At 31.2% G+C, this 140,415-nt stretch overlaps 5 protein-coding genes across 7 annotated transcripts; 4 read left to right on the top strand and 1 right to left on the bottom strand.

Moving 5' to 3' along the window:
• Positions 1 to 19,969: 19,969 nt before the first annotated feature.
• On the top strand, positions 19,970 to 42,991 carry AANATL7 (Arylalkylamine N-acetyltransferase-like 7). Of its 2 annotated transcripts, XM_088232799.1 has the most exons (4): positions 19,970 to 20,202; positions 27,453 to 27,657; positions 37,747 to 38,016; positions 39,391 to 42,991. In XM_088232799.1, the coding sequence occupies exons 2-4, from the start codon at positions 27,463 to 27,465 to the stop codon at positions 39,565 to 39,567; spliced, it is 642 nt and encodes a 213-aa protein (XP_088088925.1). In that variant the 5' UTR covers positions 19,970 to 20,202; positions 27,453 to 27,462; the 3' UTR covers positions 39,568 to 42,991. The 2 variants fall into 2 exon arrangements, with proteins under 2 accessions (XP_088088925.1, XP_088088926.1); XM_088232800.1 differs by lacking the exon at positions 27,453 to 27,657 and having other exon boundaries at positions 19,984 to 20,202.
• Positions 42,992 to 48,346: 5,355 nt separating this feature from the next.
• Positions 48,347 to 86,807, top strand: LOC148277498 (organic solute transporter alpha-like protein). Its single transcript, XM_088232818.1, has 8 exons — positions 48,347 to 48,756; positions 56,577 to 56,971; positions 77,849 to 78,000; positions 79,587 to 79,735; positions 80,718 to 80,807; positions 82,496 to 82,592; positions 83,972 to 84,224; positions 85,633 to 86,807. Exons 2-8 carry the CDS (start codon positions 56,806 to 56,808, stop codon positions 85,878 to 85,880), a joined length of 1,155 nt encoding a protein of 384 aa, XP_088088944.1. The 5' UTR covers positions 48,347 to 48,756; positions 56,577 to 56,805; the 3' UTR covers positions 85,881 to 86,807.
• Positions 86,808 to 90,299: 3,492 nt separating this feature from the next.
• Prosalpha7 (proteasome alpha7 subunit) lies at positions 90,300 to 95,898 on the bottom strand. The gene is made up of 5 exons (XM_088232814.1): positions 95,736 to 95,898; positions 95,266 to 95,472; positions 93,687 to 93,935; positions 91,798 to 91,910; positions 90,300 to 90,622 (listed from the first exon to the last, which is right to left on the bottom strand). The coding sequence occupies exons 1-5, from the start codon at positions 95,754 to 95,756 to the stop codon at positions 90,445 to 90,447; spliced, it is 768 nt and encodes a 255-aa protein (XP_088088940.1). The 5' UTR covers positions 95,757 to 95,898; the 3' UTR covers positions 90,300 to 90,444.
• Positions 95,899 to 100,492: 4,594 nt separating this feature from the next.
• On the top strand, positions 100,493 to 111,904 carry LOC148277496 (organic solute transporter subunit alpha-like). Its single transcript, XM_088232813.1, has 7 exons — positions 100,493 to 100,943; positions 103,507 to 103,658; positions 105,632 to 105,780; positions 108,197 to 108,283; positions 108,369 to 108,465; positions 110,326 to 110,581; positions 111,654 to 111,904. Exons 1-7 carry the CDS (start codon positions 100,829 to 100,831, stop codon positions 111,788 to 111,790), a joined length of 993 nt encoding a protein of 330 aa, XP_088088939.1. The 5' UTR covers positions 100,493 to 100,828; the 3' UTR covers positions 111,791 to 111,904.
• A 145-nt stretch (positions 111,905 to 112,049) lies between these two features.
• LOC148277495 (organic solute transporter alpha-like protein) lies at positions 112,050 to 126,459 on the top strand. Of its 2 annotated transcripts, XM_088232810.1 has the most exons (7): positions 112,050 to 113,079; positions 117,482 to 117,633; positions 118,753 to 118,901; positions 120,937 to 121,026; positions 121,479 to 121,575; positions 123,293 to 123,545; positions 124,608 to 126,459. In XM_088232810.1, exons 1-7 carry the CDS (start codon positions 112,938 to 112,940, stop codon positions 124,805 to 124,807), a joined length of 1,083 nt encoding a protein of 360 aa, XP_088088936.1. In that variant the 5' UTR covers positions 112,050 to 112,937; the 3' UTR covers positions 124,808 to 126,459. The 2 variants fall into 2 exon arrangements, with proteins under 2 accessions (XP_088088936.1, XP_088088937.1); XM_088232811.1 differs by lacking the exons at positions 121,479 to 121,575; positions 124,608 to 126,459 and having other exon boundaries at positions 123,293 to 123,458.
• Positions 126,460 to 140,415: the final 13,956 nt, after the last annotated feature.

Below are 140,415 nucleotides of genomic sequence, written 5' to 3'. Positions count from 1 at the left end.
ACTGCCGTCATAAGCAAAAACGCACCGTCATATTTTGACAAATAAGACTTTTTAATATTTCTATGGGCGGGGGGAACAATCACATAAGTCAAAATGCCTTACTTTTCAGGAGACAGTTTTTTGTGTCTCAAACATTGCAGAATCAAATCTAACATTGAAAGAATTTTTTTTCTCTCTATACTTATAGGAATTGGATTATTGCTAATAATCAGGAATACAAAGTAATGTGATCGTTTAAGGCATAAAGTTGGAAAAGGTTCTTCTTTGAGAAATTTTTTTTCAGCCGATAACTAATAAAAAAAAAGTTGTGTGATAAATTACATTGATAATACTATCCTTAATAACGTTATTTGACTTCCATGTTTTGGAACATAGGTGCATACTACAAGATGAGCAGCAAGATTGTTCCTCTGCCCATATTTATCAGCTTTATGCAAATAAAAAAAAAACTGTAATTAATCATAAGTAAAAACATGATTATGTCAATTGTTTCTAAAGCATAAAACCTATGTGTGTCATATCTACGCTGAGTTTTTGCAAATGAATCTCTAGATATTGTGTTATTGCTTAATAAAACTTTAAAGATATTATATCATTTTTCATCTTGAAATTATTTTTTTTACTACTCATTGCCATATATCAAATGGTTCAAAATTTCTTGTTCCATATTAGCTCATATTTAACGAATTTTTTGATTTTTGAAAAAACTGGCTTTTTGCTTATGATGGCAGTAGGGGCATTTTTTAAATGGACATTAAAAATACTATTGTTAATGAAATAATGTTGTTTTTTCGCTCTCCTGTAAAATTTTGAATTTTATGGCTTATGACATAAATGGTTGCATAGACGATACATATTTTAAAGAAATGAAATGTGTAATTGAGAGTAGCCTTTTTTAAATGTTGGTTAAATATTGTTTCATATATTTTAATGTGCAAAATATTAAAGTTGTCTGTTTTATTGTATCCTTGACTATAGTTTGTTTATTTTTACAAAGATTTGAAAAAATGCTTTTATTAAATAGCTTGATTTTATTTACACTTTTGGAGTATATTTACTTTATTATAATTTTTAACTGAATTTTATTGCAATACTTTATGTTAACTTAAACTTTTCACCCTCTCGTGTTTATGGAACAATGATAAGAACTTTTATTTTTTTTACCTAGTGAAGTGTATAAAAATTGGAGAGTGATTGTTTTAAAGATTATGTTTCAATAATATATATATATATGTATATTTTAAATGTTTATTTTTTAATGGTTTCACAAATTTTATTGAAATTATTTTGTCAGTAAAGACTGTGGAAATAGCATTTTTTGTTTTTTAGCTTGTAAATGGAGTCTAAACAAGGTTCTATTTATTTCAAGCATGTTTACACATTTATCACAATTGCTCTAATGTAATCTCCTATTAAAGTTGAGTTTAAGCTAACTAAACAATTATTTTAATGCTTACATTTTCAATTATGTTTATTGTAATGAGGAAGTTCAATGCTACGGAAAATTAGAAATAAAAAGTAAAAAGAGCACTTCATTGTATTGTGAAGTTTCTCGAAAACGTGCAAAAAAATCAATAAAAATCAACTACGTCACAATTTCTTAAGAATAGAACTCTCCAACTAGAACTTGTGACGTCACAGAGTAATTTAAAAATTACAAAACTTTAAATAAATCATAGCGCTGATAACACGGATGCATAAAAGTAAAATGGCTTTGTTTGATAGTATTTTAACAAATAAAAAAATGTACAAAGAACCGCTGAACTTCCTCGTTGTAGAAGATTGACTGTGCAATTTATGGTTAAGTGAAAAGTTATTTTACAAAATGTTTTTAAATAAGTTATAAAAAAAATAAATTTTATGTTTAAAAGAATTTTATTATTTCATTTATGAATAGCAATCGGGAAAAAAAATAAAAAAAACGTTTTTACAATGTTTCATATATTGTGTAACTATTATTATTTGTCGGCCTTGTGGTGTAATGGTCAGCGCGTTTGACTACCATGCTAGAGGTGTTGGGTTCAATTACCGACATGGTTGAAATGAAATATTTATTTTAAAGAGTGTTTTTACACTAGAATATTTTATAGTCCCTGGACTGGTACCTGAAGCGTAAGACTGATCATCTTACCTTCATGTCACAACAAAAAATATCAATATGCACTGCAATTGGTGTACAAATTCAGTGCCCTATGCATCATCAGATGCGGAAAGCGAATGATGATGATGATGCTGATGTAACTATTATTTCTTTTATGTCCTAGGGTATTATCACTCAAGAGGAATATCGGATTTAGCATACTATACAAATAAATGATTTTTCAAAGAATCTTTTTGTGTTTATAATGGTCCTAATAATCAATAATTTCATTCATAAATTTCGTTTACAATATTCGATGTTCCAGAAAAACCATTTTGTTCGGTTGGTAATGAATTAAATGTTACAAATCCACCTTTACAGTACACCACGAACCATGTATTTATTTTAATGTTGGTAATGCTATTTAAAGAAATTAAAACGACCCGTATTTGAAGCCAGTAGCTACAGTAAAATAGGGCGACATTTAAATCGGAAGAAGACTTTGATCAGCGCATATATTGTTCATAATATCTTTCTCCATAACTTGGAAACTGAAAATTTTAACTTTTTTCCATATGGTAATACGGAATACGCTTTTAATGCAATTGTTATATAACTTTATTTCAAGTTAGATTCCATGAAATTTGTATTGGAATCGTGAAGCTGTTTTTTTTTTAATTCAGTGATCTACTTATGTGTTAGTTTTTTAAATATTTATTTAACGATAAAAGTAATTTTCTGTAATTTACATTGTCTTGACATCACTGAGTCTTCGTTATTATGATTGTTTGCATATTTTAATTTTTATTTAACGAATAATAAGAAGTTTCTAAAATGAGTTGAAATTGTTATTTTTTTCTACATATTTGTTTTGCGAGCGACATAATTCGAACTTATTTATAACAGTTTTGAGACAGGGCTAACAAAAAATATTTTACTCAAATACAAGAAAAAGCTCAGAAGATTCGGGTTGCTTCTAACCATTACAACATATGTTTTGGAACACTGTACAATGGATAATATAAAGTAAAACATTCTTAAAAGCATTTTAGCCAGTATTTTCAGAACAGAAGGAAAATTTTATTTTACAAGCGATAGTAAAATGTAGGGACTGGGGATATCCCTTCAACATACATATTTCAGAATATAAATTAAAAAAATATTCTCTCGTAAAATATTTTCTTTGAAAAATGAGCGAAATAAATGTTAGGCCTCGTCCTCGAACTGAAACGGTGAAGTGATTCTAGTAAATCAGATAATTGTGACGAAATGCCTGTAGAAGAAACTCATACACTTCAATTGCACTTCTTGTGAAATCTTGTCGAACACTGTTGACTATGGTCAACTCCCAAGTTTGTTTCACGTCTTCGTAAGAAACAGATTAACAGGTACAAGAATTGCTTTACTGGAAAAAAGTAATGGATTCTGAGTCATTTGGTAAAATAAATGTTTTTAAAGCTGTGATTGAGATTGAGAGCATTAATTTGTAAGCGAAGTTTCTTGAAAATGTATGAAACAATGAATAAAAACGACTTGAATAAAACACTTTGAACGACGTTACTAGTTCTTCCGAATCAACCAACGATGGAGTGCTGTGATAGATTTCCGGTTTACGGGAAGCCAACTGACCAATCAGCAATACATACTGAAGAGAACTGGTGACTTTACACGTGGAATAATTTCAAAATTACAAAACTTAAAAAACAAAATACTATTAATTGATAAAAAAAATTTTTGGCTTAGTTTGGTAGTCCATAAAAAAAAAAACACTGAACTGCCCCATTGTATTTGAGTGTATTAGCGATCAATAAATTGTATTGTAATAAACTAGAAGGCAAGATGATTAGTCTTATGATTCAGGCAACAGCCTAGAGATCATAAAATATTCCAAGAAAAAACAACAAATATTTCATTTTAATCTTGCCGGGAACTTAACCCGAGACTTCTTGCGTTGTAGGCAAACGCGCCATCACTAGACCATGGACTAATTTCCGTTCCGAGAACCTGCTTTGCGAACATTATTTTATTTGAGTAGGTACGTCGCGTCGGTACGAATACATTTTTCTGTTATTGCTGTGGTTTATAAAATCATTTGATTATTTTTTTCGAATTCATTTTACTCGCGAATTTTCACCCGCAAGGAATTTAATTTTAAAGGTGCTAACTACCCCTGATGACCTCAAAACGTAAGTACTAGGAAAGGAAAGGCCGGAAATTCCCTCAAGTTTTGGACCTACATTCCAATGGGATGGAAAAATTGAGTTTCCCACTCAGGGCTGACATTTTATGAAGACAAGAAAAATCGCCCTGTCTTCATTTTGAAATGTTGCGTCACGAAATGGTTTATTTGGAAATATTTAATTATTAGCACCATTTGTTAGAATTTTACATACTTTTTTGTTTTTTTTTAAATATATTTGGACCCCTGTATTTAGTAGCCTTACGTGTCATGTACAAGGCTTAAGTACTCGAAAAAAATCGTAATTGTTTATCTTGGAAATGGGAAGTTTGATCACTGATTTTGATTTATTACCTTTATGAGTCTCATTGTTACAGTCTAAGAACAATGGTGCGTGATAACTACTTTTAACGACATTGTGAATATCTGTTAAGAATATTCCATCTTTCCTGCATTCTGCTTCAAGATTATGGCGTTGTAAACTGAAAAATGGGCACTGAAAAAACAGATGTTCGATACTCTGTGAAGAAATATTATCGCATAGTCAGCATTTTTTAATTTGAACCTATTTATTTATTCATATATTAGAAAAAGCACAGAAGCCAAATTACATATTATAAATATACTATGATTAATAAAGCAAGCGAAGGAGTGCAAAAAAGCGGAATACTTGAGAGGATATATTGGTTCCTATATAGGCAATAGGCAATGCCTGTTCTAAGGAACCGATATGTTGCGGCAAAAATAATATAATAATTTAGGGTCGTATTTCCAAAAGTGTACACGGGTATAATAAGTATGAATGTAGTAAATCTATCTATATATATAATATATATTTAAGAACCAAAATGTATTTACAAGTAATTAAAATAGATTAAGTTAAAGAAGGAATCATGTGTTAGAAATACCACATTGTAAAACGAGGCTAGCACAGAACACGCATATTTTATAGGCCCAAAAATTTTTTAATTCTTTTTTTACTGATAATATTTCGTTAAACCAAACTTTTAAAATTTTCGTTCTTTAAAAAAACACGCACTATCCTTGATTCAAACTAAAGATATTAACTCTTTTTTTCTATGATATATTTTGTTGCCCTTTAATAATAAGGAATATTTTATTTTTTTATATATTTTTTATTTGCTCTTTTAATTACTTTAAAAAAATATACCTTATAATCTTTTACATTATATTTTCTTGTCTCTTTCTTATATTACACAAAAATATTATAACTGTCTATTTATTATAGGAGCGAAAATTCATAAACATTTCTTGTATACCCACAAACAGGCCATGCCTTTGTGGGATTTTTTGTTTACTATTTTTACTGTTAATATGTATTTCATTGCTATGTAATTATCCTTTATTTTTTGTATACTCTCTTTTACCTCTTATTTCAGTTTCAGTGCTGCAGAACAGCGTTTATTTTGTATTTTTAAACATAAAATACAATAGAGAAATAACACGTTTTTTAAAAACATTTTTAAAGTAATACAGTTCTATGAAATACTGTCAGGTAAAAATATTTTTTTTGCTAATTATTAGTAGCATAAAAAATATTTTTAAATTTGTAATTTTGAATTCTCGCAAAAACCGTCATTCTATTGGCCACGCCCCTAATACGTCACGATTTATGTTTATTTGTTCCTGGCCATTGAAATTTGTTTAGAACATTATTACGAATCTTGACGTCACAACAACCAAGGCCAAACACGTTGCGCTTTTCTTGTCTTTAATTTTGAATAAAATCATATGATTCAATATGTCCATGTACTTGTAATTTTCTCAAACTAAACGGTTTGGGTAGGTAGGAAAAAATTGCCTTAAGTCAATATGCCCGCCCTTATATGTATATATATTGTATATGTATATAAAGTGTTAAATAAATAATAAATAATAATTAAATATTTTTATTACGTTTCCTTTTTACATTTATAAATAAAAATGTTTCTCCACAATATCCATATTGATTTTGAAAATACAATTAATTATTCTAAAACCATTGCATATATTTTTATCGGTATTCAATGGCACATTTTTTTAGACAGATTTATTTTACATATTTTTTTATTTTACATATTTATTTATTACCTTTTAACAGACACTAAAAAGTATTTAGCAGATATTCCTTCAGTTCTTTTATTTTCAATTGAAGATTTTCCATGTTGATGATGGTTTGCGGGAGATTATTGAACAACCTTGGGATAACACAATTAAATGATCGCTCTCCGAAGTAATTTGTAATTCGAGGAACGATCAGGGAGCCCTTAGTTTTTAATCTAGTGTTGTGAGTGTGCGAAACTCATTTTTCATATTCCGGATCAACAAAGTGATCTACAAGCAATTTGTAGTCACCGAGGTGTTTTTATTTACTTTTTTGAGTTCTCACCGGAAATCGAACCTAAACCTTTCGTGCGTGAGCTTAGCCATTACACCGCGGAGGCCGTCAATTTTCCGATTTTTTATCGTTTTTGTACCTACTTTATTTGGCCCAGGTCAACATAGGAATTTAGTTCCACAAAGTTGGAACATGTGTCCACATAAATGTAAATAAATAAATAAGTTGCAAAGGTAGGTATAGATAAATAAATTTTATCATAAAACAAACTATGAAATCAAGAAATAAACATAAAAAAGTGATATTTTATTCATCATCATTCCAGGTCCGATCCCTAGTTGGAGCATATGGCCACGAAGATCCTCCAGGCATTTCTGTCGGTTTCCAGCTTCTGTACATCCTCCCAAGTCAGGTTCGTGTCCTGTAGTTCTGACATGAACTGCCAACGAAGTCAGCAGTGGACATGATGCCTTGTAAAGTAGGCAAGCGTGCTTAAGGCTCTCAGACATACGCATTACATGGCCAAGCCAACCGTATCGCCTCCGCTTCATGACAGTTTTCACCGGAGTTTGCTGCGTTCGTTCTCTTATTATTTCAATCCTTACAAAGTCAAACCTTCATATATATAGCTTCAGAATAGCTTCAGAAGAATGTCACTAAAGTCAATCCTCTGAAGTTTCAGAAGCAAAAGTTGGTGATCTACCTTATCAAAAATCGTTGTACGAACAGTTTACTTGAGCACCTTTGTCGAGTGACTTAGTGACAAATTCGTAAACACCATCAAATTTGTATTGGTTGAACGCCCAGACCGAAATCCATGTTGTTCGTTTGATATGAATGGTTCTAATTGGGGATTGACAAAATGATATATCAACCATTCAAATGCTTTTGCAGGAGCAAATAAAATTGCCACCGGTCTATAGTTTTCGATACATGTTTTATTCCCTTTTTTAAACACTGGAGAAATTTTGGAGATCTTCCATAACTCCGGAAAGACACCTGTTTTTAAGGACAGATTGAAAAAAACAGTTAGTGGTTTTTTAAAAATGTGTACACAACTCTTCAGCACAGCGGTTGGAACAAAATTGGGACCAAGTGAACAAGTGTTTTTTAAAGAACTAATAGATTTGAAGATATCAGTTTCGCTGAAATAATCTATTGAAATATTTTGCGAGCCTTGCGACGTGCTTTGTTTATTTAGATGCACCTCTTCATTCGGAGTAGAACAGTAAACAGATTTAAAATTACTAGCAAAAGCATTCACAATATCCACATTTCGAACGTCTTGACATTTCCAGGTCATGGAGTCCATGATCCCTCCATCCCGGCGCTTAGAGCCAATATATCTTTAAAAGTCACTGGGATTTCGCAAGATACTTGACTCGATATCGGAAATATAAAAGTGTGCGTAAAAGGGAATGATGATGATTACTGTATCTATTTGATAATATAACTAAATAAATAAATCCGACCTTCTAGTCCTATTTAAAGTTCTCAACTCACTCTTTGATACGCCTGAACTACAGAGCTCAATAAAATTAAATATCCCTTCTAGAAACCTCAGACAAAACTTACTCTCTCATACCGATAACCATAAAAACAACTGTGGTTTTCATTCCCCAATGCCCAGGATTCTCAGGTCTGCCAACAAACATACACACATATAATTATACGCTAAAACAATACTCACTTATAGATTCGAAAACTACTCTTACTCAAATGAAAGACATAATCAGCACAATACATCACATACAAATAATATAATCATTAGATCCTCAACACATTGACAACTTAAACAAATACAAACTAATACCACTTTTGGACAAAGGGATTTTAAGTATTATTCAATAAAAATCTATAACCTACTTCCACTATCTATTAAAATAATTAGTAACGAGAAAATGTTTAAAAAGGCTATAAAAAAATGGATAGTGGAGCTAGGTAGAAGTAAAATGGATTGTCTCATTCGCCCATACCAATATTGAATCAACTGCTCCACAAGTGTGTAGCTTATGTTTGGTTTTTGTTATTTTAATTGTGTGTTTTGTAATATAAATAATATGGAAGAATAAAAATACCTTGTTTTTAAAACTGTCTTTGTTTTTTAAGTAAGTCTTTTTTGTTTATTCTCAAATGTAATTTCAAAAAAGTATATTGTTAAGTGTCCTCGGCACGGGAAACCCCAGTGAGGTCACATTATTTTTATTATTAATTATAGTTTGTAAGCGAAAAATATGAATAAATAAATAAAAAAATACCAGTCTTGATTTCTTCGATAAAAAGTTGTCTTCTTACTGAATCAAATTCAATTATAAACACCTCTCTCCCGCTTCCACTCCCACAAAGTCTACTATAAACCATTGTATCTTTCTACTTTTCTTTATAATAATTTTCTATGCCTAAATATGTCTTTAAAAATGCCCATTGAGCGTCTATATAAATAAATAAAATAAAATAACTCGATTGATATAGGTAAAGCAAAGACGTGGAATACTGTTTTTTTTATTTATGTTTGCTTTTTACAATATCTTCTTAAAATATTTATTTAAAATGGTGTTTTCCCACAAGAATATTTCATAGTTCCTTGATTGGTACCTGAAGCGTAAGACTGATCATCTTACCTTCTTGTTACCAAAATGATCAAGATGCGCTGCGATTGGCGTATCAATGCAGTGCCCTATGCACCATTGGAGAATGATGATGACATGTCTTAAAAAATTGTATCCTTGTTTTGTTATTTCTTGTATTTATTAAATAGAAGCATTAACATATTACAACAGAGATGAAGAACATTTAAGAGAAGATAATATAGAAGTCTGGCATCTACAGGGTTTATGACCTGGCAATGGCTGTTTTAAGTGGCCCCTTTACACACTGTGTAAATTCACCACTCTGCCCATATTCGGACGAACAACGAAAACAAACAAAAAAAAATTTATACAAACTCAAAATATTGTTGATAAATCCACCTGGTCCATGAAGAAGTGTAGAAATTGAAAAAATAACATTTTCATGCGTTGCCTAGTGTGTTGGTGAAATAATTCAATTATATGAATCTCACCCGCATAAATAAAGGTTTCAGCTCTTTAACTTCACAAACATCAACAGATGAAAGAATTTAAGGAATATTGATGTTCGAATATGGGCAAAATGGTGAATGTTACACAGTGTGTAAAGTGGCCACTTAAACCAGCCATTGACAGGTCATAAGCCCTGTAGATGCCTAGACTTCTATATTACCTTCTCTTAAATGTTCTTCATTTCTGTTGTTATATGTTAATATAAACAGCTCCCCAAGGAGTTGAATCCAGTCCTTGTCTACAAAAATTTGGACAAACTCAAAATATTGTTGATAAATCCACCTGGTCCATGAAGAAGTATAGAAATTGAAAAAATAACATTTTCATGCGTTGCCTAGTATGTTGGTGAAATAATTCAATTAGATGAATCTCACCCGCATAAATAAAGGTTTTAGCTCTTTAACTTCACAAACATCAACATATGAAAGAATTGAAGGAATAGAGATGTTCGAATATGGGCAGAATGGTGAATGTTACACAGTGTGTAAAGTGGCCACTTAAATCAGCCCTTGACAGGTCATAAGTCCTGTAGATGCCTAGACTTCTATATTACCTTCTCTTAAATGTTCTTCATTTATGTTGTTATATGTTAATATAAACAGCTCCTCAAGGAGTTGAATCCAGTACTTGTCTACAAAAATTTGGACAAACTCAAAATATTGCTAAATAGAAGCGTGTTTTTACTGCCCCTGTTATCAATATGTATCGCCTTTCAGCGGTCCTCCTGTGCGGGTTGAATTCTTTCCGACGCTGTCGGCGTCGCGTCGTTTCGAGTACCATCTTCAGGGTAAACTATGTGTTTTGTGTAGAAAATATGTGTCTATCTACTGTAGTTTGTACCGTGTCGTAGTTGGCAATAGATACATTAATTAATTAATTAATTCGTCCACATACCTGAAACCGTTTTAAAGACCACGGGATTTCCTGTCAGTTTCGATCATACAAAAAACAATTGTTTTGAGTCAAAATATTTTTTTAATAATTTTTATATTTATATTTTTTTTTTTAATTTCCTAACTCCGACGCTTTTCATATAAGTCACCAAAAGATAATAATAATCATAATTTAGTAACAAAAATAACAATTACTTTATTTACTACATATACACTTAGGTAATAGATTTCTCTGGATCATGTCTAGTCTTCCTAACTAGGTACAACCTGTTTTAAGGCAGACATTTTTATGCAATCAATGTATGACAGGGTTACGAATGATGAAATCAGGCGAGAGTGTAAATCTGAGTCAAGTATAATTGATAAGATTAAGAAAGGGTCTCGGAGATGGTTTGGTCACGTAGAACGAATGGACGACGAAAGAATGGTAAAACAAGTATATATGGCGAAAATAAACGGCAACGTGAGACGAGGACGACCAAGGAAGACGTGGCATGATCAGGTAAACCAAAATCTTAAGTCTGGTCATGTCAAAAGCAGACAGAACCGAAGGGCAGGAAGCTAGGAATGTGTGCCAGGATAGACGTGTGTGGCGGTCCATTCTCTCAGCCTACCCCTACGGGGAAATGGCGTGATGGTAGTAGTAGCATTTTTATACAAAAAATAATCAATAACATTACTACTTACTTGTTAATTTACTATACAGTTATACAATATTAATTTATTATTTAGGAATGTATTTTGAGTAAATTTTTCGATTTTTCTCGACCTAAACATAGTAACCAATTTTTTTACAAATTTATTAAATTGAATCCGTTTCATGGTTTTGCAATATTTGGGTAAGATTAATCCCATAATCATGCATATCACCGCTTATTTAAAGGTTATTGACTACATCAATGTAACCAAGTCAGAGTGAAAGGATGTTAGTAGGTAGATATTACGTTTGACAATTTCAACACCGAGGGTTTTTTTTTTTTTCTTAAAGAAAGAAATACTTGCGTTCTTATAATTTACGCATATATTAAATTTTGAGGGCCATTTTAAACGAGTTGTAAATAACTCACTATTAGAAAATGGGAATCAAGTTGGGGTTGAGTGGGATTTGAACCACGAACCTTTGATCCGTGAGTCCGAGATACTAGCCACGGGACCACAACCCGATTCAACACTACTTCCCTTTGGTGGGAAAAGACGGCACAGTTCATACCCAGAGACATTGGGCTCCCTGGTCAACAGCTTGCCCACCACATACCGCACGCCGCATCTGAGGACATAAGTCTCCTTAGCGGTGTCCACATGCACGGAAAATTTGCTCGTTGCCGAACAAGAAAAGCTGCCCGAAGGAGCTCTCTGTAATCTGGTTGCCTTAGCATCTTTGTACTGAAATAATAATATTGTCTATGGAGTATTATGTCTTCTGCCAGTCTCAATCCTGGGGATTGGTTTGCAGCAAAGCCCTGCATTTCGTCCTCCATTGGTCTCTATTCTCGGCAGCCCTCTTCAGCTCGACATATGAGGCGCAGATTAAATCTTCGCACACTTGCTCCAAATATTCCCGTCGGGGGCACTCTCGATAATTTGTCCCCTCAGACATTCCCTCTATGATGTCGTGCAGGAGACCCTCATGAGGGTCTCCTGAACCACTCCTGCCATGGCGCATAATGTGGCCGATCCATCGGGCTTGCCTCTCTGAGATGGTTTTGATTAAGTGCCTACCTTCTTCGATTCTGTTGAGAACCTCGTCATTAGTGATGTGGTCTCTCCAGCAAATTCCTTATATTTTTCTGTAGCACCACATCTTGAAGGCCTCTAGTATTTTTTTATCTCTTTCGGTAAGGCACCATGTCTCACAACCGTACATCAATATGCTCCATACATTTGTCTTGGCAAGTATTATGTACTCCCTGGATAACATATAAAATTTAAATTACCAACCATTCTACACATTCTCGCAATGACGAGAATTTCGCTAACATCGGTTACTATATTATGGGATACCCCTGAGAATCTCCCATTTTTAACTTAAGATACATTCAGAATCGTTTTGTTGTTTGTCGTGTGTAGTGTCGGGAACCATGTTGTGATTAATTTTAGGTAACCAAAACGTACGTCAAGTCGGAACGAATCAAATTTGCACGGGACCACCTAAAAAATGCTCTTCATATTGATGCTTTATTTAATTTATCGCGAAAGCTCACAATAATAATCTAGACATAATTTTCTCTTATGTTAATATCACAATTGTTCCCAATGCGTTAATTTCTGCAAATGAAAACATTTAGCACTTTCAGAAAACATTTCATTCCGCAATATGTCTTTTAATCTAGAATGTAATTAAGCTTGTCACCCAGTCAATCAATTTTAATTAATCTCGTGTATTTCAAGTGTGAATGAGAGTGAAGCGAAGCGGTGGTGGAATGAAGACCACAAAGGATGGCCTACATTTTGCAGTCAAAACACAATAGTGAAACTCCAAGCCATTTGCTTGATTAAGTGTTTTGACTCATTACAAGGCTGAATCAAACGGTTAATTGGACGCTAAAATTATGATAAGCTTTATTATGACAACAGAAAAACGTAAGAAAAAATCATGTAAAACTTTGGATGAGATTTTATTAAGTCGTAATCTAATTATTTAGATATGAAAAGTATAAGCATTTTAAGATTATGCGTAATTAAATGTTGATAGATTATTTTAATTCATTCGAACATTTGGATTTAGAAGTAGTAGAGCTATTATTAACATATTATGAGTACAACAGAGACGAAGAACGTTTTAGAAAATGTAATACAGAAGTCTAGGCATCTGCAGGGCTTATGATTTGTCATTGGCTAGTTTAAGTGGCCACTTTACACACCGTGTAATATTCTGCCCATATTTGAACATCTATATTCCTCCAATTCTTTCATATGTTGATGTTTTTAAAGTTAAAGAGCTAAATCCTTTATTTATGCAGGTGAGATTCATCTGATTGAATTATATCACCTACATATTGGACAGACTCAAAATATTGTTGGTAGGTATATTACATAATCTTTTACATAATTTATGAAAACTTAAATTTTCTTTTATTTTAGAAACTCATTGTTTTCAATACTTATTATGTATGACCGTATGTTTTCTGAATAAAATAAAACATATAATTTACTTACTATTACATAATAATTTAGTGCTATTTTTGTGTAAAAAACACCTATTCTTCTTAGTTTTTTTTAACTTTTATAAACACCTTTAAAATTCGAATTATCTCCGTAAGTCACCCGTAGTTAAACATGTGAAATCATGACATTTTTCTAACAGAAAATTACTTAATCGACAATTAAAGATAACCCTGTTTATTTTCCTCTGTAATACGGGCCCTGGGCCCCGATTAACTATCGGTAACCTACGGAGATATTTAAAATGTTCAAACAAATATATACAAATATCACATCCGAAAAATCGATTTAACTTTATGAACAACTAAAGATATCTACATATGTTAACTTCAAAAGTTTTTTTTTAATTCAAGTTACAAAACATATTCAATAGAAAATATAAAAAAAAATCTAAAGATATTTAAAAGTAGAAATAAATGTATTTGTGTATAAATTATCTTAAATCAATACCATAACTCAATGGGAAGATTAAGGAAGAGAAAGGAGATGTTTCTTCAGACGTGATTTAAACAGTGGTACTGTAGTAACATCTTTTATGGTAGATGGGAGATGATTCCACAGTCGAGCCGCATGGACACTATATGAGTCAGAGAAGAAAGAGGAATTGTGGATGGGTATTAAGGGGAGTGGCCTGAAAAATGCTAAGATGTGATATTTTGATGGGATATTTAAAGTACTTGTAGTAGCTTTAGCCAAATTAGAAAAATACATTGTCAATTTTTTTTTAAATTTATTTTTTTTATTAAATTGAAAACATATTATACATAATTATTTACAATATTCCCAAGGAGTTTTTTTGAATTTGAATTTTCTTCTAGGGCTAAATATTTTTTGTTTTTTTATTTTTATCTTGTAAGTTAGTGAAAAAAATTCTCAAAGATCATGAAATCACTGAAAACAGTCAACGTTTATATAGGTATTTAACGTATTTGTAAATATGGTACGGCCTTATTTTTTACTTTATTGTAATGCTTTAATTTTTTTCTAAGTCTCAATATCTCGATTTTTATAATAAAAAGTTTTGTTGGGTCATCATATCGTATAAACTATCGCCATTTTAAAGGTGTAACAAAACAAGTCTTCTTCAAAAAAGCCAGATTACAAATGTCGAATCGTTCACGTTTCACTCGCCGAGGACATCTCTGCTGAGGACGGTGGACGTCTCTAGCACTGAGTCCACGAAACTTTTTTCAAATAAAAAAAATACGGTATTTTTATGTATATACATATACAAATAATCGCACAATGGGGGAATCGTAAAACATAATAAAGAAAAGTAGAAGCAAGCAGCATTTGAGACTTCATCACATCTCTAGAAGAAACAAGAATGTAATTTAATAATATAGAAAATAAAATATTGCAATTCCATTATTCCATAATGGTGTGATCACAACAGATAACGAGAGGATGAAAGGCGAGTTTCTGGCGCCTTTAAACCAAAACCAACCAGCTAAAAGAAGGTAACACGGAATAAAAAATCCACCAGCTTCAGCAGCATGAACCACTTTGGTCATCTTTTGCCAGGAATGACTATGGCGAGGACATCAAATAATCAGTTGTCCTGGCTGGGAATATAAGAGTAGCGCAGGACCGAGATACTTTCGCTGTAGTGATCGCCAACGTCGGGGGTTCTTGACAAGGTACCGCAAGAAGAAGAACTATGATTCTTGTATCAGTTTTTAAAGTTATGCATAAAAAAAATGTGTTAGTTTTTCTGTGCATAAAAGAGACATAAACCAAACACGGTGAAAAAAACCCACATGCCAAATGTCATTTTTCAAATCAATCTTTAAAAAGATATCGTAGTTATAAGTAGGTAATTAGGGCAATCAATTAAGTTTCGTGGTAATTAGTGTACAAAACTTGTGGAAATAAAACATTATAGAGTTTCCCCAACCCTTATCAATCTCCATAAATTTCTCTCTCATACACACTCACCCCCAGACGGGGAAAGGGTGTTATAGTGTTAGTATGCACACCAATACTCGCGGGGGTGCGTAATGCGTATTGTGTACCTACTCATACAGTACAATAATATATCTACCCGTTATAACATAGGCCTTTAGCCTTTATGGTAATGCCCGCAATATAATACAATATTGTATTGGATCCTAATACCGTTGCATATTTTATATTTCGAAATGATAAACAATCGAGTATTTTCACCAACCGGGAATAACGTGTAAACTATGTTAAATATTTAGAGCGGATTTTGTAATGAAATCAACGAATGAAATCTTTAATTATGACGACTTTTATAAACGCTAAAATATTATGTGCTTTTAATTCTTTATATGTAGTACAGTATGCTAAATCCGATATTCCTCCCTAGTGATAATCCCCAAGGACAGTGGTCAGCAACTTATTATTCAAAAGAGCCAAAGATCAGCTTTACGACGGTTAAGATTTCTTTTGAGAGCCGAATTTCTTTTCGTTTGTTTCTTCTTCAAAGTCAACGAATCTTATTATGCAGTGAAGATCTCTGTATCTACTCTCTGTTATTGAGGCAACGGAAAACCACTCTGGTCATCTTTTCCCAGGAATCACTATGGTGAGTACATTCAACAAGCAGTTGTTCTTGCCTCGGAGTAGTGCAGGACCGAAATGCTTTCGCTGTAGTGATCGCCAACGTCGAAAGGACCTGAGAAGGCACCGCAAGATTGAGTAAACGTTTTTTAAATTAGCGATGTAAAGGAGACTTAACGACAATTGTTTTGACTTATGATTTATATGTCAATACATATGATTTATTCACATGATTTCAGAAAAATGCAGAATGCTGGCTACGAGCTCACCCAGATGCATACGGGTCATGGTGGGTTCATGAGCTACCTGGATCGCTCCAAGCTCTTCGAGATTGACAGCTGCCCATGCAACGATGAAATTCTTCAAGATGTCACTAACTTGTTGATGCATTGCCCCTTTTTCAGCTTTCAAAGACAACAGCTGGAGGCGCGATGCAGAAGCCTTGGTGAAGATCTACGCGACATCCCATCGGTGATAGGTAATAAAAAACTCACACGAGAGGTAGTATCATACATGATCAATATAGTGTAGGCAATTGGTAAAATAAACCAAAGTAAGGAACAAAATGCCGAACACTCCTCTAGTGGAACGGAAGGCCTGTTGACTACTGCCATCAGGCCGGCTTCTCTTGAAGAGTTTTAAGTGGTTTCCTCTCCGCGTGAGCAAATGTTGAGAAGTTCCTGATTAGCCCACATAAATATATTCCTTCTGATCCCAATAGTTTAGATAAATTAAAAGATATTTAATTGCAGAAAAATCTACTTTTTGAAATATAAACCTTGTATATTATAAGCAAGGCAAATAATAAAGCAACTCCCATTTAAAAAAAAAAAAAAAAATTATAGACAATCTTGATCACCAAATTCATAACATCTGAAATTTTTCGCCTCTCGATGAATAATGTAAACGTAAAAAAGCATCTCGATATTATTTTTGTTTCGAAAACAGAAAAAAACCGTTCTTAAGTGGCTAAAGAGCCGCACGCGGCTCCCGAGCCGCGGTTTGCCGATGTCTGTCCTAGGACATCAAAGAAATAATAGTTACACCATCATTCTATTTTCGCACCTAAGGGTGCATAGGTCACTGCATTTGTACACTAACCGCAGAGTATCTTGATAATTTATGTTACATGAAGGTAAGATGATCAGTCTTACACTCCAGGTGCCAGTACTGGTACTATGATATATTCTACTGTAAAAACACCCTTACTTTTACTTATTTTTGTTGTGTTAGTAATGTTTGTTGTGCTACTATAGTTTTAAGAAATTGTTAATGTATATTTGGATACGTTTATTTGTGAAAATTGTTTGTGTATATACATAGTTTTTCAATAAAAAAAAACAGAGGCATTGAGGGGATCCTGAGGGGTGGGGACGACGTGTAAACCTCTGTCCATACATCCTCATCCCTTCTCCTTAATCTGCATAGAGTTTGTATTCCTTAGGAATATTTACAATAACTTTCCTGTATGCGAAGCTGACAGAGTCCCCCAGGACTCTATAACAGCTGCGGGTTGATGGTGGGCTTAAGGATCCCCCCTCAATGTAAAACACTCTTTTAAATAAACATTCCATTTCAATAATGTCGAGAATCGAACTCGAGACCTCTTGCATGGTAGGCAAATACGCCGACCACTATACCACGAGGCCAACCTGATCCGGCCTATCGATCAATGACCCAAATGGACTCAACTTCGATTTAGATTGATATATAAATAGCCATTCTAAATGAATAAATAAATAATAATGGAATAAAAAATTGTCGAGAAAAGGTCGCTATTCTTTGGGTTTATGCACATTATATCTACGTCTATAGTCGGTATCTGCACCCATAGACGTCTACGTAGTATATCGTAACCTACGCTACGTGGTAAAAACTACGTGATACTACTTTAGTTCGTAAGTGTGTACGTAAAGACTTTGCTTCAAAGTACGCGTTTCGCATTGCACGGAATTCAGTTTTGACGATTTCCATTTTTCTAATAAAAAATTCAAAAAGTTATCGAACTAAAAATACAAAATTAATGATTTCAGTTTATTGGTGTATTCAAAATAGTGAAACCAACATTAATTAGCTTTTTGAAAAAACAATGTTTTGTACTCAAATGTCCAAATGTTTGCAGACTGGCTGGATTTTCTCTCTAAACTTATTCAGATCTAAACTTGTTGCAACAGAGGAAAAACATTTTTGAGAAGGGAATATGGAAGTCTAGGCATTTTAAAGTATTATGGACTTAATATTCACCACTCTGCCTAAGTTTAAATTTCTGAATTTCCTCAACTCTTCCATCTGTCAATTTATTTGAAGTAAAAGAGCTGAAACCTTTATTACGTGGTTAAGATTCATTCGGCTGAACCAATTCCCCTACTAGGCAATGCCTGAAGATAATTTTCCTATTTCAACTACAGGTCGTAAGTCATGTAAATGCCTAGACTTCCATATTCCCTTCTCAAAAATGTTTTTCGTCTGTTGCAATAAGTTAAAATTTTTAAAATACATTTATCACAAAAGGACAGATGTATCAGTAGAAATTGAGATTTTTTTTGTAAAAGAAATATAAACAACAGTATTTTGAGTTTGTCCAAATTTTTGTAGACAGGGACTGGATTCAACTACCTTGGGAGCTGTTTATATTAACATGTTATGTAAATACAGTGTGTAAAGTGGCCACTTAAACCAGGCATTGACAGGTCATAAGCCCTGTAGATGCCTGGACTTCTATATTACCTTCTCTTAAATGTTCTTCATCTCTGTTGTAATATGTTAAGAAATATAAACGTATAAATTATTTTTGATTTGCCTGGTTTAAGTTATCACTTTAAGTTTATTCACAATGACCTTTTTTAAAAACAACAAACACACAAAATAAAAAAAGCATGTTTATGCTGTTAACGTTAAAAAAAAAAACATAAAAAAACATGTGAAATGTTATTTTCTATATTGTTTTTGAGAAACAAAAAGCTTTATAATACATAAATACGAACGTTGGCCGTCCTATTTTTGGTTGGTAGGAATATATTGCTTGGCAATGCTCATATAAATTTTATATAAAAAGCTTTTTAGCAATTGAAAAACCTTTCTTCCAGACAAAGGAATTTTACCTAAGTATAAATTATAAACAAGTAAAAATACCCCTTTATTAAAATTATATTTTGAGAGCTGGAATTTTCCTTCTTAGACTCAATATAAAATTAAAAGATCCAGCTATACGCTCTTACGTAGATCTGCTCATTCCTGTTCAAGCAGAGGCTACAAAATGCCGAGACCGCCTTTTGGCATAGTGTCAGTATATATCCTTAATCCGTGATATATCCTTTTGGATATATAATCAGAAAAAAATATTCGTTTGTTTCATTCCTTTGGATTACATTAAAAAAAAAATATTTTTAATGATAGTATATTTAAATTTTTAAAATTTTATTTGTATTGTTTGACATTTTTTTTTGTTTTGTTTTATATAGTAAAATGAATTATGTACTATAATCCCTTATAATTGGATTAAAAAAACGTTATTTGTAAACATAGTAGACGGAAAATGTATGTATTTCAGGATCGCGGTGGTTTTACGGGATTCAAACCGTGAAATCGGGAACAACGTAGTACTAAACAAGAGAGTATCCCAATCCGGAGTACAAACGTGGCCTATATTCCAGGCGAGAGGGAAAGAGAGAACGAAGAAAATTCACCATGTTCCCGTTTCAGTCTTGAATCATTCCCCAAGCGGTCGTCGCTGGGAACGAACGTATTGGTCCTTTAAACAGGACAAGAAGAAAAACAAAGAAAATTCATCTAAATTCATTTAACTTTAGTACATATCTTAACAAATACAGGTTCAAAATCTATCCCTGTTTATGTAAAAGTTAAGTATACTAAGTTGAAGCCGCTCGGGTGTATTTTAAATCCAAATATTCCATTTGACACCTGTGATACGTGATTTTACATTGGTAAGTGGGATCATTGTGTACTTAATTGGAAAAAAAATTGTTGATTGTAGTTTTATTTGACAGGATATTGATTGTAAACTCGAGTTTTTTTACAACGCTTAATGATATTTTAGATAAATATTGTAAAATAGGCTTACAATAATATGAGAGCTCTCAGATTTAATTTTATTTTTAAAAGAATATAAGCTTTTCTGATTCTGTTATTGATTTCAGTTTTAAATTGTAGATTTCTAATTTTTCCTCAATAAAAATAAATAAATAAATTTCTAGTGCATTATTACATTATTTAGCTAAGGTGTTTTACATAAATATTTTTAAAAACTAACTCACGCGAATGCAACAAGTTAAGAGTATAATTATTTTTACAATTTGGTAAGAGATAATTTCTTAAAACCGGACAATAATAATAATGTATATAACTACGATTTGATGTACCAGTGCAGTGTCCTATGCACCATTAGGTGGGGAAAGGGAGTAATGATGATGATGATGATGATATAAATATTTAAATGACAATTAAATTTCGTCTGTATTTTTTTTCTTATTTTTCGCTTGAAAATGTTAAATAAAAATATAGTTTTCTCTATAAAAATGTTTTGTTATCAACCACGAATTCTGTCGTCCATAAAATATAATTAGTTTTTTCCCAAAAACCAATTTTCTTTTAAAATGGTGTAAAAAACTCAATAAATACTTAATATACCCACTTATTTTAGTTCTGTCTAACATTTGAAAATACTTAACATTAAAACTAATTTAAGTTTCATTGTTTGTAAGATGACATAAACATTTAGCTAAGATTTTTTTTTCGTTCAATGTTTTATTTTTCAAATACATATTTTATTTTTCAAATCATTAAACATTGTATTGTAAAACTATAGATCATGAGATAAAAATGTATTATTGTAAGCGTATTTGAAATTGCCAAGAGGTGGGTTGGGTTTATGGGGATGGACGTAATGGAGCATGAAAGATTGTCAGTTCAATAAATTGAATAGGGAAAGGGAGGCTGGCTTTGAGATGCAGAGAACATTGAGGAAGGGGTGGGACATTTAACTAGAGTACAAGTACTATAGATACCTAACATACATACTATGCTCGTGTAATATCATTTTATCACTCACACACTGACACCGTGACTTGCAAATTAATTTGGCGTATGATATTTTGCACCTACGTAATTAAGTTATTTCATAATTTCTTTCTCTACAACTAGTAGTTCATAGGGCACTGCATTGGCACACCGGTTGCAGGGTATCGGATCATTTTATTGTTGCGAATGAAAAAAATTGTTAAAGGGATTATACCAAAATATTTCTAGGATTTATTTAAAAAATATATGTAAAAAGAAAAACTGACAATTTCCTTCAATTTTCTAATATATCGGGTTATGGTTCCGTAGCTCGTCTCGAAAACTCATGGATTAGAGGTCTGAGGTTCGAACCCCGCTCTACCATAATTTGATTCCCATTTTCTAACAATGAGTTATTTAAAACTTAATCATAGTGACCACAAATAGTTATTAAAAGAAATAAATACAAATGGCTAAAAATGGATGAAGAAATTATAAAAAAATAACAAAATGAATATAATCTTTAAATAAAAGATTTTGAGTTACGCACAATTTTTGGTTTTATTAACACACGCAAATAAAGTGGTTTCATAAATAAATAAAGTATACGAATGATTGCTTATTACTCAATTGTAAGATCTTCATTACAATATGGTATTGTTGGATAGGGTGGAGCATATGCCAATATAGTAAACCATCTTAAAACTGTCAAAAGATTTATTATCAAAGTAATTTTAAAGAAACCCTCAGCATTCAATACGGAAAATCTATATAAATTATTTAAAGTTTATACTGTAGACACTATTAACTAAATAAACAATCAAGAAAAAATAAACGAATTTTAAATTAATAAGTCACTACTATACCAAAATAATATATAATTTCCTAAATTACACACAATTCATGGTCAAAATAGTTATGTTTTCAAACGTATAAACATTACAGTTATCTCCCCAATGAATTAAAAACTATTAAAACTAGTACATCAGTAAATAAATTCACAGTAAATTAAAAAAAATTTTTGAACACGAGTAAAAACAGAATTCTGTTTTAATAAGTATAACTATATTATTATTTTCAGTTTTTCTTTTAATTTCGTATAATTTTTTTTTACTCATTTAAATATATTATTCGAAATTATAAAACTTCAAACTACTAAAAAACTATAGCGGTGTAAGTCACTCTCCAAGCACAAGATATAGTCTCTTTTTTAGAATGTAACAGTTATAACATTAACTAAATATATAAAAGTAGATTGTAATAGAAAAAAACATGCGTCATTTTTGTAATTATATTAATTAATTTAACAAAAAAAAACAAAAAAAATAATTTGAATCCTGGCAGAATAAGAGAAGGGCGAATGGCGTGTTGCGCGCCCTTCTTAATGTCCATCGGACACTGCGCGCACAACAGAAAGTTCTCTTTACTTTCTCTCGGGTCCACACAAATATAATAAAAAAAGAGTTGTATAAAAGTCTAAAAAAATAAAAGTTTAAGAATACGAGTGGATTTAGGTTTACCGTATACAATAAGTATAATTCTTATATGAGTTTTTTTTAAACCTTAATTTAGTACACACATGCTCTAACATATTTTTATATGTGTTCTAATAACAAAATTATTATTCAATATTATATCACTGTTTACAGGCGCTGTGGCGCAGTTGGTTAGGCGGTCAACTAAGAAACTGGCGTCGCGGGTTCGATTCCCGCCAGTTGCAAGAAGAAATCCAAGAAAGATTTTTTCTCAATTGGTCTGGGTGTTGTGGCGTTTTATTCATAACTTCATATCCAGTCTTCCCTACCTGCTGACAAGCCTTTAAAATTAAAGCTTAGCGAGTTATTCTTTTTTGAAAAATACAAAATCATACACAATATACATATGCCTTAACGTTAATTTTTATTTATTATATACATAAAAGACGAGTGCTACAAAAATTTACCAATTTGGATTTGAGTATCACGCGTCTTTTATTTCTATAATACATTACAATGAACTTCCATCGAGAATTTCCACTTGAAAACTCGAACCTTTTTTATTTTATTAAGATCAATATTTTGCAAAAGAGATGGAGAAAACTTTAGAGAAAATAATACGAAAGATGGTTTCAGTGTAAATTCTCTATGTTAATTTAAAAAAATAAAAGGCGTCAATTAACACACCATGTAAAATTTACCATTCTCGTACCTACATATTGTGACGAAATAAATTCGACGTTTTTAATATTATGGGTTGATGAGGTAGTTTCGGGGGAGTTAAACAAATCTTTCTCATTTCCACCCTTTTTTAGTTTTAGTACCGACCCCATTACCCTCGTATTCCAAACCGTGACCTCGTTCTGTCCTGGGATAAATTATGATCATTATGACCCCTTTCATTATTTTATTAAAATGTTGGAAATGTTCTAACAAAAGAAAACACACTAACCAGATATTTGAACGTTCAGAAATGTTTCGTCCGAACATAATTAGATAGTAGTACATTATATTTGCTTTCAAAGCCTATTTACCACAGCATCTATGTAGTAAACAGGCATACTTATTAAATACTTAATTGGCTTAGGCCAGATATATACTTATGTTTAATAAATAAATAATTTATCATCGAACTATTTTAAGTTATCAAAAAAAAATCTGACCAATGAAAAATAGCATTGTGAGATATTTACAAATGTGAACTTACTATCGTATTTTTTTAAGATTATGGAAATCAATTTTTTCTTGGATTTAGTGATACTCGTTTTGTTCTTTGATCATTTTCAAATTGACTTTAGTCGTTATATTTATTGAAATTATTTAGGCAAGCAGTGTGGTGTGATTGGTAACACGATTGCTTCCTGCATGGGATGTTTCGAGTTCGATTCCGGGAATTCTGTAGTATAAATCAGTTCTAGAAACTATTCACAAAATGCTTATCTTAACATCAAGCTACATACTAATAATTGGCTTCAAAGTGCTCATTGTAATTGCCCAATATTAGATAGGACAGACAATGTCAAATACTTAGGAGTTATTATTGATATGAATTTAAAGTGGAAACAGCAGATTAAAAATACTACCAATAAACTTAAAAGACTAACGTATATATTCAAAACAATTCGAAATATAATTAATGTACAGGAACTTTTAAAGATTTATTTTGCATTGTGCCAATCAATTTTGTAGTACGGTATAATCGGTTGAGGTGGTGCGAGTGACACAGTTTTAAATAGTGTATTTGTTGCACAAAAATCCAGAGTTAAAATAATACTCAGAGTCCCGATACAGACATCTACTGAAGAAATGTTCCACAAATCACAACTTATGACACCAAAACAATTATACGCTAAAACAATACTCTCTTACAGATTAAAAAACTACTCTTACTCAAATGAAAGACATAACCCCTACAATACATTAAATACAAATAATATAATCACTAGATCCCCAACACAAAGACAACTTGAACAAATACAAACTAATACCACTTTCGGAAAAAGGGATTTTGAGTATTATTCAATTAAAATCTGTAACCTATTTCCACTATCTATTAACACAATTAGTAACGAGAAAATGTTTAAAAAGGCCATAAAAAAATGGATAGTGGAGCTAGGTAGAAGTAAAATGGATTGTCTCATTCGCCCAAACCAATATTGAATCCACTGCTCCACAAGTGTATGGCTTATGTTGGGTTTCTGTTATTTTAATTGTGTGGTTTAGAATGTAAATCATTTAGATGTACAAATATACCTAGTTTTTAAAACAGTCTGAATATTTTGTTTATTATCTCTGTTTATTAAGTTGGTCTTTTTTGTTTATTCTCAAATGTAAAAACATTTCAAAAAAGCATATTGTTAAGTGTCCTCGGCACGGGTAACGTGAGCTCACATTAGTTTTATTATTGTTTATAGTTTGTAAGAGTAAAATATGAAAAAATAAATTTATAAATTCCCTACTGCAATTAGGCTTTTTGCCTTATTATGCTATTATTTAGTTTTATTATGCTAAAACCATATACCAGAATATAAAAAATATACCGGAAGGCACGTAGAATTAAGTTTGCATGCATCGTACTGTGTCCAAAAGTCTGCCAAATGCTCTCTCTTTCTGCCCGATATCCCGCCAGACCGCGAACAACATATTATCATAACACAAATTTAAGATATTTTTGTGTTACGCTGTGATATGTTTTACCATATTTTATTCTCCCTCGCATAGTTAATAGACTCCCGGACGAAATAAAGAATAGTGATATAAATAAAAATAAAAAAAAATTGGCTTTAAAAATCATTTTCTTAAATTCTAAGTTTAGTGTGTAAAAAAAAAACAAAGGGGAAACCAAACAATTTAAAACAGTGTCAAAAAAGTTTCTGTTTATTTTTTAAATGTATTTTGTAATCAAAAAAGACTTGATTTACTTATATATATTTTTATTTAAACATAATATTGTGTTACTAAAATGTTTAAAAAGAGAAATACCTGCAATAAACTGCTTTTGCAGTTTGGCGGGAACTAAAAAATTGTTTAGAAGAATGGTCATGTAAAAAAATTTCAATAAAAAAAATTAATAAACCACAAAAAATATTTTGCTGACTGGACTTTGAAAATAAAAAGATACTTTAACAAATGTAAAAAAAATATTAATAATCATTTAGTAATTAAGTGATTTTATACCGTTTAATGTTATACTAAGGTTTATTAGAATAATGCCGGGTAAAAAAGTCGACTACCCTGGCAATATTGCCACCTTGTTTTATGTCCACTTTCTTTTATTTAACAATCTGACAGACAGTAAAATAATCGAAATTTTGACAAATATTATTTGTGAATTCGCTACTTACACATAGAATGTGATCCTACCCCATTTCCTTTTAATACCAGCAGTATTTTGACACTTACAAACGACAAAAAGCGGCATAATTGAATTTAAATCGACAGTTGCGTACTAAGTGACCTCTACAGTGTAACTAATGGCCAAAACGTAAATCGACTTTTTTATGAGTAGTTTAGTCGGCTTCAGTTTGATGCGCGTATGCGGTTTCTGGACTATTATAATTCTGTGGCTAAAATATAATATATTTAATATATAACGCTGTAAAAATTTAAATGAGTTAATGACAGAAAATTTGAGTAGCTCTTTACAAGGACGAATCAATCTAAACAATCAATAAATTAAAGTATTCTAGAAATATGAACATTCAAACATAAGTACAGTGGTGAATATTTAATAGGGTGTAAAGTGATCACATAAACCGACTAATGATAAGCCCTGTAAATAAATGCATCGACTTTAATATGATCTTCTCATAATCATTTTAATTTCCATTGAAATATTTTTTTTATTTTCTTTTATTTAGGAAACATACAGTACAGTTAAATATTTTTATATTTTACACAGTTAGACTTAACTCTAATGGACTAGTGAAGTTTCCATATTATAAAGTAATTATATGTTAGGTTTTTAATGAAAGTACAAAAAAGAGAAGAAAAAAAAAACATAAATGGAAGTTGTTTAAAAATTAAAATGAAGGTAAAAAAGTTATTTTAAAGTTTGTAGTTTGTAGTTATTATTTACAAATAGAAATTATATTGAAAATGAAGAAAATTTGTAAAAGTAATTAAAAATTAAGAATTTAAATAAAGAATGCAAAACATGCTCAGATGTAAAAATAAAATAAAATAGCAAAAACATTTTAAAAAAGGAAACATATCTGTAACTCTCGGTAAAACAATACGTTTTTACTAGATTTTAAGCTTTTCAATACACCTAAGTAATTTTACAGATATTTTATTATGACATGGATATTTTTATTAAAAGGTAGAGTATAAAAGTCTAGGCATTTATAGAGCTTATGACATGTTGTTGGCTGTAAGTAATCACTTAATATCTTGTGTAGGTAATATTCACCATTTGGTCCATGTTTGAAAATATATTTTTTTCAATTCTTTCATGTATAGATGAATCAATCCAGCCACTGACAGGACTCCAATATTTTTTTCTATTTTTTTCTGGGTCCGGGTGGATGAAGAATGTATTTCTGCGTGGAAAAATATTTGTTTTTAAGGTTATTGTTTTCCACTGCAATATTTCACTGTCCCTGTACTGGCGCCTGACGCGAAATACTGATCAACTTCTCTTTATGTCATTACGAACCAACAAAATGCTTTGTCATACTGAAAATATTTTTGTTTAATTAAAGATCTTAAAAGATGCTGTTTCGAATAATTCGCGAGGAAGACTACGAGAGGGTGATAAACCATTTGAGGAGCAGTTTCTTCAGTGACGAGCCTCTCAACAAGGCGGTCCAGCTGTGCCCAGCTGGTGAGGGTCACGAGGAGTTGGAGAGGCAGTGTGTGGAAACAATGAAGGATGGTTACTCCTTAATGGCACTGGAAGAAGATGAGGTAATCAAGGCTGATATTTTTTTTTGAGATTTTCACGGCCGATCAGGTGCACATTTTCTGTGCTATTGTCCTGTGAGTTGTTGCAGTCTTTGAGATTATATCGTGCATTTACTGATTTATTTTAAATATAATATTATATCATCCATTTTTTGAGTATGTTCAAATGTTTGTAGTCACGTTGGACAAAGCCCTATGCGCCACCGTTTGTAGATAAGGGTTTGATGGCGATGATAAATAATCATTAATTTGAAGCTAAAAGCTACAAATCCTAAGTGCAAAAATCCTGTGTGCATTTTCGTTTTTCTTTGACTGAACAAAAAATTTTCAATTTGGCTGCTAGAAATACGAAAATATTATTATTTTCAATATTATAAGCTTTTTTTGGTCGATCTCGTGTAAATTTGTTAACCCAAAAAAGACGCATATTGATAACAGTGACCATGAAAACCTGCGCACTTATATTATTTTTATATCATTTTATTATTTGTCAATTTATACATAAGCTACTATTCATATATAAACTTTTGATCGAGTAGCCACTCTCTTATTTCGCTCTTGTTACATCGTGTGTTAAATTTAAGTTCTTTCTGCAATAAATTAAAATAGCTAGGTACTAAATAATTGAGAATTCTATTACCATATCTATTACATACTTTTGGTACTACCAAACCATCATTATACGTGAAGCGTGTATTATGGTTATATTTGAAAGGAATTTTGAATGTATTACTATTAAATTGTATACTCGCACAGCGACATGCATATTTTATAGTCCCAAACTTTTAAAATTATTTTATTACTGATAACATTTAATTGATTCCAAACTTTCAAAATTTTCCTTCTTTTAAATAACACGCACTATCTTAGATTTAAACTAAAGATATGAACTCTTTTTTCATTTGATATATTTTGTTTCCCTTTAATAATAAGGAGTATTTTTATGTTTTTTTATATTTTTTATTTCCTTTTAATAACTATAAAAAAAATACCATATAATATTTTTCAGAATATTTTATTTTCTCTTTCTTATGTTACACAAAAATATTATAACTGATTATAGGAGCAAAAATTCATTAACATTTTCTTGTATACCCACAAACAGGCCATGCCTTGGTGGGATTTTTTGTTTACTATTTTTTTAATAATATGTATTTCATTGCTATGTAACTATCCTTTATTTTTGAATCCTCTGTTTTACATCTTATGAATATTGTAAAAAAAACTAAAAATGTTAATAAAAAAAAATGTTCTAAAATGATGCAAAGCCACAGAAATCCTCGAACAGGCAGAGTTTTAAGTGTTTTGTACAGGAGAACATTATCACTTCTTTGTTCGTAAATCTCTGCTGGTACAATTCTCTTAACTATATAGTACTGTAGACACTGGATCATTTTTAGATTAGTTTTGGTCGAATGTCTCCACGACTTTGTACCATATCTTATTATTGATTCTACTAAAGAAAAATAAATAATTTTTAAAGTGATTTTAGACAAAATAAAAAATAGCTTAATTTATAATAATATATCTACCTACCATCTGAAAAAAGCGTATTAAAATATTTAAAAGTCCCCATCACTAGCCTAAAAAAGTTCATTTCAGCAGAGACGGAAAACATTTTGAGAAGGGAATATGGAAGTCCAGGCATTTACAAGGCTTATGACCTGTCATTGGCTGATTTAAGTGGCCACTTTACACACTGTGTAACATTCACTATTCTGCCCATGTTTGAACATCCAAATTTCCTCAACCCTTCTATCTGTTGTCTTTTGTGAAGTAAAAAAGCTGAAACCTTTATCACGTGGGTGAGATTCATCTGGCTGAACCAAATCACCTACTAGGCAACGTTCGAACATGGACAGAATGGTGAATGTTACACAGTGTGTAAAGTGGCAACGTAAACCAGCCAATGACAGGTCATAACCCCTGTAAATGCCTATACTTCCATATTCCCTTCTCGAAAATGTTTTCCGTCACTATTGAAATAAATTTCAATATGAATAACTCCCTAGGGAGGAAATCCAGCCAGTCTGCAAGCGTTTGGACATACTCAAACATTGTTAAAAAGAGTTCGTTTATTTTTCTTTGTTCACATGTCACTCAAAAATATTTTTACTTTCATCTGTATTTTTAAAACCCCTTTTTTTTCTATACTTCTTTTTTTTTTCACCAAACGCGTATTTTATAAAATGGAAAAAATGTGTTATTAAGATCGGTACTTTCAAAAGTTTCAGTCTTTTAAGATTAAGCCAAAAGTAATATGTAAGTCTTAAAGATATTCCGAAGAAAACGGTAAAGTTTTAACTCAGAAGTTTCACAAAGTTTTTGCTAACTTTTGTTTAATCTTTGGAGTACATACACACGCTGTTCAGTAGAAAATGGTAAACGAAAAAATATCATTTAATAGACATACGATGAAAAATTGTTTCGTAAATTAGTACAAAAAAACATGTCTGTTAGCAGTCATCATCATCGTCAAACACCTTTATCCGCACCAGAAGGTGAATAGGGCACTGAATTGGTAAGATCAATGATTTTGTCGTTGATACTGCAATACCACGTAACTTATTGATTGATTTGGTGTTTATTTTGTAGAACTCCATATTTAAACTTATAATATAAGAAATCAATCACTGATTTGAGTCTACTGAACACTTTATTTTATTTTTACAAATATAAAAACAAAAATTTCGTGACAATTGTTTCGCCTTGTTAGGGAATTTTCAAACGAATGTGAAGATAAGATGGATTGAATGTCCTTATCTTTATATACATAACTCCTCTGTACGTGTGATGTCACCGTACTCCTAAACGGCTTAACCGATTTACGTGCGGATTTCAGAGAAACATAGATCTTTGCGCTGTGCGTGTTCGTAGATATAAAAATCTTCAATCGAATATGTAAAAAAGAAGTTAGGAGCATAAATGTTTAATTCATCGATCTACCAGGGTTGCATTCGAGGAGAATGCATTTGCAAAAAAATAGAAAGATGTTGTTTTTTGCGTATAAAAAAAGTTTGTTTTTGAATTTTTACAAACAACGTTTGTTTTTTGTGGATCTCAATCAGATTCTTTCCTTAAATTCCTTATAATTTCTACCCATTTGTTTCTTTTTATTGGATTTTTGGTAACACTAAAATAATATTAAATTCAATACATTTTTAAAAATCGTATCCCTACATAAGTACACCTTTAGAGTATATAGTACACCCCTTTGTTAGTGAGACGACCGGAGTTTGACGTTTGCAAAAAGAATGCCATTTTTGAAAAAAATATGTTTTGGAATTCAACCATAAACAAGTACCTAGGTACCTACTTAAATGAAATATTTTTACATTATCAATTTAAAATTTTGAAATTTAATCACAAAAAAGTAGTCAGGTACCTACTTATCAATGAAAAGTATTTTTTCAAGCTAATAGTTAGGAAGCCAACGTTCGGGCAGGACAATGTCTGATGGGTCCGCAAGTATAGTTATATAATTCAACACTGTTCTGGCATCGAGACAACACTATTACGTAGGCAAAAAGGTCCATAACCTTTTGCCAGAATCGTGGAAAGACGGGAGCGTTGTCAAGTTACGGAAGGTGTTGACCTCGCTCTTTCATGACATTGGTCGTAGAGAGTCAGAAAAGTTGATGCATGCCACGGATTGGAGATTCTTACTGGATTTCAAAAATAAAATAAAAAAAATAAGGAATAATTTAAAAAATATATATTTATAGATGACAACCATGAAGTTTCGCATAAATAAATTGTCTATGTTTTTATGAAAGTATGTATGTGTATGCGCATGGGTGTATGTACGTGTGTGTGTATGTATATGTGTATATATGTGTATATATATATAAATATGTGTGTATATATGTGTATGTCTGTATGTATATGAATCAAAATGTGTATCTGAATAAGTTTATATTTTGTTTGTCTGTGCTCTATATTAATTTGTTAGCTATTATAATTTTTTTTAATGTAATTGCCTAGCTTGGAACGGGGTATGTACCCTTGTTAGCTGGGCAAAGTGAACATGGAATTGTATTTTGATAAAAAGTGTGGTAAATAAATAAATAAATAATTCATGGTACTTAAGTAACAAATAAAAATTAACAAATAAATATTATATATATTAAGCTAGGGCGTACGCCCTACCGGTGGGGCTTAACGCCTGAGAGGTGGGGCACCACGCTTCAGAAATGAGACACGTCGGCATTCCACATATAAAGTGGAATACTCATCGGTCATTCAAAAAATGCCTGAGATGTATAAAATTGAAATATATGCCAAATTGTACTTAAAATATAATGAAACCCGTTACAATTTCAATAATTATCTGAAAACACAGAAACTGTGCAGGATGTAGGAATAATGGCATGGATTTGCGAAGAAACGAACACAAAATATCCTAATATTACTTTGGATGTTAGAAAATTATTATTACCCTTTCCCTCATCTTATTTGGTGGAATGTGGTTTTAGCGCCATAAGCGATTTACCATTAAAAAACAAAATCGATTGGATGAAACTAATAGAGGTATAGAGGGGACTTAAGACTGAAATTAACTAAGTTAGATCCGGACATCAAATTTCGTTGTAGCTAGCGTAACTGAATTTAATCATGAATTAGGCGTCAAGATATGTGTGTGTTTGTACTCACTTTCAATTGTCACTCGTGTTTTATTATTGTTTTCATTTTTATTTTATTCTACTTAATTACGTTTTCAATTCGTGTTTTGTAAACATTTCAGTAATAATATATGTATTAGAATAGGTTTTATTTAATTTCATTAGGGGTTTGTATGTTAATAAACATATTACAATATGATTTAAAAATTTACCTGCTGTTTACTTTAAAAAGATGCCAGTGGGGCATCTGACCTTTGAAAAGACTAAGGTGGGGCATGGCATAAAGAAGGCTGAGAAACACTGCTCTAAATAGTGATCTGATACTCCAGCAGTGTTTTTGTTTGAATGAAATCTTAAGTAATATATTAACAGCTTCAGGTGCCAATCTAGGAACAAAGAAATATTGCAGTGAAAACCACCTTAAAAATTAGTATTTCATCTTGATCCTCCCAGAAATTGAACCCAGGACCTCAACCATGGAAAGCGAACCCACCAATTACTACACACGTGGTGGAATTATCTCCACTCGATTTCCTTATTTAGGATTTTTATCCGAGAGTTGCCATCGAGTCAAAAGCACTCGTCCACAATTCTGGTTCTATTACACACATAGAACTGTATGTTCAATCCTATCGGCCACAACTTGATTTCCATTTTCTAACACCGTTAATAATAACTAAAACGGTTTTAAAATATCATTAAAAAGCAAATCATTAGAACTAAAATATTCATACTAAATAAGGCCTTAAAAAAATATCAATTGAGTTTTTTCAAACTTCTCAATACCTTCGTAAATACTAAATCTGTAGATTTAATTTTAATACATTATTCTGATTCTCTCATGAAATTTAAAATCTACGAAAAAATGTTTAAAAAAAAACTTAACAGGTTTTGCAGCGTTATCGTGGAAATATTTCATTTTATTCTCACCTGCGTGACCCCGGAATTTTCTCTAGAAAATTTCATATTGTTTGGATCCGTTATGAGATATAAAAAAGGTTGGGGTTTGGAGAAAGAGCAGTGAAAAATAATTGAGGGAAGTATTAGGGAGGAAGCTTCGGAGATATCACGTTTTTTCTATCGTAAGGGAAAAATATTTCCCGTTTATTACTGCCAACCCCGAAACGTGATCATAATCGACTCGGAATGACTGAAATCGGAAAGCGTAATTTGGTTGGAGTTTTGGATTAATAACTTGTAAAAACTGACTGGGAATCAAAAACATGTCGCACCCAATAGTGACACTAAACAAAACATTTTTTTTCAGTATGTGGTATTCGATATCTTCAACTCTTCCTCTATTTGGAACCAATTTAGATCTTAATAACTCCCTAGGGAAAAAATCCAGCCTGTCTACAAAAATTTGGACATGTTAAAAACAAGGTTGATAATTTAATGCAAATCTATTTTTTTTCGTAACATAAGAAGCTCCTCCATCCGACAGAGTCAAACAAAAAAATGTATTTTTTATTTTAACAATATTTTTTTTGCTATCGCCAAGAACTTAGTTTTATAATCCTTTCTTAAATTTATTAAAAAAAAAAAAACATGTATTGTTTTGTCATTATTTCAAATGTTGCGTTTATTGAAGACGAAAGTACAAGCATAGCTGTATAAAACGTATATTAGATGTTAACATAAGTTGTGTCCGTTATTTTACAAATTTAAAAATGAGCATCGAAAGTAAAAAAAAAATATTAACGTAATTCGAAAGAATATTTTCAGCTCTACAAGATATTGTGTTCGTTTTTACGTTATTTGTGTTATTTTATTTAATTACAAGCGCTCAAAATAAAATTTCAATTAGACGAAATTCAGTTCAGTTCGCTTTCATTCGAGGGAATAAAGATACCTAAGCTGCTCGCGGTATTTGTGCAGTGTCCGGTGAAAATGCCACGAATCATTGACTACTTTGTTGAAAATAATAAAAGAGAATACATTATCGACAATTTTGTTGTAAAATAATGAAGAAGAGTACCTTATTGGCTGATTTGTTTTAGGTGATTCCTCATGTTCTTTTAATTTGGATAAAAAACGGACACAGCTTATGCTAATAAATATTTTATAAAGCTATGTTTGTACTTTCGTCGTTAATTAACGTTTGAAATGATGACACAGAACATACCTTAGTAACAAATTTTTAATAGCGAGTTATTTATAACTCGTTAAAAATGGCCACCAAAATTTAAATATTTGGGTAAATTATAAGAACGCTAATACTTCTTTTAAAAAAATAATTATAAATACTTATTCTTGAAAACATACGATACTCAGAACTTTATTCGTGATTTGATTTAAGCCCTCAAATTTCGTACCAATATCTAGTTATTTCAATGCTTCGTATTATTATAGGATCAGGTATAAAGCTTTTTTCAAAAGCTTAGCAGGAACATTCCGAATAATGATTTTATTTCTTCGGAGCTTTATTGATTGGTCGGGCGCTCCAAAAAGCCTTTATCGTCCTTGGTTGCTTTTATATATTACTCCATGTATTGACTACATACACATTGTGTTTTTATACACGGGGTGTCTTGTTTGAAATTTGTGTAACAAAAAAGTTCATTTGAATATAAATTGATAAGAATATGAAATACTTAAATTAAAACTGGATGGAATTAATTATAAATGTAATTCTAATCCAAAATTCTGTCTCATTTTGGTAAAGAGGTACATGTCACTATCAGTTAATTATGCAAGGGTGCCATTTAAAGTTTCTTACTGGTGTATTTCTTGAACATATTACACAATTTTGGGGTGCTTTCTTAGAATAAACTTTAAATGCGTAAACTTCTGAATGAAATACGTGTAGCGGTACAAGGTACAAGCCATATTGTGTTTCTTCTCATATTTTTCTTTTCTATGTTGTTAACAGCAAATTTTATACAAGTTACCTGTACTTTTTTTTACACAGTTTGCCCACCACATACCGCATACCGCATCTGAGGACATAAGTCTCCTTGGCGGTGCCCACATACACGAAAAATTTGCTCGTTGTCAAACGAGAAAAGCTGCCCGAAGAAGCTCTCTGTAATCTGGTAGCCTTAGCATCTTTGTGCTAAAAGAAATTAATCCAGAAGTACAAAATATGTACTTCATTGGATTGAGAAAAGAGGGAAGTGAATTCTTCACTGACTGGGATTAAAATGATTGGACATAATCAATTCGCCGATTGATTACAAAACTTTTTAAAAGCCTTGAAATTCTTTTTGTTACACAATAGTATCTTTGAATTATTTATTTATTTATTTATTTATTAACGGACACTGTCCATGTATACAATTTATAAGGTTTAAATATTACAATAAAAGAGTAGTTTAAAACATTTAAAGAAAAAAGAAAGAAGCATTGACAAACATAAGAGACATCGAGACAAGATCTGGACTATTTATTTAGTGCTCGTTTAAATCGTTGTAAACTTAAACCAAAAAGGTCCAGATCCTGTCTTGAGTTAACAATACGACAAAGGCGGGAATTATACGACGTTACCTTATTTTATTATTGAAATAAATATTTATTTACAATTTTTTGTCTCGTCACCCAGCCTTCAGCAGATTTTACGGAGTGGAACTAAAGTCCTAACTCATTTTCTCAGTTTTATTCTACAGTCAACTTAAGAAGAGACTTTTGAAGTTTGTAAGCTCATGAAGTTCTGTAAATATTGACAAGTGAGCGTAGGAAACAAATGCCGTACTTTTTTGTTGAGCCACCGCAATAGTGACGTACAACCGATTTTATATTGAATATCGAATTTTATTGTTCGTGTTTATTTTAAGAATTTTGCAATATGATTAATTAAAGTCAGTCGACGATAATTTTGACTTTGAACTTGTTTATGCGCCAATTAAAAATAGTTTAAACTTTAACAAATAAAATATGCCATCATGCGTGATGGTCAATGAAAACGAGACATGTTCAGGAATTAGCTCTATTTTTTTCACGTTGCCCATTTCAACCCCGGCGAATTCACGTGATTACTCAGAGCAATCAGTTTTGTCTGGACGTTGATTAGGAAAAAAAAACAAGCGGAGTCTACGCTGTGATTGCGATGATGTTTTTACGCGTCTTAGGATTTTTAATATTGATGCTGTAACAGACCTTCGAGTATAAAATGTTTTAAATACTTATGTATATAGTTAGGGACCCTGGTATCTGTTGGTTAAATGTTAGACCGTCCGTCCGACTGTCGAAAATATTTTTTTCGAAATAAAACAACTATCGGGTTGTGGTCCTGTAGCTAGGGTCTCGGACTAACGGACCAAAGGTCTGTGGTTCGAATCCCACTCTACCCCAACTTGAATCTATTTTCTAATAGTGAGTTATTTACAACTCGTTGAAAATGGCCCTCAAAATTAAATGTTTGGGTAAATCATAAGAACGCAAATATTTATTTTTATTAAAAAAAAAAAAAACTTTTATTTTAACTTGAGTATAGAAAATACAAATTATGTATTTTTCTTTTGTATTATTTCGATTTACCTTGATTTATATATTCCTGTTGAGTTACCAAGTAAAACAATGAAATAAACGGCTTTTTTAAAACTTTAACAATTTAATTTTTAATATGTATTAAGCTATTTAGACATAAATACCCGTTCCTATTATCCCATCTGACGGATGATTATTCAAAATCGATATCGAAAATCAAAGGAAATAAAGACTGCCACAACACTAACGCGATCTGTCAAAAATACCTTCTTATATTGTCTGAACCGTGTGACATGTACCTCTTTACCTAAATGCCACAGAAATGTGTTCTCAAATGACTTTTACAAATTATCATACTTATTCTACGTTCACTCTCCAGTTGGAGCATATAATGTCCACTAAAAAGCTCAATTAAAAAAAATACATCAAAATAATTATTTAATCATAAAACTAATCACAACTTACCTACAAAAAACACGTCAATTTGACTTAAAACACTACGAAAATTCAGACGGTAAAAATTGTACACAATATTGCATTAGGAAACATGCAATACGATGACATACCAATAATTAAAAATACTGGTATATACAAATTTAATACCAGACAACAGCACTACCTCATTAAAAAAGCAAGGACAAATGCAGGAAAGTCAAAAATACTAAACAATGTCGGTACTTAATCACCACAATGGCTGGCCCGATTATTTGAAAAATTATATTGAAAAAAAATTAAAAATCAACATTAAAAACTGTTCACAAATTACAACAGGGATGGAGAATACCTTAAATAAAGGTATATAATTCTAGGCATTTACAGGGCTTATGACCTGTCATTGGCTGGTTTAAAAGGCCACTTTACACACTGTGTAACATTCACCATTTTGCCTATGTTTAAACATCCATATTTCTTCAATTCTTCCATTTGTTGATTTTAGTGAAGTTAATATTCATAAGCCCTGTAGATGCCTAGACTTCTATATAACCTTCTCTAAAATGTTCGTCATCGCTGTTATAATATGTTTATATGTTTTATTGTTTTTAAGATCTTCGGTGTACTTTTAAACGGAGTACTGAGACCCGGTGACACCGCCAGGGCAATGCAGAAGTTGGAGACCATCGACGACCCTCGCTTCTGCAGCATCTTCAAGCTGCTGTACAGCGTTACGAAGGACCTGGACATCTTCAACATGTTCCAAGTGGACAGCATCCTTGAGGGAAGGGTTATGTCCGTCGGGAGCAAAGCCCGAGGGAAAGGCCTCGCTGGTGAATTGGTAAAGAGAACCTTACAAAATGCCAGGGATGATGGGTATAAGGTAAAATGAATTTTCATTTTTTTAAGATATTGTAATAACAGTATCTGCACTGCAACAAGAGCACCTAGCCGTAAAAACGTTGCCACTATAAAAAAACAACTTTAGTTCCTAAGTATATATTTTTTAAATATTATTGTTGTTATTCGTCCAAACTCAACACAGGACTTTGGTCCCATGAAGTTGGGTCTTGTGTTTGAAAAAATGTTAATCAAATTAAATAGTCATTAAATAAATAAATCATTATCTTTGTTTTATCAATGTTTTCAGGCATTGCTTAGTATGTAGGTGAAATAATTCAATTACATGAATCTTACCCGCATAAATAAAGGTTTCAGCTCTTTAACTTCACAAAAATCAACACATGGACGAATCGAAAGAATATCACTCAAAGGTTTATAAAATGCATACGTTTGCAGCCATCTTGAGTTTGCTTTTTTTTTCTTTTTGAGTTTGAGATAGGATACAGAATAGGTTCGTTAAACTTCTGGAACGTCAATCTCATATTTATTCTCATATTTTATTTTGACACGTACGAAGACTTATCTTTTCATAGTTTTTCTGATCTGTCTTTTCTCTTCAAAATTTTAAACAATTTTATCGAAAGTCCTTATCTCCTAGAGTGAATTTCAATAAACTGTCCCGTAAAGTCAACACAAGTTTTTTTTTTTTATAATCCATTGCCCAAAAAAAATGTGTAAAACTCGTTTATTTATCGTAGCTGCTGCAAATTTATCTTACTTTGTCCCCATTTAGATATTTTTAATCCACAATTTTGTGAGTTTAAAATTATTTTTTTGAATCACTGTAAAATGAAACATTTGTCAGTGTGCAGTGAGTTTGTGTACCTACCTTTAATTATGTTCACATTATTATATCAAAATTCAGAATCAGTCAACGATATTATGAAAATCTCTCTCCTCCATTCCTCCGCTCTATTTTCTCATCCCTTAACCTTCATATTGTTGTTTTATATAATATATTATTTTTTCTCTTTACCCTGTAGCATGTTCTCTCATTATATTTGTGAAAAACTTTTACTGGATGTATGTTTTATTTTTTACATTTTACATGTTTTTTTCCTAAATAGATAAAAAAAATATATTTAAAAAATATATTTTAAACCAGCCAATGACAGGTAATACGTTCTGTAGATGTCTAGACTTCTATACTACTTTCTCTAAAATGTTCTTAATCTCAGTTGTAATATGTTTATTATAACAGCTCCCTAAGGGGTTGATCTATAAAAATTTGGACAAGCTCAAAACATTGTTGAATAATTGAATACTTAAATAACTTATTATAATAGCATGACTGCCGGTTAAAAATGTCTTCTTCGTTATTTTTTATTTGAACGGTATTTGTTCATTTTTTCAGTTATTCAAAGCAGATGCCACTGGAATATTCTCTCAAAAGATTTGCGAGAAATTCGGAATGGAAACAATAAAGGAAGTAGTTTATGGTGAATATAGGGACCCTGATACTGGTCTCCAGGTGTTTCAAGTTCCACCTCCTCATCTGACATTGAAGATCATGGTCCTCAGACTGCAGTAAATAGAAAGTTCGAGAAATAAAATTGTATGTCACACGTATAAAAAATGTATTTAAGTCTAATATTATTGAAAAGAAAAATATGTGTTCATTGAAACAAATTTGAAGGGTCCTATGTGAAAATACGAGTACGAATGTCAACAATAAAAAATAGTGTTTCTTATTTAAGAATTTAAAGTAGCTGACGCAAAATGTACGCTCTGAATAACTCTTAAAAGGCACGCAGTGATGTATTAAATCTGAATATTCTGAAATTTAGACATTTGAGGAAAAAAAAGACATGCTGTTTAATAATTCCTTTTTTATAATTTATGAAAAATATAATATAATTTAGGCCTTTTATAGCAAAATAAATTAAATCATAAATACGCCGGTCATATAACAAGCGTGAACTCCTCGTCTCTTTCACACAAATACCGGCCACAGAACGGCGTCTCTGTCTTCCTTGTTATAAGTTATATTTTCGTGTTCTTTCTTATACCGTTAAACTAATTTATTGTGGTATTGGCATCACTTTCATTTGTATAATTATTCTTTATGTAGTATGGATAAATATTCGTTGTATTTAAATCTAGGATATTTGTAGAAATTTTACTTTTAAAATCCGATGTGAAAATGTCCAGTTGAGGATAACCAAAAATAAAATTTCATCATTTTTATAAATAAGAGAGATACATCAAAAATAAAATTTCATCATTTAAATAAATAAGAGAGATACATCAAGTCGTTTATTATATGCAGACTAGTGTTAAACTATAGCCATTCAATAAATAACCAAAATATGATTCCAATGGATATTTTGTTGGAAACAGAAATTTTACAGAGCCTACGATTTTTGTATTTGAAATCTTACAGAGCCCATGATTTGACAGTTGTATTTATTTATAAAAAATCAACCAACGCGGTAGCATTTTCTAATTAAAAAATATTTCTAAAATAAACCGTTTTAAAGACAGTCACTAAAATTTTGTGTTAAAGGTTCATTCTGCGGTGCTCAATCTCACTTTCTGAATAGAAAGCATAATCCAGATAATACATATTTTTAGTAATTTTTAATAAATCACCTGAAAACACTTAACTAAAACTCCGTTCCAAAAGGACGGATAAATGCTACGCTTCTAGTAATTTGTGCATTTAGTTCTATGAAAAATATATAAATGCTGAAAGCCAAAGGCAGAATTTTCTCGGTCTTGATACCATAATAGACGGTTTCACCCACTATTCGTCTGCAAGCATTTGGATTATCATTGTAAATACATAAATCATTAATTCAGGGCTGACGAAGGAATTTACATTTGGATAGGAAATGCAAGTATTTTTTATAATATTTGGACCCTTCATTTTATATTACGATGTTGAAAGTATTCTTCTTACCAATGCACATGTTAAAACGTACACACATGTTGATATTTCATAAATTTTACAATGAAAACTAAAGCTTTTTATGCTATTTTTTAGCTAAGGTAATGTTATTTTTTTGTGTTTTTATTTGTTGTGAAATGAATTGTAGGTAATGGAAATGAAATATTTCTCGATAATGTTAAATACCTAAATAATTTATGATGTAAACTTAATTCATTTTTGAAAATTGCATTGGCTCGCTGTGATTGATTTTCATATTTGGTAATTCAAACGAAAATTTTATAAAAACAATAACAATTACGTTATCACTATCTGCGATTAAAAACAATGCAAGTGTAATATTATATAAATAAAGTAATAGTAACAAAAAACAACAAAGACCAATTTGTTTTGCCTGTAATGTTCAACATATTTATGGACTTAAAAGTCTAGATTATAAAATATTTATAGATAAGACAATAAACGAAAAAGTATTATATAACTGTTTTAGGTGTGTATTAAATGTTAATTGTCAACGTGTTCCACCTAAATAATAACAGTTTAAATATTAGTAAAACATTAACCAAAAAATGCAGTTTGACTATGGACCTGTATTACGGTGAGACGCCAAGAGATGTAGGTACTATTTATCGATGTTCTTTTTTATACAGTGAACTCAAATTTTCCATATTTTATTGAATCAATTTTCTATACGAAAATTTTGATATTACTGTGTAGCATGTAATCAATAAATGTAACTGATATAATATTAAATTTGTTGAATTAAATACTATTTCTAGGCGTTCATTATATACATTTTATTATTTAAGGTAAAAAAAAATTCTGAAAAAAATTAAGCCGATTCAAATCATTATTTATATTTCTCAAAACAAAAAACAAAAAATATACACAATTCAAAATGCACGTTTTTTTCTTACGTATTTTTATACTACAAACATTCTTTAAATAAGTGAGATATTCAATTTATTGAATATTTTTTTTTTTACTTATTTTTGATTTACCTAAAAACATATCATAAAGTTGATCACTTTGACCAAAACCAATTTTATTTAATCAATAATTACATAATGAGATTATAAAAATGAAATAATAATAATAAAAGGTAGTAACAAAAAAATTACTAAAATAGTAGCTACTAATAAATTATTATGAAAATTAAATAGAAACATGTGGACACTACCAAAGCACAAAATATTGTGCTTATAACATTTGAATAGTCTGTTGTTTTATTCGATTATTTTAAAAATAAATATTTGCGTTCTCACAATTTACTAAATCATTTCAATTTCAGGCCCATTTTCAACAAGTTGTAAATAACTCACTAGCGAAAATGGGAAATAAGTTATGTTAGAGCGGGGTTAAAACCTGATTAAGATAGTGAACTGCTTCATTATTATGATAACCAATTATCAACCTTTCCACATTTGTTATTCTTATTTTAAATTAAGTAGGTAACAGATTTGTTTTTTTTTTTCGATATTTTTTTTAACTTTCATAAATTCATGTAAAAAAATTAAAAATTCACGCACAGTTTAACACTGTATTTTCCATGTTTACTTAGAATTAAATGTCCCCTAGATGTTAAAAAAATATTTATCGGCGTTTTGATCTAATTAAACACTATTTTATTTACAGTATTCGTTTCAGGAGAGAACATGTTCTATCGACCGCTTTTACAAGACTTGAACATTTTTTTTAAATCCAGCCACATTGACGATCGGTAAAGAAATGTTTAGAATTTTAAATAATAATCGAATTGATGTATTAACATAAAAAAAACTATATCTGTGTTTAAGACGCGCGTAATAACTTTATTTCTACTTTATGCAAATGGTACTGTGTTGACCAAAATATTAATATAACTTGATGTGATAGAATTCTAATATAAGGTGATATTTAAATAGGTCTAAATTTTAATTGTTAACCTTATATTACCCCCATATGGGTTTAATCATAGTTAAAACGTACATGTATATTATTTGTAATTGTGTATGTAACCGCATTGCATGTATGTTTTTAGAATTTTGGCAGGTCCAAATGATTTACAGAATAAAGTATAAATATTGATTTGGTGTTTTTTATTGTATAGTTTTCATCATTATGAGATCAATCTTATTCAATATTTTTAACTACCTATGAATTCTATTTTTCTTTACCTATTCTTATTCTGAAAAACGGGGGTCAGTGCTATATAAGCTTCTGACGTCACTGCGACGTATGTAGATGTATTGTGACGAGTCCTCGTAAATTAGTTCTCGCCCTCCGAGCCCAGGTCTTTAAAGAGCCTGGCTACTGAGTGGAGGACGAGTGTTCTCATATTGTTTAATGTTTTCCTCAAAGCCCAGGTCCTTAAAGTATTCGGCTATTATATAGAGAGTGAGTGTGAGTGACAATTGAAAGTCGGCCTCGTGGTGTAATGGTCAGTGCGTTTGCCTACTATGCAAGAGGTCTTGGATTCGATTCCCGACATGGTTGAAAATAAATATTTATTCAAAAGGGTGTTTTCACACCAGAATATTTCATAGTCCCTGGACTAGTACCTGCAACGTAATAATGATTATCTTACCTTTATGCAACAAAAATGATCAAGGTACGCTGCGATTGGTGTACCAATGCAGTGCCCTATGCACCATTAGGCGCAGAATGCGAATAATGCCGATGAAGATGAGTGTTATATTATTTTCTAAAACGTAGTAAAACGTTATTTATTTGTACATCAACGTTTCAAAGAACCTTTTACAAAAAAAATATTTATTGAAATAATAACAGTGTGAACAACATTTAGTGAAAATTAAATTAAAAAACAACAAAAAAGTGAAAATGAAACATAACATCTCTAAACAAAAAGTAAGAGTTAACATGAGAAAATCTTATGTTCTGAATATACCTAAATATAAAAGTAATGTTTAGAATAATTTAACATAAAAATTAAGTGGTTAATTTACAACAAGGCAATAATAATTAAAAAAATAATTCAACAATAATACTTTATAAATAATGTGTTTTTTAAAGCAATACAAAATCTAAAATTATCTGAATGACACCTTTATTTTATCACTTGATAGGAAGAAGATGCCGTTTGGCAATAAATCCTCCAATGTACAAATAATATAATTGTACAATTTAAAATTTAAAAAAATATGTATCCAAGGAAACAAAGTTATGTTTAATAATATATTTAAAAATAAATCCATATAAGTAATTAATTTAACTAATTTTTAGACTTTGTTATATCTGTACCTCAGAGGCAGAGGGTTGCAAATCCAGAAATTGATGAAATGACATTTCGATTTTCTTATCCAGTTTATGATAATTTTATTTTTTTTTCTATTTGGGAAAAAAACAACAGTTTTTACATACATTGTATACCGAAAAAAGAATACATATAAACGAAAATTGTGAAAACAGTCAATAAAAATTTTCCACAGTGGTGTAAGATATTGATTAAGTACATTATCGGTATCAAAATAAAAGCAATTAACAATTGTTAGGCACTTAGAAGTTGCAAATAAAATAAAAATAAAAATACTCATGTACATTTATAAAAGTAAAGTTAATAGAAACAAGATAAATTTAAATTTAAAGAATAAGAAAAGAAAAAAGTTATATAAAAATAAAGTAAAAGGTACAAAAATATAATAATGAACATATGAATACACACATAAATAATGACACCGTAAAACTAAACGGGTGTACTCTCTATAAGGATTTTTCTATATTTAATATAAGAGAGATGAAAAATGTCTGCGCGACCGGAGAGAACAGTATTATAATAATGACATGCTCTAAAGAAAAAGTAGTTTTTCCTTGAGTTAGTCCTAGGTACTGGCAAATTAAATGTAGTATGGAGTCTTGTTCTGTTGGGTACAAGATATTCTAAAGAACTTGTTAGTAAAAGGCAGTCTACGACGTTGTTTAATAGTTTAAACAGGAATATTTGATCTGCAATCATTCTTCTATACTCCAGAGTTTGAAATGAATTTGGTGTGCAGTGAAATTTACATTTTATTAAATTAATGAATCTCTTCTGTATCCTTTCTAGGTTTTTTATATATATTTTATAATGGGGATTCCATATAATTGAAGCATATTCTAATTGACTTCTCACATATGTGTATATACCAATATAAATGTTTTAATGTTTTTGAAGTCATTAGACATTCGCATTAAAAAACCTAGCATTTTGTATGCCTTATTAATGATTTCATTAATGTGAATATCGAACACAAGCTTGGAATCTAAAACTATTCCTAAGTCTCTGATAACGTTCTTTCATGGAATAATGTCCATTGATTTAGAAGAAATTTAAGTCTTATAATAAAGAAAAACAATGTATTAAGGACTAAAAATACAAATTAATGCTATCAATTATTAGAAATCACTTAAAGAAAGTAAATTCTTTGGGCTTTAGTAGAACATTTGGCGTTTGGATTTGCATCTGTCTGCCTTTGAGGTACAGATATTAAGTGACTGCAGTTTGATTGCCGGTTAAATCACAATAAATTAATGTAATTTTATTAAACCTAAATATTCTGTGCGGTAATCTACCACTTGTGGTGAAAAATAAAAAACGGTAACGTTACTGTAGTTCAAAACATTAATTTGATAAGCTTAAAAAAATATAAGGTGTAAGGTAGTTTAGATTGGCTGGATAATGATTCACTGAATCACTTGATTTATTTGATATTTTTTGCCAGTAATGTCAAGTTTATCTAAAATCATAATTTTTTTTCTTCTTATAAGTGTGAAGACAATATTACAAAAAGCTTTGAGCTAAAAAACATTGACCTTGTTAATTTTATTTTAAACTAAGCCCCACCGCGATGTGCTCGTGGGCGGTGCCAAGATGTCGGTCGTTTTCAAAATCCAGTGCACCTTTGTGACTTAATATTTTTTATTATAAAAATTATTACTATTACTATTAAACATGCAATAGTTTTAATTTAATGATTCACTTCACAATAAAAAATAAAGTATACACACAAACAGGTCATGCCTAGGGGGATATATAATTATACAATGCGCACAAAAATAAAAACGTATTCTTTTATTTAACTTAATATTTATTATTACTCAAACTTGTTGAATTGCGACACACTTATTTCAAATAATTTTTGAAAGATGGTGGAGTTCTAAAATTGAGAATATACCTATATGAAGAATTATACCAATGCTTACTTACAAATTGTAGGTATTTTATGTATCCTTGTTGAATTACCAAAAAATATTTTAAAAATAACCAATTATCCTGTACAAAGAAAAAGCAATAACAGAAATAATAATAATACAAAATATGGACCCAGGACCGTAAACAGACTGCGTTATCAGGGTAAGCTAAAAAAAATTCATGCTGAAATTTTCCACATTTTATGCACATTTTTATTTTTCGCCAAACTTTGTTAATTTTTTTCGTACTAAAACATTTTTAACAGTAACTTTTATAGACGAAATTCGTCACTGACGGAAGTAAAGTCACGAAAAAATTCAGAAAATCCTGTGTTTCATTGCCAAAAGTTAAATGAAGCGATTCTAAGGATTGGTGTTAAGTAAGGTCGTTCACGGGAAATTTAATGGGTTTTACAAAATTTATTTTTTAAACGATACTATGGCGTGTATGGTAAACCCTGTCACATCCAAAACAAGAATGATTTGTATGAGCAAGATGACACAATGGTATATAAAAAATAATAATTAACAGACGTTACAAAATTTTAAAAAAAATGTTCAAACAATATTATTGCTTACGTTTGCAGAGCGCAGAGCTAGCTACCCTTTCTGAACTCTAGTTTTCTCACCAGCAGAAATAAGCAAACACACGGGTTAAAAAAAGTTTTTTTAGTGTTAAAACGTATCTTAATTATTTTTTTAGTTTTAAAACGCTTCTATTTTTTTTTAATATGACAATATGCTCAACGTACTCATACTGATCATCGTGGTTTTGGATGTGACAGAGTTTACCATACAGGCTATATAAATAAATTACTGAGTCGATTTCTGAACTGTTTTAACAATTATTGAACACATTAAATACACCCTTTGCATCACGTTTAAGAACGTCGTCAATGATAGTTCTACATTATCTCTGCGTCATTGTAAAATTAACTCAGATCATATACAGATACTAATCGTTCGATTATTAAACAATATTTTGAGTTTGTACCAATTTTTGTAGACAAGGACTGGATTCAACTCCCTGGGGAGCTGTTTATATTAACATATTACAACATAGATGAAGAACATTTAAGACCTTCTCTTGAAAAATTTGGACAAACTCAAAATATTGTTGATAAATCCACCTGGTCCATGAAGAAGTATAGAAATTGAAAAAATAACATTTTCAGGCGTTGCCTAGTATGTAGGTGAAATAATTCAATTAGATGAATCTCACCAGCATAAATAAAGGTTTCAGCTCTTTTACTTCACAAACATAAATGGATGAAAGAATTTAAGAAATATAGATGTTCAAATATGGGCAGAATGGTGAATTTTACAGTGTGTAAAGTGGCCACTTAAACCAGCCATTGACAGGTCATAAGCCCTGTAGATACCTAGACTTCTACATTACCTTCTCTTGAATGTTTTTCATCTCTGTTGTAATATGTTAATGTACCTTAAAAGATAAATCACGGGAGTCATATTTAACGAAATGTTCAGGAAACAAGATTTTGTAATTGTGTGATTTCTAAAACATTATAACTTATAAACCAAATGGGATAATTTAAACCTATAAAGAGCATTCAATGTAAAATAATGATTCTTTAAAACAAAAAAAAGTACGTAATATAATAGCGTATCAGAGACTACTGATCTTTTTGCATTAAAACAAGGTGGACTTCAGATTAAAAATCGAATGAAGACTTTGGTGTTTTATTCATGTATAAAATAGTTTATTGCGATAATTTCTGCGTTTTACCTCCAAAACTACAAAAAGTGGACTCCCGTGTTTTATCTTCTAAGGTAAGAAATGTATAAATGTATGTAGCAATAATATTTTGCTTGGGAGCAAGTTTTGGCTAGAGGCTAGGCGTACCCTGGCTACGGCCCTGACTGAAACCTACCTGCCTACAGTGTGTTAAAATATTTAATAACCTGCCTGTCGGTAAAGCAAGTAAACACACGTTTGATTAGTAGGCTGAGTAAGGCAAACTATAAAATTATATTTCAAAACGGTTTATTAAATATTAAATTCTTATTAAACATTCGTACGCACTGTACATACCTATGTAGTTAAATATTACCTGTATATATTTGATTTATTTATAATATTTAGTAGTCCACTGGACTGAATCTGAGAGTAAATTTGAAATTGCATAATATTCTACTTGCATGTTTTCCATCATAGTTCATCGAGCGGGCGCTGAAGAAAGTAGTGGCGCTCTCGAACAATTGAGAACGTAAAATAGTTACAAATTAATCCGCTAGAGTGTTAACTGTCATCTGCCAGCGCACGCAACGCAACTCGTTTCCCGCCGTTTCACACGAAAATCAACTTTTCTTTCAATAATTTATTGCATAATAATACAATGTCGCGGGTATTGCTACGAGTTTATAGACTTTAAAACACGTAACGTATTATGTTAACGGAATAATGCAACGAAAAATGCATTTTGCAGTGTCGATGTTTTGTGGTTCGAAATTTAAAGTGCGATTGTAAATATTATGAACTGTAAATAAAACAATATCTAAATATCCACTATAATAAGAACAAAACAGTAGTTTTATAAGAAAAAACATATTTTTCAAAAGTTTTATGTCACTTTAAACGCTCACTGAAATGAATGAATGTTTTAAAATCAAAAGTAAATACATATTATTCATACATGTATAAAGGTAGGTAGATTTTTTGCAAATTTCATCAAAATTTTATCACGATTTTGTTAATTGTATTTTGTATGTAGTAGTGAAATCTGATTGAAATAATTGAGTAAAACAAATGAATTTATCATCATTCCCCTTCCCGCACCCAGTAGTGCAAAGGCCACTGCATTCGTAAACCAAATGAAGCGTATATCGATCATTTGTCACATGAAGGTAAGGTGATCAGTCTCACGTTTCAGATGTCGGTCCAGAAACAATGTAATATTACAGTTCAAACAAAGTTACAACCTTTAAAATCAATATTTCATGTCCACCCTTGCAGGAATCGAATGTAGGACCTCAAGAATGGTAGGCCAAACTCTACTAGATTCCGTATTCAAAAATTTTACCCATGATCACCCATCAAGTTGAAAACACACGTCCAGGGTTCTGGTTCTATTTCACACACATAACTGTATTGTTCATCGATTATGTTTGTTAAATAAATGTAATTTCAAGTCAACATTTTGAATGGCTTATTTGTGATTTTATCTTTTTTCTGCCTGTTATCTCCGGAATCACAATAATTTGAAAGCGCTTCGCCGCCCGCTGCGCGCTGCGGCGTTCTGCAGATGGTTAGACGGCTGGCTGTGAAACTGGCGTTACGGGTTCGATTACCGCCAGTTGCGAGAAAAAAATCCAAGAAATATCTATTAAATAATTTTTTTAATTTTAAATTATTTATTGACAATACCTTATATGTAAATATAAGTTATAACATCAAGAAATATATATTTGTCAATGAGGAAGTTTAGTGCTACGGGGAATAGGATACAAAAATGTTTTCTTACACGCGGTAAAAATTAGAGCATTTAATCGTAAAGCGATGTCTCTTTAAAAAGCACGAACAAAGTAATAAATACAAACTACTTTAAATTACGTTACAAGTTCTTTTTAAAAAAAAAATATTTACAATTTTTTCGTTTACATTTGGTACATTTTTTATTACATATCACATAACTTTTGTCGGCCTCGTGGTGTAATGGTCAGCACGTTACCTGCCAAGCAAGAGGTCTCGGGTTCGATTCCCGACATGGTTGATATGAAATATTTATTTAAAAGGGTTTTTTCACACTAGAATATTTCATAGCCCCTGGACTGGTACCTGACGCGTAAGAACGATCACCTCACTTTTTGAGGTTCGAACCCCACGCTACCTCAACTTAATTGGAATGTTCTAATATTGAGTTATTTAACTCGTTGAAAACGGCTACCAAAATCGAAAGATTTTGGTCAATTATAGGAACGCTAATATTTCTTTCGCCGGTCTCGTGGTGCAGTGGTCAGCACGTTCATCTACCATGCAAGAGGTCTCGGGTTCGATACCTGACATGGTTGACATGAAATATTTATTTAAAAAGGTGTTTTTCCACTAGAATATTTCATAGCCTATGGATTGGCACTTTAAGAGTATGACTGATCATCTTATCTTTATGTAATAAAAATAATCAAGATTCGCTCCGATTGGTTTACCAATGCAGTGCCCTACGCACCATTCGGTGCGGAAAGGGAACGATGATGATGACGATGACATAACTTTACTGTGATAGATTTCCGGTTAGTCGGAAGCCGACTCACCAATTAGGGGAACTCATCGAAGAGAACTAGTGGGGTCATGCGCGGAGTAATTAAAAAAATAAACAACTTTAAAAATCGAATTTTGAAATGAAACATTTCTTTTTCATATTATTATTTAGAATATTTAATAACCCCTGGACTGACATTTAAATCCTGAGACTGATCACCTTAAAAAATATGATCAAGATACGCTGCGGTTTGTGTACCAATACAGAACCCTATGTACAATTAGACGCGGAAACGGGGTGACGATGATGGTGATGATAATGCGATGATGTCCGGGTGGACGAAGATAACAGTTCTATGGTTGAAATAGAACGAGAATTCTGGATGGATGTTTTTGACTCGATGTCTACTCTCGGGTAAAAATCCTAAAAAGCGTAGTGGTATGTGCGTTCGCCTGCCATGCTTGAGGTCCCGGTTTCGATTCCCATAAAGACTGACATGAAATATTGATTAAAAAGGTACTAATAACTTTCATTCACCCGTTCGCACCCTGTGGTGCATAGGGCATTGCATTGGTAAACCAAATGCCGTGCATTTGCATAGGATTGGTAGGCGAAAGGTCAAAAAATGTTTTTTAGGATTCTGGTTCTATTTCAGATAGCAGAAATGTATTTTTCACCCGCCTGGACACAGACCATACAGGTACATAAGAACTCGAAGTAAAAGAACTAAAAATCTTTTTTAAGCTATTGTATAGGTACACGCCCGCTGTTATTTAAGACTCACTATAGGTATACAAAAATATAACCCAACTCTGACGTACATTTGAGTCATGTACTTTTAGCAGTATTAATATTCAGGAATAATATCATTGATCGGTATATTCTACATAAAATTACAGTTATGTAGTTTTCAAAGGTGCTAAAAATCATTTGACACCGTTCGTATTCACGATGTGTAAATAAATAGCAAACTTTAAGTTTATACAATAGCCACAATCAAACTCAGTTTATAATATACAACACGATGCATACTTATACCGAAAGCACATGTTAACGATATTTTTTTAGAAATCTAGTTGTAGATTACTTAACATCATTCTTTTATGAGCCAATATGACAAACAAACAAAAATAAAAAAACGTAAATTGATTTACAAAATGAATACAATTGGTTACTGGGTTTTGGTAGAGAAAAATCGGAAAATTATATCAAAAACATTCTTAAACAATAAACGGTATAAATTAATATTGTATAACTGCATAACTGTTAAACTAGTAGGTAGTCATATTATTGTTTATTTTGCATAAAAATGTCTTCCTTAAAACTTGTTGTTCCTAGTTAGGCAGACTAGACATGATCCAGATAAATCCATTACCTAAGTGTGTATGTAGTAGATAAATTAATTGTTATATTTGTTTATAAACCATGATTATTATTTTAGTTTTGTTGCTAAGGCTATTTATTAATTAATTTTCTGATGTTTTTAATTTCTTAACATTTAAAATTCTCGGATCGGGGTCCAAAATTGCCATTTTGAGACAGCAAAAACAAAGTTTATCAAAAATGCCTCACATTCATCTAATTAGAATTATGTTATTTCGTGTTATACAAATGACGGTTTATGTTATTGACTTTCAATTTAATATCCAACATGCATTTTATTAATATGGATATTTCATTACAAAAAGCGGTGGATTTATCTGGATCGGCACAAAATTTAACTTATTAATAGACGTAACTTACTACACAAACTGTCGATTTGTTATTTTTATTTAGTCAAATACCAAAATAATTCTTCCCTGATACTGTGCGAAAAAGATAACTTCATTTCGGACTTATTATGCCTAACTAAAATCGAAAAAATCGTGGATTCGTTGTCCCGTTTCCCGCATCCCAAAACTAAACGATTTGGTTGTTTTTTTTTTTAAGAAAGAGTATCAGAATGATTATTATCTGTGTCGGTACCTTTTGCGATTTAAAAAAAATCATGTTTGTGTTTTTGGATGGTCTCAGTTTCCATAATAAACAATTCATCAAAAAACAAAAATAATATCTAAAGTGTGTAAAAAGAATAACGGCTCTAGTGCTATAATCAATGAAGAAAATACAGTCTGACAGCGTTTCCTCTAAAATTAACTTCTGGACTTAACCGACTACACATATTGAAAGATGTAAAAAAATCTACTCAAGTGTCGTTTACATCTCATTTTTACTATTTTGTGACTTATCTGACTACACATTTCGACCAGGGATAATAATTAATAACTTAACCGGTAATAACATTTCTTATTATTTTCAAATTGAAATTGTAAAAAATAGTCATAGAAAAAATTAATATTATGATTGTATGTTATATCTATTTTGCATTTTTTCAGTGACCTATCAGTTACAATAAATGCAACGAGATGATTGCATTGCAGTCGGAAATCGTATTTTATTTTTTAATTATTGATATTTTCTAATTTTAAATAAATCAGCAGATTTATTAAATTGAGCCTTGTAGATCGGTACGTAAAAAGTAATTAATTTATGAGATATACAGAACACGTCCAAAATAGTATTAGAATATTAACCTATAAACAACATAAAGATACACAATGATAATTATTTTCCCAGAGGGAAATGACATTTCCTTGTTGGAATGTTTCATATATCGAAAGTGGTCTATTTTTTTTAATGGTTATCCTTTCTGTAAGAATACATATGTAATTGAATTTTTATTTATAATTTTAGAGCCCAGTAATATAAAATAATAATAATTTACCGTTGATGAGCCTATGGGGAGAATAATTGGTCTGTTGAACAGCGTACCGAGGGAGTCGGATCTTTTCAATGCTAGGAGTTGTTTGTGGTTGAATTCCAAAACATGAAATAAATATTTTTTTAAATATGGCATTCTTTTTGCAAACGTCAAACTCCGGTCTTCTCACCAACAGAGGGGTGTACTTATGTAGGAAAACGATTTATAAACATGTGTTGAATTTAATATTATTTTAGTATTACCAAAAATCTAGTAAAATGAAAATGGGTAGAAATCATAAAGAATTTAAGGAAAAGATCTCTTAAAATCCACAAAAAACAAATGCTGTTAGTAATCATTCAAAAACAAACTTTTTAATGCACAAAAAAACAACATCTTTCCATTTTTTGTAAATGCATTCTCCTCGAATGCAACCCTGGTAGATCGATGAATAAAACATTTATGCTCCTTACTTCTTTTTTACATATTAGATTGAAGATTTTAATATCCACGAACACGCACAGCGCAAAGATCTATGTTTCTCTAAAAACCGAACGTAAATCGCTTAAGCCGTTTAAAAGGAGTTTAGTGACATCACACGTACAGAGGAATTATATATATAAAGATATTGTAATTGGCATACGTGCTGTATTGTACATTTAAAGCATAAAACACTAAGCTAATTTCTACCATGCACAAATTAAAATTAGCTAAGTTAGACTAATGACCAGTTGCATGAATATTTTTATCAAACAAAGAAAACATAGATAAACTAACTGTATTACAAAATAAAGCCTTTAGAATCATTTTGAAAAAAAACAGATATACGAGGGTAAAGTCGATGGTAAATGAAATGAAATTATTAACATATAAACAAAGAATATTTTACAATACAATGATATTTGTTCATAAAATTATAAACTCTAATAAAAAAACAGAATTTTGGAAAAAAATTGATCGGAACCAGCATGAACACAATCACAATACTAGAGAAAAGAACAAAATTAGACTTCCATTTAGGAAAAAGGCAAAGTCACAAAATTCAATTTTATTTAAAGCAATTAAAAAGTATTACGAAATGAAAAAAAATATTTATGAAGAAAAAAACATATCAAAATTTAAAATAATGGTCAAGACATATGTGATAAACAATTTATAAATTAAATATATTTGTAATGTTATTATTAGAACACACATAACAATATGTATGATATGTGTGCCCTATTTTAAGATTTAAATAAAATAAAAAAAATGAATCATCAAAATGTATGTCAGTAATTGAAACTAGGTAATTGATTTTTCTGAAAGTAAGAAAACTTTAATTTTTTATTTAAAAATTGATATTTTTGTAGTCAAGTAAACTGGGTATACGTCGACATAGCCGCAAAAGGGAAAGTCTGCGAAAGAGGGGAGAGGGCATTTTAACCTTTTGATAGATAGGGATAATTACACTAATGGATGGACCATAATCCGGAGGTAAAGTTGATATGACGATTTTTTACATACGGAACCAGTAGAGATATTATAATATATATTGTATTGTACATTGGCATGGATATATTGGAAACATCCACGTGTGATTCACAAATCACTGAGGTTTTTAAAACAGTAAGTGTTGCATAGTAAACATATCATTTTCAAGTCTTGATTTCTTTGATAACAAATTGTCTTCTTTCAAACCATCACTGAATCAAATTCAATTATAAACACCTCTCTCCCACTTCCACTCCCACCAAGTCTACCATATATCATTGTGTCTTTCTACTGTCCTTAATAATATTTTTCTATGTGTAAATATGTCCTTAAAATTGCCCATTGGGCGTATAAATAAATAAATAGTAAATAGAGTGATAAGTTACTCGAGTGGTATACCCGGGAGTCACCTACCTATGCGATGTGAGGAAGTCTGGATGGCTCCATTCTCCTCAAATGTGCATACCAACGTCTTTTCCGTTGCCTCCCCCACCTAACGACATTTTCTGACACCCACTTCTGTTCAATGTACTTCATAGTCCTAACGCTCCTATATACCTGTGTGAAAAATTTCAACGCTTATCAGTTCATGGTTTACCTCTTCGTTCTCATTCTCAAGGCACTCTCTTAATACCCATACACAATTCCTCTTTCTTCTCTAACTCATATAGTGTCCATGCGGCTCGACTGTGGAATCATCTCCCATCCACCATCAAAGATGTTACTACATTATCTCTGTTTAAATCACGTCTGAAGAAACATCTCCTTTCTCTTCCTTAATCTCTCCTCCTTTCCTTTTTCCTCTTTCCGCTTTTTTCCTTTTTCCCATTGAGTAATAGTTTTGATTTAAGGTAATTTATAAACAAATACGTTTATTTCTATTTTTATATATTTTTCACTTTTTAATTTTTTTTTTTTTTTTCTACTGAATATGTTCTGTAACTTGAATTATAAAAATAAAACTTTTATTTTATTGGTTGGTTGGAAGAAATTGCCATTTGGCAATAAGCCCGCCAATGTACAAATAACATTATGTACAAAAAGTTAAATAAATAAATAAAAATAAACAATTTTCAATCTCGCATCCCTATCTTCGAGTTTCTAATTCTGTCTCTGAGGCTCTTGCCAGATATGCATTTCTGACACTATTACCGCGTTTTTTGTCATTGTTGTGTCTACTCTGCACCGGTTAAAAAAAAGCTGGCTAACAGTTTGAGAGTTTATAGTATGTTTAAGGGCCAGTTGAGTCATAAAAAAATGTAATGTTAAAAATGGTTCAATTTAAATCATTTTATCTTAAAGCGCTAGCAATACGTTGGCCCGTAAGCTGGCGCGCGTATTGGCAACAAAATCACTAAACTGCTCGCACGTTGGTGAGTCGTTCAGTATATGTCAGTGCGGGCCAATGCGCGGATGCCAAAAGGGCAAAAAAAAACCTCGTGCGCCCTCTCCGGTAGTTTGTGGCGTACGAAAAGCTAGGCCAACATGTAAACGCATTGACAAGCATTCGACCGACCTCCTTTTATCTGTACTAAAAACCGACAATAGACGAGACGCGCGCCAGCGCATGTGCCAGCGCGTATACCAGAGCTGCTAGTCAGAAATATCCCCCCTCTACACGTTTGCCAATACGTATTTGTCAACGTACTGGCCAATGTATTGGCCAGCGTGCAGAGCCCCTTTACTTTTTCCAACCACTTTGTACATTTTGACGAAAATGCATCAACGACTTAAATTCAAACATTTTTAACTTAACGTTGTTTGGTGAAACTGGAAGTTAGTCTTGTAAATACCCAAACTCTCATATTCCCTTATCAAAAATTTGTGCCTGTTTTTATTTAAATATTTATGTATTTCAATAAATTCGTCGAATGAAACTAGTGTTAATGAATGTGAAAATGTTTATTTTTGTTTGTTAAAAACTGTTTTCTTTAGAAAATATTTATCACAGGTATCAGCAACTTACCACACAACCTATACCAAACACAGGTTGTTTGAATGTGTTGATGTCGTAAGTGCTTATGTTACCCAATAGTTAAAGGATTTTTACTCAGTTGTTTTCTGCACTCCGGGTACTAAACAACTCCACAGAGCGATATAAAAACAGAAATAAAATCATTGAACTGATGAAAAATATACGTACATACCTACATTTAAAAAAATGAATTAGTTGAAAAAAGATGTGTATCTGAAATTCTCGATAGAGAGTTTGTGCCAAGTTCAAAGTTTTCAAGATGAGTTCCAAGTGTTGAGTTAGTTCGTGTCGCCGGTTTAAAGCTGAAAATGGAAGTGGATTTGGCTGCAGAAGACCAGTTCAGTAAGGATGTGGTGGCGAAGCACATTGGGGGAAGGCTCGGTCATCCAACAACCTTCGAGAATGGATCCAGTTTCCTGGAATCTTCTGGATGTATCAATGAGGAACTTCCAGATCTTCATTCATACTTTTCCGGTAAATATGAATTTTTTATTTATTTAAATTACCAATTAAATTACACATACAAACATTGATGTTATTTTTACAGTAATTTATATTTTTATATTTATTTTTATATATTTTTTATTTTTATTTGATTTGAAGCACTAACTTTGTGGTTATTTATAATAATAAAATAAATCAAACAACTTTGTTTTTAACCACTAATTTTTATTTATTTATATTTTTTCACCCACCGGTTTCAAAGCGAACAAGCTTCTTCGTTAAGGTTTAGAAACCGGTCAGTGAAAAAATATAAAAAAATAAAAACTAGTGGTTAAAAACAGAGTTGTTTGATTTATTTTATTGTTTTTTTATATTTATAAAGATCATCGTCTTCACCATTTCCTTTCCGCACCTAATGGTGCATCGGGCACTGTATTGATACACCAATTGCGGCGTATCTTGATCATTTTTAATACATGTTACATTACATTAGGTAAGCGGATCAGTCTTATGCTTCAGGTACCAGTCCAGGGGCAATGAAATATTCTAGTGTATAAACACCCTTTTAAATAACTATGTCGGGAATCGAGCTCAATATTTCTTGCTTGGTAGACAAACGCGCTGACCATTACACCACGAGGCCGATTTAGAAAGATGGATTATTTATTTATTCATTACAAATGAATTAACATTTGTTTATTTATTTACTAACTTAAGGCTTTTTAGGCTGTGCTTGTTTTAGACCATAATAATAAAAAAGTTCAGTGTTACGGGAAAATGAATTTTAAAAAATGTTTTCTTACATGCGGTAAAAATTAGAGCCTTTAAAAAAATAATCGAAATGAACAACTTTAAGCTACGTCACAAGTTCTTCCAATTCAACCAATGATAGAGTGTTGTGATAGATTTCCGGTTTCCGAGAAGCCAACTCATCGATCAGCAGAACTCGCCGACTAGTACTTGTGACGTCACGGGTGGAGTAATTACAAAATTACAAAACTTTAAAAAAACCATCGCCATGACAATAGATATATAAACATTGATAAATATATGTTGGCTTAATTTTATAGTATATTAACAAATAAAAAACAGAGCTGTGTGTAAATTAAAAACAGAATCCCGGACGAGTGTTTTTGACTCGATTGGTGCTTTCAGGTAAAAATCCTGAAAAAGGAAATCTGATGAAGAAAAATCTGTCTCGTAGTATAGTGGTTAGCGGTTCGTATAGTGGTTCGCCAACCATACTTTAGGCCCTGGGTTCGATTCCCCGACATTAAATATTTGTTTATAAGATGGATTTAAACTGCAATAGACTGATAATTTAATCTTCTAGTAACAGATGACCAATATACGTTGCATTCATTTTACTAATGCAATGCTCGATATTGATTGCGTATGAGAGTTTAATAGTTATGATGATCTGTATCTTAAAATGGTATAAACAATTCTTGGAATTAGTGAAAAAAACTATAAAATAAGACATATTATAACTAGCTTTAAATTTATAATTGAATCATATTATCTAAGTAGGTAAATCTCCGTATTTGACCAGCAACGATTATAGCATTTGTGACTGTATAGTAAGAACAAAAGTTTGTGGTGGGTTGCATGACCTCACGGCGTTTTCTATAGAAAGTAAAATCAATAATTAATGACAAATATTTTACAATATTTCTCTTGATTAATGGTGAGCAACCTACATCTTTTACATAAAAATTATATTTTTTAAAATACAACAAAAATAATTCTTAAATTATTGGTTTCTTCATTTAAAAAAAACGGGTAAAATTTAAAGGAACTAATTTCTCAGCAATGCTCAGAATTAAAATAATTATTTCGATAGAAATGGAACTTATTGAAAACACTGTGTATTTTGTAATTTTCAAAATATTTATTAACCAAAAATAGACAAGGCATAGATTTTAATCCCCATTATGGTACACAAGAATAGTTTTATTTTACCTTTTCGTAATGGGAAACGTTAAATCTGTTTTAAATTGTATTTTATTGTAATATTATTTATCTGGATAAACTACCAACTGAAAAAAAAAGAGATCTAGAAATGATTGGGGAATGTGGAAATCTGGGCATTTACAGGGTTTATGACCTGTCATTGGCTGGCACACTGTTTAAAGCGTTTAATACGATAATTCGATTTTATTATATTGGCGAAGATCTGTTAATCTCTTGCCGAAGCTAAACTTGTGTTAGATACAATGAAAAGATAAAAAAAATGAATTAATTATATTTATAAAAACAATGTGTGTTAATAATAAGGATTATTATCCATAAGGACAATTAGTAAGTTCTCACAATATAAAATTGCTATTAAGAAATGGATAGTGGAGGTGGATTGCGCACGGATCGATGAGTGGATTAAGCCAAATAGGTATAATGTGTGTACTGTTTATGAAATTTGTTCAATTGGTCTATATACATTGGTTATGTTTTTTATGATTATTTTAGTTTTTTATTGTTTATTATGTTAATGATAATTAGGTTAATTAGATTAATGACGTTTTTTTATTGTTATTATTATGTTAACTTTGTTAAATAGCTAATCTTAGGCATGTTTCACATTTTGTAAAATGTTTCCCTCGGCACGTTTCCCTCCCCAGTAAGGGAACATTATTCTGTATAAAAAAAAGAATACAAACAATGTAAAAGTATAAATAAATTAAACCTACTTAATGAAATCCATATATCGTTATATAAAAGTGATTTGGTGATTAAATGTTATGTAATATTTAGGACGCAATATATGAAGTGATCAATTAAGGTATTTCATGATATAATATTAATTTGAAAGGTTATTATAAGAGCCGGTTAAAGTAACAGTAATATTATTAACGTAAAATTGTATAATTAATATTGTGAATATTTATTTAAAAAAATGGAAAATGAATCAATTTGGCCACCGCCGCATTATTTTTTAAATAATAATAAATCATCTACAATAATAATAATCTATAATCTAGTAGATAAATACTACTGACAGCAGCATATGAGAAAAAAAAAAAATATTGATTTGAACTTTCCTTTTCAAGATAACCTGTTCTAAGGAGAAGTGTGCAGTATTCAAAATTTATTTTACATTTAACAATGTTTTGAGTATACAAATGTTTGCAGACAGGCTGGATTTCCTTCTCGGGGAGTTATTTAGATCTAGATTTTAAAAAACTCCCGACTTTCCATCTTACATCTTACAAAAGTATTTCCAGGCATTGCCTAGAAGTTGAATTGGTTCAACCGGATGAATCACACCCACATGATAAAGGTTTCAGCTCTTTTACTTCACAAAAGTCGACAGATGGAATATTTGGGGAAATGTGGATGTTTAAACATGAGCAGGATGGTGAATTTTACACTGTGTGTTAAGTGGCCACTAAAAACAGCCGATGAGAGGTCGAAATACGAAAATAAATAAATTGAAATAAGCCCTGTTGATGCCTAGACTCCATATTTCCTTCTCAAAAATGTTTTTCCTCTCTGTTGCAACAAATTAAAATTTATTTTACATTTTTCACATGTCAGTGAACTATATTTTTTTATTTCTTCTATTTTGATTTGCTTTTTTGAAAGATTTTTGTTATCTGTAAACTTATTTTTTGAGCACCAGTTCCAGTTCCTATAAAATATTGCTTTGGATACATTCACTTTAAATTTTTATAATTATTTTAAACTTCTCTGAAATCAAACTCGGGACGTTATATGTTATATTTGTTTGATCAAATTATTTGTACGTATCATAAATCAGATTTGCATATGAAGAGTTCACAAAATAACACAATGAGAAAATTAATACAATAGATGATTAAAATAGAAAGTAAATTGACATTCAAATCGACTAATGCCTATTTTATTTATTTATTTAATCATGAACTACGTAATTTTATAAATGTCCTAATAGTAACTAAAATCTTTTTTTTTAATAAACTAAACTGTATGTAAATCAAATTATTAATATAACTACACACAATAAACTTTTTAAGCACTAACTTATTTGCTACACACATTATTTTTCAACGTATAAAATAAAATGATGTTTTTTTTCTTCTCTTATTTCTATTGTTTTTTTTATATACTTGTATTTGTACACGTATAGCTCAGTGCATCAATGAACTCTTTGATTTTGCCTTTTGACGAAATGGCACCTATGCACTTACTCCGACTCACTAGAAAATACGAGTTGAGTCGTTGAAGTCAACTTTTAAATATTTTTTTTGGTTGTGAATCAGAAGCTCATATGTATATATTTAAAAAGGAAAAACCTAAGATCTTTGAATTAGAACTGTATTATAATAGAAATTGTTATCTTTTACTATCATCACCTTGGCAATCTTATATTGACACACTTTGAGATAAGGTTTTTATTGTTAAATTAAGTTAAGTGTTTAAAATTTATAATCCCATATGTGTAGATAATTGCCTACGTAGGTATGTAAGTAAACAATATTGTTTACATTATGCAAATATAGTTGTTAGGTTAGTGTTAATTCAATAAACGCGTAAAAAATATTATCCCTTATCATTTTTATTAGTTTTTTCTAACAATGCAATGTAGATTTTGAATAACTCCTAATCTGATGTTGTAAATTTAGCTACCAGGATATATTCAATTTTGAAACAGCGGAGAACAAAGCCTTTTGATACATATTATGGGCCTTACTCATAAACTTGGCATAAAGTTACACCTAAGTATAGTGGTATAATTCGGATGGGAATACCATCCTTGTTGTAATGGTAGAATGAGCTTACGTTTGCTCAGAATTTCTCTTTTGTAGCCCCAAGAGTGTTCAATGTCCTGGATGAACATATTAAGTTCTCCAAAAGGAAAGCCATTTTCTTTATGTAATAATATTTAATTTTTACTTTTGCTATTATTTCATTATGTACGTGTTTCCACTTTCCATTATGTTGTATCCCAACTCAACAGAGGGCCCTTGGCCTCATAGAGTTAGGGATACGTTATTATTGTATTTTTTCTAATGTGTATGTATTTGTATGAATAAATAAATAAATAACAAAATAAACTAAGGAATAAAAGTTATCTTGGTAATATTGTTGAAAATACTGAGATATTAATTTTATTTAGTAAAAATCTGTTGGAGGAACTGCATATTAATTGTAATCATTTAAAAAATGTAAATACTGTCTCTTCGTCACATAATATATCGCTAGCCCAAAGCAGTAGTGAGATAAACCCAAAATTTCAGATTTTGTGGTTCATGCAGATATTTCAAGAAATGAAATAAATTAATGTTTTCAAATAAATTAATATAGTAGTTAGATAGTTAAACTGTGTGAAAATTAAGTATTCATAATCTACTTTGAATAATTTTATTCAGTCAGACCTTTTAGACTCCTCTAAGTCAGATTATCCCAGAACACGTTTTTCAGAAATATCTCACTGTTGCTTTGAGCTAGCGATATCATGATATTAGAATTAAACTAATTAAAGGTGCTTATATCGATCTATGTATCGAAAAGGTTACATTGCAGGGGAATGCTGCGAGATAAAGCACATATTTATATACAATTATGCGTGTTATCGAGATGTTTATTAAAATACATGTAATTGTGATATTTTTTTTTAGTTTTTGGTATTGTTTAATAATTTGTATGCTTCCACCTTCCATTTTGTTGTATACCAACTCAACACAGGGCTCTTGGCCTCATAGATTATTATTTTGTTACAATTTTTTTGTAATTTTAAAAAAAGAGTTTTAAAAAAATAAAGCATAATTACATATCAACGAAATACATATTAATAGAAAAATAGTAAACAAAAAATCCCACAAAGGCATCGCCTGTTCGTGGGTATACACGAAAATGATAATGAATTTTTGCTTCTATAATAAACAATGGACAGTTATAATATTTTTGTATAACATAAGAAAGAAAAAATAAAACATTCTGTAAAAGATAATATGGTATTTTTTTTATAGTAATTAAAAAAGGAAATAAAAAATATTAAAAAAAACACACAAAAATATTCTATATATAAAGTTTATATTTGTCAATTCATTAGTTACGTAATAGTACATAGAACACAGTAATAGTACATAGAATCAATTCATTAGTCACGTAAACCTTGACAAAGAAGCTTGTTTGCTTTGAAACCGGTCGGTGAAAAATAAAAATTAGTGGTTAAAAACAGTTGTTTTATTTATTTTATTACAAAAATATTCCTTATTATTAAAGGGCAACAAAATAAATCATAGAAAAAAAGAGTTCACATCTTTAGTTAAAAGTCAAGTTTTACAAATTAAGTCGTATTTTCAATTGACAATGTTAAAAATATTGTATAAAATTGTATTCTGAATAAGTTTATATTAATATCTCACTTTTTTCAATTTTGGATTTTGCCGGGTTTGCAAGTAGTACCCTTATATTTGCGAAAAACTTCCTTGTCATATTACCATTTGAAAATGTAGTTAAAAGCCTTCCTCGTTGTCAAATGGTCAGCGCAATTGCCTACCATGGAAGAGGTCTCGGGTTCGATTCCTGACATGGAACATTGATTTGCAAATGTGTTTTTGCATAATAATAATTCATAGTTCCTGGACTGGCACTTGAAGCGTAAGAATGATAATATAACCTTCGTACTCAAATCAATATACACTGTGGTTTTTAAAATATTTCAGTTTTTTTTTCATGTAAATCAAATGTTTGTCATTATTTGTGCTTTTCATATGTGTTATTTTTTTAATGCTTTTTTAATGATTTTGTAAAATCTTTTTTGTGCTATGTTGTTTTAATTAATTACCCGCCCCAACTCAACACAGGACTTTGATCCCAGAAGTTTACACTTATGTTTAATAAAAAAAGTAAAATAATGTATTGTCGATAAATAAAATAAACAAAATATTGTGTATTATGAACCGAAAATCATTGTGCATTCCCACGAGAAATAACATTTTTCATTCAATTTACCACCCGTATAAGTACTCGTCTTCCTGGGAGATTCGCGTTTGTTTAAAGGTGTGTTTACATTGTTAAATAATTTCTACTTCATAATTATTAACGTTTCCCTTGGGTGGGATGCTTTTATGTTCTAAGCAACGGATGGTATGTTGAATAAGTGTAGTGTTTTTATTTATTTATTTGTTAATAGACTATCAAACTAATCTAATTTTGTATGAATAGTTTTTTATTACAATTATATTTATCGCTACGATTTTTTAAAGTTTTGTATTTTTAAAAATATTTTGGCGCATTTTTTTTTTCATAGTCTGTATTCAATAAAATATACACATTATTACAATATTAATACATTATAAAAAAAACAAAGTATAAATATATATTTTGTCCCGATAAACTATTCAATAATAGTTTGTCATCGGGTGCTCAGACATTAGTTTTAATTAATAATCAAATAAAAAAAGTACAGACATATTACTTTATACGTATAAAATAATAAACATAAAAAATATTTTTAAGAAATATATATATTTTTATTTTTTTTAAAGTAAGAAAATAGAGAAAAATAAAACAATCAAAATTAAAGAATAGCAATTTACTTGAATATATTTTAGATATAAGAAAAAATTAAATACACATAGAAATAGTGCGTGTTCATAAATGTAATCAAAACAAGTTAAAAAATAAAACAAAGTAAATCGATGACGTCACTAGTTCTCTTCAGTGAGCTGGAACCGGAAATCCATCAAAACACCCATTAATTTGTGGATTTAAAAGAACTTGTGACGTCATTTAAAGTAGATTTTTTTTCCAAACATTTTAGAGAAACTTCGCTTTATGATTAAATGCTCTAATTTTTACTGAGCGTAAGAAAACATTTTTTTACACCCAATTTTTAGTAGCACTGAACCTCCCTCATTGAAAAGCATGTTCAAACAAAGGCAGAATAATCAATGTTACATAGTAAGTAAAGTACTTAAATCAGCCAATTAGACGTCAGAAGCCCTGTAAATGCCTAAAACTTCATATCCCTTAGTATTTATCTATATTTATTTTTTCTTCTGCAATTACTTAGAAAATGGAACTCATAACACTTTTAGTATCATTTTCCTTGTCTTATTTTGTCTCGTACACGCAGGGCCTTGTATTTTCGAGAAATCCACTCACCGTAACACGCAACAGCAGACATAATGCATTTCTTGTACTTCTACGATGGCGATGCATCGACTCTACGGTTAAGCGGTTGAAATTTCCCCCGCAAACCGGTTTCTCAAGGTATTACATATTTATGATGAACGCTGGTTTGTAGGCACGGAAGTGGCAGACGCATTATGAAATTAATATTTTTTTGACCATAAAGAGATCTATCATACTGCTTAGCAAGGGATCTATCATGCTGTTTATCAAGGGATCTATCGTTCTATTTAACTGTTTATGTAGATTGCGAAAATAGGTCGACTACCGGTTAAACCTTACCGGCCGAATACACATAGAATTTACCCCGTGCATGGCCCATTTTAGTAAAAGTTCATGCTCTGTGAAGGGTTTCTTAAAAGTGACATACTTATAAAAATACTAGGTTAAATCTATTGAAACTTCTTAGATTTATTTGAAATAATTAAATAAGTAATTATTGTATGATAGTTTTGCCAACATTGACCTTTATAGAGAGCCACATTGCGCATTGCAATGTTCGCACATATACAGGCCCTCACTCCTTTTTTTGTGCTTTGTATCCCGGATCCGTGTAAACACGTGATTATAATAACCATGCGTTGTGTCCCGGTCCCGTCTTTTCACGTGGTTTACCAGCAGCAAAAAAGTACTAATAAAAGTCACTAGATGTCAATAAAATGCGCCTTTTTAGACAGCTGGTAAACCACGGGAAAACACGGGACCGGGACACAACGCATGGTTATATAATCACGTGTTTACACGGCTCCGGGATACAACGTGTTAATTTCTTTAACTATGCTGAAAGTATGCAGGACCATGGAATAAACTCTCTTAAAAATCGACGAATAATGTTAGACCAGTTATTTTTATACAAATTAATAAATAATAAAATTAATTCCCTTAATCTACTTGAAATAGTTCTATTCCGTGTGCCATCTTGACCGACAAGATAAAATCTTCTGTTTTACACAGATAACGCGTCAACAAACTATTTGTAACAATCTACAATACCTAGAATATATGCGACCAATATAGCAAAAGATTTACCGAGGCTGATATTTTTTATAACAATGTACGTAAATTTAGGTCAAAAATTATAGAAATATTGATAGAAGCAGATATTTAATTAACTTTATTATTATTTACATACTTTCATTTCTTATCTTTTACATTTGTTATATTAAACATAATTTAAATTATTGTCCCAAGTGTAAACATTTTTTTTTGGTGTGTGCATGAGTGTCCTACACTCATATACAAAGAAATTGTCAATATTTGTGTACATAATGTTTGTTTACCCAATAAAATAAATAAATAAATAAAAAGTTTGAATTAATTTGAACAATGTTTGAGTATGTCCAAATGCTTGCAGACTGGCTGGATTTCCTCCCTAGTGAGTTATTTATATTTAAACTTATTTCAACAGAGAGGGAAAACATTTTTGAGAAGGGAATATGGAATTCTAGGCATTTCATAAGCCCTGTTAATGCCTAGACTTCCATATTCCCTTCTCAAAAATGTTTTCCTAGGAAGTCTAGGCACTGGTCATAAGCCCTGTAAATACCTAGACTTTCATATTCCCTCCTCAAAAATGTTTTCCCTCTCTGTTGATATAAGTTTAAATATGAATTTGAACTAGTTTATGAGAAAGTTCGGTGGTTTGTTTATTGACCAAATTAATTCATTAAAAAAAATATATCAAGTCGTCGAATTTTCTTTACATTTAAAAATAGAACCTCGTACCTGTCAAAACATACTAAACGTTGAAAAACATGGCTACCCGGAAACCGGAAATCTATCACAACACATAAAAATGCTATAATTGATTGGTTGTTGTTAACAACCGGCCTCGTGGTGTAATGGTCAGCGCGTTAGCCTGCCATGCAAGAGGTCTCGGGTTCGATTCCCGACACCCGAAAACACAAAAGGGTGTTTTCACACTTTAATATTTCATAGTCCCATGTCTGGTACCTGAGGCGTAAGACTGATTATCTTACTTTTATGTAACAAAAATTATCAAGATACGCTGCGATTGGTGTACCAATGCAGTGCCTTATTCACCGTTAGATGCGGAAAGGGAACGATGTTGTTAACATGAACTTGTGACGTTTCAAATAAATTTATTTTTATTAAAATCTTTTTATGAATTTTTTCTAAGATTTTCGAGAAACATCACCGTACAATTGAATAATGCTCTAATTTGTACTGCGTGTGAGAAAATAGTTGTTATTTCTAATTTCTTAAATCTTCTTGCACTCAACTTTTCCTCATTGGATCATATAACCTGTAGATACCTGAACTTCCAGATTCCCCTTTACAGTTTCGTTTACTATTTGATGTATTTTTAAAGTTAATATACTTTAATATCTGGGGGTTAATCTACATGTCAAAAGAGTTTATTGTTCAGGAGGGGGAATTGGGTATTTTCAGGGTTTTAAAATGAGCGAATACAGAACGACTCGCAGTTGACGTCACAAATATTGCGTGCAAGAATGATGCTGTAGCGTAATACGTGCCGTTTGTCCAATACGGCGCGAAACGTCTCGTTTTCACGTTATTCACAATATGCTTATTTAGGACATTTACGCGAAATCGCGCGTCGCGTCGGGCGGAAAAAATAAAAATACTGTTACCATCGTAATATATATGTAAGGAAGTTGTGAAAAATACACATTATTACCTATATTTAAAAAATAACTGAATTTTTTTGGATAGGACAACATTACAAAAAATATAATTGGTCTATTTTACAAAAATTATAAATAACATAGATATCATAGAGAGATATGTGAGGCTGAGGACATTGTACGATGAAGTAGACAGCTAAGGGGGGACTGATACGGTCATGTTTAAATAATGGACAACACCAGTGGTGGTATTCTGAATCTTCTCTACCCCCTAGAAAGAGAATAATTTAGGGATTTTTAGTTTTTTTAATACGACGACATTTTGTTTCATATAATGTGACCATAAATAAAGGTTGAATTGACCGTATTCGTTTTTATCCCTTTTTTAAACAGTTTTATACTTCATTTGACGTTTAACCTAGCCGGACCGAAGGGGGGGATTCGAATCCCCCATAGACCGATTTGAATTCGAAAACTCAAGTATTATTAAAGCTATTTGCCGTATATTTTTTGTGATTGTGAAATTAATAGAATAGAGCATTTTCCTGTTTTTGTTTTTAGTAGTAGTAAGTAAGTAGTTAGTAAAATTAAAACAAAAAAAAGACGTAAATAATACAAGGGTCAATTTCATTTTATGTGCATAAGCATTCGGCAAACTAACAAAAATGAATAAAATACACGAAAGAGTAAAATATGTGTACGCGAAAAAATGAATAAATTATTGCACGGTCATAAAAACATCCAAAGTTTTATTCTCCTGACGCCATATACAAGTAGGCGCTGGGGTCGTTTGGTCCCCCCGTTCGGATCATGTGTAATTTTTAGATGCTAAGTGAGGGAAAGGTTAATCAGCAGTGTGGCCATTTTATGAAGCAAATGTTGTCGCATTCGAAAATTAAAAATCCCCAAATCAACCACTCTCTAGGGGGTATAGAAGATTCAGAATACAACCCCAGGTTCACTTATATTACACTACGTAATCAGCCGCACGAGACTCGTCCTCGCGAAAGGCCTTCCAAAATATGGAAGGACAGCTGGAAATTCATCTTATAGGAGGAGCAACCATTTGAAGAACAGATTACATATGTCTTTAGCAAGGGAGAAGAAAGACAGACGAAGATAAATAACTAGAAAAAGTACTCTATTTTGTCATGAGACACGATTGACATACGTGTGTGTGTGTGTGTGTGCTCTTTTTTGTTACTTTGTTAAAAAAATCTGAGAATTTATGAGTGTTTTTACATGATTGTGTAACAAGTAAGAAATGAATACAGATCAGATACTTTCTCCTCTTATTGAGTAAGAGTACATAACTGTCTGCACTACATTTTATTTACCAGTTAATTATATCACAGGTATATCTATAACCACGGCCTCCGTGGTGTAGTGGTCAAGACGCTTGACTCACGCACGGGAGGTTCCGGGTTCGATTCCCGGTGAGAACACAAAAATTAAAATGTGATTTTTCTCAAGCCTGGGTGCTCTGTGATGTAATTCACCACTGTAATTAGGCCTCCTGGCCTGTTGTGGTGCAAAAAAAAATGTAAATGTAAATGTAATGTAAAACAAAAATGTAATGTAATAACCGTGGTAAAAAACAATAGAAAATTAAGATAGATGACTTTTTATACTATCCAGTTGTAATTTTTTCATGCATGTTGTGTAGACGTGACATCTTTGAAAAAGTAAAATAAGCAGTGGATCCGAATCATTGATGTATCAAATTTATTTTAATTTTGTTGCAATAGAGAGGGAAAACATTTTCGAGAAGGAAATATGAGAGTCTAGGCATTTACGGGGCTTACGACCTGTCATTGGCTGGTTTGAGTGGCCACTTTACACACTGTGTAACATTCACCATTCTGCCTATGTTTGAACATCCGGATTTCCTCAACTCTTCCATCTGTCGACTTTTGTGAAGTAAAAGAGCTGAAACCTTTATCGTGTGGGTGAGATTCATCCGGCTGAACCAATTCACCCACTAGGCAACGCCTGAAAACAATTTTCCGTTTTTTTAATACTTATTTTATTATTATTATTTTTATCAGGTAGTTAATTCAACAATGATTTGAGTATGTCCAAATGCTTGCAGACTGGCTGGATTTTCTCCCTAGCGAGTTCACAAATTTAAATATGAGCAACTCCCTAGGGAGAAAATCCAGCCAGTCTGCAAGCGTTTGGACATACTCAAAACATTGTTGATGTTTATTTTACATTATAGTCCTTAAAATATAGCTTGATTAGAATGACAGCTGTCAAACTAATTTCATTAGTGATAGGAAATTGCTGATCACTGATCAAATCGATTTTATACAAATAGAAATAAACGTATTTGTTTATAAATTACCTTAAATCAAAACTATTACTCAATGGGAAAAAGGAAAAAAAAGGAAAGAGGAAAGGAGGAGCGATTAAGGAAGAGAAAGGAAATGTTTCTTTAGACGTGATTTAAACAGAGATAATGTAGTAACATCTTTGATGGTGGATGGGAGATGATTCCACAGTCGAGCCGCATGGACACTATATGAGTTAGAGAAGAAAGAGGAATTGTGGATGGGTATTAAGAGAGTGCCTTGATAATTAGAACGAAGAGGTAAACCATGAACTGATAAGCGTTGAAATTTTTCACGCAGGTACGAGTATAAAGGAGCGTTAGGACTATGAAGTACATTGAACAGAAGTGAGAGGGAGTGATAGTCTCTCCGCTGTAGTGTACTGGTCGATTAACTAGAGCTGGCGCGTTCGCAAAACTTACACAAACGCATTTAAAATCTACAGGATGTTGATTTTAAAAAGGTTTTATAAAATTTAAAACAAATGTGCTTTCTTTTTTTTATATCCGTGTCGGATAAGAGGGTTGTGTTTATGAAAAAAAATCAGGGGGTTAAGGAAATAAAATCTATTAATTTTATTTTTACACAAGTACATTTTTTATTTATAATAATATTTTGTGTTCATCATTTTCTATGAGCTAAATAATAAAAAGGCTAGTTTTCTGCCGCCATTTGTAGTTATTGGTTTCGCCTTCTGTGCTTGATGTCCTGGCTTCGATTTCTGGCAAGATCGACATGAAAAACTCGTTAAATAGTGACTACTGCTTTCATTACCTCTTTTACTATGAGTTTGGCAAACTGTATTTGCGGTTTATGTCGAATTTTGTATTTGTTTTTTATGACCAAATCGATCGCAATTAAACGAAAATTAAATCATCGAATCAACATTAAAATCAACAAATCAACATTAAATCACTGGTACAGTTTAAAGTAGGGTTGAGGTCTTGGATTAGCATGTAAGGAACAAATAAGGCACATTTTTTTTTTTAATAAATTAAAAATGCATACTTAAAATAAATCCGGTTTTCGTAATATCAGCAAATGTTAATTTTGTTTTTCTTTTCTTTTTTTTTTCATGGCCATGTCATACCATATTTATATTTATTTTTTATATTTTATTTATTTATTTACATACATAAGATTATGGTACATTATTTGAGACAATAAGTCCCAACTCCATGGGACTAAAAGTTCTGTGTTGAGATGGGACGAGCAATTATATGACACAGACACATGAGTATATCACCACAAATATAGGATTAGAAACATAAAAAATATTTTTAAAAACACATATATGCCACATCAATATGGTAAACAGTAAACTCAAGCAGTTTTCTACTCAAATCCCCCCCACTAAGGAAAATCCAGTCCTTAACGCCTTTCTTGAAAATAATTGACGTAATGCTATAAACTTATTAATAATTCAAAAACTAATGGCCCACGCTCAGACGCTGATGTCTTTGTGGGCATTTTTATCAAGTGTAATTTGTAATTAAAATTCTATGCAAAATAAATAAAAAAACAGTTGCAAAAATTGTCACTTGTAAAATCTTGTAACAAAAATCAATCAGCATTGTGGCTTTTAATACCATTTTAACTATTTTCATCTTTTCATTTACATTATTATCATCATTATTTATTAAAATCGTGTGTTAAGAAAACGAAATAAATAAAAAAAAAGTTACTCGATTTTTGACTAACCAATGTTGTTTTTTTTGTTCTTTCCTTTCCACCACCGGGCGTGGATAAGGGGATGATGATGATGATATTTTTTTTCAATGACCTTTAAAAATTTTTTTTTTTTTTGTAGGACTTTTTCAGTGTACAATACAAACTTTAAAGATATAGATTACACAAACATCACTCTGTCAGATTTAAAATTTACACTTAAAATGCATGATGTACCTTAGTAGACATAATAATAAATATGTACATCTCCCTTCCCCTCCTATCCTCTCTTCAAGCGTCCTTGTCCTAATCCCGCCCAATTTACAATAACTTACTGTTAACTTTTTAAAAAATCTTTAATTATTGAAAAATATTTACGAGTACATGAAAATAACATTTTTATATGTAAAAACTTATATGTATATATTTAATATTTATATAAATAATTCCTCTGAACGTGTGATGTTAGTCAACTCCTTCTAAACGGCTTAACCGATTTACGTGTGGTTTTCAGAGAAATGTCGATCTTTGCGCTGTGCGTGTTTGTAGATATTAAAATCTTCAACCTCGTGCGTAAAAAAGACGTAAAGACCATAAATGTTTTATTTATCGATCTACCAGGGTTGCATTCGGGGAGAATGCATTGACAAAAAAATGGAAAGATTTTGTTTTTTTGTCCATAAAAAAAGTTTGTTTTTGAATGAAAACAAACAGCATTTGTTTTTTGTGGATCTCAATCAGATTCTTCCCTTAAATTCCTTATAATTTCTATCCAATTATTTATTTTTACATGATTTTTGTAATACTAAAATAATATTAAATTCAATACATTTAAAAAAAATCGTATTTCCACATAAGTACACTCCTCTGTTGGTGAAAAGACTGGAGTTTGACGTTTGCAAAAAGAATGCCATATTTGAAAAAATATTTATTTTATGTTTTGGAATTCAACCATAAACAAGTACCTACTTAAATGTAATATTTGAATATAAACAATTTTTAGTTTTGGAATTCAATCACAAACAAATATCTAGGTACCTACCTATCAATAAAAAGTATTTTTCCAATGCAAGCTAACGTTCGGGCAGGACAACGTCTGTTGGGTCAGCTAGTATGTAATATATTTTCTTTACTAACTTTGTATACTTTGTGGAAATCTGTTATTAGTTCTGAGTACACTATATACACTATATCTGTTTGTTTACTATAAATGTGTATGTAGAACTGTTGGTTTCCCAAATAAAATAAAATAACGGTGAGAATGCTTATGTGTTGTGTCATGCTCACCTACATTGAAATTTATGAAAACAAGTCAAGAGTACGCTTTTGGGATAGTAATCTCAATCTGCCTAGCGTGGAGAAGATTATCGAATACTTGAGCGTTACGAAAGTGAAAGAACGAAAGAGAAACCGGAAAGACAAGTTTACCTTGGAATAAGAACCATTTCTTGCATATCTCAGTATTACGCGAATGATTTCGAGCAAAACTAACGCAATTCGTAATAAAATATGAAGATACCTTACTCTGAGAAGGTTCTGCACAGTATTATTTTACAAAAATCGTGTTATGATTTAAAAATAATATTTCACTTAATCGTAAATTGCAAGCCACCTCAAATTTTCCAAATATCCTCATTTACTCGTGTGTATTAGAACAATACGCCCAGAGAGCTTTTACACAGTAAAAACGTATTTAAAATATCATTTATTAATCAATCATCACATAATGTGGAATATTATATTAAATCCGATTATTATTCCTACCGAGTGGTAATACTCCATTTAAATATGTAGATATTAGGTATATAAAAACGCAGATTTCAAAAACATGAAATTTAATGTTTTTGATTAAATATTTTCGCTTACCACGCGTTCAATGAGGAAGTGTTTTTTTCATATTGTTTAATTTGTTAATAGACTATTAAACTGAGCTAAAAAAATATTTTAAATTTTTTTATGTATCGTATTATCAGCGCTATGAATTTTTGAAGTTTCGGATTTCTGAAGGTTTTTTTTATATATTTTTTAAAAATTTATTTGGAAGTTCAACAAGAAAATATAAAATACATACATTTTTTAAGTAAGCATAACTAACGTTCTTTACATATATTCTCAATTATAGAACTCCACCATCTTTCATAAATTATATAAAATAAGAGTGTAAAATCAATTTAAGTAATAATAAAGATTATGACTGTAAAATAAATTTCTGCAAAAGTTTTACTAATGTATGCATCCAAAAAATATTCGATAGTTTCCATCACAACAACTCAACTACTAGAGTTACTAGAAATTCCACCCTGATACTGCAAAAGCAATCTAAAATTAAAACAATTTTCGGTCAAAGATAGGACTATCAGTAAATACTGTCACTATAAAATTGCTATTGAAAAATGGATAATGGAGGTGGGAAGCGCACGGATTAATGAGTGGATCATGCGATCAGGCCAAATAGGTAGAAAGATGCTTTTATTTGTGATTTTTATGTGTTTTTTTTATGAGAAAGCATTTGACAGGGTAAACAATTCTAATTTGTTGAAAATGTTGAGGGAGTGCAATATAGACACCAAAGATCAAATGTTTATCCAAAACCTATACTAGTACCAAACAGCTGAAATCAGACGCGGTAACGAATTATCAGATGCAATACCCATTCAGCGGGGAGTACGACAAGGTTGTATTATGTCCCCTTTGCTTTTCAACTTGTATTTTGACTATGTTTTTAAGAAAGCGTTCAACAACAATGAAAGAGGCCTGAGGATCAATGGAGTTGTAATCAACAATATCAGGTACGCCGACGACACTGTTTTGCTGGCGGATACTATTACCGATCTTCGGGAGCTGTTAAATAGTGTGGATGCATTTGGTGAACAACTGGGTTTACAATAAATGTTGGCAAAACAAAATGAATAACATTTTGTCGCCTTGATTACTCCGCATTTTTTCTCAAATTAAAGGGTACTGACATTAAAAAGGTGGACAAATTTAAATACCTCAGCAGCATTCTAACAGAGACCTTCGACCCAGATATAGAAATTAAATGCAGAATTAAGACAGCAAGAGCTGTTTTTAATAAAATGAAATCCCTCTTCTGCAATTCTAATCTCAACTTGAAAATAAGGCAAATATTGGTAAAATGTTATGTGTGGTCTGTATTGTCGTATGGCTGTGAGACTTGGACTCTGAAAGTGAACACTATGAATAGGCTGGAGGCTTTTGAGATGTGGTTGCATCGCAGAATGCTTAGGATATCTTGGACAGACCTGATAACGAACTTAGAAGTCTTCAGTCGAGCTAGTACAAACAGAAAACTCTTAACCACCATAAAAGTTCGTAAAATTTCATATCTGGGGCATATAATGCTTGGAAAAAAGTACCACTTGCTTCATTTAATTTTGAAAGGCAAGATTAGGGGTCACAGAGGGGCTGGAAGAAGACAGATATCCTGGCTGCGAAATGTACGAGACTGGACTGGCTTCAGGACTGTGGAGCTGATTTTCCGGGCAGCACAGGACAGAGAGACTTTTGCCAGAGTGATTGCCAACGTTGGGGATACCTGACAGGGTGCTAAGAGAAGAAGATGTGTTTTTTATTATGTTTTAAATGTATTTGATATTATAATTTAATTATATTTAATAAGGCATGGTTCAAAATCATGTTAAATGTCTCCCTCGGCACAGGACACTCCAGTAAGGTAACATTATCATTAATGTAAAAAAGCAATACATAAATTGTAAAAGAACAAATAAATAAATAATCCCTGGACTGACACCAGAAGCGAATATTGATAATTTTACCTTCTTATGACAAAAATGATCGTGATACGCTGCGATTGTTACCGATACCAATGCAGTGCCCTGTACACCGTAATTGTGAGGATAATTGCTTTTATTTTGATACCGATAATGTACTTAATCAATAGCTTTTCCGTCTTCGTTTATATATATTCTTGATTTCTGTATACAATATATGTAAAAACTGTTGTTTTTTTCCCAAATAAAAATCAAATAAATAATGCAGTGATGATGACGAAGATTTACTATCAGTTTTTACTCTTGGTTTTTATCAGTTTTTACTTAGTAAGTACGAAAAATTTTGAGATTCAGCTAAGAATAATATTGTTGTTATTTATACAACATACATTTAAACGACGAAATTCAAGAAGCTCATTGTTGTACTAGTAAAACGAAAACAGAACCTTCTATAAGTAAGATAACGTAGTCAGAATGTATTATTACATATACATTTTTATGTTATAATAATATGTAATGTAAATATTGCCTATTGCAATAGTAAAATTAAATATGCATAACTTACGTTAATACTTAGTTATATTATATTAAATCAGGTACCTACTCGTAATAAATATCTAAAATGAACACGGATATGTTTGAAAAGATTTCTTCATTTTATAGTTTGATTGCGGTTTTTGTAACTTTTATTTCAATATATCATGATAATTTATATTACAATATATTTTTATGTGTTCTGTAGCTCAATCACAAATAACTATCGACGTGCTTAAAACATGCTAAGCATTTGAGCGATCACAATGAACAATAATGAACATGCTTAAGTTATCGCAGTTATAAGTCAACGCGGGCGTAATCTCTAAGTCAACGCTCGTGTCGGTTTGTTTTTTGTTTTCCTCGCAAATAAATACAGTTCACTGGCGAAAAATCGGCATTAAGGAAACGGCGGTAAGGAGTATCTAAAACAAAAAAATAAAATTTAATTACAATTACTTTGGCGACTGCTTTTCTTGACATTTGGCTTGCCAATCGCCGGCTTAATGCAATAAATAGCATGATAAATAATAAATAAATAAATAAAAATAGCAGTTTTGGAATATTTTCCATATTTACGCCCGTGAAATTCAAATATGTAATTGAGCAGCAGGATTATACATCGCGAAACGGAAATGTTTTGTCATTTAATATTAGTTGATATATATTCAAGAATGTTTCTGCATATTTAACTCAAAATTTTCAATTTTGTATATGTGCCAATATTATCGCTCGGGTGTGTATCAACATAGTCATCATCATTCCTTTTCTTCACCTAATGGTGCATAGGGCACTGAATTAGTACACCAATCGCAGCGTATCTTGATCATTTTTGTTACATGCAGGTAAGATGATCAGTCTTACGCTTCAGGTACCAGTCGAAGGACTATGCGATATTCTGGTGTGAAAACATCCTTTTAAATATTTCATATTAACCATTCGGGAATCGAACCCGAGACTTCTCGCATGGTAGGCAAACGGGCTGGCCATTACGCCATGAGGCTGACTTGCTTTTTTGCTTTTAGGGCCACATTAATATTTTTAAAGAATTGTGGCGTTGATTATGCTGATAAAAAATATATTCAGGAATGATTCTGCATATTTCTCAAAATCGTCAATTTTGTTCACGTGCCATTATTATCGCTCCGGTGGGTATCAATATAAAATGAGTACCCACTATAAGAATAATTTATTCATCATTTTAAACATTTGGCATTTGATTTTTACCAGTATTTTATTAATTATGATATATACAGTGAAGTTATTAATTATGAAATATGCATTTTAAACAATAATTTAGGTAGATATATTATTATTTTCTATGCTTCATGCAGGGCTTAAAAAAATAGCCAATCAATATTTTTAACGTGTTTTTATACTGCAATATTTCGTTAGTTCATAAGACTATAGTTGGTTTGCTGCAACTGTAGTACTAATGCATTGCCGTATGCAACACTAGATGCTTATAAGGAGGAGATGATCAATATTTTGCACTGCTGCATATTAAGAGATTCAGTGAAAGATTTATTTTTGGAATCTCTAAGTTCAGTCATATCACTTCAGTACTTCGGGAATTACACTGGCTGTTTTCCACAGAGGGTAGAATACAAACTCTGTTAGCTTATTTATAAATATCTGCACGACTCTGCTACGAAATATCTAAAAGAACAATGGATTCCAAAAAAACTAGATAAGTCAATACGATGTCGCGTCAATGCTCCTCCTGTAGAAATGCGAAACCTTGAGAGTAAAGTGATGTTTCGGTAGTAACTTATAAATAAATCATAAAAGCTTTAATTATTAATAAATAATTAATAAATAATTAAAGCTTATATTCAAGAATAAGGTGTTAAATTTAAAATATTATTTTCCACAAACGGTTTGTTTTTTCAGCCATCAACGTATACGGAGTGATTCTGTTTTCCTGTGGGGGAATAGCAGTCCTTATCATGCTGGCTCTGTACTTGGACACTCTTCGCCATGTCATGAAGCACGCATCCTCCGGAGTCAAAACCCACACTGCCTTCATTGTCAGCGTCTATCCGGTAAGTTAATATACGTTTATGAAGTTTATTGATTTTTAAAATTAAGACAAAAATTTATTAAGGCTCATCAATTGATTAATGATTTACGTTTTTAAAATCCCCCCTGGAATTGGTTACAATGTGACGTCAGCATTTACCCCATGAAGGGTTGTTCGTTGCATTATTCCGTTATTGTGCGCGTTTATGATTGGTGAACTTTTAGGCTGGAACGGAAATGTGGGTATAATAATGTGTTTGAAGTGTTTATTTTTAGGTACTTTCAGGCTATGAAAAAATATGTAGTTTACATTTCCGCGGAATAACGTATACTGTTTTTTCAAGCCTAATGGGAGAACTTCACGATGAAGTTGGCTGTAGTATTGCCGACTGTAAAAAGGCTAAGATAACACCATGAGTTGGGAAACAGCGAGAATTTATTCAAGTCCCTATTATATGGTATGGTGTTATTTCCAAATGGCAATTTCTTCCAACCAACATTTAAACTTCCTTATCAATAAATTAAATAAACATACTGGTGGTACTGCATAATAAACAATGAATTAATCATAATTAAGTAATAATTATCCAATATAATATGCATGGAAGATGTAAAATCTCTTTAAGAAGGAAATACTAATGGAGTACCGTGACTGACAGGACAGTCAATGAATTAAAAATTCAATTCGATAAAATTTTACTAACAATATTTAAAATCTAAATTATCTAAAAATTAAACTCATTTTAAATAAAAATATATATTGTTGTGAAAACTTATTTCTAATATATATCTTTTGATAAAATTTAATATCCGATAGAGTTTTCCGCAAATTCGATGTGACTATTATTATTTTAAAAATAGCGATATGGTGTTATAAGATACCCAGGGAAATTAGTAAAATAGGAGTGCCCCTAGATTAATTCTACATAAAGGGCCTTTGTCAATAAAGGTATACTTAACAGGCGCCGTGTATTTGACGTCAGGCTGATGTTTGTGTTTCTTCCTACTTCCTATGAACGTAATTTACTAAAAGATTTTCATGTAAATATTTGACTTAACGCGGAATATTTTTCCCTAGAGCTTAACGGGGCTTTTAAACTATTACACGGCAAAAAATCGCGCTAATTATAATTATCAGAGCTGTTTTAAAATTGGCATTTGATTATCTCTATGCTTTGGCGATAAACATCGAGTACCTATGTTTATAGTCATTTTTAGCATTTACAAGAGAAGTGTACAACTTTTGATTTTATCTAAGGGAAGAGACCATTGCAGGACTGCTGCGAGACATGGCATAGATTTATATATTTGTTGTTGTTATTCAGATGTTGATCAACATTTATGTTTATGTAATAGGTAATTGTTATTTTTGAATTCTTGAACAATATGTATGCTTCCACCTTCCATTATGTTGTATGCCAACTTGACACAGGGCTTTTGGCCTTACGAAGTTAGGGATACGTTATTATTTTTTTACCTTTGTATAAATAAATACATAAAAGAAAATGTAGATATTAGATTTTTTTTAGTTCTCATTGTAATCGGTGCCCAAGAATACATAGTTTTCTCAGTCATCTACCTTATTTTGACTATGATAAATGATTTTTAGGTGGTGGGGCTAGCCACGTACTGTGCTACTGTTGTTCCTCGGGCTCATTTGCTGGCTGAAGCGGTTGCTCAGGGAATGTTCATGTTCGCCATGTACCAGCTATTTTGTCTCTTCGTGGCATACTGTGGAGGGGAAGCCGAACTCATCAGGTATTGTCATCTGTCATTTACAAATAATGTTCCATTATTGTCTTGTTCACGCCTGATCGTGCACTGGGCTATTACAGAGTTCCAATAGCATCCAGCATTCAGCAATTCCATATATTTAGAATTAAAGTAATGCTTTAAGTTGTGTTAAAATCTTGATAAATATAATATGGAGATGTTTTCATTGAATAGTAATACTGAAATAGAAATAAAACAAAATAATAATTTTTATTTGCTCATAGTCTACTGTTTAGCTTATGCTACTGTGGCTGTCGCCTCGGGTTTGATTCCTAACCTGTCAATATTAAATATTAATTTATTAAATTTCTCGAGAAATATTTATGTTCGAACAAAGGCATAATAGTGAATGCTACACAATGTGTTGTGTGATCACTAAACCAACCAATAATGTTAATCTGTTTAATACCTACTAATGTTTATTTCTGTCAAACCTTTTTGTTTTAAATTAACACATTTTTTTTCTTGAACTATTTTAATTTTTTTTTCATTTTATATGTTTCTTTTCATCTGTATCGTTATGTCTTTTGTAAATATTTTAAAATTTTAAATTAATTTGTACATTCCCTATTAAAAGTAAAAAAGGTTCTCCCCTTCTGTTGAAATATCTATTTTTCATGTTCATTTTTCATATATGTATAAACAAATAAATATTTTTAATAGTCTTCATTAAAAAAAAATTACTTAATTACATTACAAGAAAAAAACAATGTAATATAGATTTTTTAAAAATACTTTATGTTAGATATAAATTGTGATATACTCAAAACCTGCCCGACTTTTGTTCAGAGGCACTTCTCGTTTATTGTACTGAGATAAATAAGATATAAATGAGTCGTCTATTTCTAAAACCCACTATATCCGTATGCCCGCCATAGGGAGATAGCCGGTTTTGGAAATAGACGACTCGAATGTATAAGGCATATATTTATTCCATGTATTATTTTTGTAAAAATATTTTAAACAGGAAGGTGAAGCCTGACTCTCTTAACCCCCGAGTTGCTCCATGCTGCTGTTGGCCATGTTGTAGCTGTTTGCCACTTCTTTCAGTTAATAAGTAAGACATCTTTTATTGTTTGCCTTAGACCATAAAATGTTGATTAAAAAAAAATTAAAGTATAACTGAATTGAATAATGTTTGTAAGTTCAAAAGCAGCAGTTAATATGGTTTTACAACAATCTGCTCTGAAAAAATAAAAAAACTTTCAGCTTTTTGATAGCAATGAGATTTGTCATATTTCCAAAACGTCTGAAAAAAAATATTTTAAAAACCTTATTCTCCAAAGCAATCTTGGCGGTGTAATGGCTAAGATGCTTGACTCACGCACAGAAGGTTCTGGGTTCGATTCCCAGTGAGGACACAAAATAAATAATGTGTTTTTTCTCAAGTCTGGGTTCAATAGTGATTGGGCCTTCTGGCTTGTTGTGGTGCTAAAAAAAGAATTTAAAAAAGTATTTTTTTGACCAGTCCGTTTTACTCTTGGCTGTAAAATATTGCTTGCCCGCCAAAGTTCCTACATTTTTGTGCTTTAAGTTATGATAAATAGATTATCAAGAGCCTCACAGTAGTGTCTTTAAAGGATTTAGTACTTCCCTGCATGAATTTTTTTTTTTTGAGTTAATTGATTGTTACATATTCCTTAATTCAGTTGGATAGAATAAGAACATTAAACATATAATAATTAGACTCTTTGCCGTGTAATTATTGGCCACAAACAAAATATCTTGCGCAAACTCATGATACACCATAACATGAACATGGGCATGTAAATAGTCTTGAATATAACTAACCACCAATTTAACACACGGTGAGAGACCATTTCGCTTTTGATTTCTCAAGATATCCTCTAACAAAACTTATCGCAATTGACAGTATTTTTCTTCCCTAAAAGCATTCCAAAATCTGTTGAATTTGTCTGGTATTTGAACGGTTAGACAAAAGCTCGATGTAAAATAAAAAGGGTTGACAAAAGCTCGAAATAAAATAATAAAGGTTGACAATGGACACATAGACATGCCCTGAGCCCTCAAAAATGATGAGATGTCAGCCATGCCCCACGCGTATGTAGCCATTCTTCGACCGTCAGCCAGGTGTGACGCTTAGAATTGGAACCAAAGTGCCCTGCTTGTGTCATGAAAGCGTGTTAAAACCTTTCGGATAAAAATTTTATCATCATTTATTAGCGAAGCTTAAAACAATAATTATAATTATAAACATCAAACAACGCCTAGCTGCGCAATTGCGAAGCTATTCTTAGTTACAGGGGTGAACTGAGAAGAATGCTCTTTTTAAATATAATAATGTGACTTAATATTATTTTTGAATTATTATATAATATATATATTAACTTATTATATTAAAAAGAAATAAGGAGGACGAAATTATAATGAATTTAAGGAAAGAATCTGATTGGGATCCACCAAAAATGAATGTTGATTTTTAATGTTAAAATACAAACTGATTTATCTACCGAAAATGTATCCTCCAATTTTTCATAGTATATGCATGCTCATTAAATGAACCCTGGTGTAAATAAACAAACTCAGTAACTATGGGCACATTTATGTGTCACTACTATTTAAAATATTTTACTCCATAGGGCGCTTCTATGTATTAATATGTCAATGGGGTTGACGGATTTTATTATTCAAATTCTATAATTGAATGTGTTTTTTGATACAAAAAATAAATTAAGTAATAATACAAATTACATTTGATCTAAAAATTTGTTTTTCATTTTTCAGGAGAAACGTTAGATTTCTAAGAATGTTAGTTCTTCAGCTCCCTGTGGTCCAAGGATTAGTTTATATGATACTTCTAGTTATGTGGGCGGAAGAACAGGTACATGTTTTGTATTGCAAAAGTAAAAATAACAAACATTAATCGAGTTGTGGCCTAATAGTCATGGCTCGGACTAACGGATCAGAGGTCTAAGGTTCAAGCCCTCCCATAGTTCAACTTGATTCTCACTTTTTTAGCACAGTTATTAATGACTTTTGGCTATTTGAAAATAGCACTAAAATTTAAATAAACTTCAGGAACTAAGAATTTAAATTGTTATATTTCGTCACTTATGTAAGATTCAGCAAATTCCCATATCAAAAAAAAATTCCTATAACTTATTTAAGCAATAATTTCGTGGTCAAAAATTTTAATAAATGTTTGACAATTTCGTTTAAGTTAAGAAAATAATCTGTTCGTTACTGGTTTTGTTGGTGTAACTGACGCGCTATTGGCAAATTTAGCAGGTCCACCACGTGCACTAGGCCGTCCCTTCTGCTGGTTGTAAGGCAGCGGAAACCGAAGAACTGAGCACACACTGTTTTCACTACAGTAAAAGCCGATTTGACTCTTAGTCTTAAAAAGGACTTGTAACTCTAGAAGAAAGTGCCGCGGTCGGGATCCGTAAGGTGAGAAGTCCAGTATTCAAAACCAAGGGCAGGCGAAGGTCGTGTAGAGTAGTCGGTATTGGCGGAGGGTGGAGCGAAGAGATGATTCCAACACGAGCGATAGAGTGAGCCTGATTTATTATGAGGCCCTGCGGCCCTCACATAAAAAATACACTGGGCCAATGGCGGGCGTGAGTCGGTCATCCAATCACGTCGCGAGAGGGAAAGTGCGCTATTCGCCCACTCTATCTGTCTTCCTCTCGCCGCGTAAAAGGATTACAGGACTACCTCCCCCCGCCACATGACCGCATTAGGGTGTAAACCGTGCGGGTAGCAACATATGTGACACAGAAATATTACATTAAATGATTATCGAGCAATGGATTTTTATTCATCTTTATATTTTCTATACCTAATTTTATAGGCCTCGGTATAGTGAAAACCACCCCCGAAGGTAACAAATAAGAGTCTTTATTGAGGGAACAGTACTTCGCTTACATTATACTGGGGTTTCTATTTTTAAAGGCCTTAGTGAGGGATGCTAGGTTCCGATGACGTCTGTAACAGTTCTTCTAACAGGTCTTCCCAAAAACAGTGATCATAAATAGTAGCGGTTTTGCTTTAACCACCTCTTTTGAAAACACACAATTTGTAAATATGATATTAGTCAATACGATTTCACATGCATATTTTTATAATAACACAAAATAGATGGAATTACAATTGGTGTTTTTTTTTTTTTTAATTTCTTGTACAACATACAAAACAATATAAAATAAGTTATACATGTGTCTTGTTTTTATTTACATAAGCATATTGATTTTTTTACAGAGTTTATACCAAGTAAACTACATGTACCTGCAGCCTTTTGTTGTGGCTTCTATCTTCCTTGGGATTTGGGCCATGATTATGACCATCAGAATGCTGAGGGAGACTTTGGAAAGTTACTCCCTGCCTACCAAGTTCTTCGCCTTGCAGCTGGTTCTGCTGTCTTCTAAGCTACAGGGTCTTCTGGCGAGGGTACTGGTCTGGGCAAGCGTATTACCGTGCAAACCTCCCATTACTCCTTCAGTATACGCAAGTTGTAAGTATTTCTATAGACAAAGATGCCAACTGTTCATAATTTAATATATTTTTTTTAATGTTTAGTGACCGCTCCATAGTCAAATGATTAGCACATTTGCTCACCATGGATGATGTCCATCGCATGAGATGCTAGGTTTGATTCTTGACAAGGTTAATAGTAAAGTGTTTTCAAGTGTGTGTGGTGCAATGGACAATGTACCGGCTTCTGGCACGGGTGTTTTTGGGTTTGATTCCCGGTGAGATAGGTGTTCTGTAATATTACATTAGTGTCTTAAAAGCAATACCCCCTGTCAAACTCAATTAAAATATTATAATTACACTTATTGGGCCCTGTAAAACTGAATCGGGTCGGCGATTCACCATTTTGTCTTAATGTTTGAAAGAGTATTACCCCTTCCCAAAACTCTCCTAAGAAGATGACTAGTTATTATATAGACTAGACAGGCGTCATAGCGCAGTTGGTTAGATGGCCAACTGTGAAACTGGCATCGCGGGTTCGATTTCCACCAGTTGCAAGGGAAAAATTCAAGAAAGATTTTTTTCTCAATTGGTCTGGGTGTTGTGTATTTTTTATAACCTCCTTCCATATTTCCTCTTTAGCACCTACAAAAAGTCACATCTATCTTATATACTTACCATTTTCATAAAACAAGTATTTGGGTTTTGATATTATTTTGTACAAAATTAAATTATGTATTATGACAACAATTAATGTGTACATATTTGTGGTGGAATGGGTTAATACACCCTATTGGCCCCTGTCAAACTGAATTGATGATATAATTGCACTTATTGGACCCTGTCAAATCGAACTGAATATTACATTCTGCCCTGCTAAGTCATGGCTGAAAAAAAAACTTGTTTTGCGTTTTCTTTTTTTGTAATAGATATTCGATAGCCTCACATGTTTAATAAGCTAACAAGTCATTTCTGCTTCTCAAATATGAGATGATTTTTTTTTTTTAAAGAAATCGGACTTGCAAAGTTTTAAGTTTAGTTTATTCAGATAAAAATATATGTGCACAATATTACTACTAAATACAATTTGTAATATCTTTTAATTGTTTTTTTTTTTCATTTATTCATATGAAGACACATATTATAAAAAATAAAAACGTATCCCTAGCTCTATGAGGCCAAGAGCCCTGTGTTGATTAAACAGTAATCTTCTGTAAAATCTGCACTTCAGCAGATATGAATTTTAGCCTTAGCTGGGAAGTATAAGCCCCTGTCAAACCAAACTGATTAATATTGTTACACTTGCTGGCCTCTGAAACCATATTGATTTTTATTATTGCGCTTATTGGTCCCTGTCGAGTCAAATTGATTGTGATTATTACATTTATTGGTCAATGTTATTATCGCACTCTTTTTCAGGACTTACATTCAATTTGATATATTTTTAGTGTTGTATAACTCCGCAATGCTCTTAGAGATGATAGTACTGGCATATTGGGCAAGGAGCCTATACAAAAAGTCAATTCCAGAACTAGAAAAACGTCCCGAGGGAGTACAGCAGGTTTGTTCCCTTCCAACAATTAGCGCAAACATAGAGAAACAAGTTGGGGGAGAGAGTATCCACTACATACAACCAAGATTGAACAACAATACAAACCAATTTGATAATCAGAACTTTATTGATGAACGGTTGTAAAACAAAATATAATTGTGCTAGCATTTTAGCATTAAAGGAATAAAAATGTGGTAAATAGGCACAGTGCGGAATAAAGATTATTATTTTATGAAACTTGTAAATGCGTAGACAACTTCATTTGCCAACGAGGCTCTTCGTCTTTGTCAAAATAATATATTATTTTATCAGTTTTGAGACACTTTTTTTAAACTAATGTTTTAAAGAAAAAAAATAATCACTGATTTAAACTAAAGTTTTAAAGAGAAAAACAGGAAGTTTAAAATATTATAATAAGACTTATTTAACTATATTTTGAAGCTTGTTGGGTAATAAATTACATATATTTTAATCCCAGTTTTTAGTATTAAATCTGAATAATTTATCAATGCGATATTCTAGCAAATTTATGATTTTGGCACTGAGCTGTGATGTATGTAAACCAATTATTGGAATGCCGGAAATTTCAATAAAATGTTTATTCTTTTTACGTAAATTTACCTTACCTTTGCAATGTATTTTTAGTATATATACTATAGTAAGTGTGTTCTGTGTTTATTCTTGCATGTTCATGTGTGTTGTAAATATTTTAGGACAATCTTATTTTATTTTCACTCTTTAAATTAAATATAAACTATAAAAGTGTCCGTAAAGAAACTTCATTTGTAATTAACAGATACATTAATTTAAACATAAATTTACAGTATGTTTTTACTTTGAGATTTTCACAGGTACTGAGGTGATTTTTTTAGGTTATTATGACTTAATTCTTATGTTTTGATCATAGCAGTACAACAAAGTCTAAATATCAGCAAGGAGTGCTAACACTGTACATGGCATAACAACTCAAAATAAAGCTTTTAGCACGAATAAACCATTCTATTTTCAAAATACTTAATAAAATTATTTATAATGAATTATTTCAGATTAAATATGTACTTACTCTTTATTTGTTATTTTTTATTAAAGTATGAATTCCAGTGATAATACCCAAAACATCAATTACATTTTTTTTTGTTTATACAGTGGAAACCTTATAGTCGCCAACCCCCTATTTTCGTAATAATCGATAATCATCACATTTTGATGAAAAAAAAATTCCTTAGTATATTCTGCAATCATCATCACTCCCACACCCGGCACTGGGATATTGGATGACACAAATAGACCCCATGATCGGAATTGGAATTACTGTTAGCTGTTTTTTTTAATTAATAGCAACTATTGTTTTACATTAACCTAAACATTAACCTTCTACATTAACCTCTCCCTCCACTTCCACTCCTATCAATATGTATATCTATTTAGTACAATAAAGTTAGGGCCCAAATAACTTTTTTTTTTAATGTTTGTACCATTTTTAGGAGTTGGAAACATCTAAATGGAATTTCAGTTAAATGGCAAAAATTGTTCTTATATTCGTCATATTACATACAGGTTCCACTGTATATTTTAGAGAAATATTTTCTATGCAAAATTATACACAACATTTGTGTAGTTGATTATTTTTAGATTATTTATAAGATATAATAAATAAAAATACAAAAAAAATTAACAAACGTCATTTCACAAAAGGGAATTCAATAAGTTATGAAATTGTTGATCTAAAAAGTACCTATGAAATTATTAGCATTGCATTGAATTAAGAAAAGCAAAACATATCAGCGTTCTATTTTATATTCCAGTGTTCGAGATTAGGTTTTAGGTAATAATAATAATTGTTAGATTACTAAACTTACGAATCGAGAGATTGCAAAGAGAAATTGCGAGAGAGCGAGAATTCTCGACCGTGTTTAAAATTTGGCAAAAAGCTTCAGATTTACGTTACTCATTCAAAATAACGATATAATAAATGTTTAATAATAAGATGCATATAAGTAGCCGCACATACTTTATACCAAAAATGCACTTGTCATGATGTAATTGTAAATGCTTCTGTATGTGATTGCTTAGTAAAAATTATATTCATTTAGATTCACAAAGATTTTCGAGAATAAAAGATGGATAAAGTATAATAAATTCTGCTTTAATTACAAGATTCGATGTGTCTAATGTCCTTAACATCGATATTATTATACACGAGTAAGATAAACAAATTATTTCAAAATATCTGTACCTCAGAGGCAGACGGATGCAAATCCAGAATTTGATGAAATGACATTTCGATTTTCTTATCCAGTTTATGATAATGTCCATTGATTTAGAAGAAATTGAAGTCTTATAATAAAAGAACCAATGTATTAAGATACTGAAAATATAAATTAATGCTATCAATTATTAGAAATCAAGTGATAATAATTTTAAAATCTCTAAGTAGAGAAAGTAGATTCTTTGAGATTTTGTAGAAACATTTGACATTTGGATTTGCATCCGTCTGCCTCTGCGGTACAGATTTTATATCCCTTATTTTTATGTTTCTAGTGATGTATTTCTTGTACTCTTTCTCTTTAGTTTATTCTTTATATTGAATATTGCCTTTGTCTTGTTTTGTTTTATTCAATTAAACACTTTATTATCAACAGTATTATTTTTATGGATTTAATATTTTAATGACTGATGCATGTTTGATGAAATTTAATTTGTTGATTGTTACCAAAAAAATGCCTAGATAAGTCTATCAAAGAGAGTATTTTCCTCAGAGTAATAATAAGTTCACGAATTATTACTCTGAGGTATTTTCATAATTTGTATTAAAAATAACATTGAAAATTATTAAACCATCAACAACATTTTCGTCACAAATTAATTTCATTATAAACACGAACAATTTATATGTAGTATTATTTTTACAAAATATAGACTCAAATGTTTTAATTTGTTAGTTGGTTGATTGCAAAGTTGATGGTAATATTGCAAAGAACGAATATGCACAATGGAGTGTGTTCATTTTATAATTTTATTTATTTTATAAATAAGCTAAGATGTACTGCAATACATTCATTAATATTATTAACATATTTATCTGAAAAATGCATGTAATTTCTATGACTGAAATAAATGTTTTGTATTCTAATAATGTATTTTTTTACACATGCAACTCTATTCAAAACTATTTTTTGTTTAGGTCCCACTTGTCGACATTTCACAAAAGTATTAGGCAAGGACAGAAAACCGCAGCGTCGCATTTTTAAAATGAAATATTCTACTCGATTGGCATAAAGAAATTGAGAAAATTTTATATGCAAAATGTAATTCAAGGTACAATTTTTCGAAATCAATAATGAATGAGTTTTATCTTTTTACTTTCTGCATTTCAAAATGTGCTTCTGCTTCTAAAAAGATTTTTTATTCGTCTAAAAAAATCTACACAAACTGCAAATCAAAGCATCACAGTTGTGAGAAACAGATATAAATTTTGCAAGAAGTTGGGCGGAGGTTGGATTGTTGTGGACTTCAAATTAGAAGTCAGAGATTTAAGCTACGCTAGAGTAGGTTGACCATAACGTCGAAGGATAAAAGTTTTTCCTACATCTCATCATCATCATACAATCATTTCCGTCCACATAAGCCTCCTCCATACATTCCTGTCTTGTGCTTTCTGCATCCAGTCGCCAGCAATTCTTTGATATCCGACCATCGTGTGGGAGTCTCCCTCTACTTTTTTTGTCTCCGCGAGGTCTCCACTCGACTGTCCTTTTAGTCCATCTTTAGTTATTCTGGCAACATGTCTCGCAAACAACATCTAATACCTATATTTAAAAAAATGACTTGGAAAAAATCTAATTCAATATTTTGTTGCAACTTCATGAGTCGTCATAATTACTTGTAGTTAAAATAAACAAATTACCAACTGGATTTAAGGTAAGTCATGCATGTGAGTTATTTTTATGGTTATTGGCTTACTATTAACATATTTTCTTTCTATTCTAACAATACAGAAAACAGTAGTTTTTAAGACATAAGAATTTAAATTCAGAAGACTTAACACAATACACTGGTGGAACTTCTTTTACACGGTTTCAAAATAACAGTACAGAAATGAAATAAAAAAAAAAACATTAATTTAACAATGTGTAATAATAGTAACATACTATTCATTTTTGGAATTCCCTACATCGCTCTTTTATTTACTAGGCGCAGAAAGGTATGCGCAAGGGAAGGGGGATAGTGAATTATCTTTGTTACGATTTTATTGTCATGTTATATTTTATTAATAAAATTAAGGTACGATAAATAGTACACAATTTCATTTTTCCAATCCCAAAACAATTTTTATAAAAGGAAACCTATCCCCCATGTAAACCGATGTTTCAGTGTATTCTAATGTAAATAATACTCATGGATTCTTTAACATGTTGTACGTAATAAAAAATCACAATACCTAAATACATTAATATATTGTAAGCGACAAACTTTTCAAAAATATTATTGCAAATTGGAATAAAAAATAGTAGGGTAGTAAAAATACATACAGTCATGTAAGAAAAATGTAAAATAAAAACATTTATGTATAAAAGTTTTATTTATTTAATAAAATTATGTTTAGAAAAAAAGTAATCAATTTATCATTTTTCTGCTGGAAAAATACTTGGGGGAGTTATTTAATACATACATTTACGACTCGTAAGTTGTGTATTAAAATAAATAATTACATATCTTCATTATCGGAGTCTGAGTCTTCTTGTAAGGCCTGCTTGGCTGTTCTTTCCGCTTCCTGAAGAATGTTCGCCGGGACTCGTTGATGGACTCCTTTAGTGATTTCTCCTACCCACGAGAGTTCCAGTTCAAAGTTTTTATCCTTAAGTTCATCGTGGACGAGATAGATGCTGAAAAATAAATAAAAAATGTATTCATCTGAAAATAACTAAAAAAACATTAAAAAAAAGGTAGTGTTATGAATATTTGGAACCATGTAAGATAACGAAGAATGGCATTTCAGATACAATGACGAAGTTCAGTGGTTTTTATTTATTTGTTAATAGAGTATCAAACTAAGCCATTTTTTTAAAAAAAAGTTTTATGTATCATATTATCAGGGCTATGATTACTTAAAAGTTTAGTATTACTGAAAATACTCCGCGTGTAACGTCTCAAGTTCTCTTCCACTTCTTCTCGGTCAGTTCTACCGATTGGTCCGTTGACGGTAAGTAAACCAGATATCTTCCACAACTCTCCTATCATTGGTTGATTGATTTGAACAAATGACGTTGTTAAAAATAGTTCGTTTTTATAAAAATATTTTTTTTTAAAATTTGTACATTTTAAGAAACTTTGCTGCAATTTAATGCGCTAATTTTTACAGCACGTAAGAAATCATTTTTTGTATCCAATTTTCTGTAGCTCTCGAGTTATACAAGGATTTATCAGGAACATTCGATAACAAATCACATAAAAGTAGGAAGAATAGGCTAGCCAGGCCATGTTGCAAGGATCGAGGTGAACCCGACTATTTAAGACAGTGATGGATAACTTAGGACATGCATTGTTTACGAACAATCTTCACCTAAGAACGAGCGATGTGTTTTCTTTGCTCAAATATTAACTGAAGATGCAATTCAGCAAAAAAAGGCACTGATGTAAATAATCATTATTGGATAAAATACCACTTTTTTTTCTACCGACCGGTTTCAAAGCTTCTTTATCAAGGTATACATAAAATATATTTATGAAAAAAATTATTATTGCATTGAGTTTTTTAATAAAAATAAATAAACAGTTCAAAAACAAAACTCTTTCATTTACTAGGGCTGCAAAACTTATCAATATCCTCAGGCCAAACCAGGTATTACCAGAATTTTGACATGCAAAGCTAAAAAGGTTACCCATCACTAACCTAAGATATTTCCATATAACAAACTGATGGAACTCAAGCAGAATTGCATGTAGATTTTTTTCTAGTAAATATTTTTTTACAACTAAATTGATTAGAAAAAACAAAAAAAGAACCAATACATGTCACAACTTTTATTAAATATGTTAGGATTCATAATTAGGTACTTACATTCTAGCAGCTTCTTTCACCAGATCGGAAATGGGCATATCAGCTAGTTTGAGCTTTTCTATTTCTGTTTTTGCTGCTTGTTTTGCTTTGCCAACAGCGCACCCAAAATATGACTAAAAATAAACAATAAAACAAATATAACAACAGTATTATTAATAAAACTAAATGGTCCAAGAAGTATAAGAATTGAAAAATATTCTCAGGTGTTGCCTAGTATGTAGGTGAAATAAATTAGTCAGATGAGTCTCTCCCGCAACCAATAAATGTTTTAGCTCTTTGACTTCACAAAAATCAATAGATGTAAGAATTGAAGAAATATGGTTTTTCAAACATAGGTAGAATGGTAAATACACAGCGTGTAAAGCAGCCACTCAAACTTAGTGACTACTTTACACACTGCTAATTTTATTTTTATTTTATTCAGAAAACATAGTCATACATAATAAGTATTAAAAACAACAATTTTTTAATATTTTTTTCAGACCAATTAAGTTTTCATAAACTATGCTAAAGATATAAACATTAAATGTGACAAAAAAAAAAATAAAAATAAAAATTTAAAGTGAGAAAAGAATAATTGTTAACATTTGCGTTTTCCATGGAGGTAATAAATTAAAATAAATAAAAATACCGAATGTACACTCCGAGCCATCCACGCACACACATGAACGCACATATAAAACATGCACAAACATATACATTACATATGGCACATATACATAGCATAAACCACTCAAAATGCACATTCAGCAACTATCCCAAATAATCGACCCAGTGAAGAAATTTTCTGTACAAATGCAACGTGCAGTTAAAAATGTCTACATCAATACTAAGTCCATTATAATTTCTACAGGTACGTCTAATGAATGAATTCGAGGTATAATTACTAAGTATAACTAAGTGAAATACTAAAGGTTAACCGCACTACGGCTGCGTGACACAATTTTGTATGGAGTGCCGTGTACTGTATGTGGCTACAGTACAATTTGTTCCAAACAAAACAGTGAAAATTACTACTACTACTACTACCATCACGCCATTTCTCCGTAGAGGTGGGCAGAGAGAATCGATCGCCTCACGTGTCTATCCTGGCATACATTCCTAGCTTCTTCCAAATTCATACATGCCCTTTGGTTCTGTTTGCTTTTGACATGACCAGACTTAAGGTTTTGGTTTATCTGATCATGCCACGTCTTCCTTGGTCGTCCTGGTCTCACGTTACAGTTCATTTTCGCCACATATTTTACCATTCGTTTGTTGTCCATTCATTCTGCATGACCAAACCATCTCAGAGCCTGTTCTTAGTCTTATCAATTATACTTGACTCAGATTTACACTGTCGCCTGATTTGATCATTTGTAACCCTGTCATAGATTGATTTCGCACACATTCGTCAAAGAGATCGCATTTCAACCGCGTTTACTCGGCTTTCATCCTTCCTTCGCCAGTTCCATGTTTCACTTCTGTACGTAAGTGTTAGGACTAAAACTAAAAAAGTGAAAATAATATCTCATATTGACGCAATACGCCGCGCTGCCCTAGTGGGTGTTGACGGTAAATGTTAGACAATATGGCTACACGTTTATAGCTCTTTCGGAATATGGAGCCATTTTGTAATTTGCCTAGCCAATAGGTCTTCTGGCTAAAATGGCAATCCAGCTGCGACACATACATTATATTGTCACAGATCAACGTGGTCCACATCAAAATATTGTTTTCAGTCTCCTAAAGTTGTCAAACTGTCATTGTTGACTACTAACTTTTAGCACTTATACCACAAGAACTTATTAAAATTTTTTGTATTGCAATTAAATTATTAATTGATATAATGTACAACTTTCGCACGGATTTTAAGCTATTTTATTTATTTGATATTTTGAAACACTTACATAAGAAACGCCGCTGGGGTCAATCATGTACATGGCCGGCCCATCAAACTTGTTCCACGAGCACATGACCGCGGAGCAGCCATAAGGGCGGACGGCGCTGTACAGAGTGTAGGCGTGCATGTACATGGCTACGCGTTCATTGAGGTACTTCAGGGGGACGGGAACTCCGTACTGGGCGCTGTAGTTCCCTGCCTCGGAGCGTGCTGTCTCCACGATCTGTCTGGCGTCGGAGATCAGACCTGACACGGCCTGAAAACAAAATATTTTTTATATGTGCCCTGAGATCTTTTATGTGACAGGTACAAAATTATGATTCAAGCGTTTCATAACAAAAGGAAGATCTAATAGATTATTTTTTGGGAAGGAGCACACAGGGCGGAGAAACGAAGTATAATACTCGTTAATTGTTCAGAGTTAGGAACTCAACTGCTTTCTTATTCAACATTATACGCCTTATCATGATCATCAAGCTCAGCTGGGTTAGTCAGGACGCTGCGCCGGCTGGCCTAGAGCGGCGTGGGTAGCTTTACCCCCACCACTCGCAGTGCACTGCCGGCCGCAGGTCTTGTAAATAGTGGCGCGCCCCGCTTGTACAGGTCATCACACTGATAGCTGCGATGCATGCAACATATCAAACACAATACAACGGTTTTTTTTAGGGCCTTACAAATATGGTTTACATTTGAAAAAGGGTATTCTTTTAGTTATATTGTCCCTGGTATCGCTGAGGCCAAACCTGAAAGCGAACCATTTGTCTTTATTGAGGGCCTAGCACTCAGCCAACAAATACTGGGGTATCTAGCTATATTTATCCATTCATTTTATTTATTTGTATGAATTAATTTAGTTATTTATAACTTATGTGCGTCCGGAACAGAAGATTCTATGGTAATTAAAAAAAAAAACAAGTACATATAATTCAACAATGTTTGAGTATGTCCAAATGTTTGCAGACTGGCTGGATTTCCTCCCTAGCGAGTTATTCATATTTTAATTTATTTCAACAGAGAGGGAAAACTTTTTTAACAGATGGAAGAGTTGAGGAAATGTGGATGTTCAAACATTAGCAGAATGGTGAATGTTACACAGTGTGTAAAGTGGCCGCTTAAACCAGCCAATGACAGGTCATGAGCCCTTTAAATGCCTAGACTTCCATATTCCCTTCTCAAAAATGTTTTCCCACTGTTGAAATAAATTTAAATACATATAATATTAAAGGTGGATAAATATTAATTAGGAATAAGAAGAGTTAGCTATTTAATGATATAAACAATTCGAGTGAAAAAGTTATCCTTAAAATTACAAAAAACAATTTACTCACTTATTTTTTACAGCCACTTTGAGTCCTGTAATCTCGATTTGTAAACGGCAATGAAACAATTTATTCACTATGAATGAGAATATACTTTATCTTAGTTTATTGCCAAAGGGTAAAATAAAGATTATGAAAAATACGAAATTCTGCCTGTCTTATATATTATGCAAAAATCTGCACTATGAGGATAACTTGCTATTACCTAAGTCAAAGGCTCAACATTCTGAGGGTTAAATAAAAAAGAAACATTGTTCAGTAACTTACCATGCCTATATGCTGATCGATGTCAAATATTCTCTTATTTGCTTTTGGTTCATAGAGTTTAGACGTGATTAGTTTTTCTACAGCAAATACAACTCCATCCTTTCCTCTGAGTCCAATGACTGTTCCAGAATTTTCCACAGCTTTCCCTGCATATTCGACTTGAAATACACGACCATCAGGAGAAAACTGTGACGCTGAGAGATCGTACTAAAAATTAAAGAAAAAAATATAATAAAAGCACCAAACATAACCTAAATTGAAATGACGAGCAATAAATTTACATAATAAAAGGGGTAAATTGCACTATTTATACAATGGTTTATATTACATATATTTGCTAAAACATGTGTATTCAGTTAACTGGGTAATAAGCGCTAAATTGATGAATTCAAAATCGAAGTGCTTATATTTTTGTAACCTAAAAATTTAACAATATTTCAAATTAACAATAAAATTTATGTTTTACTTACGCCGGTACCAATGGAACTCATTTCGTTTTATTATTATAAGTTAGAGTGTTAGAAAATTACACAAGTTAATGTATTACTGATAACCGAAATAGCAAACTCGATTTGATTCTGACAAATGACAATGCCAAATTTCGTTATTTGCTGTCGGCTGTTGGGCACCTGTCGGGTAGGTAGATTTCTTTATTTTTTATGTCAGTGACATCTACTGGGAAAATAATTAAACTATTGATAAAACAGTTTGCTGTGCTTTTTATTCTTACTACTTCGCAGTATATAAAATAGATGTAGCTAATATTTTCTTGATATTGCATGCATGTAGAGTATATAAGAAATGAGTAACCTGTTTTTTCTCCTTCATTAGGGCCTTTTATCAAAACATAATAACATCAAACAAGTGCTTGCTTTTATGTACATAATAAAGATACATGAGCATTTATTTAAAAAATAAACACAGAAAGGACAATATTAATGATAATATGTGGGTACATTGTACATATCTAAAAAATAGACGACAAAAATATACGAGAATTACATTATATTATTTCAAGTTTAATTAATTTTCTGTAATTCTTGTATATTCACATTGTTTTTACTACTATTACTGCGAATTGCGTATATTTTGTTATTCATTTTCTTTTCCGGTCTGGTTGTTTATCATCATCATTATTACTTTTCCGCACCTAATGGTGCATAGGGCACTAAATTGGTACACCAATCGCAGCGTATCTTGATCAAGATAAGGTGATCAGTCTTACTCTGAAATATCTAAAACCATCAACAAAGACGTACAAAAAATATTAGAATGGACAAACAAAAACTATCTAACACTAGCTACCAAAAATGCAGTATAATACATGTTGAAACATAAAAAATGAACTTTAACATATAAAAATATACAACAAAACTCAACTAGAACACGTGACATCCCTAAGACTCACCATGTATAGATAATTAAAATGGACGAAATACATACACAGACTCACCAAAGTAATAGCATCATTTTATAGCCTCTTCTACAAAATTAAAGACTTTATACCAAATAATGAAAAAATCGTTAAGTACGAAGCTTATGTTAAAAGCAAATTAAGTTACATGATCGCCTTCGGGGAACCGGTAACGAGACAGCAAGGATATAAAGACAGCAAGATGAAATAATTAAACTTACACACAACTTACCCCGCAAGGCCCCTGAGACTGAACTGTACGAAAAAATACTTTGACATAAAAAACTTGTCGAAAATGAATACGATAAAATATGTGCACAAAATTTCACTGGGAAACATACAAGACGATATAATACATACACAAATATAAGACAGCAACAACACAACCACATTTAAAAAGCAAAGACAGAAGTAAGACAGTCAAAAATATGTTAAAAACAGTAAAATGATTTACCTTACTACTTGAAAAACTACACTGGAAATAAATTAAAAATCATCCTGAAAAAGCACATGATGACTACACTAACTAAACGGGACATAACATGACTAGACCTTATAATATTTCTTATACAAAGCTTACGGCTTTTCAAGAATAATAAATAAATAAAACAAAATAAAAAACGTTTTTACATAAATGCATCGTGCTGACCCTTGGATATACTTTATTCGATCTGCAGCACAAACTAAAAAATAATAAAAGTACAAACAAATACGTACTTATTGAACTAACATTTTATAAAATAATACAGAATTACATATTGCTTGATAGAATAAAGTAGAATAACAAGAAAAAGTAAAAATATACCAAAAACTTTCGTTACCAACGGGCCTTGCTGAGTATCGTAAGCGACCAGCGTGCATTTATGATAATTTTACTGACCGTTACGATCTATTGATAAATAACTTAACAAATATCATTGTTATTTACAAGCTTAATTATCTCTGCAAATACTTCATCAGGTCCAGGTGCTTTACAATTTTTCATTTGGTTAATCGCATTTATCACTTCCGATTTTAGTATTTTTGGTCCGGTTTCTCCATACGTATGTCAAATTCTTGTGGTCTTCGATCATCAAACAGTTCTTTTATATATTCACTCCATGTATTTAATTTTTCATTGATATCTAATATTATCTTGTCATTTTTATCCATTAGTATCGAAATAGTTTTCTTTTTGTGAATACCAACTGCTTCTTTGATTTTTTTGTGCAAATTAAATACGTCATGTTTTTGCTGTAAATATTCAATTTCTTAGCACCTTTCTAACATCCAGTTTTCCTTAGTTTCTCGGATCTTTTTCTTAATCTGGTGGTGTTTTTGTTTATCCACATTTTCATCGTTATTTTTCCAGATTCTACGTTCTTCCGCTGTAGTATGGCATCTGTCATCCACACTTTTTTCTTTGGTTCTTTTTCTCTTTTTGAATTTGTCTCAGTAATTTTGGTTAGTATATTACTTACTTTTGTATTAGTTTCCTCTATTTCATCAAAGTTAAAATTCAGTTGTTCAAAACCTTTCTGCAGTTCTTCTTTTACTTTGTTGCATATGTCAGGATTTTTCAGTCGCTTAATGTCGGCATTTACTTTATTTTTCTCTTTTTTGACATTCTTAAGTCTAACAATAATTTTTGCGACTACTGGATTATGATCTGATGTTACATCTGCACCAGGATATGTTTTGACTGCCTTTACACAGTTCTTGAATCTCTCGTTTATCATCATATAGTTTATTTAATTTCTGACTATATTATTGTTTGTTCCATCGAGAGGGGATGTCCAAGTGTAAAGTCTTCTAGGTGGCAATTCAAACATAGTATTAAGTACAACTAATTAATTTTCTTGACAATATTCTACAAGTCGGTCCCCTCTGTCATTACGGATTCCCAAACCGAAATATCCAATACATTTTCCACTCGCTCCTTTTCCTATTTTGGCTTTAAAATCACCCATAGTTATGCTAATGTCATGTTTTTTGGTGAGTTTTAACATTTCAGATATCTGCTGATAGAACTCTTCTACGACTTCATCTTCTTTATCTGCAGTAGGAGCTTATGCTTGAATTATATTTACATCAGTAGGACTAGCACTTATCTGTAGTAACATTACTCTTTCTGACAATGGTATAATTTTTTTTACTGCATCGCTAACTTCTTTATTTACAATGATGGCTAGTCCATGTCTATGATGATTATCATTATAACCGGAGTAAAACATTACTTAACCATTTTCTGCCATGCATTTTCCAACTCCCGACCATCTATGTTCACTAATTCCTAATATTTGGATTTTAAGTCTGTTCGTTTCTTGTACAGTGTTTTGCAGTTTTCCTCCCTCATATAAGCTTCTGACATGCCATGTTGCAATATTCATTGCTGACCCGGAGATTCTTCGCACCCCTGTCCCATTTAAGGGACGCCGGGAACTCGGGGCCATTTGTATTTTGTCAGCCATGATGATTTATGCTTGGAAAATTTAATGCGGTGGTTTTCCGTTGCCCGTACCGTTGTTGCAACATCGCCTGTGAATGTCTGGTACTAATCCTTACCGATGTCATTCACCTTCAGCATTAGTTCAGTATTGGTAATTGCTGCTGCCCATTACCAGAATATTATATCGTAGTACTACAGCCATTAAGGTCATTCTGACCATGCCTATAGTAGTCCGGAAAAGAGCCTTGCCCCAATATCATTCATCTTCAGCTTCTAGTCGGTACTGGTGGTTACTGCTGCTCTCCACCAGGGGTGATTATCGACTTCCCAGTCTAGATCCGTCATGTTAAGCGTGAACAAGGGCACCTCGTGTAGGATGTGGCTCTTCACCACGCATGTCTTGGTAGCACAAGAGAGTTTGCTATCTCATTTTACCCTAGGTAAGATGAGGACCAGTGTCCAGTCATCCTGAAACAAAGGTGATACCCCTCTCTTCCCCTTACCCCCTAATAATGATAAAAATATTTTTTTAAAAAACGATCTACTTTGAACGACGTCGCTAGTTCATCCGAATCAAGCCATGATAGAGTGTTGTGATCGATTTCCGGTTAATGGGAAGAATTTAATCGGCAGAACTCACCAAAGAGAACTTGTGACGTCACACGCAAAGTAATTTCATAATGACAAAACTTTAATAAATCATAGCGCTGATAATACGATAAATGAAAATAATACATAAAATGATTTGGCAAAGTTTGATAGGCTATTATCAAATAAAAGAAAAATCACTGAACTTCCTAATAAATTGGGTCGTTGGGTCTAGCTGTTTAGGGCGCTTACAATAAATAAACACTATTTGAGCCAAATTGTCGGTTACGATGTTTTGACGATCATGGGTCAATATTATCAGCAGAAGCAAGTAAGCAAAGTTTACTATTTGATAAAGGAATTTACTGAGGTTTATAATTAGATAAAAATGAGACACCTAATGCATCTTGTAAGCTATAATATGGTGTTCAATATTTTTGTATTAAATAATTAAAATGATTTTGTTACACGAGGCAGTATTTTACAATGATCCACATTTAAATGATTTTGTTTACAAAATATCAATGTATTTGCGGAAGTACATTATTTCATAGAATGACCACTCCAAATTTTTGTTGAATATATTCGTAAGTTTGTATAGCAAAAACAACATTAAAAGGAAAAAAAGTTAACATGTATTCATTATTTTCCGTATTCTGATCAAAATCTCAAAAATAAAAAGGTTGCGTATAATATATAACACCTTGTATAATTATTGTATTGATGTGGTAGCATATGTATTTTATACATCATATAGGTATTATCACGCATATTAAACTACCTTTATATTAAATAGTTGTAAATAAAGTACTTCAGTTATCAGCGAGCCGCGGTTGGATGTGGCAATTTTATGGCACTTATTTTGTCATATTATTATTGTTTGTATTTAGCTAATGTGCGTTTACGTTTCGGAATTGTGAACACATCAGTTTTTCTGCTATACATTAAGTCAAACGACTGTTGATATTTTTTGTCGAGAAAGTTGATTTCGAGCGTAGGTATACGGAAAGAAAATTGTATACTAACAACCGTCAGTATCTTGTTGTATTGTCAATTTATGACCAATATGAACGAGTGAATCGGTCGAAAACATAATTTAGTATCAAAAATAATAATTGTGTTTAATATTTATAATGGAGGGAAGTAAGAATGATCAACTTATCGATAGTGTTTCTTCTGCAAATAATATATCAACTTACCAGTCATGTCTGGAAACAAATATGCCAGATTTTCGAACGTACACATCAGGTAAGCAATAGTGTTTAATATTTTGTTAACCTTTAACCTTCCGCTTCTTCTTGTTTTTTCATAGTGGACTGCATAGATATACCCACTGCAGTGTTGTCTTTTTTTAATTTTGGTATATGAAAGAAAAATGTGTTCGTTTTTTGGAATGGCCGTTATTATGTGTGTTATGAGGTCCAGTAGTGCAATACGAAACGCTCTCTAGAGGGCAGAGAAAGCGTTTGGAATCGCACTGCAGGGCCCCGATAACAATGGATAGTTAACAAACTTATCTTATTATCTTATCTTATCTAACCATGGAATATAATTCAAAATTACAAATAAATGTACAGATTTTCATACAGATAATTCGATTTAACGTTAAAAACTCCTGAAGATAACTCTGTTCGCTTCCCATAGTAATCAATGGATACGTTACAATTGGAGTACCGGCACAGTGTTTTTGCACGTTGATGCAGATTCTGTCTGTGTTCAGGCGGATGAAGAACACAGTTATAAGCGTGAAATAGAACTGTATAAATAGAAAAGATGGCTGCTCTCAGGAAAAAATCGTGAAAAAGGAAATCTAGCTGGGATAAGTCTGTCTCGTAGTGAAGTGGTTTGCGCATTTGTCTATCATGCTCGGGTTCTGAATTCGACTTCTGCCAGAGTCGACCTAAAATATGGGGTTTAAAGGTGGTCCTCATCTGCAATATTTCAGTCCCTGGACAATTGCCTGAAGCGTTAGACTTATCACCTTACCTTCATGTGATTGAGATATTATACTAAATTAGGTGTTCCAAGGTCGTGCCTTCTGCACCATCTGGTGCCGATAGGATGATGATGATGCGAATGAGGGCAGAAGATTAGACTTACCCTTCAAATACCAGATCAAATATCGACCCTGGGACCTCTAACATGGTATTACAATGTATTTTTTTTGTTTATTTTTCATGGAAGTTGCATAATTTTTTATCTTTCTTATAATGTACAAAGTTTAGAAGAGACGTACCAAATATGGAAAAGATAAGAAAAAATACTGTATTATTATACTGACCATATTTTTTTTTACCAAGCATTACACATTGAAATCGTTGGGAACATAGTTATGTAACATAAAATGTCATTGAAATATTTAAAAAAAGATACATATGTCATAATTTTAACCAAAAAGCAAAACAAAAGAAAACAGGTATTTAAAAAAAAGGGAGATACTCAGATTTTTTAGTTTTGCATACAATAATTACGTATAAAATCAATATTATCGACCCCCGGACGCTCACCAATCACCAATGACGACAGGCTTTGCACTTGATTCACTCCTTGACATTTTGTGCCTTTTTAAAAAATGACGCTCTTTTGCCAGCCTTCTGTCAGTTCTGTTTTATATGGAGTCTAGAACCTGGATTCAACCTGAAAAATAGAAATAAATTTAATTCTAATAAAATTATATATCAGAAGCAACGTTAGTAATTTCAGACAGTACTCAACTTATATAATATGTGGGTTGCACAGATATTCCATATTAAGAACAAGATCAATGCAAACAAATTGACTTTTATTTGCTTTTTATATATCTTGATATTTTTATGTTTTTGAATTATGTATTTTTGTATCACTTAATTAAGTACGTACTATTATTGGGAATATTATTTATAACTCCTATTTCTTACTATAGTATTGAGTGAGTTTTTAGAAAACATATCTCAATTATGTTTTTATTTATATACATTCTTTTTCTGTTGATTTCAATGAAACTCTTATTTTGTTTTTTTTTATACTACTATATTTTACTATTATTTTGTTGATTTTAATGATGGCATTATTTTGTATATTTGATTACGTGTGATTCTTAATTTGAATAATGTATATTTTAAAAATTATTTCTGATTATCTTTTTTGCATTGTATTCTTTGGAATTTGATTATTTATTACTTATACCTTTTTTTTCTAGAATGGTATTCTATTGCATCACATGTCATTATAAGTGAATCTAATTAATTTTACTATGTATTTTATAGTTAATTATTATGGCTAGACACGAGCATAGCCTAAAAGGCCTTAATAAGTTCATTTATATTTAAACTTGTGTAATTTTGAATGAATAAATAAAAATATATTCTCAGAAAAAATCTCTTCGAATCTATCTTCAAAATATTATGAAAACATAAAGTTTGATTAATATTGATGTTCAGTTAAAGATTGATCATTTTCTGGAGAAAAAACAGAAAAATAATAAAGTGAAACTTACGTAAAAATCAAATCACTGTCTCCGACGTTTGTTGTGCGTCTGGCATCCGGGCGGCAGCCAACATGTTTTGGTCGGCTGGTATGGAATTGGGTACGCTGGATTATAAAGGGCGTTCTTGCTTAGATTTTTTTTTTTTATGTTTCGGTTGTGGCCGGTTTTAGAAGCTTCTACGTATTCGCTCCAAAGATCGAGAAACCACAGAAAACTTGTCAGGAGAAGGCGGACTGCTTCCGTTCGTCGAAAGACTTTCCGATCCACTCAAAGAGCATTCGGCATTTGGTGCCCAGCAATCCTTGATGTTTTTTGTAGTCTTGTTAATTGTTTATTTTGTTTCAGCTCTTGACATATACGTAATTTGTATCATGGTGGTATGCATAGTCGGAGTATTCATTACACTTCTCACATATGTTGATACATTAAGATATGTGTTGAAATACAGTTCACCTAGATCTAAAACACCCACTACGGTAATAGTCAGTGCATACCCGGTAAGAATACATATATTTATTTATTTCAAACGGGAGTGTTGTAAAATTTGGTTCCATGAATGATATACCAAAAACTCATAATGCGAAAAGTGATGTACATTGTTAAACGTGTTAATTCTTTTAATTATTATTTGAATGTACAATAATCTTCGTAATGCACTGAAAACTATTAAAAATAATATATCAATAAATAAATTTATAGTAAATCTAAAGAAATTTTTTGAACACGTGTAAAAACTTCATTAAATTTTAATTAGTATGAATGTATTATTGTTTTATGATTTTTCTTAAAATATCCTGTTTTTTTTCTCATGTACTCGTATTTAAAATTTTATACACTCTTATAAATAAACAACTACAACAGTGTAAGTCACTCTCCAAGCACAAGAGTTAGTCTCTTTTTTTGGAGAGTTACAGTGATAATATTTACTAGATGTATAAAAGTAGATATGTATAGAATTTTTAAAAACATGTACCTTTTATGACATTTATTAATAAAAATAAAAATTTTAAAAAAAAGAAATATTTGAAATGAATAGAAATCGGACCATAAAGTTTAGCCTTAAAATCAAAGTACCTCTCTGTAAAACTATATAAGATCAGAGACACACTCTTCTTCACTCCTAGATTAAACAATGTTTTTACTAATAATATGACAGACATGAGAAATTTAATCAACCACGCATTTCGAAAACATGGAAAAATGTATATGCAGGTATGTATATTACGTATTTATTAGAATTATGAAAAAATGCTGCATTGATCTATTAAAGTACATAATATACAGTCGTTTATAATGTTTTTTTCCAAATAATATGTAACTTCATGCATTTTCGCTGATACATAATAGCATAGTTAGGTACTATTTCACATGCAAGTCACACTGAAGTTAATTTATGTGACGTGTTTAATTATTTATCAAATATTTTGTTTCCTTTTTTTTTGTTGGTTTTTATATTATAAATACTGTTTTACAAAGTATTAATATTAGGATCGTAATAAATCAATAAAAACAAAGAATTAAGAAACGATGATTTTGGTATAACAATTTTATTAAAAAAATCCCAGTTTTACATGAATTTTATGGAATAGTTTTCATTGTTTTTTCATCCGATTTCGAATTGCTTTCAGGAATATGAGTATCCTTGACAGAAGGATGCCCGCATACCAACTTTGAAAATCATTTAGATTTTTTTGGTAAATTTCTTGGAATGGATATATTATATTCTATTGACCTATCACGGAAAATATAAGTGCATTTTTGTAGATTGTAGAGCATTTGCTGAACAATACATCATTATTGAGTTAAAACGGCAAAATTTTGACTTAATGATTTTTCGCAGAATTACCACGATATATGTGTATGTAAATATGTTTGTCGTTAAATATTGGAATTATTTTCTCCTGCTTGAAAGAAGAAAGAAGGGAGGACTGATAGCTCCGTATTAATTCGTATGGATCCGCCGGCGATAGGATTTTTAAGCCCGAGTAAACAAAAAACTTTTTTAATTTTTATTATTTCATTATTATTGTAATATTTTATTTATTTTTTACGCGTGGGATGATGTGGAGTGGCTATTTCAATGAACGCCTTTCTTCTTTTTTTTTGTCATTGTATTTAGTAATGTATAGAAAACTATAATTGGCCTATAATTTTGGTTTATTTGTAAATATTATTTTTTTGTAATGGCCGTTGTTTTCTTTTTTAATAAATAAATATGTACATACAATCGTGCTAACTCAATAAATAAACGGGGTTTTTTTATGCTGTGTATATTTACTGTCAAACTATGTAATATTTTTTTTTTAAATAAATAAATTCAAAATCACATAAAAATCAAAATCTGCGATCCCTCTAAATTTTAAATCAAATTTCAGGTAGCAGTTGCATCACAGGGAATAAATAATAAAATGTTTATGTATAACAAACCCGCATTCTTGCGTTTTAAAAACAAATCAGTATTTAATTGCAGGTAGTAGCTGTGGTCTCATTATGCGGTATTTTAGTTCCCAGGGCTTACCTGTTAACAGAATTCACTGGGCAAGGAATGTTCTCCTGTGGAATGTATCACCTGTTTTGTCTCTACGTGACTTACTGCGGTGGAGAAAATGAACTTATAAGGTACTATTTTTCTCCTACTTCCTAACCGATCTCAATTTGAAACAAATCTGCAGCAAAAGAGAGATCCTGTAAGGACAATAAAAATGAAGGCATGAACAATTTGAGTACGCTCAAATGTTTATCCTTAAAGTATTGTATTTTACCCGTAAGAAGGTTTTTCATGGAAAAGGTATATTTGGGTTTGGGTTATAGTTTCTTTTAAGAAATGGTCTTCTACATAATTCAGGGTTTCGGAGTCTTCGACACTATGACGGAATCGCAACCGGTCTCATATGATTTTTAAATATTTTGTTTTTATTTTATATTTATTATTTACGCAAAGTTTTACTTTTGATTTTGCATAGCAGTGTGCTTTTTTGGTTTCTCAATCTCTTAAAAAAAGTGTGTTGTTCATTTTGAATATTATAACTATGTTTGTACTTACCTGTATTATTTAAGTAAATGTCCCTTGGGCTTATTGTAAAATTAAATTAATAAATAAAAAAAATAACATCTGGAAGAAGCATGCATGTTTGAACAAAGACAGAATGATGAATCTTACACAGAAAAAATATCATGAGAAGTAATTTCGCCCGAGTTCGATAGGGATCATGTTAGGATCTGTGTTAGGATTTTGCCAGTAGTGTCTTGATAATTTGATGTTGCTCTGTGATTTGGTATAGATACGTATTGTTTTTCTTCTGTTGCTTGAGTGCATATTGTATGGGGCAAATTATTCTAATGTTTCCTATATGTATTTGGGTTTTGCGTCGTTGTTTGATTTGTTTGTAATACTACGTTCGTCTTCCTTTCTGAGGCGGGATCTGGAGCGTGCGGCCGCGGTCTCAATTTGGAACTAACACTGTATTCCTTCACTGTCATACTGGGAAATTAGAAAGAGGTGATTGTGCTGACCACGTGTATTTGATTGATCACAAATTGACAATACTGCAGTGAGGGGTACAATTAAAGCTTTTAAAGTTTCTTTGTTTTGTATTTTCGCGGATTGATTGTAAAGAAATATTAAATTTTCGCTTAATTAGTTTTTGAAAAATTGATAGTGATATGCGAAACTGAAGAAAGACACAAGTTTTTATGAATAGTTTCGGGAAAAAGGTAGATGCTTTCATTGTACACAGAAAAAAAAGTACAGACAGTTCGATGAGTTATTTTTCTAAGAATTTTTTAACATTTTTATTATGGACGTTTTTCAGGAAAAGCGTTTAAGTTTCTTAAACAAGCAATTTTAAAATGTAAACACAAAAGCGGCAATGCTCGTCCGTCGTTTCTTGGGTTGATAAGGCACTTGTCATTATTTTTCATTTATTATTACCTTTCCGCACCTAATGGTGAATAGGGCATTGCATTGGTTTAGCAATGACATATTATCTTGATAATGTTTGTGTCTTGAAGGTAAGATAATCAGTCTTACGCTTCAGGTGCCAGTCCAGGGGCAATGAAGTATTTTAGTATAAAAACACATTTTTGAATAAATATTTCAAGGCAACCATGTCGGGAATCGAACCCGAGACCTCTCGCATGGTAGGAAAACGCTCTGAAAATTACACCACGAGGCGAACAAAGGCACTCTTACTTAGAGCTTACTGAATATCCATCTACACCAGTTGGTTTTGGATAAAATACACAATATCAAATGCAAAAAATCAAAACCATGGGTAAACTCGTCAGTAAAATAAATGTGATTGAATTTGCGAAGACCCCCTAGGCTGGTATTCTGAATGGAATTGCGCGCAAAGAGATCGATATGTTAGCGTGTATTTAGTACGTAAATACGCATTAAAATGCGTTTTCTACGCGCGTTTATGCGTTCAGAAGACTACCTCTGAAAGACATTTGCGTTACACTTATAAGATTAGGCTTCTACTTACACAAATACATGTATTATGAAAAGCATCGTTTTGCACCTCCCTACTGATTCTCAGGAATAAAGTATTATTCTTTTCAGCAATGTTTTGAGTACGTCCAAATGTTTGTAGACATGTTGGAATTCCTTCCTACGGAGTTGTCCAGATCAAAATTCGTTGCACCAGAGGGAAAACATTTTTGAGAAGGGAATATGGAAGTCTAGGCCTTAACAGAGCGTATAACCCGTCATTGGCTAGTTTAAGTAGCCACTTTACACAATGTGTAACAGTCACCATTCTGCCTATGTTTAAACATCCACATTTCCTCAACTCTTCCATCTGTTGACTTTTGTGACGTTAAAGAGCTGAAACCTTTATTATTCATCAGGCTGAACTGAATGTTACAGTGTGTAAAGTGAGCACTTAAACCAGCCAATGACAGGTCATAAGCCCAGTAAATGCATAGACTTCTATATTCCCTTCTCGAAAATGTTTTCCCTCTGTTGCAACAAATTTCGGTATTATTTTTTTTTTTAATATTCCATTTACTCAAATAAAACCCATTTTTTCAGAATTATCAAATCTAAAACAATCAACCCTAAATCACTTCCGTGCTGCTGTTGGCCCTGTTGTATATTCCCAAGGGTAGTTGTGAATAAGTGAGTCATAACAAAAATTTTGAGAATACGTTAGAACTTTTTATTACTTTAGTAATATGCCTTTTAAATCCTCGTTATTTTTCAGAACAAGCCTTAGACTACTGAGATTATTAATCCTACAATTGCCAGTAGTGCAAGGGATTTCGTATCTAATAATACTTGTGGTTTGGGCCGAAAATCAGGTAATTACTAATTTATTTTTATAAGCTCAGTACGAGGTTTGATAAAAAAAAAATACACGGAATATTGGAATTTAGAGTTTGTACGTAATTTCGCAAGCTATTTTTTTTTTAGATTCTTAAAATGTTTGTATTAAATATGTTTTACAAACGCGTTTTAGTGTAATCGGCGAACCTTTAAGATTATTCCAGAGCGGAAATGATCGGCTTGTTTGCGACTTTTTGAAAAAAAAAATCAGATCGCATTAATTGTTCGGCGGAAACCTGTATTTATAATTATTGCATAGATGATATATGTACATACAAACATGATTATTTGTTTGCTTAAATTTATTTTTCATTTAAATAATTAATTAATGTCTTTTTTTAATGCATACTTTTTATTAATTATTTATTATTTTTTACATATTTTTTCCGACAATTATTGTTCTTTTTACCACACTGATTATTTATTTTTATTTGATGTATATAGAGTTAAGTATGTAGTTTCAATTTTGTAAAAGGACTTAGAGCCGTAAATGTAAAATAAAATAAATGCATTTAATAAGGTTATCAAAAATTGCACTTCCTGTTTTGCTAGTTGCATTTGGGCAATGTCAGAAAACAAATCATTAAAAATCACAAATAGCTACTTGTAAAATCGGTCTTACACCAAATAGTAAAAAATAATGCTGCCATGGGGGGACTGTTTATTGTTATGCGTGTGTATATATTTTCCATCTCCTTGCAAATCCTGATTATCTTATAGGTATGCCCTGCTAAATCGCATTTAAGTTTGAAAATCGATTTGGCAATCTCTGATTATCGCGAAAAAATTATCTAAATCTCATTTAAATCGTCGTATAACTAGAGGTATTTCTTCTGTTCAAAGCACATTTAAAAAAGGCGTCTGGGTTATGACAGATCTGCTCTATAGCGTTGAAAACCGTTTATAATCGAGATAATTAGGTGAACATCCAAGATTTTATTTTAAATTAGGTTGGTATCCTATCTACAAAATCCAATTGAACTCGATTAGAGCTTGTATGAGAAAAAATGATCTCCACACGATTTCGTAACCTCTCTGAGTTGTATTTTGAGTTTTGACAGTCAACGATTGTCAGTAATCAATTTAAAACATTCACTCCCGGTAAAATTTGTTCCTTTCATATACATATTGAATACTTAACTAAAATAAACTAAACTTGAAAAAAAATATGATTATTATTACATTTAACATTGGAAAAGCTAAAGAAAAAATACTCAAACAGAAAAAAAAACTCTTAAAACTAAAGCAAACTACGAAAGTAATACTGTATATACATTAACCGAACGCCATAAAAAGTTACCTCTGACATATAAAATACTAGGATACATCTATAACTTATGAAAACTATCAAAATTAAACGTAATAACTGGGAAAGGACAGAGTTGTCAGGTATGGCGTGGGAATGTGGATTTTGAAAGATGCGCGATTTTTGACAACAAATCCATAAATTTTTACAGTCAAGGCTTTTTGTCTTGATTAACTAGTCGAAAGATGGATTTCGCATAATTTCAATGGTGAAACCGGTTGGTTGAAAATATCGTTTAAATTGGGTGTACATTTTGTTATAAGGATTCACAAGGAGATGGTGAAATACCCCCTAAATCCGCTGGATTGGCTGCGCTTGAGTTGATCTATACTTGTCTGGCGGTTGTTCAGCCTTGTCGTTTCCTGGCCAGGCAGTTTCATACTGTCTTAAATTAGGTGCCAGTATTTCATTTTTGCCGGACTATCGACAGACATCAACATCCGTTCCACTCGAAGAGTGTTCAACATTTTGTGTCCTACTTTTGATCCACGAACCAGGAAAATCACAATACCTAATTCTTATTTTAAAGGTTACTTACCAAATGAACTTCGCATTTATCCAGCCTATGATAATCGTCTCAATATTGATAGCAGTTTGGGCTTTGGTTATGCTGATAAATCTCATCGAAGATTCTCTTCACCCGTGTCACTCCTTGAAGGGAAAGTTTATAGCGTTGAAGTTGGTTCCAATATCCTCCAGCATGTTTGGGGTTCTCGCGAAGGTCCTGGTTGAGACGAATGTTTTTCCTTGCTACCCCCCCTTCACACCTGTTGTTTTTGGCAACTGTAAGTATATAAAAAAAAAAAAACTTGAAATACAGTAAAACTCCAATTATGCGGGTTAATGAGAGCCAGATAATATTGTTTTTGAAATAATACAGCGAATTCCAATCAGGAATGTTTGGATAAACAGAGTTCTTTCTACTATAACGATTTATAAAATTTTGTGAAATTTCAATAAGCTTGTTTATTTAAAAATACGAAAACACAATACATGTTGGGTTCACAAAATATCATAATTGATAAATTATATCTAAACTAAATAAAGTGACAGCAATTTTGAGTTTGTCCAAAATTTTGTTGTCATGGACTATATTTAACCCCCTAGGGAGTTGTTAAGATTTAAAAAAATCTTAATGAATCTTTAATGCAAAAATGATGAAAAAAATTCATATTTTTTTTCACCAACCGCAGCGTATCCCAATCATTATTGTAACATGAAGGAAAGTTGTTCAGTCTTACGCTTCAGGTGCCAGTCCAGGAGCAGTGATATTCTAGTGCAGTGTTTTTCTACCTTTTTTAACATGCGTTTCCTTCATGAGTAGAAAAACAGCTGGCGACACCCTCTTTCCCTCAGGGTGCCAGTTTTTCATTGCTTACTTTTGCCTTGCTTGGGCCAGAGACTCCCCAGGGGGTCGCGACCCACAGGTTGAAAAACAGTATTCTAGTCTAAAAAGGATTTGTAAATAAATATTTCATGTCAACTTTGCCCGGGATTCGCATGGTAGGCAAATGCGTTGACCATGAGGTAGATAATTTATGATTGTGCACTTTCACCCTGTCACTGCTGTTACTAAATATTTTAAGACCACATAAAATGAAAACTGTAAATTAAAAAAAATAAACTTGTGTCATGCTGCATGAGGCATAAGTTGGCAAAATAAATATCCGATGATAAAAATTCGTTTAAAACTCTTGTCTGTTTGTTTGACAGCGTTGAATTTCACTAAAAGTTTTTATTTTACAAGACGATAACACAATTTACTTCTGCTGATAAGTAATTATTTCACGCGATCTAATATCTAGTAAGTATAAAAAACTACAAGATTTTTCTAATAAATTGTATTATGTATTTTAGTGATGTACAACTGCATACTGCTCTTGGAGATGATAATCCTTGGATTTTGGGCAAGGAGTTTGTATAAAAGGCCACTCCCGCGGACTAATGTTTGGCAAATTGAGATTCAAGAAGACAGTCCAGTTCCACCGATTTAAGATTCATCCCTTAGCATTTCCACCTTGTCATTAATTATCATTTAATTTAAGGAGTTTATTGGATCTCGAATATTTTGTAAATGGTGTAAATAAAACATATGTGCAACTGTGTGACATTTGGATTGTTTTGTTAATTATTTTGAATATCAAAAACATTTTTAAATTTGTGGTTTGACATTTTCCACTTATTTATTTATAAATTTGTTTAAACCACTTTCACCTACAGACGTCGACGTATAACTCTAAAGATAATGTGGTTTATACAAATTTATAATTAAATAAGATTTTGTTATTGCTTATTTTTTAACGATATTATATACCTAAAGCACAAACAAAGAAACCATCGCGCTGTTTCTAAACTAGGCCTGCAAATGCCTAAACCTTCATGCTACCTTCTCTAAAATATATGTCCTATCTTATTTAGTAATCTAAACAAATATGAAGCTAAAGTAACGAAACCCAAGTCGGTCAAAATCAATAATGTCATTTATTTATTAGTGCGTAATATTATTTGATTATTTGGTGCTCTGCGCGTGGAATTTCTTCTAAAAGAACACACTTTATATAAACAGAAAATACTTTTCTGGGCTGCATTTCGAAAAATAATATTCAAAATATGTAATTACAGAAAAACAATTCTTAGATAATACACCACGCACAAATTATTCTAGCTACGTATGTATACGTACTATATATACCATCCTTAGTCATTCTCGGCATATTTTTATATCAGGTTTATAAGTAAAGCCCATAATATTTGGCTGAGTAATAAAAAAAATAATTGGCTTTACTCAGAAATTTGAGGAGTGTAATAATGAGGGCTTAATAAAAATTGATAAAAATACTGATAACTATCGTACCTGCTAATATCTGAATATTATCAAGTGGAATAACTCAGTTATCTGTTGGACATGGCCCCGAAATTTCGTCAAAAATTACATAATACCGTATCTCTTAGTGAAAATATTTCTTATTTTTTGCTAAACAATGTGGCATCACAAACAATGAATTGCAAAATTAAAAGATAAATGCCGGTAAAGTGTTTTTAATTAACGTGTTCTTTAAAAATGGTTTCATGGAAATTCACTAAAAGTTCACCTGATATGTTTTGTATTTTTATTTAATAAAGTGTGTGTTTATTCTGATAATGTTAGGAAATTCACGCTTTAAAAACATTATGGAGAACGTGACAGAAAGTGCCGAGATATTTATTAAAAATTCTACAAATTTACCTGAAAAAGACTTTTGTACAAATGGAAGTGTACCTGATTTTCGTACATATACAATGGGTGAGTTACTATTTACTTTTTGTTATTCTCTGTGTCCAGCCGAATGAATAATACGATCCTGTGTGTGAAACAGAACCAGAACCTTGACCGAGGGTTTCGATTCGATATCTGCTCCTGATAGCAAATAAGTGAACCCGAGTAAAAATCCTAAATGTAAAAATCAAGTGTCGATAAATACGCTATGTTGTCTAGTGGTTGGCGGTAGCCTACCATTCTTTAATGTACTAGGCTCGATTCCTGGCAGAGTGATCGTGGAATATTGATTTTAAAATTAGTCGAAATGCAAAATTTCATCGTTCCTGGACTGGCTTTTAACGTGTAGGACTAATCACCATACCTTCATGTAACATATGGTCGAAACACCATGAATTTGGTTACCAAAGCAGTGCCCTATGCACCACTGGGTGCTGAAAAGGGAATGATCATTACTTTGTGTTATACAGTTTTATAATTGATAATAGTTTTTAATAAATTGTTTAAAGTAAAAAAATACGTAATAAAATACAGGAAACGGTTTGTAAAATATTAGCCAAACAAAATAAATACATATTTATTCATTCTGAGTAAAAAAATTACAATTATTATTATTATGGATATATTATTAAGAATCATTCTCGTAATAAAATACCTCAATCGATTGAATTAAATGTATGTTAAAATTTAAGTAAATTAATTTATTTTGTGATTTCGTCTTAAAGTTTTACTCAGATAGTTTAGAGAAAAGGCGGCTTTAAAATTTTTTTCACTTCACCTCACAGTGAAGAACTTCAGCCCTACAGAAAATTAGATACAGTAAATATTTTATTGTGCGCGGTAAAAATTTGAGCATTATATTGTACGGCAAAGATCCCGGAAAATGTACTTAACTACTTTTAAGACGTCCCTGGTTCATATGAATTAACCAATATTAAGAGAGTTATGGAAGATTTCCGGTTTGCTTGCCGTCATTGGACCAATGGGCAGAACTGATCGAGAACAAGCAGAAGGGATCCTCTAGCGTCACACGCGTAGTTATTTTAGAAATACAAAACATAAAAAATCATAGCGCTGATAATCCGGTATATAAAAATTGAAAAAAAAAATTGGCTTAGTTTTAGTCTTTCACAAATAATAAAAAAATTCTGCTGGGAGAGCATTTCATGCCATACTCAGATGCGCGTCCAACGATAAATGCGCTGTCATAATAATTTTATATTCCTGAAAACGTAGCTGATCTAAGCAGCTAATTCATTTAGAATGCATAGTTCTTTTAGATACCATAAAGATATCAGAATATATTGTACACCTATGTTTAATAAATCTCAACTTATTAATCCTATATTTATATTTATCACCATCATCGTCATCATTATTCCTTTTCCGCACCTAATGGTGCAAAAGGCACTGCATTGGTACACCAATTGCAGCGTATCTTTATGATTTTTGTTACATGAAGGTAAGATGATCAGTCTTACGCTTCAGGTACCAGTCCAGGGGCTATAAAATATTATATTGTGAAAACACCTTTTTAAATAAATATTTCATATCACCCATGTAGGGAATCGAATCCGAGACCTCTTGCATGGTAGGCAAACGCACTGACTATTACACGACGAGGTCGACAGCCATACGATGATATTATTTACGTTCTGGGACAGATCACAGATTATGTAAAGCAATTGAAACCTATTGAAAAATACAATAGGGAAATATCACATACTACGAATAGCGATAAAAATATATGAGATGGAGTTAAGAATAATTAATTGTATTTTTAAAATCTGTATGAATATTTTAGAGAAATGTTTTCATATATAAATTCAATCAAAATACGTTGCTAGAAAAATGCGACGTGTTTGGCCTTGGTTGTTGAGACGTCAAGATTTGTGATATTGTTCTAAACAAGTTTCAATGGCCAGAAACAAATAAACATAAATCGTTAAGTATTAGGAGCATAGCCAATGGAATTACCGTTTTTGCGGGAATTTAAAATAACAAATTTAAAAGTATTTTTATACTACTAATAATTAGCAAAAAAAATATATTTACTGCACAGTATTTTATAGACCTTTATAATTTCAAAATTTAAAAAAAAAATAAATATGCTTATTATAATTATTTATCTACATGAATCAGAAAAGGAAACTTATGTGGATGATTAAAAAACATTATGGTTAGGTACTGACAAAAAAAAGAATATAAAAAATCAAATACGAAATTGATAATTGGGTGTTCTGTGATGTAAATTACCACTGCCTCCTGGAATGTTGTGGGGCAAAAATCTTTTTTTTTAAAATAATTTTAGAAATCAAACTTAAGTAGATAAAAAAAACTTTCACAATTCAGTTACTAACAATTAAATGTTATATGAATATCTACAGGGTCTCTAATTACCCGAACTAAATTATTGACATTAAAATTGCAGTAGTCATTTTTAAAAATGAAATAGGTAATATCAGTTAAAATTATTCAACTGAACGCAGTTACAAAAATGAAAAAAAAAAGAAAATTGTATAAATGCTAAGCGCTGTCGATTTTTTTTTGCTATACATATTTATACCATACAGGAATATGAGAATTGCCAATTTACGTATTGAAAAGAAAATCTCCTGAAATTGGAATGTTTTATAGTTTTGATGGTAGTTTTCAGAAAGCGGAAATCATACGAAAAATCACTACTTCATTTTCAGATTTGTCAGAAATAAATCATTCAGAAATGTTCAAGAAAAGTCATTTAATCAATATTCAGGAAATGATAAATCTACGAATTCCTATCTCACCTGATCTAGTTTTCCGATAAAATTAAGTAATATGTAATTGTACCTTATTAAACCCTGTCATAATTCAGATAAAGTATTTTGGAAATATTGGGTTACCTATTAATACCAACTAAGACGATTTGTGTAAATAATTTGATGAATCGATTAACTGGATAAAAATTGCAACGTTTCTAGAGCTTGCATTTTAAATGTAATTTAATTACAATATAATGAAAGTTTGAATGAGGAAGTTCAGTGCTTTTTTAAAAATCAAATTAAGCTAATTTTTATTTTTAGGTAAAGTTTCGTATCTTTAAAATTACTTCTCTTGTTATGTCACGATTTCAAGTCGGCGTTTTATTCTGATGTTAAAAAAAACCGTGTACTCGTCAAAAGACACACTCACCTGAAGTTTTGACGTTTTAAATGAGTTATTATTATTACCATTTTTATTGCATTTACGAGAATCTTTGACGTACAACGAAGTGCTTTAATTTTTACCGTGTGTAAGAAAACACTTTTTATATCTGATTTCCCGTAGCACTGAACTTCATCATTTCTCGAACGAAGCATACACGTGGAGAGTTCTGGGCATAGTTTGTATGAACGGATGGTACATGGAATAAACATTCGATGTGTCACGAGTACGGTAGCCAAGGGTGTTGAGAGATAATTTTGAGACTAGAGTTGGGTTAAATGCTGCTTGTAAAGGAATAACGTGTATTTTGCACGTCAGTGAAAACTATAGTTTTTTTCTTCATTAGTTCGATTATATAAAACGCTTTGCACTTACAGCCAATCTGAACAAAATGGAATTTTTTACCCTTGAAAATAGACGCACTATATCTGAATTATGCTATTTATATAAATTATTAAATAATAAAGTAGATTCTTAACCTACTCTCTAAAACTAATCTTAATGTCCCCTTTCGCGTGACAAGAAATAAGTATTTATTCCATCTGCCAGCCTGTAGCACTAACTATGCACAATACTCTTTCCTCTATCGTTCTTGCTCTAACTATAATGCTTTTTTTTCATCTATTGATATATTTAACACGCCCCTTAATTTATTTAAAAATAAATTAAGATTTATTCTTTCTGGCTGCATAACGATCCCACTTGCTATTTAATGATGGTCATACACCTGAACACTTATTCCCACATACACACAAACACACCTGTTCACTTACTCTCATACAAATACACATAAACACCCCCTTTTGTTGTACTACAATTTAAAATGCATGATTTTTATTTAGAAACTTCGCTGGTCTGTCCTTAAACCGTATCTTTTTTATTTTATTATATCATTTTCGACTGTTTGTTTCTGAAAAATAAATAAGTATATTTTTAAAATTAACCATTACTTCATTAAGATAAATAATAAACGTACAAAAACACTACTGACATTCCCATATCGGTACTTAGCTTAATTTTACCACGCACTGTACGAGTATGTCGATCATTCTAGTCTGATTAAAAAATTAAAAAATTAAGGAAACCGTGAATTAAACCCTGATCTAATGCATCGCAGTTAAAGGTCAAACCACTAGACAACAATGTGAACAAGATTCAAAATATCAATTTATTTAACACGGTAATATAATTGTCGAAAGGTGTTGCTAATATTTTATTATATTTTTAAATTTAATATGTTTTACAGCTATGGATGTGTCTGGAAGAATTTTGTTTACGTATGGAGCCGGGGCACTTATTATTATTATATGTATTTACGTTGACACTCTAAAATTCGTCATGAAACATTCCATGTCAAGAACCAAAACACCTACAGCAATCATCATTAGTATATATCCGGTGAGTAAATGATCAAACTGATTAATTTTACTAACTAATTCATTTACAAAAAAAAACACTTGCCTGCAAACATTTATTCCGTACATTGGTGGAAATCTAAGCATTTACATATGTATATTTTGAACAATGGAATGGTTTGGAAACCAAACCAATATATATATATTTCTGGTCAGTAAAAAACTCACACATTTATAAGAATATATTATTTTCATCTACTTCTACTATTTCGTCACTAATGAGGATGTTCAGTGCCATGAGAAATTGGATATAAATTAAGTTTTCTTTCGCGCGGTAAAAATTAAAGCATTTAATTGTAAAACGAAGTTTCTCGAAAAGTATGATTTAAAAAAAAAAAATAGAAATGAACAACGTCACAAGTTCTTCTGAATCCACCAATGGTTGAGGATTGTAATGGTATTCCGGTTTCCGTGAAGTCAACTCACCAATCAGCAGAACTCACCGACGGTAACTGGTGACCTAAGGGGCGGAGTAATTTGAAAACTTTAAAAAATCATAGCGCTGTTGATTCGAAACATAATAACTTTTTTTTGGCTTACTTTGATGGTCTATGTATAAATAAAATAAAACCACCTAACTTCATCATTATCTGCATACATTAATTTTCTATAGTGGGCCAACACGTATGCGAGATGTTATATTAAAATCAACCATATATAGAGAAACGAAAATTTCGGTAATTCGATATGAAAGTCAACTACCTATAGACAAAATAGTAAATGTTACACATTGAGTAAAATGATCTCTTAACCCAGCCCATGACCGATCATATGCTCTGTAAATGCCAATACTTCCTTATATACATGGGTCGTTCCTGGTTGTGACAATATAAACTGTTTATCTGGGAACCGGATAGTGGTCCCGTTGTAGTATTGTGGACTCACGGACCAAAGGTCCCAGGTTCAAATCCCAGTCTACCACAACTCGATTTTCATTTTTCCAGCACAAGTTTGTTACGACTTCTGAATGGATGGTCTGAAAATTGTAATATTTGAGTAAATAATAAGAACTTAAATAATTCTCTTTAAAAATAAAAAATAAACATAGTGTTTTTAATTGATAAATAAATATATTCTCAACAGCTTTCATTGTGTTTTTTAGGTTGTTGCACTGGTAACGTTTTGTGCTCTTCTTGTGCCTCGGGCATATATTTTGGCCGAGACATCAGCACAAGTCATGTTCATGTGTGCGGTCTATCAAATGTTCAGACTGTTTCTGGCTTACTGCGGAGGAGAATCTGAAATGATCAGGTCTGTGATTTTGCCATAAACTATTGTAAAATACATTTCTAAATTACCCAAATATCTGACTTTTGCTAGTGAAATAAAAATAAAATTTAAATAATCGGTCCATTTTTGCTGCCAAGAGGAACATAGAGCGTCGACAAATTGTATCACGTTTTTATGTGATAATTTCCATTTCTTCAAAGTTATGAATACTTCAAAATTTAATCATGTTTTTGTACTAAATCACGATTTTTTTTAATATTACGCCGAAGAAGGCATTTATGAGGTCAACGTAAGCCACGTTCCAGATTTTTATAATATCGAGGCTTTACTGACAGAATGCATTAAGTCGTTCAAACAAGTTCCGAGAATCGCATTTAAAGCTTTTTTATTCTTTCAACGCATTATTTCTCCGACAATTTTCTTTTTTTTAGAGCTTTGAAAGAGTGATTTTTATATCATAAAAATCTAGGCACATAAAATTTGAAATCAACAACTTGCACCTATATTAAAAAATATTTGAAATATTTAAAGATTGTTGACTGAATGCATTCTGTCAGTATATCCTCGATATATTTTATGTAAATAGCTACACCTTAGAAATGTTCTCATGTAAACAAATACACAAATTCTATTTTCTTGTACAAATATATATAAGTATACACACATTGCTGCTTAAATTTAAAAGCGCCACAAATCGAAAACCCCGAAATTTAATTTTATTGCAAAAATGAGATTCAAATCTGTCATACTTTTCTATAAGAAAAATACTCCCGTGGATTTTGTATTATAAATGACCCAAATCGCACAACAGCCTTTTTGACATTTTGTGTTATGGTGGCTTATTTCAAAGCTTAAGGGTGAGAGTTAGCACAAAACTCTACAATTAGATAGATACTGCCTTAAACAAACGCGTATAATGTTTATGAAAAAAAATATGAAAAATCACGTTAAAAACTTTGATAGGCTCTACTGAAAAAGGTCAAATTTTGATTTGTTGCCCCTTTGAATTTAAGTAGCGACATATTGCTGGAAAAGTGTTATATGTCGATAGAATAAAAAAGAAAATGCAATTTAAAAATTTAAGTTTGAATAAAAATACTTTCACTGTTTTTTTCGAATTAAAGAAAAATTACAACCAAATTTGTGCTGTATAAAATGCTTGAATTTCTTTTAAAAATCAGAATTGAAGCTTTTTGTATATTTTTTCTGTTTAATCTTTAATATACAAATCATAAGAACATATTTAACTTTGATATTTTGTCTTTAAATAAATATTAATGTACCCAGGTTCAATCTAAATTTCAAGAGGCGTAATCTGCTGGTGGAAAAGGAATTATATTTTTGTTATACAATAAAAATATTAAATAAAGATATTTATTTATTTAAACGACTTTTAGGCTTTTACATGTTTTACATACATATACATAAATAAAGACATACACGTATTTTACACAGAAGTAGCAAAAAAGCATATAAATATTTTTTATAAGAAAAAAAATATATTAAAAATATCATCTTAACATATTAGTATAAAAGTGAAAAGAGCAGAAGTGCATTTTAAAACATGAAGACCGAAATGCATTTTACACAAAAAAGGAGCAAAAGGATATAATTGTTGTTATCTAATATTTATTAAGTTGATTAATTTTATCACATTTTCTTAAAGGAATAGCGTTTTAAAATGGCAAAGATCGTATTATATCCTATTTTTACTACAGCCTTAAGGCTCTCGGGACACATTCGCCATAGTCAATAGTGACCCAGCAAACTAATAAATGTTAACGGAGTATGCTGCTTACGTTGGTTTTTGTCTAAGCTTCTTACAAAGTTTATAATCGGCGGCCTCCGTGGTGTAGTGGTCAAGACGCTTGACTCACGCACGGAAGGTTCCGGGTTCGATTCCCGGTGAGAACACAAAAAAACAAAATGTGATTTTTCTCAAGCCTGGGTGCTCTGTGATGTAATTCACCACTGTAATTAGGCCTCCTGGCCTGTTGTGGTGCAAAAAATAAAATGTAAAAAAATAAATTCACAAAATACAATTTAATATTTTTAGGAGAGTTAATCCGCATATGTTAAATCCACAAGCACCCCCATGTTGCTGCTGGCCATGTTGTTCTGTTCTACCCAAAATATCAGTTAATAAGTAAGTATGTTATAAATTTGCATCAAAATTTATAATCAGAGGACTTGAGATGTTAGTTTTTTTAAATAATATTTCAAAATGCCTTTAAAAAGTATGTTTATGAAATTAGGATTATAGACACATAATATATATCTAGAATCAAATTAAATTAATACAAGTTAGCATTGTGTTAGTTATTCTGTATTGTTATCGATTCGTAAATGACAGGTTTTGGTTTAACTTTGATTTCGAGTGAGCTAATAATAATGAAGTTATATTTTTCCTAAACACAGGTGTTGTATGCTAATTTATAACTGTAATAAGATCTCTTTAGCTGTTATGATAAAAAAAATACAAGACCTCCTAACATAGTGTAGGTATTTATAAACTTAATATACAAAAATATGATTAAACAGTGTAACAGATTAATAGACTGATAAGTATTATTGCTAAAATTTAAAAATTGTTTTCAGTAAAACCCTGTTCATGATGAGGGTTCTTATAATTCAACTTCCAGTTGTCCAAGGAATCCTTTATTTGATATTTCTTGTTGCCTGGGCAGACAAACAAGTAAATATTTTAAATATTGTTTTATTATGTATTTACTAAGTACTATTTTAAATTTTATATACAAAACCATGATTTACCTTAATATTTTTTTAATGTTAATAAAATTCTACAAATTGCGAGGTCGTAAATGAGCGAAACTCTACAAAACTATTTGTTGACAAAACAGACAGTATTTTTTGGTCAAGACTTGTTAAAATTCAATTAAATTTTATCACGATTAGTTAAAAACAATTAAGTTGAGATCTAAAATGCAGTAGAGCGAGAATCTATAATAATTTTTATCTACATTTTTTTTTAAAGTTCAGATCAGAAGCTATCACATAATGGCGTTTATACCTAAAATTCTATAAACATAATTTGTATGTTGTTATCACATTAAGTAATAAATTGTAATGACTTCATTACAATTAGTTACTTAATGATACTTCAGCCACAGGCTGCTCTTGACCAAAAACACTGACAGCGTATTTCTTTACATTTAGTAAACTTGTACTCCATTGAGGGGATCTAAAAGTCCACCATCTACCCGCGGCTTAATGAGGGGAGATGAGAGAGGTCAACACGTCATCCCAGCCCCTCAGGATCCCCTCAATGCCTCTGTATTTTTATTGAATAACAAAATTTATAAACAACTGATGAAACTAAAATAGAAAACAAATACTAAGACTACAGTAACACAATAAAAATATTTTATAAAATAAAATAAAATGAATATAAAACATAAAAGAAAAATGAGCAAAATTGACACTGAAAGAAAAAATACATGAACACGAGTACGTAAAAAAAGATAAAACAGATTTACAAAGAAACTGGATGAAGGTATAGTTAACTTTTTAACGAATTACAATAAACAGAATTAAAACACGGTTCTCTACAATAAGATAATAGCCTTATAAAAAAAGACTCCCGGGGTGAACAGAGACAGAGGATTCGAAGACCACCCCCGCAAGGGGAGGACAAAGCAAGATACCGTGTGCGCTACCCTTGGTAAACTTGTACCTACTATAAATATTAAGATATTAGTCTAGAATAGCGTTGAAAACAAGCTAAAATAATACATTATGTGCAATGACGGCTCGCGCACCGGAACGCCAAATCCTTCATACCTTTTGTTTTTCGCCGTTTTATACACACTAATATTATACGTCACTAAACTGCATAAAATTCTGTCACTACGCATGTTCAACTTCTTTATCTGCGCATGCGCCGGTACTGCAAGGGCTATGTTTATTATTTTCTCCTTCTATCGTATAGTTTACCGTTTTAAAGCATAGTCTATCTCTATTAAATATTTGTATAAAACCACTTACCGACTTTTCTATGTCTTCCGGTTTTTAGACGTACCCGTCTTTTCGTCAGGACATCAATGAAACCAACATGCAAACCGACATTGAAAACCCACTAAACACCTTCACCATAGTTGTTGCACAAAACTATAAAACCAACACTACATGCGTTTTAATAAGCACAAGCACTGATTTGGACAAACATGCACTGATTAAATTATAAAAATATTCTATATTGTTTGAAATATAGTTGAAAAAAGGTAGAGTGGATGGTGGGAGGGGGTGAGCTTAATAGGTTGAATAGAGTGACCATTACCGAGGAACATCGTATAAAATACTATATTGAAAGTTTGTTTGATAATTGATCAAAGGAATATTATTTTTTAAAGCTTTTTTGCTAAATTACTATATTTTTATTTCTTCTCTTCCAGCGCCCTTATCAAGTGAATCTCGCGTACATTCAGCCCGTAATCCTGATTACAATATTTACTGGAATCTGGGCTATGAGGATGACTACCAACGTACTCCGTGGTGTCCTGGAAGGATATTGTCTAACAGGCAAGTTCCTGGCTCTACAACTGGTACCTTTATCCTCCCAGTTCCTCGGACTATTGACAAGGATACTCGTGTCATCAAACGCCTTGCCATGCTATTCTCCGCTGAATCCTGATGTTTTTGCAAGCTGTGAGTATAAAAATATATATATATTTTTTAGAAGATTTTTTGGAAAATTTGTCATTAAAAAGAATTGTAAACATTAATATAAGAGCAATGAGATTTATTATTTTCTAACTATAATGTTCATTATTTTACAATAATTTATTCTCAAGTGTCACGAAGTGAATATTGTTTCAATAAATAATTAAATACAATATTTGGTTATGTCTAAATCAAAATTTAAATAATATATTTAGTATTCTGTGATCGATATATCGAAAAAGAATATAAACAGCATATTCATGTAAAATTTATACTTGAAGCACCAACTTTGTGGTTATTATTTTTTAAACACTTATATTTTATATCTTTTACCATTTTCTACAATGTTTCCTTTAGTCCTCTTCTGTTTAGTTTTAAAGATCGTACCCATCTTACGTCACACTTTCATTCTTTAGAAGAACAACGTGACAAAAAGACTTAATTTATTAGCTCAGTATTAAATCCATTGTTTTGAATTTAATTAAAATCAAAAAATATTTCAAACTAATTTTTCAATAAAAAGCATTTTTCTTAACTCTCCTGCTAAATGAGGAACTTCAGCTCTACGGGAAATTGGATACAAAAAATGTTTTCTTACGCGGGGTAAAAATTAGAGCATTAAATTGTAGGGCAAAGTTTCTTGAAAATGTACAGAAAAAATAATAAAAAATATTTTGATAAAAACGCACTACTTTAAATGACGTCACTGGTTCATGTGAATCGACCTATGATCTGAGAGCTATGGAAGATTTCCGGTCTGCTTGTCGCTTCTGGACCAATAGGAAGAACTGAATGAGAATAAGCGGAAATGAACCTCTGACATCACACGCGGAGTTATTTCAGAAATACAAAACTTTAAAAAATCGTAGCGCCGATAATACGATATGTAAAAAATAAAAAATAAATAATTTTGACTTAGTTTAACAGTCTATTGACAAATAAAAAATTTGAAAAAAACCACTGAACTTCCTCATTCACTTATACTCAAAAGTTTTTTTACCGTCGATATGATGAGTTCTTTTTGATATTCAAATGTTTTTTTTTCAGTAATATACAACTGTGTAATGCTGATAGAAATCATTGCCCTGGCATGCTGGGCAAGAAGTTTATATAAAAGGATCTTACCAGACTTGGAATTCGAAATACCGATAGAGTCAGGAGACGTTCGACCTGATCCACCAGAGTACACTGTTGTTAATACTGATCCTCAAAAACCCACTTACATTCCAATCCACTCAATAGCATGAATAGTTCGATATATCATCCGACATAAATATATTACATTATATATATGAATGCCTAAAATTACAAATACCTGTATCTCATATTTTTTCTTTCCTAATGAGAAACGTGTAAAAAAGAATATATTTTGCACTGCGATTCTGCACGGTCTCTAGGGGATAAAGAAATATTTGCTAGCGCGCAAATAGTACCTACATAAATTACGGGCTTGCAAAGCATTATTTACCCCTAGAGAGCGTTTAGAATTGCATCTCTGAATAAGATTTTAATATAGAGCTTATCTGCGAAGGTTTTTAAATGCTAAAAAAAATATAACTTATTTGATATCGCATCTGAGTGACAAAAATAGCATAAGTCCCAAATTGACATTTTTGAGTTGTGAATGTAAGAATAATGTTCCGGAATATATTTTCTATCCGCATAATTGTACATTGTCGGCCTGTGGTGTAGTGGTCAAGGCATTAGCTTACTACGCAAGAGGTCTCGGGTTCGATTCCCGATATGGTTGACATTAAATCTTTATTCAAAAGGTGCTTGTATACTAGAATATTTCATAGTCGCTGGACTGGCACCTGAAGTGTAAGACTGATTTTACCTTCATGTAACCAAATATGATCAAGATACGCTGAAATTGGTCTACTAATACAGTGCCCCATGCACCATTAGGTGCGGTAATGGAATGATGATGATTATAATTGTACATCCTTGAAAATATTAAGGCGTCTTTTAACTATTATCTTGGCCGAACGAAGAAATATTTATTTACACAATTGATGTTTGAAATGGCTAAAAGAATCCCAAAAAAAAATGTTTTTCTTTTTTATTAAAGTATTTTGAATTGAAGGGTTTTTAAAAAAACCTGTAACTGGAATTGGATTATTTTTCATTAACCGCAAAAATGAATGCAACATTTTGACGGTTTTGTGTTTAATATAGTAAAACATGAAAAACATCCTGCAATTGCAGTTGCAAATATGCAGTTTTTGTGAAAAACCCGCCAATTCTGATAATGCAGTTACAAATGAATATGGGAATGCAGTTTTAACTGCATGCTGTTTTTATTCGGGTTTTAGTTCAGGAGAAAAAATGAAATCATATGTATCCTAGAGTAAAAATGTGATAGTTAATATTAACATTTCCCTTTTCAAATAAAAAAAATACCTTCTGGCCTAGTAATAATGCCATTGTTATTTCTGAAAACATTTAAGATTAGATAGTATAAATTAGTAAACTTTAAGCTGTGTATTTGTTTTTGCGAATGAATGTCAGTTTATTTATAACGCGTGTGTGTGTAAAACTGCTCTCTTGCAAAAAGTAAATTATTTAGTTTTGCCACTACATAGGGGCGATGAGATTAAAAAAAAAAATTGTTTGATAAAAGTAAGTATATATCAAAAATGTTCCGAAATCTTAGCGTAATGGAGTGGTAAGCTAGCTTAACTACAATGCTTAAGGTCCCGCGTTAGATCTCTAACAAGGCCGTCAACAAATATTCATATATTTTTAGAAAATTTCGTAGTTTCTCTGAGATCAGAAGCCAAATGCGATAGTTTATCTTTAAAATTAATAGCGCATTTACTGAGCCAATCTCTTTCATACATTTACGTCATTATTTTATTATTTTATTTAAGACATGTTAAATATAAATCGAATATTTTATCAAATTTGTTTTAATAATGACAAAAATCACATTTGTTTTATCATTTAAATGAAATCTTTACATTTTATTATTATTTCAATAACAAACCATGCATAAATATTTTGGGAGTGTTTCGAGTTTGTCCAAATAGAGTAGACTAAAACTGGATTTTATATTCTATGGAGTGGAGTTATTACGATTAAAATATTATATAATACATCAGACAAATGATATATATAGATATATTTCTACTGACATATTAAAACCATTGTATAATTTTTATGAGAAAAATAAAATAAAATAATATAATAAAATGTTCTCCATCTCTGTTGTAAAATATTAAGCTTAATTCCCAAGTAAGTGAAATCCAGTCTTTGTCAACTAACATTTAGACAAACTGGAAATAATAATATAATAGTTGATTAAACCAACTGGTCCAAGAAAAAGTATGAGAACTGAAAAACGTTTTTGGGCGTTGCCTAGTGGGCGAGTGAATTCAGTCAGACGAATCCCACCCACATCAACAAAAGTTTTACATATGAACTTCACAAAAATCAACATTAAAAGCCCCACCTACTTATCCGGATCCGATTTAAAGGCCTCTTTTCAGATCCGCACATTACAAAAACAACTTTTTTTTATCTTTAATGAAAGGTATTTTTTTTTTACAAAAAAATCTTTGTTTATAAAAGAATCGAGTTTAAAAAAAAAATCCTAAGTACTTACAGTCAATTTGTCTGTCACCCTCAATCTGAATTTTCCCAATTCTGACGGCGATAGGGTATGTTAGTTCATTAGCTTGTTAGTAAACCGGATGAAACTAGTCCGATCGGGAGAACCAGAACCAGAACCGTCGTAAACAAAAATCAACAGATGGAAGAATTAAAAAAGTATGGATTTTTAAACACTTGAAAAATGGTAAATGTTAAACAGTGTGTAAAGTAGCCACCTAAACCAGCCAACGACAGGTCATAAGTACTGTAAGTGCCTAGACTTTTATATTACCTTCTCTTAAATGTTCTTCATCTCTGTTGTAATATGTTAAAATAGCAACAGATTAAAGAGTACTGTAAATGTGGATGGCTAATAGATGGCCAAGAGATATTCTTGTTTAAATTGTTATTTTTTTGGTTAATTTTTTTTTGAGATATTGAGTATTTTTGTTTTGTAACCACTTGTTGTTAAATATTGTTTTTAGTTCGTTATTTCTATCTGTGTTTTAATTATTTTTTTATGTATAAACCATATATTACATACAGTGTTTCTGGATAATAAAATAAGTATTATATTGTAGCCTCCCTTAGAATAAAGTCATTTACTCTAGTTAGGTAGAAAATTGTATGCGTTTATATTTATATTTTTCCTTATTAAAAATAGTACTACTATTGCCATCTATGGTAAAATATGATAACCAGCTTATCAAAGTTTCTCACCAAAACTTCTTAGATGGAATTAATTTTAAATATTATTCAACAGAGGAGTTGTTAAAAGGGTATTTATTTACAACCGCTGGATAAAATTAAATTTCAGTTTCAACCTTCGAAGATGCACAGGAGTTGGCTGACGACCGTTGGCGGCCTGTATAGACATTATGGACTTACTATGTCATGTAGTCTTTTAACATTAAGAGGTCAACTTATACATGGGTATTTTTTGTTAAAGTTAACGGAGCATAGGCGCGTTTATTGGTGGAACTGTAAACATTACAATACCTAAAACCCGGTCCAAGACCAGAGACCGCTGTCTTAAAATTTTGACTAAATTTAAATAATCAGTTATTTTAGTATTTTTTTTAGTTACACGTTCACGGGCCATAAAAAAACAAAATTCAGTGTTAGCTTCGTGTGGTCCCTCCCGGCAACGTTGCCAAGTCCTCGATTTAGGCAGCAGTCTACCAAATTCGAATCAAATTCTACCAATTTTTAAACATCTCCTCATTTAAAATTTTGAAAAACTGTTAATTTTTTTGACAACAGTTGCCTCCTCCCGACTCCCGTTATTTAGGTGGACAAAAATTTAGAAGTTTTATGTGTTTACGACCTATGAGGGGATAATGAACCTATAGCTCTTAAAATTTAGCTTGTTAAAATGACAGCTGCCAAACAAATGTCAATAGTGACGGGAATTTACTGATCACTGATCATGTACCGATCAAATCGATTTTATCAGTTTTTTCATGCAAACATGAAACTCTGTTTGCGAAAATTATAGTGTGTTTAAGACAATTATTCCCAAAAATCAAGACATTCATACTTTTTTCATGAACAACATCAAATGATTTTTTTTATTCGATCAATTTACATTGATCAATTTGTCCCATCTCTAACGTTTTTGCAAAATGAGGTAACCTTGTAAGAACGTCGTTAATAATTAGGTTTATTTTAGTTTTTTTTCATTTTAAAGCTGATTTTATATATTTATGTTGATTTATATGTCAAGCATTGTATCAAAAAATTTTATTAACATGCCAGATACGAATGATTTTTCGAATGTCAATATAATTCACCCCTTAGACGTCACTACAGAGTTATGTCGTCACTAATGCTGACAACTGTCATTCTAATCAAGCTATATTTTAAGGACCATACAGGTTTAACACTACCCTCCTACGTCCACGATATTTGGGTTTATAATGAATCTACTGATGCTTGATGAAGGTTGGCAACGCTGGATCCATTTCATTTCGATCGCTCTGAACAACAAAAAAAAAAATCGTATTTGCGAGGCCCATAGGGCCAACATTTTTTAGTATGTGAGATCCTAATTAATCAATGCCTGAAGGGCCGAATTCTTTACCGTGTACCTGATAGTGAAATAGTACGACCAAGAATAGCTTTATTGCATTGTTTCTAAAATCCTCTGTAGGATAAAAACTTTTCAAAGCATGGACGTACTAGTAAATATTTTCATATTCGCACACTTCACAGTGATGTATTGGAAATACGCGCTCAAAGAATCGGCCGGTCGCTATAGTAATTCTGATAAAGCAGCTTTCAACTGATTGCTCCTAGTTATTTAGCTGGAGTACATAAAGCTGCTGTAGCCCTCCATAGAACTGTAGACACAAAGAACCAGAACATAAATAAAAAAGTTTCCTGACTACTGGGATTAGTGCCAATATTTTTGATGTTTATTTACAGGGCAGGGATGCAAAACCAAAACTAGCTACACATTATTTAATAAAAAATATTTTTGTGATTATTTAAACTCAAACCAGAAAATCGCTGTTTTTATAAAAAGACAATAGAGAAATATCACCTTTTTTAATGTAGAAAGGTTCTATGAAATAATGTCCCCTAAAAAAATAAATTTTAGCTATTTTACTTTAGTAGGGTAAATAATATTTTTAAATTTGAAATTTAGAATTACCGCGAAAAACGATCATTGCATTGGCCACATCCCTAATACGTCACGATTCATGTTCATTTTGAACTTTGTTCCAAACCATTAATTTTTTTATAAAATATGGTCACAACCACAGATATTAGTGTATTATCTATTCAGTGGTCACAACCACCAATGCCACGTTTTTTTGTTGACATATTTTTTAAAATTTTCTTTTTTAAATAAATATTTTTTTGGTTATTTTATTTATTATCAAATTAAAAATTAATCTTGATTTATTTTGTGTATTTTTATCAGAATTCTTAGTATATGATATTTCCCTATTGTTTGATTTTTGATTTTTTGTTTTTTTTTCATTATTATTTGGAAGTTCGAAAAAAATACAAGCATTGGTATCATTCTTCATATACTCGTATATCCTCAATTTTAGAACTCTACTAGCTATTTTTTTGTTTTATGCTGATTTTTTAATTAATATTTTACTTTCACTAAGTTCTTTAGTTTTAATTATTCAACTTTATTTTATTTTACATATTACATGACGAATTGTTCACTGCTGTGATTATTTCTGTAAAACTTTTTGTTGTAAAAGGTTCTTTGAACCGTTGATGTATAAATAAATATGTCGGTAAAAATATACTATATGAAATGTGTCTCAATTATAACTTTTATTATAACATAATGTTTTTTTACGTATAATAAAAGAGACAGGTACGTGTCGAAACCGGTAGACTAAAAAGTCGGTAAGTGGTCATATATTAATATTTACTAACATTAATTAATAACATTTATGCTAAGTACTTACTTGTTTTAAAATATCAGTGTTATTATTGTACATGCTTGGGTGGGTGAGGATGTGTGTATATGAGTATGGGTGTGTGAATAATGTATGTATGTGAAAATGTGTTGTGAATATAAGTGGACTTATTGAACAATGATCATAAAAAAATATGTGTTTTTTAAAATATATTTTTATTTATTGAATACATTACATTATATTCTGCAAGACTAACAGTATTGCACATAGAGCATCCGTCAACATGAGAGCAACGTCCTGCCGTACGTTCACGCCATGAAGAGATGAAGAACAAAAGAACTTGGCCAATAAAGAGACCACAGGGCATGGTAAATCTCAGTCAGTCCAAGTAAGTTAGCCCAAGGAGTCACCCCTACCAAGTCAGCTGAACGCAGTCACTCAGTTCCAACATGTAGTCCGAGTGAAATCAGTTAAATTCATCATCGCCGTTACTCTCGCGCTTCACAACAAAGTGTCGTATCTAATTCAGCATGCAATAAATACGCATTGAACATCAACCTCGTGTTTTCTGTCGATCTCCAACTGGGGTAGGAGCTCCAACCCACAACAGCAAAATCATACACATTTATGCACTAGAGTAATGAGAGCATTGTTATTTATCTTACTAATTGATTACAAACCTAAGGTGTCAGAAAATAATTGTAGTGTCTGTCTTTGGTTTGGTAATTTGGTTTTGTTTTGTCAAATCATAGTGGGAACAAGACAGCATGAAAACAAATCTTTAAGTGTGTCTCTCAGGAAAATAGAACAGTAATAAATAAACACTTAACTTCCTTATTGAAAATAATGATTCATTATATAACAATAACTTATAAGAGTTACAATTAAATTCGATTATAAGTTGTTAGAAACACTATAAATTATGCTAACTGGTTATCTAAAACACAACCCCAAGCGACAATTAAACGCTCTGGTTTTAATACCATATATAATTATACAATATACAATAGCAAGAGAATTGCGAGGATTAGAGACTTGTTCCAAAACGAATTACTTGATAACTTGTTTAATAAATACGCCCATCTGTGGCGGAGTAAGAAATTTGCATATATTCAGTTCATTAGACTGAATACTCCGTCTGGCATGTCTATGTATTTTCTGTGCTTTAGTAGAAACAATATACGCGTACATAATGTAATTTTTAAAATTTATTTATAATTTAAAAACTTCATTTGGGTTTTAAGTACACGTGTAGTAGTTATCATGTGCTTTTTAATTTCGATAAAAAAATTGTCTTATTCTGCAACTAATTCGTTCCGTAAATTTATTCTTTTCGCATGAAATGCGGTTTTTATTGCGTCAGAGTGAGATAGATAGGTGACGAACGAACGAACTTACGAAACGAAATTGTGACAGAATAAGCCTGCAGGTAATTTACTGTACCCATTCAAAAATTGAAAAGTTTTTTTTTTTTTTTTTTTTATTTGTTTATTTTTCCATACATACATTATTTACATTGAAATATAATTATAAAAATAGACCTTAAAATTAAGCTATAACAAAAATTGTAATAAATGCCCACAAAGACTTCAGCGTCTGAGTGTAGGCCTTTCCTTTTTTAATTATGAAATAATAATACTTCTTAACACTGTTCCTTTATTTTGTTCCTTTATTTTATTTCTTTATATTGTGTTTTTTTTTTAAATCTATGCTGTTTATATACTCATCTTCTTTTTTTATACCAACTTTACTTCTTAACACCGTTCTATCTTTTGTTGCTTTATATTGTATTTTTTAAATTTAATGTTGTTTATATACTTATATTTTGTAAAATTTTCATGTATGTAAAAGCCTTATGGGCGTGAAAAAATAATAAAATAAAATAAAATAAAATAAAAAATAAAATGATAATTATGGTATGACATGACCATAAAAAGAAAAGGAAAGAAAAAGAAAAGAAAAACCAAACTAACATAAGCTGATATTACGAAAACATGATTTATTTGCAGTATGCATTTATTTTATAACAGACTTCGCTCGCGCCCGGTAGGTAGGTAAATAAAACAATTCTAATCTGTAATAAAGTTTAACACATTTCGACGGAAAATCACAATAACTTACGTGTTTTTTGGTACATTTGACTGGTAGGGATCTATAATTATGGTATGTTGTATTTGGTGGAATTTTATTGTAATTCATAACAGAAATAAAAGACGAGCTAACTTTTTACTGTCAATTTTATGAAACGTTTCACCTGTTTGTTATTTTTAGTACTTTTTACTGTTTTATTTTTAACGATACAAATGCGCCCCGTGGTAGCTAGCACATTTGCCTATCGTGCATGAGATTTCGGATTTTATTTCTAACGTGGATGACATGTAATTACACATAAAATATTTTAAAGTAGACAGTAGGTATATTTTTTCTTTACCTTCATTCTTCAGCTTCTTAAAACTCATACTTGAGGATGCAATTTAAAGATAATTGTGAAACAAACATTTTATCAGATGGTTCATAGTATTGATCCTCTTTCTTCTCTAACTCATATAGTGTCCATGCGGCTCGACTGTGGAATCATCTCCCACCCACCATCAAAGATGTTACTACATTATCTCTGTTTAAATCACGTCTGAAGAAACATCTCCTTTCTCTTCCTTAATCTCTCCTCCTTTCCTTTCTCCTCTTTCCGTTTTTCCTTTTTCTCATTGAGTAATAGTTTTGATTTAAGGTAATTTATAAACAAACACGTTTATTTCTATTTTTATATATTTTTCACTTTTTAATCTTTTTTTTTTTTTTTCTATTGAATATGTTCTGTAACTTGAATTATAAAAATAAAACTTTTATTTTATTGGTTGGTTGGAAGAAATTGCCATTTGGCAATAAGCCCGCCAATGTACAAATAACATTATGTACAAAAAGTTAAATAAATAAATAGTTTAATAAATAGTCCTGGATTCCAAAGTTAGTTTAGATTGTTGGTATAATAACGTATCTTGGTAATTTCGTAACTTAGAGTAATAATACGCCCAGTAGCTGAATCACAATTAACTATCGACGTGCTTAAAAACATGCTAAGTATTTGAGCGATTACAATGAACAATAATGAACATGCTTAAGTTGTCGCAGTCATAAGTCAATGCGTGTGTAATCTCTAGGTCAACGCTCGTGTCGGTTTGTTATTTGTTTTCCTCGTAAATAAATACAGTCCATTGGAGAAAAATCAACGTTTACTAAAAAAAAAAACAATATCTTGCATTTGCAAAAAAGTAAGGAGTATCTAATACAAAAAAGTGAAAATGAAATTACAATTATAATGGCGACTGGTTTTTTGACATTGGCTTGCCAACCACCGGCTAAATGCAATGAATAACATGATAAATAATAAAGAAACCAAAATAGCAGTTTTGAAATATTTTCCATGTTTACACCGGTGAAATTCAAATATGTGATTGCGCAGCAGGATTTTACGTCGTGAAAAGTAAATATTTTAACATTAAATAATAAGAGTTTACGGATGTTGCATAGTGCTCGCGAATACGATAAACAACCATGGTGAGAAATTGTTATCCCGTCGCTTATTAGCACGTCAATAGTTATTTGTAATTGAGCTACTGGTAAATAAACTCGCCCATACGGACAAAAATCACTATATGGTTATCAACCACGAAGTTAGCTACAGTTTACAGCAATACAACGGGCCATAGGTACTCAGGTTGAGAATTGCAAGCGCAAACCGAAACCGTTCGTTACACGTTTGTTGTTATACTAAAAACCAAACCATAAACTTGGAACGCTTTTGTTCCATGCAAAGAGCTGAGTTAATGGGCTTATCTAGCAAATTATTACTCTGAGTTTCATACCTATGCAAATAAATAGTACCCTTTACTGAGAAGCGAAGGGTCCACTCTATTAAAAAAAATAGATAGACAAAAATAATAATAGAACAGGACAAGCCATGTAAATCAAAAAATGTTTTTTAGAGAGGTAGGTACTTTCATTAAATAATATTGCTTTAGTTGATCCAGATAATGTTTATTAATTATATCTATGTCATTTTAGATTTAACTAGCTTCGTAGATAATAAAAAATAAAATTTTCCGATGAAGTTGTTACTTTATAACTTATCATAATTCTGTTTTTGTGTATAATATCTTTTTTAAGTGAAAATACGTACATAAATAAATATTGTTAAAGGTTGATACAATATTAAGTTTTTCAAAAAAATCGCTGGGAAATAAAATGAAAAGTAGTATAAAATTCTTCAAAATGTTTTCTGAATTAAAAATAAATAGAAAAAAAAAATTGTTGTATTTTTTGAACAATAGAACAAATGTGTTTACATTAAAACTTCAATTATCTGAATCAATTGGGACTGGACCCCATTTGGATAGGAAAAAAATAGGATAGTTGGATTTTTTCCGATTAAAAGGTCTATTTGAATTAATTACTGTATAAAAAAATGGACAAAAAACTATTTTTAACGTAAAAGTGTTTTTAATTAATTAAATGAAAATACAACACATTTAATGTTAAGCGTAGTTACAAGTGTTGTACTTTAGTACAGTATGTACGTACCGTACTGTAAATGAAAGTCATTGCTTGTTGAACATCTTGGTCAAAGTAAGCTGTTTGACTGTCATCATCACGAGCAGTGGAGGAAGGGAGGACAATTAGCCGAGAAAAGGACAATAGCGCGCGTAGACAGGATCATTATTTTGCGGAACGCAGTACGTTTCCATCTTTTTTTCTTCTGAAATTCTGAAAGCGATTCGGATAATCAGCGATTAGAATAGTTAGAGTTCTTCTGTTGTTATATTGGCGAAAGGTACCGTAAATTTTAAAATGAAAAAATATTTTTAGTATTAAAAGAAAAAAATGTATTCAGGACTGGATGTTAAAACGAGTCGATTTCAGTTGAAAAACTATTTTATAAAAATCAGAAATTTTTATTTGTTTTAACCAATTTACATTACGTAGGAATCAACGCTGGAAAGGAAAAAGTAACCAAGTGACATGTACATTTTTGTTGAAATTAAGGAATCACGCGTAAATAATACGTATGTATGAGATTTTTTTACTGTCCGAAAAAAGCTTTAATGGGCTATTCTGTAAACTTGCTACGTGTAGCTTGATAACTTTTTCCTTTCCAGCCTCAATATATTTCTAATATATACTTACACATTCACGTTTGCGATTTTTCGATTTGTTTATACATATTAATATGCTTAGTTACCACACTTCAAATTATGTTTTACCACCATAAAAATAGAAGTATGGCGAAAACTAACGATATCTCTCGATTAATTCAATTTCAATACTTCAACAAAGACTTTTAGAAAATAAACGCCAACTCAATAGATAAAGATAAAATGTAAATCACCCACTTTACCAATGTGCATTGTAACTAATTATACAATAAACCGACTTTACACAAAATCAATACGTAGTTGTAAAAGAGAAAATATCTAATTTATTTTTATACTTTATCATCACATCACTAAAAATGGGATTTTAGTGCTTAGAGGTAAGGACATTTTTTTTCACATTATAAACAATAATAAAAAAAAATCTTCACAAAGGTTACCCGTGCCGAGGACACTTGAAAAAATACTTTTTTACATGTGAGAATATAAAAGGAAGACTTTATATGCGATGAGAAATTACATAACGTTTAGACTGTTTTAAACACTACGTTTTTATATTAATATTTAATTTCTGTACACCTGTATTATTTATATCATAAGAAGCACAATAAAATGATAAAAATATAACATGAACTTTACGTTTGTTGCGGAGCATGACATCAGGATATTGGTTTCACTATCCACTTTTTTATAGCCTTTTTGAAGATTTTCTCGTTATTGATTGTTTTAATGAACAGTTGAAGTAGGATATAGATTTTCATATATCCGCTTAGAATAAATAATACATTTTTATTAAAAACGACGTTGTTGAAATAGCTTTAGTTCAAGATTTTATACAGAGCTACTGAGTGGAATATAAAATTCGTGTTTATTTAGAAAGTAAAGATTTATTTGTTTATTTAGAAAGTTAAGATTTATTTGTTTCTTTATTCAAATATCTACCCCTAGTCTTCCTAATATAAGATAAGGTTTGTTAAATTACCCTTCCACAGTTTCCCAAACTGTTTACAGACACCTACCCCTGACTGGCGTGCATACAGAAATCGAATTTCTATGCAAATGAGATGGTAACATTTCTAAGTTTATTGTCGTGTTTAGTTTAAAGCGTAAACTAGGGGTAGGGTTGTGTCAAAGGAGGAATCGGCAAGGGCTTTTGAAACTTAAATATTTGAATTGAAAACTTGAAATTTCGTATACAAATTAATTCCGAATTATTTATTATTGAATAAACACCTTATTTTTTTTTGTAATAAATTTATTAAGTAATTGTATTGTAGATAGTTAATTTATTTTTTTATGACTTTAATTTTAATCTATTATTAAGAAAATTATCGCCAATTTTACGTAACTTTATATATAGGTATATAAATCAAAATAGAAAAGCACAAACAATGCTTAACTCAATAGCATTTAGAGGTTTTTGTTCACACACTATATTTTATGTTCACCGAATCAAAGAGTTTTGGGCTGGAGAAAAGTAGATAACTTTCTTGGCCAATTATAATATTATTGTTAATTTAAATTATAAAAACCATATTTTATTTTTTCAGCGTTTTGTAGATAAATCTACAATCTCTACGTATACTACTGAATTTTAATAGACACATGTTTGGCAAATTTACAGTATCTGAACAGTATTTACAGGCTTATTTACAGTATTTACAGGCTATTTACAGTATTTACAGGATTCTTAAAAAATATCAAGCTTTGTTTTTGCCTGCGGTTTTGATAGTTTACGTACGGACTGTCGAAATATTTGTATATTGGAGGGCTTATAGCCGAATAGTGATTTCTTCTATCCAACCGACAAAATAAAAGGTATTATTTATAAAATTTTAGTTTTAAAACGTATGCGAGAAAAAAAATAGATGCAAAAATAGAACCAGCAATATATTGATACTGGTATTCAATTAAAAATGAAGTAAAGAGAGAGGATAAGATGATATATTTTATTTATTTTTTATTTTATTTATTTATTGAAACGCTCTGTCAACTTTTACATGTTTTAAATACATATATTCAAATGAAGACAGACATGTATTTTACACAGAAGTAGCAAAAAATATAAATGATTTTTAGAAGAAAAACGAAAATATTAAAAATATCACCTTATAAGTGTAAAAGTGGAAAGAACAGAAGTGCATTTTTAAATATGAAGACAGAAATCCATTTACGCGAAAAAGTAGCAAAAAATAAAAATGATTTAAGAAGAGTAAGAAAAAAAAAATCATCATAACATATTAGTAGAATATATATGGGGATACATAATAATACATGCATATATTACAGTGGAGAACAGGAGAACATTTTTTCGTATAGGTTATATAAAAATAATTTTAAACTTAAAAGAAGTGAGAAAAATACTAATTTAGAATACAGATATAAGTCGTAAACGGTAGACAATTAAAAAAAGTATTATTTAGGTATTTCAATTTGAAGAAGCAGTTTTTTCTTGAAGTTGTGATTTAAAAAAATAGACTATAGAAGCACTTTTGATAGTGCATGAAAGATTATTATCATTTTTTTTATTTACAATTTTTTGTTGACATTTGTTTTTTTTTTTAAATTACATTTATCACTTTATTAATAAAAATAAAAAAATCCCACTTAGGCAGGGCCTGCGCGTGAGTATACTAAATGTAGAATATTTTATAAAATTTATGCTGTAGGTGTATACATAAATATAAAAAATCGAGACATTTAATATAAAAATTAAAAGTTACATTGAGATTTTTTTTTTTAGTTGATTTCACAGTCAAACTGCATGAATAACTAGGTATATGAGTTAGAAAAGAAGGAGGAATTGTGAGTGGGAATAAAAAGGGTGCTTTGAAAATAAGAACGAAGACACAGTATTCATTGTTACAATTATAGAATTAACAATAGTCCAGAAACCGCATACGCACATCAAACAGAAGGCGACTTAACTACTCATAAATGAGTAGGTTTACGTTTTGACCCATTAGTTTCTTTGTAGACGTCGCTCAGTACGCAACTCCTGATTTGAACTCAACTATGCCGTGTTGTGTCATTTTAAAGTGTAGAAATACTGCTAGGATCTTGAAGAAACAGGATGCAATCACACGTGTAATTAGCAAATGAATGTGTATGTAACAAATGTATTACTTAAAAATTGAATTATTTTTCCACCTATCAGATTGTCGAAGAAACAAAATGAACATTTCGTTAGTGTTGCCAGGGTAGTAAATTTGTTTACACTACTTTGCTAATCTAATGAGAGAACTAATAAAAATTGGATCTCGGATTAAACAATTTGACCAACATTATCTTTAAAATATCAAATATTATTTAACATGATATTAAAATATCCGTTTTATGTAAAATAAAATATTTTATATTTTAAGTTTAAAATTCATTTATTCAATGACTCTTATTAAATGACCCTTTACTTATCTACTCTGTTGTGTCAATCAATATTTCCGCGTGCACAATAAACTTTTGGAGAAATTAACGATTGCCTTTTTTTACCTTACATTTGTGTAATGATTATTTTTCCCATCAAGCAACATAACGCAGCGGCATCACGAATGCGCGCGGCGAATGTGAGGCATAGTGGAGAAATTATTGGACACAGTTCGATGAATTAAAATATGATTCTACGCTCCTTCTAGACTATTCTTAATTATATAGTTACAATGCAAATTAAATTAATGAGCTATTTAATTAATGAGTTTTTTATGGTATTGAATATTATTTATGGTTAAAGATTCTAATATTGATTATCACATTATTATTAAGAGCATCGTTGCAATATGTATTATAATCGAATAATGCGATATTTGCATACATTCAGTTACAATTTACTTTTTGTGTGGTAGATAGACAACTAGAAAATGGTAAATAATGAAATATATTACACTACTTATGAAAATACCAACACTGCAATTTGTCAATAAGGTAAAGTAAGAATATGGCACCAATAATCCTGACCTAATTTGTTAATTAGTAAATAACAACCAAGCATTGAAGCATTTCTTTGAACTTATAATCCACGATTGCGTTTGTTCGAATAATGTTTCTTTCTCGGATTAACTAAAGCAGTGGTAACATCTGTTCCTATTATACCAAGTATGGGTTGGGAGATGGAAATCTTTTTACCTCACGCCTTTAGGTAAACAGCGCTGCCAATATCTTTGTGCAAGTATATTTAATTTCAACACCTCGACCACGCCGCGTCCTTCATCTGTCATCAGATAAACTCTAAAATGGCGTCGGAGACCTTACCACGCCGGAGGATTTAAGTAAAGAAAACCGATCGCATCGAATAGTCGAATTAGTAATGCAAACGAAGGAAAGTTCGAAAAACGCCGTGCACCTTCTAAATTTTTAGTTTCGCAGTCCGCAAAAAAACTTGTATGCACATTACGCAATTACAGATTTCTTAGGCTTCCGAATTGCCTTTTTAAATAGTTTCCATCTCTATTATGGTTTTGATGATAGTTCTGACATAATCTCATGGGGTGAAACCTAGTAGATGCTTGCCTATAAACAATTGGGTATAGTCAAAATATTGTTTATATTTATAACCCTTTGATCCCTGGCGTTACAAATTTGTGCTGGAATGTTATTCTGAATCTATTCCACCCTCTTAGACTCGAGAGAGTGGTTAATTTGTGTTTTTTTTTTGTATGTGACTACACTTTTGCTTCATATACGATCAAACTCATGGGCGTAGCCAGGAGGAGGGTTTGGGGGTTCAAACCC

The sequence above is a fragment of the Micrasema longulum genome, unplaced genomic scaffold (assembly GCF_059751315.1).
Source record: "Micrasema longulum isolate JH-2025_06_02 unplaced genomic scaffold, ASM5975131v1 h1tg001021l, whole genome shotgun sequence".
Taxonomy (NCBI): Eukaryota; Metazoa; Arthropoda; class Insecta; order Trichoptera; family Brachycentridae; genus Micrasema; species Micrasema longulum.
This window is presented reverse-complemented; position numbering and strand designations above follow the sequence as displayed.

Bases quoted from the DNA above. Each gene is read 5' to 3' on its own strand.
- AANATL7 (XM_088232799.1), top strand. From the start codon at position 27,463: ATGCTGTTTCGAATAATTCGCGAGGAAGACTACGAGAGGGTGATAAAC. The intron at 27,658-37,746 runs GTAATCAAGGCT...ATTGTTTTTAAG, and splicing joins TGGCACTGGAAGAAGATGAG to ATCTTCGGTGTACTTTTAAA. The intron at 38,017-39,390 runs GTAAAATGAATT...TCATTTTTTCAG, and splicing joins CCAGGGATGATGGGTATAAG to TTATTCAAAGCAGATGCCAC.
- LOC148277498 (XM_088232818.1), top strand. From the start codon at position 56,806: ATGGAAGTGGATTTGGCTGCAGAAGACCAGTTCAGTAAGGATGTGGTG. The intron at 80,808-82,495 runs GTAAGACATCTT...TTCATTTTTCAG, and splicing joins CCACTTCTTTCAGTTAATAA to GAGAAACGTTAGATTTCTAA. The intron at 84,225-85,632 runs GTAAGTATTTCT...ATATATTTTTAG, and splicing joins TCCTTCAGTATACGCAAGTT to TGTTGTATAACTCCGCAATG.
- Prosalpha7 (XM_088232814.1), bottom strand. From the start codon at position 95,756: ATGAGTTCCATTGGTACCGGC. The intron at 91,911-93,686 runs GTAAGTGTTTCA...GTTTATTTTTAG, and splicing joins ACCCCAGCGGCGTTTCTTAT to TCATATTTTGGGTGCGCTGT. The intron at 90,623-91,797 runs GTAAGTACCTAA...TTTATTTTTCAG, and splicing joins GTGAAAGAAGCTGCTAGAAT to CATCTATCTCGTCCACGATG.
- LOC148277496 (XM_088232813.1), top strand. From the start codon at position 100,829: ATGGAGGGAAGTAAGAATGATCAACTTATCGATAGTGTTTCTTCTGCA. The intron at 100,944-103,506 runs GTAAGCAATAGT...ATTTTGTTTCAG, and splicing joins TTTTCGAACGTACACATCAG to CTCTTGACATATACGTAATT. The intron at 103,659-105,631 runs GTAAGAATACAT...ATTTAATTGCAG, and splicing joins TAATAGTCAGTGCATACCCG to GTAGTAGCTGTGGTCTCATT.
- LOC148277495 (XM_088232810.1), top strand. From the start codon at position 112,938: ATGTTAGGAAATTCACGCTTTAAAAACATTATGGAGAACGTGACAGAA. The intron at 113,080-117,481 runs GTGAGTTACTAT...TATGTTTTACAG, and splicing joins TTTTCGTACATATACAATGG to CTATGGATGTGTCTGGAAGA. The intron at 121,027-121,478 runs GTAAGTATGTTA...AATTGTTTTCAG, and splicing joins CCCAAAATATCAGTTAATAA to TAAAACCCTGTTCATGATGA.